Here is a 144,179-nt window from a genome sequence, read left to right on the forward strand (position 1 = left end):
TGGTGCGGAAAAGCAAACAGGCCCCGGACGCTGCCCTTTGGACCTTTTGCAATTTGCCCGGTGCTCCTTCAGCTGCAGCCCTGGGCGGGCGGCCTCGGTCCTCGTATAAATAGGGCCCCGGGCACTGGCCGTCCATTCCCACTGAAGGTGCAAGTGTGGGTGCTGGGCTGCCTGTGGGCGCCCGTCCCCCGGAGCCAGCAAGCAGCACCGAGGCCAGGCCCAGACAGCAGGCGGCAGGGAGACACCGCCCAGGGTGGCCATGGGCGCCCCGAGGCCTGCGCCGCTGCTGCTGCTGCTGCTGCTGCTGCTGCTCCTGGATGCCGCCAGCGCCCAGGCCAGTGAGTGAGGCCGCCCGGCCGCCGGCATGCGGGGTGGCGGTGGGGGACCAGGGCCTGAAGCCAGGGCCAGAGTGGTGGCTGGGGCAGCTTGGTCCTGGGACAGAGGGAGGGCAGCCCGAGGATGGAAGGACAGGGGCACAGGACCAGCTGCGGGGGACGCCTCTAGATTCAGGGTGAGGGTGGGGGAGGTGATAGGAGGGACGGAGGATTCTTCAAAGCCTTCTTCCCGGCTAGAGGATAATGCAGTGGGCCTTCTGGCGGACCCTGGGACCCAGCTGGAAGAACGTGAAAACCTACAGTTGTCTTTCTCCCTTTCTTACAGGAGATGAAGTGCTGGAAAATGTCAGCCCCAGCTGTCCAAGTAAGGCATTTCCCCCTGAGCTGGGAAGGGTGCCCCACCCCACCCTCGACCCCTCCCTCTGCACCTCAGATCACTGAAACACGGTGATGCTGTGATTGGTGTACACTGTTCTGACCCCAAGAAGCCAGTTCCTGGAGCCTCTGCCCCCGTGAGGGGATCTCAGCTCTTTTACCCGCCCTTCCCCTCTGTCCCAAACGTTCAGCCTGGGGGTAGGGTGGGGAAGGGACCTGTTGGTCCATGGGCACTTTAAAGAGACTGTTTGTCAGGGACTAATCATTAATCTGAAGCACAAGAGGGTGAAGAAACGCTGACTTTAACCTTTGTGCAGAAATCCAGATGCTCACCCTGAGATTTGTATTTACCTGACCCCTCGGGTTCAAAGGAGCCGGCCTTGCAGTGGTACCCTGTGTTCTACGGAGAGAGCGGGATGCTAACCTCCGATGGGGCAGCACTGCCATCTCGTGGGCGTCTGGCATCACTGCATCTGGACTCAGGACCTAGATGTTCTCTAAAATTGTTCAGGAAATTTCTTTCAAGCACAGCGAAAACCTCCAGAAATTCCTTCTTGGGGGTTTCTTAAGTCAGCCAGATACCCTTGACACTTAGTGAACTTTGCCTCAGATATTTGGTAGAATCTAAAGAGAGCCACAGAATTAGAGTATTTTCATGCTGAAAAGGCAGTGAGAGATATCTTTGCTTTATTCTGTCAACTCTTAATTTTCCAAGGAGTCTTTCCTGTAGACTGTCTGAACCTCATTACTTGACACTCCCTGCCTTGTGCTTCAGATTATATATTCAAGGAATACCAGTTAATTTAAATATTAGCCTCAGCACTGCCCGAGAAGTTAAATCTATAAAGAAAATTTAAGTATAAGGCAAAATTAATTGAAAACAATTGGAGTTTAATTACAGTTTTTCATTATCTGTACCACTATCCCTCTATGCCCAGGACTGAGTATCCTTGGGCGAGTTATTTCTGCCGTGTAGCTGACAGATCTCTCCTCATTGTAGAAGATGCAACGCGATTCAAGCACCTCAGGAAATATGTCTATAACTATGAGGCTGAGAGTTCCAGTGGTGTCCCTGGGACTGCTGATTCAAGAAGCTCCACCAGGATCAACTGCAAGGTACGAGGGGAAAGGGAAGGCCACTGGAGGACCCTGGAGCCCAGGGCTGAGCAAACCCAGCTTGTGCCAGGACTGTCATAACCTCTAAGTGCTGGACTGGCCCTGTTTGCAAATCAGCTTCTTTGCTGAGAAGTTGTTTGCTACAGAGACTTTCCTGGTGGTTCAGTGGTTAAGGCTTCACCTTCCAATGCAGGAAGTTGTGGATTCAATCCCTGTTCGGCGTGGCCAAGATCCCACATGACTCAAGGTCAAAAAAACCAAAACATAAAACAGAAGCGATATTGCAACAGATTCAGTGAAGAAGTGGTTCACATAAAAAAAAAAATTTTTTTTAAACCCCTTTTTTTAAGTTGTCTGCCACAGAAAAAATATTTTTACCTACCAGGTTTATCTTGCTATTAGCTTCCATTCCCTGGTGGCTCAGAGGGTAAAGTCTCTGCCTGCAATGCAGGAAACCCGGGTTCGATCCCTGGGTCAAGAAGATCCCCTAGAGAAGGAAATGACAATACACTCTGGTACTTTTGCCTGGAAAATCCCATGGACGGAGAAGCCTGGTAGGCTAGAGTCCATGGAGTCGTAAGGAGTCGGACATGACTGAGCGAATTCACTGTCACTTTCACTTTTCTTTCCAAGATGTAATTAGAATATGTGATCTAAAATGTCAAGATTGCAGACCAATGGATTTAACATTTCAAGAGATGTCCAGTAGATGAGCATCCCAGGAAAGCATTCTAGAGTGTGGCTTTTATCATCTAACTGAAATAGTATCTACTACTAAAAACAAACAGAACAGAAAATTTTAAACATGTAGTTTGTTCTCAAATAAAACTTTGCCAGTTGTTGAGACAGACTGTACTCATATCCATGTTCTGTGGAACAGATCTAAGGGCAACTATTGGGGTTCATGTGGGAAAGAGAAGTCAAACTGGGCCACCCTCTTATTTTTAGGGCACCAGCATCTATGCTGTCAGGTAAGGTAGCAATGCAACTATTTAAATTGAATAAAAGTTGTTACTTGGCTATATTCAAATATAAAATAAAAAGTTTTAAATAAATAAATGAAAATAAATTGAATAAAAGTAAAAATTCAGTTTCTTAGTCACACTAACTGTGTTTCAAGTGCCCAGTTGGCCCCGTACCTAGTGGCTCCTATATTGGATAGTGAGAATACAGAACATCTCCAGCATTGCAGAAAGTTCTTTAAACCATGCTGGATAACACAAAAGTAACTATTTAAACTCCAGCTACATGTGAAGCTCGAAATAGGCCCTGATAGATACAAATGGTCTTGGATTCTTGTTTTTTCTACTTACATTAAGGAAAGGAAACATTTGCTGTTGAAACCAGTGATAGCCCTCCTCCTGCCTCCTTGGTTTTCTTCCAAACCCTGACTCCTCAGCTGCTTTTCTTCCAGCCAGTTGTACCTCTTTATAACTAAAGGGAGTACATTTCGAACCAATAAAAAATTAACATCCTTTGCATACAAAGGGGAAAACTTTAGAAGCATGTTACCCCACGGAACATGGGAAAGGTCAGGAAGCGCTGAGCTGGGGAGGAGTGTTGTATTCTTGGTAGAGTCTTAATGTTCTGTTACTCTATCTTCTCAGGTGGAGCTGGAGGTCCCCCAACTCTGCAACTTCATCCTGAAGACGAGTCACTGCACCCTGAAAGAGGTGTATGGCCTCAACCCTGAGGGCAAGGCCTTGCTGAAGAAGACCAAGAACTCTGAGGAGTTTGCAGCTGCCATGTCCAAGTAAGACCTGGGCCTGTGCGTTCAAATTTCTGAGCTCCAGGCATCATGGCATATGTTTTGCATGAGTGTGTGTGTGTGTGTGTGTGTGTGTCCAAGGGGGACATGAGCATGTGTTTATTGTTGGGCATATATGTGAGTACAAGTATTTGTACTCTCTATTCACCATAGAGCAGGGAATTGCTGAATTTTCACAACAATCAAAAAGAGGGAAGTAGTCTTTACCCTCCCCTACTGAAGTTTCCCTAATTATCATTTAAATATGGTTCTAAAAGATCTCACACTTTAAAACTCCTTGAGACGATAAAGCTGAGATGGTTTGTTTAAACAAGTGAATTCATGTTTAAAGAATGAAACAAGACTGTGCCTTGTGGTCCTCAGAGAGGGTCTGGGCAGGACTTGCTGTGACCAAACATGGCTCAGCTCAGCAGAGAACACTGGCTTCACGGGGTCCGGGGAGAGCCACGGCCTGAGCGGGTCCCCCTCCAGGGCCAGCGTCCTGCCAGTGCACCCTGACCAGACCATTCCTGTTGCTTACAGCCGGCAGTGCTTCTGACTGATCAGTATGCACGGTGTGCTGGTTGTTAGATTTTTTTGACCATCACCCATGCCTCATCTCCAGGTCATAGTTTGCAGTGTCTCCTGCATTGCAGGCAGATTCTTTTCCATCTGAGCCATCAGGGAAGTCCTTGTAGTGTCCGAAGTGTGTGCAAATACAGACAGTCATGGGGTTGTTGATTTGGTAACAGTGGACACTCCTTCCCTGCCCACATTTCAATTTGTTAAACATTAGACTCAGAAGCCAAAATAGGCCCAGCGCATCTTATTGTATCCAAGACTTAGAAGCATCAGAGAGAGTGGGGATGCAGTGATGGAAGGGAGTAGGAGTTGCTCTTTGGTCCTTGTCTGTTAGTTGCTCAGTCATGTTCAACCTGCAACCCCATGGACTGTAGCCTGCCAGGCTCCTCTATCCATGGAATTCTCCAGGCAAGGATACTGGAGTGGGTAGCCATTCCCTTCTCCAGGGGATCTTCCCAACCCAGAGAACAGGGCCTCTCATGTTCCAGGCAGATTCTTTACCATCTGAGCCACCAGGGAAGTCTTCTTTGGTCCTTACCCTCTTCCAAACAAAAGAGACTTCTGTTTTTGGCCACCTTGAGGCTTTCCTGTGAGCCTGCATCACAGTGTCTGGAATTTTCTGAGAGGATATAGGGCTGTGGGAAGCATCCCTCATCTCTTTTTCTTTCTTCTGACTCAACTAGGGCAGGTGGTCCCAGGCTCTGTGAAATCCCCTAGGGAAGTCACCAAAGAAAAGTCCCTAAAATCAGAGTTGACCCAGGCTTTAGCCACAGCCTGAGATCATATGAAAGTGAAGGAATGTCCAACAAATGTATAGAAAGAAGCTCCAATTCCCTGGTGCTCAGGAGATGAAATTAATGTAACAAGATATTTGCCACGTTATACCCACTTATACTCATAAGACTACAGAAACTTAAAACAACAATAGCACCTGTTACTGGCAAGCCTGTGAGGGAAAGCATACCCTCATGCATTGCTGCTGCAAAGGAGTACCTTTAGTCAATTTCTACTATAATTATAAGTATAATGAAAAATACTTGGAACCTTTGACATAACTAAAAAGAAGTGTAGTAACATGTGAAGATAGATGCATAAGAATGTTTGTATCAGTGGTGTTGGTGGGGCAAAAAAAAATTAAACATCCAGGAAGAGAAAAAGTGAATGCCATCAAATAGGACGCTATCTGAATAAAGAATATATAACCATAGAATGGACTGTTATACAGCTTTGTAAAAAGAATCTGTTAGAGTGCTACCAGATGACTCAAGGATTTTCATGAGTAGAATTAAATGAGAAGAACAAGATAAATACAAGTATGCATGATGTTATGCCATTTGGATAAAACCAGCAATGACAAACTCTTTCTGTGAAGGTGTTTTCACTCCCACACTTCTGTATAAGATCATATGAGTGTGGAGATATGAATAGAAGGCCCAATGGGGTGTTCCTTGGGGAGCGTGGCTGCAAAGACTGATATGGGGAGAGAAAGGGACTGGGTGAGCCAAGCCAAGCCAAAAAAAAAAAAAAAAAGGAAATGAAAGAGTACCAAAGCATACACATACTTGTATACTTTTTTGAAAATGTATGTGTATATGCTGATATTTATCAAAAAAATGTAAAAAGAAAATAAGTAAAAAGGAGGCTGCAAAGCCACCTAGCTTATGGCTCATGGTGAAGGGACACTCAGTGACCATACTCTCTCTGCACCAGGTACGACCTCAAGCTGGCTGTTCCTGAAGGCAAGCAAGTTCTACTTTACCCAGAGAAAGAAGAGCCTAAACACATCCTCAACATCAAGAGGGGCATCATCTCTGCCCTCCTGCTTCCCCCAGAAACGGAAGAGGCTAAGCAAGTGTTATTTCTGGTGAGAATTTAGAAAACTGATAATAGTGGTCCTTTGAACTCCTCTTTACATAGTGGAGCCAGGTACCACTGGCATGCAACTGGATCGTTGACTCAGCTGCATGGCTGGTTACATAGGAGGCCCTGTATTGGTGTGAAACACGTTGCTCAGAGCTCCCCTGGCCTCTGGGCTCACTGAGGGCCAAGCCCACACAGCCTGAGCAGGTTGGGTCTAATTTTATAGCAGTTTCTGGGAGTCCTGACCACCCTATCCTCTGTTTGATTTTGTTATGTTTCCACAAGGTAGAGCACAGTTAGGCCTCTGTGTGTGTATGTGTGTGTGTGTGTGTGTGTGTGTGTGTGTGTGTGTGTGTATGTATAATTTCTGGCCACACTATGCAACATGTGGGATCTTAGTTCCCCAATCAGGGATTGAACCTGTGCCCCTTGCATTGGAAGGCAGAGTCTTAACCACTGGACCACCAACGAAGTCCCCTGTGTGCATTTTAAACACAGAAAATAATTGAATCTATTGGCCAGCGTCTTTTAAGAATCCCAGGTTTTGATCTGAGGATGCATTCAGTTTAGTTCAGTCCCGTGAACACTTTTGAGCCCTTACTACATTCTGAGCTCTGTGCTGCGCTCCACGGGGAGCAGACACTGCTGCATCCCACGGGGACCCCTGCACAGGGAGGTCTCAGGATCTGGGGGGAGAACCAGGACACATACAACACAAAACAGATTGGAGTACATGCTGTAAATGAGCAATAGAGAAAAGGCTCCGAGAGCACAGAATATGCAACCAGTGTTGGCTGGCCCCTAGGAGGGCAGGGAGGTGTACCTCAGAGCCAGGACCACCCTTAAGAGGTGTTCTCGCGTCCACCCTGGCTGCCCGGGAACCAACCACACCCACATTCTGTCCAAGAGGATGAAGCTTTCTCCCAGAACCATGTTGCCCCTGCCTTTTCTTACAGGCTTCTTTCCCAGCCCTACCCTGAGCACCAAAAGATGGTTCCCTGTGTTGAGTACACTTGTTGTATCTTTTGCTGCCCTAGGATACCGTGTATGGAAACTGCTCCACAGACTTTACTGTTAAAACGAAGAAGGGAAATGTGGCAACAGAAATATCTATTGAAAGAAACCTGGAGAAGTGTGATCACTTCCAGCCCATTAGCACGGGAGTTAGCCCACTCGCTTTGATTAGAGGCATGGTAAGTTTCACATCAGCATTGCTATGCACATTGGCAGCAACCCCTTCATTATTAACATTGTGGAATGTTAGAGCTAGAAGGGATCCCAGAGAATTCTAGGCAGAGAAAACATAAGGAGCAGTAGGAACAGGTGTGAAGTGTTCGTGTGTGGTAGGACAGGGAGTCATGTTAGATGTGTGCATGCGTGCTAAGTAGCTTCAGTCATGTCCGACTTTTTGCAACCCTGTGGACTGTAGCCTGCCAGTCTCCTCTGTCCATGGGATTCTCCAGGCAAGAATACTGGAGCGGGTTGCCATGCCCTTCTCCAGGGGATCTTCCCAACCCAGGGAACAATCAAAAGCATGTTTCATTGTGTTTCCTTCATTGACAGGCAGGTTCTTTACTACTAGTGCCACCTAGGAAACCCCATGTGCTGGATTCCAGGTTATAAATACTTTGTACAGATCAAAAGTCCCCTGGGGTGAAATAAAAAGAAGTCTACAGCTAGACTCAGCTTTTGGGTTTTCATCTCCTTGACTAAAAGTCAAGTATGAAGCTCTCTTCTCTCGCTGAGTTTATCTAGTGGTACAGAACCCCTGTTCCCCCACTTTCTTCCCGGAAGGGAAATACATATGGGAGAACACTCAGGTTCAAGCCCCAGGGACTGATGAAAGTGCTTTTCCCCTGATCCCATTCACAGACCCGCCCCTTGTCAACACTGATTGGCAGCAGCCAGTCCTGCCAGTACACCCTGGACCCAAGGAGGAAGCATGTGTCAGAAGCCATCTGCAATGAACAACACCTATTCCTGCCCTTCTCCTACAAGTAGGTCCCCAGCTGTAGCCCTGATTCCTTATTTATGGGGCCATTAGGCACTAAATGCTTCTCCGTGCCCTGTTGCAAGCTACTCTGTGTCTGGGAGGAGGTAGGAAAAGGTACAAAGCAGAATGTATTTCTGTCCTCCTATCTCAAGCTAATAGGCCATTTGGTAGGAAAGACTTAGGCATGAGGAACAATTCAAAACCAACAAAAGATTTCTGAGATCCAGACTTTAAGGGCTAGAGATCAGGAAAAACTGGAACCATTACTGGCTACTTGGGTTAGAGAAGCTTTACAGAAGATTTTGGAATTGGCCTAGAGACTTACATATCCATTTTGAAAACTGGTCAGTCAACTAGTGTTGACTGAGTAACTGCTATCTATATTCTTGGCACTGAACTATGGGAGATAACAAAAGAATTTTGGAGCTTAGTGTTAGTTCATTCCCTCTGGGCACTCTGGAATGGTGGAGAGTGTAAGGTACATGTGTCCTTCTGATGGACGGACAGCCAGCATGACCAGGAGATGCTGCCATTCACAGGGGCTCAAGGACAGCTGGATATAAATAAGTATGGTTTGAAAGGGGAGCAGGATTAGGGGAGGAGCAGAGATAGGGGAGACATTCAACATGAAGAGCAGAGAATGCTGCAGGGAGCCTGGCCATCCATGACATGCTGTGATTTCTGTGTTACCAGGAACAAATATGGGATGATGGCACAGGTCACACAGACTTTGAAACTTGAAGACACACCTAAGATCAACAGCCGCTTCTTTGAGGAAGGTAAGATGTGATGTACACATAGTTGCCAGGGCTGGGAAACTTGTCTACAAGGTACCAACCATGGCTTAGCTCCTTGCTAGGCCCTGTGAGAGTCCTGGGCCCTGGGCTTCTGGCCATGGGCCATTCTACTGAGAAAGCCTGTTCATTTCAGAATGTCAGGTGGCAATGGGATAAAGGAAAGGGGAGAGTTCTCCCAAAGCTCCCTGGATTTTGGAAGTAGGAAACCAGCCTCCCAAGTCCACTGTTGGTAAATCGGACAGCCGGGCCTGAGCAAGGTAGGGCAAATGGGAAAGGTCAGGAATCAGTCTTTAGAGCTGAAGGGAACTACAGAAACCTCTAGTCCAACCTCAGCCCTGCTTCTATCTTGTATGTCAATGAGTCGTGGGCCCTGCCTCGTTCTCAGCCACCTGTGATGTCAGGTGGTAGCAGCATGTGCTTTTACACCCATTCTACAGAAGGAAAAGGCACACACAGAGAGGCTTAGTGATATATTCAAAGTCACAGGCTGTTAGAGGCAGTACAGAATGGGCCTCCATGTCTTATCTAAGTCAGGACTCCTTCCTCCGCACCACGGATTCACCCACCTCCTGGGCAGAGGTGAGAGCAGGGTGATGGAGGGAACACAAAACATCCCCCCCAACACACACACAAACTGCCATTAAATCTAGTGGGAAGACAGGACAGGTGAGCAGCAGTGAGTCTAGCCTCCACTGTTGTCATGTCAGCAGCACCTCCTCACCAGTTCTTTTAGGCAAAAAGGTCATTCAATCCCATACAAGTCTAACAATCCTGGATTCAATCCCAGCTCTGTCTCGTACACCCAGAAAGGTCTTGCACATGGTGAGTGGCTCACCTCTGGGTCTTAGTTCCCTTATATTTAAATTGAGGAATAATATTAACGCTGGACTTCCCAAGTGGTGCTTGTGGTAAAGAACCCAGCTGCCAGTGCAGGAGATGTAAGAGACTCAGGTTTGATCCCTGAGTTGGGAAGATCCCCTGGAGACGGACATGGTACCCACTCCAGTATTCTTGCCTGGAGAATCCCATGGACAAGGGAGCCTGACAGGCTATGGTCTACGGGGTCGCAAAGAGTCAGGCATGACTGAAGCAATAGCAGGTATGCACAATATTCATGCTAATCACAGGAGAGGGTGGCAACTTAGGGAAACACTGAAGTCAGACCCCTAGCAGAGCTAGACACAAAACAGACACTAAGTACAGAACAGGAGAGAGAAAACAAAACAGACACTAAGTACAGAACAGGAGAGAGAAAAAAAAAAAGAACAGGAGAGGCTTCTTTTCTCCACCCCCCTCTTGCTGACCCCTCCCAGATCTCCAGCTTCCAGAAGAAAGATGAGGTTAAGATGCAGGGGTAAACTGGAATCCCTCTAACACGCTCCTCCTTCCAGGCACCGAGGCGGTGGGTCTTGCCTTCGAGAGCACCAGGTCCACATCACCTCCAAAGCACGCTGAGGCCATTGTGAAGACGCTCCAGGAGCTGCAGAAACTGCACGTCTCTGAGCAGAATGCCCAGAGAGCCAACCTCTTCCATAAACTAGTGACTGAGCTGCGAGGCCTCAGCAGTGAGGCGGTCACCTCCGTCTTGCCGAAGCTGATCGAGGTGTCCAGGTATTTCTCGAGCAGCAGTCGCAGAGCCCATGGGAGCTGGCTGAGACCTCAGCCAGAGAATCTCAGGAATCACTGAAATTTCAACCCATTTAATCAATTGAGTCAGTCAGTAAATGTTTGCTTGATAGAGAAATGTCAGCTAAGGTGTCTAGAGTTCCATGGGTAACACACACACATATATTGCATCCAAGGTAGATAAATATTTACATGTTAAGATAGGAGGGAAATCTTTCCCACATTTTGATGGGTATCTTCAATCCCTAGTTCTATAATGAGTACCCTGGGAAGTGTGAGAGGAAAAGAAGTCTGTGTTTTCTGGAAGCCTGTAGGCTAGAGGAGAGAAAACTCAAGCAAACAAAATAACACCGTGACTTCTCTTTACCTCAGTGCAGTCTTAGTGCTGTGAAGGTCAGAGAAGGGACTGGGGACTGGGCAAGTGTTTATGTGGTATGTTCCATCTTCTGACCAAAGGGTAACAGTCCTCTCTGGGTGTTGAGTCCAGGGGGTCCTTCTTCAGATTTTTCTCCATGGTGCTTCTCCAGTGGATGCTACTTATGGGGAAGGCTTCTCTGTTCTCTAGGGATCTGTTAGATTTTGGAAGATAGTTGGATTTGGATCTTGAAAAAGGGAATTCCTGGCAGAGGGAACACTGTGGGCCAAGGAGGTTTTAGCTGCCTAGAAGGTGATCTTTCTTTCTCTGCCCTTTTCTTCTCAGCCCCATCACTTTACAAGCCTTGATTCAGTGCGGACAGCCCCAGTGCTACACTCACATCCTCCAGTGGCTGAAAAATGAGAGAGCCAACCCCCTCCTGATAGATGCCGTGACCTACCTGGTGGCCCTGATCCCAGAGCCCTCAGCTGAGAGACTGCGGGAGGTCTTTAACACCGCAAGAGCGCAGCAGAGCCGGCTCACATTTTATGCTCTGAGTCACGTGATCAACAAGTGAGTTTTCCACTGGTTCTCCTCGTAGGAGCAAAGAATGACCCCACGTGTTAGTATTCTGTTTCTACCCTCCCTCCACTTGCAAATTCTGGTGCTTACCCTTTCATTTGTCTACTGGTCAATTTTAAGAGTAATGACTTGAGATAAGAAATCAGCAAACGTCAGTGTATATTTTAAGATAAACCTGGCTATGCTCGCTAAATCCTAACTCTTCTTCTGTAGCTATCATAAGACAAACCCTACATGGACACAGGACCTGCTGGAAATTGCTGATTACCTGTCAGAACAGATTGGCAATGACTGCACTGGGAATGAAGATCTCACCTACCTGATTCTGAGGGTATTTTCAGTTTTTTGCTTGTTTGTTTTCTATAATAGGCATCATTTCAGATGCACTTTTTCTGTCTGCCCCTCACTGCACCTTCTGTGCCCTGATTCTCTCTTGTTTATTTTCAATGCAGGTCATAGGAAATATTGGTAAAACCATGGAGCAACTAACCCCAAAACTTAGGTCTTCAGTCCTGAAATGTATCAGAAGTGAACAGCCATCCCTGGTGATCCAGAAGGCTGCCATCCAGGCCCTGCGGAAAATGGAGCTTAGTGACGAGGTAAGGTCCGCAGAAGAGGGCTGAAAATGACGAGTTGATTCAGATTGACAAAGATTTGGAATGAGATTCTAAGTCTCGTCATTCTACTGACTTTATTCTACTGCTCTTTAATTGCAAATTTCAATATACCTATTGACTGCCTGGGGCTTCCAGATGGCTCAGTGCTAAAGAATACTCCTGCCAATGCAGGAGACACAGGTTTGATCCCTGTGTAAGGGATCAAACACAGGGTAAGATTCCCTGGAAAAGGAAATGGCAACCCACTGCACTATTCTTCTCTGGAAAATCCCATGGACAGAGGAGCCTGGCGAGGTACAGTCAATGGGGTTACAAGAGAGTCAGACATGACTTACCAACTAAACAACAATTGACTGCCTAGCCATATGTGGACGTGAGAAAAATAGTTGACCTTCCTGCTGCTTCAGCAGGCAAAGTATGATTTTTTTTCACTACCTGCTGTCCTCTCACCAGATTGACCATCACTCCCATCCTGGGAAAACCTGTCTGATTTTTTTCCCCCAATTTCCCTAGACTAAGAGAGTCAAACTGGCCCCCAAAGGTGGTGATGGTGACTCCACAGCTTTGCAGACGACCTGACTTACTTATTAGCATTAAATTCTCCTGATTCCTTCTCACTTATCCTCATATTGAAATAATTTATGTTAAAACATCTTTATCTTCAGTTAGTGGCAGATCTCCAACAAGTCATAACTTGGCCATAACTTGTGTATTTTAATGCAATTGAATCCAGCATGTATATTTTTTTTAAGATTCTTTTTGATGTGGACTATTTTTAAAGTCTTTATTGAATTTGTTACAATATTGCTTCTGTTTTATGTTTTGATTTTTTGGCCACAAGGCATTTGGGAACCTTAGCTGCCCAACCAGGGATCGAATGCACACCCCCTACATTGCAAGGCAAAGTCTTAACCACTGGACCACCAGGGAAATCCCTCAACGTGCATTTGATAGGTGTCTTCTGAGAACCCTTCCTTGAGCTGTTTGCTCTGAGTGAAGAAGGTTCAGTAACAGCATTTGAAGAATTCATAGAGAGAAATTCCACTTGCAAAATAAGATCAGGCATGTTTGCCAGACATGTTGCATGTTCTGACAGTGATGACAGTCTTGTCTTTGGGCTACAGGTCCGGGAAGTCCTTCTTCAGACTTTCCTCGATGACTCCTCTCCAGGGGATAAGCGGCTGGCTGCCTATCTCATGCTGATGGGGAGTCCTTCCCAGTCGGATATTAGCAAAATCACCCAACTTCTCCCTCGGGAACAGAATGAGCAAGTGAAGAACTTTGTGGCTTCCCACATCGCCAACATCTTAAACTCAGAAGATTTGTACGTCCGGGAGTAAGTAAAGTCATTTTCCTGCGTCTGCCACAAGGGGCTGAAGTTCCAAATCTCAGTTCTGATCTAGCTGCTGCCTGCCCTTTACAGGCTGTTCTTTCTTCTGGAACCAACATCTGTGTGCAAGTGCAGCAGATCTGAGCCAAGGTTTTGGGGCAAATAAAACCCAAAGAGTTTGGTAGTGATTGGAAATCCACATTGACTTGGGGGTGAGAGAGTAACACAATGTGTGTCAGCTCAAAATCCTCTCCTTTTTGTCTAGCTTGAAAAGCTTAGTGGAAGAAGCTCTGAAAGAATCTCAACTTCCAACTGTCATGGATTTCAAGAAATTTTCCCGCAACTATCAGTTTTCCAAATCGATTTCTCTTCCATCACTTGACCCAGTCTCAGCCAAAATTGAAGGAAATATTATATTTGATCCAAACAATTACCTTCCTAAAGAAAGCATGCTGAAAACAACCCTCAAAGTCTTTGGATTTGCTTCAACTGACCTCTTTGAGGTATGTGTGGGCCTGAAGCAGAGTCTTATGTTTATCTAGCCAATTCTGGTCTACATCATAAATAGTCAAGTCAAGGGAGCTGTGAGCCAGCTATAAGAGGAACAAGAATCATCAGGCAGTGATACCGTCACTTCTTTCCTTTCCCCCTCTTCTTCCTGCCTCCCCACTAGGGGCCATGTGAAGCACGGCTCCTTATATGAATGGAAGTTTGATGTCTCAGAGAAGCCCCTATACCCAAAATCCAAGGGTTCAAACCCCAAATTCACCCCAAAACCAGAATCTTCAGTTTAACTATGTATCTCCTCTGAACCTTAGCTGCCTCTTCCAGAAAACAAGCACATAATAGGTTTTGCCTTGCAAGATTCCAGTGAGATTTAAATAAGACAACTCCTGTGGAGTATTCAGGTCAACTCCTGCCCAGTAGCATTCACCAAGTACTTGTTTAATAAATTGAGCATAAATAAGGGAATAGGAGATGGACAGACAACAGAGAAACCTGATGGTGTTTCTTGCCTGATTTTCTCTCTCAGATTGGTTTGGAAGGAAAAGGTTTTGAACCAACACTCGAAGCTCTTTTTGGGAAAGAAGGATTCTTCCCAGACAGTGTCAACAAGGCTTTGTACTGGGTTAATGGTCGAGTTCCTGATCGTGTCTCCAAGGTCTTGGTGGACCACTTTGGCTACACCAAAGATGATAAACGTGAGCAGGTACGTTTTACGTATCCTCTCAAGGAAAGCTTTGGGTCTCAATGTGAAAATGTTTTTATCTAAGCCTGGAAGTCAGCAAAGCACTATCTAACTAGAGCAACAACTATGGCTATTACTAACCAGTCCAGTGGGAATAAGAGACAGTGATGGGCCTTCTGGAGATTCAGTCTGCCCAGAGTCCAGGCTCATTAGAGGCTCTCTAGCATAATGATTAAGAGTGTGAACTCTGCGGCATGGGTTTGAAATCTAACCTCACTTTCTTCAAGCTCTGCATACCTGGGCAAGATACTTGATGTTTTATGTTTCCACATCCCCAGAATACTAATAATAACTTATATCCTTCACAAGGATATTTACAGACTAAATGAACTAAAGTATCTAAAAAGCTAAACAAAGCCCCTGACTCTTGTGTTGATTATTCAACAAGCAGATAGTATTATAATTTTGAAATTCATATTTTCACTATTATTAACTACTTTCTTTGGCTATCACCCACATCCGTGCACTAGCTAATGGAGGCAGAATCCTCTTTGAAGTTGGCATAAGCCTCCACTTAAGGAGCATAAAATAGATTGTGTGATCTGGACCTTCTTATTCTTTAACTCTTTGCTGTCCAAAGCATGGTCCAGTCATTGGCATCACAGCAATGCTTGTTAGAAATGCAGGTTCTCAGGCCCTACTGGCCTCTATGGAATCAGGACTTGCATTTTAATGAGACCCCCCCCAAGTGACCAGTGTACACATTTCAATTTGAGAAGCAGGGCAGTAATTTACTCCCCGATGCTCACCTCCATCTCCTAATTTACTCACCTCCACTTGAGGCTGAGGGTCTTTGATCTGTTTTGGGTCTCAATCACTCTTTCTTTCTCAGTGCCTAAGCATCAGTCTATGGAATTCTTATGTCTAAGAACTTACCTAGATCAGAGCTTCCCTAGATGAGGTATGTTTCAAGCTTTTGGCCAATGTATACAGCAGCTATGCTTTCCCAGGAAATCCCTAGTGTTTTCCTCTGTCGGAGGAGACGAGTAAGCATGGGAGGGGATGGGGGACAGAGGATCTTCTAATCTGGGGGAGCCATAGGGATCCTGGCATGCTAGAGAACAGAGATCACCTATGCCTACATCATAGATCACTTGAATGCCTACCTCATTCAGGTTAAGAACAGTGTGGAAGCACCATTATCCCTGACAAGACCTTAGTTTTTTGTTTTTTGTTGTTGTTTTTTTAAATGTCAGTTTGGAGGAGCCGTCTATCTTCTGATAAAAGGTGGGGGCCTGGTTTCAGTGTCTGCCCCACGACCCCACCATGAGGGTTTATGTTTAGGCTCATCACAGCTGCAACATCTTAACCTAAGGGTGTTTGACAGCACTCACATCTCACTAGACATTTTGTTGTTAAAATCCCAGGACATGGTCAATGGAATCATGTTCAACATTGAGAAGCTGGTCAAAGATCTGAAATCCAAAGACTTCCCAGAAGCCAGAGCCTACCTCCGCATCTTGGGAGAAGAGCTTGGCTTTGTCAGACTCCACGACCTCCAACTCCTGGGGAAGTTGCTGCTGAAAGGTGTTCGTACCCTGCAGGGGATCCCCCAGATGGTAAGTGGGCTGTCATAGGGTGATGGATTAGCCTGGGCTCTGTTGAGATCTCCCAGACTCCCTTAAGATCCCAGTCATGCAGACCAGAGAAAGTGCTTGTGCTTCCTCCAGAGAGGCAAGTTTGTCTTAAATGTCAGTGAAGAAGATTCCTGGATTCCTAAGGAATTGATAACATTTAGAAATTAAGCTATTATCATGTTAGTTGTATCTCTTTTTTAAGTAATTAATTAATTAATTTTACTTTACAATATTGTATTGGTTTTGCCATACATTGACTTGAATCCTCCATGTGTACATGTGTACATGTGTTCCCCATCCTGAACCCTGCTCTCACCTCCCTCCCCATCCCATCCCTCTGGGTCATCCCAGTGCACCAGCCCTGAGCACCCTCTCATGCTCGAACCAGGACTGGTGATTCTTTTCACATATGATAATTTACATGTTTCAATGCCATTCTCCCATATCATCCCACCCTCGCCCTCTCCCAGAGTCCAAAAGACTGTCCAATACATCTGCATCTCTTTTGCTATCTCACATACAGGGTTATCATTACCATCTTTCTAAATTCCATATACATGTGTTAGTATACTGTATTGTTGTTTTTCTTTCTGGCTTACTTCACTCTGTATAATAGGCTCCAGTTTCATCCACCTCATTAGAGCTGATTCAAATGTATTCTTTTTAATGGCTGAGTAATATTCCATTGTGTATATATGCTACAGTTTTCTTATCCATTCACCTGCAGATAGACATCTAGGTTGCTTCCATGTCCTGGCTATTATAAACAGTGCTGCGATGAACATTGGGGTACATGTGTCTCTTTCAATTTTGGTTTCCTCAGTGTGTATGCCCATTAGAGGGATTGCTGGGTCATATGGCAGTTCTATTTTCAGTTTTTTAAGGAATCTCCACACTGTTCTCCATAGTGGCTGTAATAGTTTGCATTCCCACCAACTGTGTAAGAGGGTTCCCTTTTCTCCACACCCTCTCCAGCATTTATTGCTTGTAGACTTTTGGATAGCAGCCATTCTGACTGGCGTGAAGTGGTACCTCATTGTGGTTTTGATTTGCATTTCTCTGATAATGAGTGATGTTGAGCATCTTTTCATGTGTTTGTTAGCTATCTGTATGTCTTCTTTGGAGAAATGTCTGTTTAGTTCTTTGGCCCACTTTTTGATTGGGTCTTTTATTTTTCTGGAATTGAGCTGCAGGAGTTGCTTGTATATTTTTGAGATTAATTCTTTGTTCATTGCTTCGTTTGCTATTATTTTCTCCCATTCTGAAGGCTGTCTTTTCACCTTGCTTATAGTTTCCTTTGTTGTGCAGAAACTTTTAATTTTAATTAGGTCCCATTTGTTTATTTTTGCTTTTATTTCCAATATTCTGGGAGGTGGGTCATAGAGGATCCTGCTGTGATTTATGTCAGAGAGTGTTTTTCCTATGTTTTCCTCTAGGAGTTTAATAGTTGCTGGTCGTACGTTTAGATCTTTAATCCATTTTGAGTTTATTTTTGTGTATGGTGTTAGAAAGTGTTCTAGTTTCATTCTTTTACAAATGGTTGACCAGTTTTTCCAGCACCACTTGTTAAAGAGATTGTCTTTTCTCCATTGTATATTCTTGTCTCCTTTGTCAAAGATAAGGTGTCCATAGGTGTGTGGATTTATCTCTGGGCTATCACCCTAATACCAAAACCTGACAAAGATGCCACAAAAAAAGAAAACTACAGGCCAATATCACTGATGAACATAGATGCAAAAATCCTTAACAAAATTCTAGCAAACAGAATCCAACAACATATTAAAAAGATCATACATCATGACCAAGTAGGCTTTATCCCAGAGAAGCAAGGATTCTTCAATATCTGCAAATCAATCAATGTAATACACCACATTAACAAATTGAAAAATAAAAACCATATGATTGTCTCAGTAAATGCAGAGAAAGCCTTTGACAAAATTCAACATCCATTTATGATAAAAAGAAAACCTTCCAGAAAGCAGGAATAGAAGGAACATACCTCAACATAATAAAAGCTATATATGACAAACCCTCAGCAAACATTATCCTCTATGGTGCAAAATTAAAAGCATTTCCCCTAAAGTCAGGAACAAGACAAGGGTGCCCACTCTAACCACTACTATTCAACATAGTCTTGGAAGTTTTGACCACAGCAATCAGAGCAGAAAAAGAAATAAAAGGAATCCAGACTGGAAAAGAAGTAAAACTCTCACTGTTTGCAGATGACATTATCCTCTACACAGAAAACCCTAAAGATTCCACCAGAAAATTACTAGAGCTAATCAATGAATATAGTAAAGTTGCAGGATATAAAATTAACACACAGAAATCCCTTGCATTCCTATACACTAACAATGAGAAAACAGAAAAATTAAGGAAACAATTCCATTCACCATTGCAACAAAAAAAAATAAAATACTTAGAAATATATCTACCTAAAGAAACAAAAGACCTATATATAGAAAACTATAAAACACTGGTGAAAGAAATCAAAGAGGACACAAATAGATAGAGAAATATACCATGTTCATGGATCAGAAGAATCAATATAGTGAAAATGAGTATACTACCCAAAGCAATCTATAGATTCAATGCAATCCCTATCAAGCTACCAATCGTATTTTTTAGAGAACTAGAACAAATAATTTCACAATTTGTATGGAAATACAAAAAAACTTGAATAGCCAAAGAAATCTTAAGAAAGAAGAGTGGAACTGGAGGAATCAACCTGCCTGACTTCAGTCTCTACCACAAAGCCACAGTCATCAAGACAGTATGGTACTGGCACAAAGACAGAAATATAGATCAATAGATGTATCTTTTAACAGCATTCATTTGTTCATGTGGAAAACAGTATTAAGTGTATCTCTCTACCTAGAGATATATTTAATATTAAATATTCCCCTTAATATTTAAATGATGAAGTGATTATGAAACAAAGTATGTAGAAAACTGCAGTCCATTGTCTAAATATTTATAATTATTAGTTTATTTAAAAGGGAGAAAATATTCAAATATACTCCATAGGATATAATGAATAATAATGTGGCTTTCATAAAAGAGATCTCAAGTTATTTTCCAGAGGTGTTATAAAGAATAAACACCAATGCATACTGATATGTACATCATTTAAATAGTTCATCAGTTTTAAAAAACTGGTTTGACCATAATATATTGTGCTGCAAGTATTCCAATGCCAAATAATCAGAATTAAGTCATGCCATGCAATGATATTTAAAGTTCACAAATCTCAGAGGCCCAGAAATAGTCTGAAATGCTTTTTGAATCCCCAGTTGAAAATGACATGATATCTACCCAGGGCAACTTTTTGTATTCCAATTTGTTGAAATCAATAATCATTCATCTTTATTTATTAAGCTATTAAGCTAATTAAAATATGCTGGTCCCTTCCATTCTGGATAAAGAATAACTACCGTCTGACATGGGGGAGGCTGCATTTCAGAAAGCCTACTTGAATAAGGCTTACTTGTACTCTCTCCTGTGTGATATATAGATTAAAGAGCTCGTAAGGAAAGGTTCAACAAGTGACTTGTTCCTTCACTACATCTTCATGGACAATGCCTTTGAACTCCCCACTGGACTTGGATTACAACTGCAAGTGTCCTCCTCCGGCATCATCACTCCTGGAATCAAAGCTGGAGTGAAACTGGAAGTAGCCAATGTAAGAATCTGTTCACTTTTTTATTCCTTAGATTGTTCTTTTCCTCCAGGGCAGGTGTCTTGTGCAATTTAAAAAGGTGTTTGCAATTCAAGATGAAGTGTGTCATCACTGGAATCATTTCATTAACTTTTCTTTTTTTAATTGGAGGAAAATTGCTTTAAAGTGTTGTGTTGGTTTCTGCCATACAACAACACGAATCAGCCATGATTTTGCATATATAACCTCCCTCTTGAGCCCCTCTCCCCTCCCCCCACTCCACCCCTCTAGGTCATCACAAAGCACCAGGCTGGGCTCCCTGTGTTATATACCAACTTCTCACCAGCTATCTATTTTACACATGGTAGTGTATATGTGTTGATGAACATTAGGCTTCCACCAGGATGCACCTAGCAACTTCCGCTCAGGCATGGCCATAACATAAGAACTAAGTGTTTCGGTCATCTTTGTATCCTGTTATGCTTAAAGTTAACTTGGGCACTTCCTGGTCCTGGGTATCAGTCTAGCCCTGGAGGACTGAGAATGTGGCTTTTCCTTCCACAAACACATCTCAGTAACGTTTTCTCTGGTGTGAGCCATCCATAGATTCTTCCCAGAAGTGGGAAATAGGGGTGGGGGTGGTGGTGATCTGACTGCAGGGGACTAAGGTTATTGAACCAAGCTGATTAGGTCATTGTCTGACTTACAGATGCAGGCAGAACTGGTGACAAAGCCGTCTGTGTCTGTGGAGTTTGTGACAAACATGGGCATCATCATCCCAGACTTTGCCAGGAGCGGGGTGCAGATGAACACCAACTTCTTCCACGAAACAGGCCTGGAGGCGCGAATAGTCCTAAAAGCTGGGCAACTGAAGTTCATCATTCCTTCTCCCAAGAGGCCAGTCAGGCTGTTCAGTGGCAGGTAATTCTTTCACTTAGATCTGACCATACAGTGTAATAGAAGAAATTATGACTGCAGGATTTGGCCAAGCTACACAGTTCATTGAGAAAATTCAGGCCCCAGTGGATCTTGATGGGGGGCAGGGGGAATGGAGTGAGAGAAGGTACTGATTACCTGCTTTTAACCTGCCTAGACTCACTACATAATTACAGTTTCCTCAGAGAAGGTACTGGATTACCTGTCACTGCATAATTACAATTTCCTAGACTTTTCATATTTCACTGAGACTTAAGACTTACTGATTAAATAGTTGCTATTAGGTTGTATTTTCTTGTGTGATTTCTTTTGAGAATGAATAAAACAGTAGCTATAGGGAAAACATCCTTGGGAAATGAACATTTTTCCCAAGAAAAATGCTAAAGGACATACTGATCTGCAATGGCCAGTTCAGTGGATAAAGCATGAAAGTCCTAATCTACTAACTATGGGAGGCAACCTCCTATTGAGAGCTCCATGGTCAATGAAATCCTCAAACATGGATTTACCCTAGTGTTTCCATATTTTGGACACTTTTTTTTAATTAATAATTATTATGTTCACTAAACTCTAACCCCCTGAATGCTTTGCAACGAGTGTTATCAAATATAAGACAAATGGAGACCATTTTACTCTCATTCTCTTTCTGCCTACACAGTAAAACTGCTCTATAAGGACACATTAATTTATCAGTTCAAATATAGTGAGATAAGCAGGGACTGTCAAGTGAAGGCTGAGTTAGAGGAAGCAGGAGAGGACCATGGCATTGTATATTGTGGAGCAGTGGCAGTTAGGGAAAGCATTTTGGAGAAAGCCACACTTCAGCTGATTCCTGGAAGTCATGTGGGAGTTACCCAGACAAAAGAGAAAAGAATGAATGTTCCCAGGCAAAGAGAAAAGCACGTGCAGTGACCTGAAGAAAAAATGTGGTTCCAGGAATTACAAGAAGTTCCATGTGGTCAAGTGCATGGGGAATACAGTGAAAGAGGATGTGAGAGGCTGGCAGGGGTTAGCTTTGTGAGCCATCTTCAGGAGTGTGGGCTCTTCCGAAGACAAAAGGGTTGAAAGTGGGCGTGTAAATGAAGTAAGGTTGGTGTTTTAGAAAACTCTGACTCTGGAGTAGGATGGGTCGAGAGGAGGCATGGCCAGGGCAGGAAGATGAGTCAGGAGCCTGATTACAACCACACGTTGGGGGAGATGGTAGTGCCACACCTGATGAGGGCAGGCAGACAGAGCAATGAACTGACCCCAGAAATCTTTAGGAGGTGGAAACTTGGTGATGGACTGGATGCAGGGAATGGGCGGTGGGGGGTGGGGATGTGAAGAAAAAGAAGGAGTCAGGAAGAGTCCGGGGTGCTCATCATTGAAATAGAGACTAAAGAAGCAAAGCAGTTGGCGAGGGGGACAAGGACAAATGCCATTTTCAACACACTGGCTTGGAAGTCCTGGGAGACTGAGAATACCTAGCTGTCATCAGAGCCATGAATCTGAGCTCAGTGCAAAGGTCTGAATTACAAATACATACCTGGGCATCACTGGCACACAGAGGTTGGTGAAATCAAACAGTGATTCATGTAAAGTAAGGCATGAGGGACTAGGACAAGAACAGATAGAATATACACATGTAAAAGGAAGAGGCATTTGCAGGAGAGTGATAAGGGGTGACCGAAGCCATAAATGGTCACAAAAGCCCGGGAGCAGCCACAGGGGTGGATGACCCCACGGACAGGACATCACAGGCACTTAGGGTTCCAGCCCACCAGCAAAGGTTGGTCTCAGCACACCCCTAAAATGAGAAAACAGCCCTAAGAAAAGAACACGATATATCAGAGACCATCCTTAGATGGAATCAGGACATTGTGAAACATTCTTGTACTTACTAATTTTTTAAGAGCATACTGGGGAGGAGGATACCAGATATTTTCAGATCTAGTTCAGACTCTAAAGTCTTAATCTGGCCACTAGTGAGCAACTCTACTGAATGCTTCCAAGAGATCAAAGAAGACAAAGCCAAAAAATGTCCATCGGAGGTGACTGGAGATGCTGATGAAGGCAGTTGCAGAAGCACCAGGAGGGCGACTGTCAGACCCCTGTTCAGGAGAAGGGTGTTGAGTGACAGTGGTGACTACAGAGGCAGACAGATTTCTTGATTGTGAGGGAGACAAGACGGGGCTAGAAGGGCAGGAAAGGGGTGTGGAGTGTGTGTAGACAGTGGAAAAAGAAATTTGAGTATGTTTAACACTGGTGGAGAAAAGCTAGTGGAGAGGGACTTCAGATGAAAAACAAATTGTACACCTTTTACCTGCACTTTAGGAAGGAAGGGGCAGCCATGAAGTCAGGTCCCAATGACCATTACTGACCTCTCTGATCCTCTTTCACCTGTAAAAGGAGACTCTTAATTCCTACTGTCATGGAAACTACAGATAAGAAATGTGACCAGCTTAGTGCAATGTCTTAGTGCAAATTGTTTTGGGAAATGTTAAGCGTCACAGGGTTGTCAGCCTTATTGATGTTCTTCTTACAGTTCTGTGTTTCTGAGTAAATCAAAGAATTTGAGGTGGATATGGACACAGGGAAGATAGGGGGCAGGGTAAGGGGGCATTTGCATTGGGAGAATCAGTGATGTTCATTTCAATGACTTGAAAATAACTAGGTTTTTCTTTCTTTCTTTCACTAGTAACACATTGCATTTGGTCTCTACCACCAAAACGGAAGCGATCCCACCTCTCATTGAGAACAGGCAGTCCTGGTCAACTTGCAAGCCTTTCTTCATTGGCCTGAACTATTGCATCACGGGTGCTTACTCCAATGCCAGCTCCACAGACTCTTCCTCCTACTACCCGCTGACTGGGGACACCAGGTCAGAAATGCTCAGTGTCCCTGCCCAGCATCTGCTCCCCTCCTAGATTATGACCCCCTAGCGGGCTTCCCATATGGTGCTAGTGATAAAGAATCTGCCTGCCAATGCGGGAGACATAACAGGCATGGGTTCCCCTGGGTGGGGAAGATCCACTGGAGAAGAAAATGACAACCCACTCCAGTATTCTTGTCTGGGAAATCCCATGGATCAAGGAGCCTGATGGGTTACAGTCCATGGGGTCACACAGAGTTGGACATGACTGAGCATTCACATGCAAGCAGGGCCAAGGAAGAATGCCATGTCGCCAGCCTCAGGAACTTGTTCTATGCCTTAGTTATTTAGAACTGTGGTCCTCTGCCCTACACACCAGAAGGGTACCTACCTAACCTTTGTGGCCAGGTTTTGGCATCTCCACAGATGGGGAGGAGAGGGCAGTGTTGGAAGGTGAGGTGTCATAACCCCTAGGGAGGTCTTAGCTCCAAAAATAAACAAAGAAAATTTTATCAAACTCCCTCAAGGAAACTGTACCCACTGCCACTGAGAATCACTCCTTTAAAAGCATCTCTTTGTAGATGGCGCCCCCTTTTTCTCCCTCATGCATTAGAGGAGGAGATCATAGACATATGCTGATTTGCACCCAGTTCAGTGTCCATGTTTCCGTTACCTCCAGACACATGGGCAAGATCTTTCTTGAAGCCACTCCCACTCTGTGGCTTCCCTTGTGGCTCAGCTGGTAAAGAATCCGCCCACAATGCAAGAGACCTGGTTTCAATCCCTGGGTTGGGAAGATCCCCTGGAGAAGGCAAAGACTACCCACTCCAAGTATTCTGGCCTGGACAATTCCATGGACCTTATAGTCCATTGAGTCGCAGCATCAGACCCGACTGAGCGACTTTCACTTCACTTCTCGCTCCTTATTCTCAGCTTTGCTGACATAACCAGTCAACCCTTGTTGGTCCAAAACCCCAGGCATCCTGAGACTTGCCCTTGACTTGGGCTTTTGGAGGAAATGAAGGGACCTTAAAGATCATCATTAGTTAAGGACAAGAGACAGGGTTAAATAAGGACCAGATTTTTGTTGCAACTGAGGCCGAATTGTTTTGGTGATGTTATTATTATCACGAAGGCTCTAACATTAGGCAACACGTGCATTGTAACATCTTTAGATTTGAACTGGAACTGAAGCCCACAGGAGAAGTGGAACAGTATTCTGCCAAGGCATTCTACGAACTCCGGAGAGATGGTGAAGCCTTGGTGGACATGCTGAAGCTCGTAACTCAGACAGAAGGCAAGTATCCAGAAAAGGGACCCTCTGTCTCCGCCCTCAGTCTCAAGTCCAGGACTCACAAGGAGAACTCATTTCATTTAATGTATTTCACAAATAGTTACTGAGTGCTGGTTAAGTGTCAGGCCTGATCTAAGAGCTGAAGATAGAACAGTAAACAGAGATGAAGTCACTGTCTTTTTTGTGGAATTTATAGTAAACAACCAAACAAGTAAATATTCAGAAGGTCAGATTCGTGCTGGGGAGAATAGAGCACAGAGGGGTCCAGGGGATGTCAGGAGTGGCAGCCAGGAGAAAGGATGGGGGAAGGCAGTGCCATTTGGAATGAAAAGGGAAGCTCTCACTGGTAAAGGGAGCATGAACAGGAGGCCTGAAAGAGGTAAGGGGATAATGCACATGTAAAGAGTGTTACAGACTGAGGGGGCAGCTGGTGCAAAGGTCCTGGGACAGGTACATAGCCTCTGTTTGAGGAAAAGGAAAGAAGTCAGTATGGTTGAAGCAGAGATCAGGGAGGAAAACTGTAGAAGATGAAGTCAGAGAAATAGGGGCAGGGTGAAGGATGGTCGTGTAGTCTGTGTAAGGATGTTAGTTTTTACAATGAGTGAAGTAAGCTACTATTTTTTAAAATTGAAATATACTTGACTTAAAATGTGTTAGTTTCAGGTGTATAGCAAAGTGATTCAGTTATATATATATATATACTTTTTCAGATTCTTTTCCATTATAGATTATTACAAGATATTGACTATAGTTCTCTGTGCTGTACAGTAGATCCTTTTTTAATCTCTTTTATATATAATAGTGTGTATCTGTTGATCTCAAACTCTTAATTTACCCATCCACCCCCTTTGCCCTTTGGTAGCCATAAGTTCATTTTCTGTCTGTGAGTCTGTTTTATCAGTAAATTCATTCGTATCATTTTTTTAGATCCCACATGTTAGTGATATCATATGATACTTTTCTTGCTTTGTCTGACTTATTTCAGTTAGAACAATAATCTCTAGGTCCATCCATGTTTCTGCATATAGCAATGTTTTATTCTTTTTTATGGCTGGGTGGTATTCCATTGTATGTGTATACCAGATCTTCTTTATCCATTCATCTATTAGTGGACATTTAGGTTTCTTTCATATCCTCACTATTGTAAATAGTGCTGCTATGAACATTGGGGTTCATGTATCTTTCCAAATTAGGTTTTTTGTCTAATTTGGGTATATGTCCAGGAATGGGATTGCTACATCATATGTTTATAGTTTTTAGTTTTTTAGGAAATCTCCATACTGTTCCCCATAGTGGCTATACCAATTTATAGCCCTGTCAACACAGTAGAACGGTTCTCTTTTCTCCATATCCTATCCAGCATTTATTATTTTTAGACTTTTTGATAATGGCCATTCTGACCAGTGTGAGGTGATACCTCACTGTAGTTTTGATTTGTGTTTCTCTAATAATTAGTGATGCTGAGCATCTTTGCAAATGCCTCTTGGACATCTCTATCTCTTCTTTAGAGAAATGTCTATTTAGGTCTTCTACCCATTTTTTGATTGGGTTGTTTGCTTTTTTATGCTGAGCTGTATAAGCCATTTGTATATTTTGGAAATTACGCCCTTGATGGTTTGCATATATTTTCTCCTAGTCGGTAGGTCATCTTTCCATTTTGTTTATGATTTCCTTTGCTGTGCCTCTAAGTTTGATAATGTCCCATTTGTTTATTTTTGAAGAAGTGACTATCTAATTTGTGTTTATGCTGAGGAAAGACTTTAGAAGGACAAGGGCAGAGAAACTAGTGTGCAGCCTGTCACAATAATCCAGGCCAGAGATGGTGGTGCTTTGGATTGGACTGGTGGTGGCAAATGTGACTGGATTCTGGCCATATTTTGAGGGTTAGGTGGACAGAATTTGCCTGATACAGTGGATATTCAGTGTAAGAGAAAAAAGGCTATCAGGACAACTCAAATTTTTGGCCTGAGCAGATAAAGAACAGGGTTGCCATGTCCTTAGATGGAAAAGGCCAGTGGAGAGGCAGGTTTTAGGGGATGGAAAAGCTGAGATACTCACTGTGGAAGATTATTTATGCAAGAACAGTAAGTCACAAGATTAAAAACAAAAGGAAGACAAAACCCAGAGGAAAGGGGGTGCTCACAGGGGATATGTATGAAAATAATGTCATTTAACAATTTCACAAGAGATGTAAAATGGGCAAACCTGTGAACTGAAGGAAACCTGGGAATCTTATGACAAAGACAGGAGGAGCTGGGAGAGAGGAAGGCAGGGCACAGTGGCAGGGAACCAGGAAGGATGTCATAGGCAGATGCTCATATAGAGATGTCATGTGTGCCTGACAGAGCCAAGCCTTTATTGATCCCTGGACATGCTAAGTGTTTCTCATGTCAGGCCCTTTGCACTTCTGATTTCCTCTGCCTGGACTGCTGTCCCCATAGGATACAGCCTGGCTCAGCATCTTTCTCACTTTTATTTGTTTATTTGTCTGTGTCAGGTCTTAGTTTCAGCATGCAAGATCTTTAGTTGCAGCATGTGAACTCTAAGTTGTGGCATGTGGAATCTAGTTCCCTGACCAGGGATGCAACCTGGGTCCCCTACATTGGGAGCTCGGAATCTTAGCCAATGGACCACCAGGGAAGTCCCTCAGCCTGTCTCTTCATTCAAGCCTCTGCCCACATATTCTCTTATCAGAGCTTCTCTGGCCACCACACATGAAATAGCACCTCTTCTATCCTTATCTGTCCTTTATCATCTTATCCAGTTTTACTTTTCATCTTAACATTTATTACCACTGGACATAATGTACTTGCCTATTGTCTATACACCTCCCACTAGAATGTCAGCTCCATGAGGACTGGGACTCCCAGTGCCAAGAGCAGTGTCTCACCCATGATAAGTAATCAATAATTATTTACAAATTGAATGCATGTCCAGTTAAAAATTTTAAAAATACCTCCGAGTTAAAAATTTAAGGTAAAATCCTTGAACTGTGTCCTCATTTGAGTGCATTAAGTTCTGGAGGTTTCTCTGCCTTGTTCTCTTTCCCTCCTACATGGAGCTGATGAATATGCATCTTGACTCTCCTTTACACTCTCCCAGGTGTGAAGCAGACCGAGGCTACTCTGCTGTTTAGATACAACCGGCAAAGTAAGACCTTGTCCAGTGAACTCCACATTCCAGATTTTGATGTTGACCTTGGGACAGTCCTCAAAGCTAGTTATGAATCTTCTAAGGAAATGAAGTCTTACAAGCTCACCCTGGAATTTCAGAACAAGAAAATCACTGAGGTCACCCTCACTGGCCACATAAGGTAAGGAACTCTCTGGGGGGGTCTGTCCAGAGCTGTGGACCTTTCTGGCTCCACCCTTTCTTCCTTTTCAGCTTTAAAGCTGACCAGGCCAGGGGTACCCACAGTCCACAGTGCAAAGAATCCTCATCATTCTGACTCTCTGCTCTTGTCTGGTTGGACCTCCCTGCCATTCACTGGTATTACTATTCATGAGACTCTGTGGGTACTTTAATTATCTCAGGCCTCATGATAAACTGCAAGGTAGGTATCAGTTTTATAGATGAGGACATGGCAGCTCAGAGGGGCTAAATAATTTGGCCAAGACAGCAGAGATAGTAAAGGGTAGAGCAGGATTCAGTTTTTGTAAACCTTCTCTCCCCTACCTCCCTGGAAAGTCCTGCATTTGTGCCCAGTTAGCTTTAGAAGTTGAGGAGTTTAATCTCTAGTCACTTCTTTGAGTCATTCATGTATCTTGTTTTCTTCACCACAAATAGAACCCATGTTTCATCCTGCGAATCTCCTTGGAATGAATGGAATCATTGATGTTGACTTTTTCTTTTTCAATAGCTATGACAGGAGGGAAGAAGGCAAAATCAAAGGTGTGATTTCCATACCCCGTTTGCAAGCAGAAGCCAGAAGTGAGATTCTCAGCCTCTGGTCTCCCTCAAAACTGCTCCTGCAGATGGACTCCTCTGCCACGGCTTACGGCTCAACAATATCCAAGAAGGTGGCATGGCGTTATGGTGTGTATGTCTCTCCTACGTGAGCATACCCAAGAAGAGCCCCGTGTACTTGAGGGCAGTGCTGACAGCTGTAGGTAGGGACTGACGTGATGCTCTTGACAGCTATTTCCCATGTGTGCTTTCAGATGGAGAGAAGATTGAATTTGAATGGAACACAGGCACCAATGTGGATACTAAAAAAGCAACTTCCAATTTCCCTGTGGATCTCTCTGGTTTTCCTAAAACCTTGCATGCGTATGCCAATATTCTCCTGGATCGCAGATTTCCTCAGACAGACCTGACTTTTCGGCACATGGGTTCCAAATTAGTTGCTGTGAGTACACATCAGCCAGTCAATAAATAACATGGTGATAATTACATAGTCAACCCTGTGTTAGGTGAAAGAGAATATCCAAAGATGGAGAAGGTATGCTTCCCACCCCCAGGGAATTCCTGGGGAGAAAAAGAAGCATTGACATGTACACTGTTTTTGTTTAGGTGTTAAGTCTTGTCCAGCTGTTTTGCAACCCCATGTACTATAGCTCACCAGGCTCCTCTGTCCATGGGATTTCCCAGGAAAGAATATTGGAGTGGTTACCAACTCCAGGGGATCTTCCCAACCCAGGGATTGAACTTGCCTCTCCTGCATTGGCAGGCATGTTCTTTACTACTGAGCCACCAGGGAAGCCCTGAACATGTGTCTAGCTACCCATTTATACAAGGCTGTATGTTTTAAATACCAGATGAATACTACTAAGCAGAAGTTACCTGTGCCTAAGACATCACAGGGAACTTCAGGATACTGGCTAGAGGGTTGACTATGCTCTGCATTCTTTTTATAAAATACAGGAAGAGATGAATTACTGCCAACCAATATTAAATAATTTTTATGATTTATATTTTAACTTTGAGAATATCATCCTGCTTAATGATAGAGCTGTCAAATTTGGATTATCACCTAATGTGAATTGTGTTTGATGCCTGTCCATGCCCACTGCTTTTAAAACTCCCGTTATTTTGTAGGCAGCAAGCACCTGGCTCCAGGAGACATCGAGGAGTCTTCCTTACGCCCAGAAAATACAAGATCAACTCAGTGGCCTGCAAGAGTTGTGCCTCCAGAAAATGGAATTGCCAAACTTCCACATTCCAGGAAACCTCTTCTTGAAAAGGTGAAAAAAATGAACCAGAAAAATTTATTGAACCATGAGATGTAAATGGAAGATTTTACTTAGCACGATTTAGGCTTTTTTTCAGTTTACATTTTTTATGGAAATGATGTGAGCATTTTAAAGACATTAGTAACTGTAGCATAAATGCTGTGGCATTTTTGCATTAGTAAATATGAGGTCAGAATGTGAACACCAACCCAGTTAAAAAAAAAAAATCCTGAGAAAGTAATGAGATTCTGGTACTCTGTCCCTAAGATGTTTTATTCACAGGTTATGAAACGCTCTTGGAGGTAAGTGGTTGTGTCACTGTAAGAACAAGAAAAACTAGGATTTGGGCTTCCAGGTGGTGCTAGTGGTAAAGAACCCACCTAAGAGACTCCGGTTCTATGGCTGGGTAGGGAAGATTCCCTGGAGGAGGGCATGGCAACCCACTCCAGCGTTCTTGCCTGGAAAACCCCATGGACAAAGGAGCCTGGCAGTCCACAGGGTCGCAAAGAGTCAGACATGACTGAAGCAACCAAGGCCACAGCTATGACTTAGATGGATGGTAGTAATAAGGACACAGCTCTTGGAAGGGATTTGAATGAATTTGAGTGTTTGATAGGTAGGGATTAAGACCAAGGACTCCTGGCCTTGGGAAGAGCATGAGCAATGTGCAGTACTGGATTGAGAATGGGCCACATGCACTATTGTTTGGATGGTCAGGAGGCAGTGAAGTTCTTGTCGTCTGACTGTGGGCACTGTCTTTGCTCTTGATTTCAGTGACGGTCGGATCAAATACACCTTGAACAAGAACAGTATGGAAATTGAGATCCCATTGCCTTTTGGTGGCAAATCCTCTGAAGATCTAAAGATGTTCAAGACAATTCAGACTCCAGCCCTCAACTTCCAGCCTCTGGGGTTCCACCTGCCATCTCAAGAGTTCCAGATCCCCACTTTTACCATCCCCCACTTGTATCCACTGCGGCTGCCTCTCTTGGGTGTGCTAGACCTCTCCACAAGTATCTACAGCAACTTGTACAACTGGTCCGCCTCCTATACTGGCGGCAACACCAGCACAGACCACTGGAGCCTTCAGGCTCAGTACCACGTGAAGGCGGACTCTGTGGTCAACCTGTTCTCCTACCACGTGCAAGGTGAGCCGTGCCCGCGGGGAGGGTCACAGAACAGCCTCGCTCCATGTCCCAGTGGGAGAACCTCCTTTAGGAAGGGAAAGATTTCCTTACAGATATTTTTCTTGCTACTTGCAACCCTGTTCTTTTATTATTATTATTATTTTTAATTGAAGGATAATTGCTTTCTGATATTGTGTTGGTTTCTGCCAGACATCAACATGAATTAGCCATAGGTATGCCTATGTCCCCTCCCTCTTGAACCTCCTCCCACCTCCCTCCCCATCCCTCCCCTCCAGGTTGTTACAGAGCCCCAGTTTGAGTTCCCTGAGTCATTCAGCAAATTCCCATTAGCTGTCTGTTTTACATATGGTAATGTATGTTTCCGCGTTACTCTCTCCATATATCCCACCCTCTCCTTCCTCCCCATCCACCACCTGGTCCATAAGTCTGTTCTCTATGTCTGTGTATCCACTGCTGCCCTGCAAATAGGGAACCCTATACTTTGTCCTTCCTACCTTTCTCCCTCCCTGCCTCTCTTCTTTTGGAAATATTTATTAAACACATATATACCAAGGATTCTACTAGGCAGTAAGAGAGAAGATAAACAGATAAACTGGCAGTTAGATTTCAGTGTGAAAGATGCTGTGACACAGTCTAGGTATAAAGTGGAGGCACTTGAAAGGGAAACCCAGCAAGGTCTGTGGTAGTCAGGGAGGGCTTCTGGGAGGAAGGCCTTTTGCTGTCAGATTTCGTGCTCACACTACAAATAAAGGAGACTGTGGCACAACTGACCCAGACCAATGGGACTTTATTACTGAAAGCCTTTCACCATAGCAATTGTTCTGGAGACGTATGACTTCATTTAATCAATGTGTTTTGATTTTTATGCTAGGATCTGGAAAAGCAGCGTATGACCACAGGAATACACTCACGTTATCAGGTGATGGGTCTCTACACCACAAATTTCTGGATTCAAATGTCAAATTCAGTCACGCAGAGAAAAGGGGAAACAATCCGGCCTCAGAAGGTCTGCTAACATTTGACGCATCCAGTGCCTGGGGCCCACAGATTTCTGCATCAATCCACTTGGACTCAAAGAAGAAAGAGCATTTGTACATCAAGGAAGTCAAGATTGACGGACAGTTCAGAGCCTCTGCATTCTATGCTAAAGGCGCATACGACCTGTCTTATCAGAGAGATCCTGCCACGGGCCAGCTCACTGGAGAATCCAACCTGAGGTTTAACTCCTCCTACGTCCAGGGCACCAACCAGATAACAGGAAGGTACGATGATGGCACTGTCTCCATTACCTCCACCTCGGATCTGCAAGATGGCCTCGTGAAAAATACTGCTTCCCTGAAATATGAAAACTATGAACTGACACTGAAATCTGACACCAACGGGAAGTATGAGGACTTTGCCACTTCAAACAAGGTGGATCTGACCTTCTCTAAGCAGAGTGCATTGCTCCGTTCTGAGTATCAGGCTGATTACAAGTCACTGAGGTTCTTCACCCTGCTTTCTGGATCTCTAAACTCTCACGGCCTTGAGTTAAATGCCGACGTCTTGGGCACTGACAAAATTAATAGTGGTGCTCACAAGGCAACACTCAGGATTGCCCAGGATGGAATGTCCACCAGTGCAATGACCAGCTTGAAGTATAGTCCCCTGGTGCTGGAGAATGAACTCAACGCGGCAGTCAGCCTCTCTGGGGCATCTCTGAAATTAACATCAAACGGCCGCTTTCGGGAACACCATGTGAAATTCAGTCTAGATGGAAAAGCTGCCCCCACAGAGGTATCGCTGGGAAGTGCCTATCAGGCCATGATTCTGGGTGTCGACAGCAAAAACATCTTCCACTTCAGAATCAACCAGGAAGGACTGAAGCTTTCAAATGACATGATGGGTTCATATGATGAAATGAAACTTGACTACACAAACAATCTGAATGTTGCAGGGTTCTCACTGGACTTCTCTTCCAAACTTGACAACATTTATAGCTCTGACAAGTTTTATAAGCAAAATTTTAATCTACAGTTAGAGCCCTATTCCCTGGTAACTACTTTAAACAGTGACTTGAAGTTCAATGCTCTGGATATGACCAACAGTGGAAAATTAAGGCTAGAACCTCTGAAGCTGAATGTGGGTGGGACCATGAAAGGAGCCTACCAAAATGATGAAATAAAACACATCTACACTCTTTCTTATGCTGACTTATCTGCAAGCTATAAAGCAGACACTGTAGCTAAGGTGCAAGGAAGAGAGTTTAGCCATCGGCTCAACACGAACATTGCTGGGCTTGCTTCAACCGTGGACATCAGTACAAACTACAATTCAGACTCCCTGCATTTCAGCAATGCATTCCGCTGTGCAGTGGCCCCGTTTACAATGACCATCGACACACATACAAATGGCAATGGGAAGCTGGTTCTCTGGGGACAACACACGGGGCAGCTCTACAGCAAATTCCTGTTGAAAGCAGAGCCTCTGGCCTTTACTTTCTCCCATGATTATAGAGGATCCACAAGTCACCATCTCATGTCCAGGAGAAGCATCACCACTGCTCTTGATCACAAAGTCAGTGCCCTACTCACTCTGGCTGAGCAGACTGGTGACTGGAAACTCAGGACCCGGTTGGACCAAAATGAATACAGCCAGGACTTCAGTGCTTACAACACAAAAGACAAAGTTGGTATTGAGCTCAGTGGACGAGCCCTGGCTGACCTCACTGTGCTGGACTTCCCGATTGCAGTGCCACTGGTACTCAGCCAGTCCATCAATGTCATTGACACTTTAGAGATGAGGGATTCTGTTGGTCAGCCCCAAGAATTCACTCTTGTTGCTTCTGTAAAATATGATAAGAACCAAAATGCTCACACCATCCATCTCCCATTCTTTAAATTCCTGCCAAAATATTTTGAGAAGACTCAGGCAGTAGTTATAAGTGCACTGGAGGCTGTACAGAAAGAACTGAAGCGCACCCATATTGATCAGCACATGAGGAAATATGTGGCAGCCTTGGACAGACTCTCACAGCAAGTTAATGATTATCTGAGCACGTTCAATTGGGAGAGACAAGTTTTGAGTGCCAAGGAGAAACTAACTGCTTTCACAGAAAATTATCAAATGACAGAAAATGACCTGCAAATTGTATTAGACAATGCCAAAATCAACCTTAATGAAAAACTGTCTCAGCTGCAAACATATGTGATACAATTTGATCAGTATATTAAAAATAATTATGATTTGCATGATTTTAAGACAACTATTGCTAAGATTATTGATCAAATCATTGAAAAATTGAAAATTCTTGATGAACATTATCATATCCGTGTCAATTTAGTAAAAAAGATCCGTGATCTGTATTTTTTTATTGAAAATTTTGATTTTAACAAAATTGGAAGTAGTACTGCATCTTGGATTCAAAATATAGATACTAAGTATCAAATAAGAATCCAGATACAAGAAAAATTGCAACAGCTCAAGGTACAGATTCAGGCTGTAGACATCCAGCACCTTGCTGAAATGTTCAAACAGCAGATTGAAGCTGTTGACATCAGAGTGCTTTTAGATCAGTTGAGAACTGCAATCCCATTTCAGAGAATAAAGGAAATTACTGAGCATGTCAAATACCGTGTTACAAGTCTTTCTGAAGGTTTTGAAGTAACTGAGGAAATCAATGCTTTCAGAGTCATGGTCCATGAATTCATTGAGATGTATAAAATAGATCAATACATCCAGGCTTTAATGGATAAATCAGTACAGTTGGCCCAACAATATAAGCTGCAGGAGACTGTTCAGAAGCTAAGCAGTGTCCTACAGCAAGTCAAGATGGCAGATCTTGTTGAAAAATTGATTGGGCTTACCAACAATGCTCTCAAGCAACTTGAAGCATTGTCTTTTAATCAATTCCTTGAAGAAGTAAACAGATTCCTTGACATGTTGGTGAAAAAATTAAAGTCATTTGATTACCACCAGTTTGTAGATGAAACCAATAACAAAATTCATGAGGTGACTGAGAGAATCAATGATGAAATTCAGGCCCTGGAACTCCCACAGAAAGCAAAGGCATTCAGACTGCTTGTAGAGGATGCTAAGATTATGGTCTCAACCTATCTGAAAAACCTAAAGGCCACCAAAATCACTGTATTCTTGGATTGGTTACAGAAGGCTCTAAGTTCAACATCTGTAACTTACATGAAAGCAAAATTTCAGGAGACCCTGGAAGATTTTCGAGACCGAATATATCAAATGGATATATGTCAGGAACTCCAGCAGTACCTATTCCTAGTGGGCCAGGCTTACAACACACTCGTCACCTACATTTCTGACTGGTGGTTTCTTGCTGCTAAGAACCTTACTGACTTTGCAAAACAGTATTCGATCCAAGACTGGGCTGAAAACCTGAAAAAGTTAGTAGAACAAGGGTTCACTGTTCCCAAAATCCAGACCACCTTTGGGACCATACCTGCCTTTGAAATCAGTCTCCGTGCCCTTCAGGAGGCTACATATCAGACTCCTGACTTCATCGTTCCCCTGACAGATCTGAGAATCCCATCCTTTCAGATCAACTTCAAAACACTGAAGGATGTGAAAATCCCATCCAGCTTTTCCACTCCAGAATTTACCATCTTCAATACCCTCCATGTCCCTTCCTTTACAATTGACTTCATAGAAATAAAAATAAAGATCATCAGAACCATTGACCAGATGCTGAACAGTGAGCTGCAGTGGCCAGTCCCGGAAGTGTACCTGGGAGATCTGAGCGGGGTGGATACCATTCTTGCTGGAATCACTATGCCAGACTTCCATTTACCGGAAATCACTATTCCAGAATTTGTCATCCCGAATCTCAACCTTACAGATTTTCAAGTTTCTGACCTTCACATCCCAGAATTCCAGCTTTCCCACATCTCACACACAATCGAAGTACCTGCTTTTGGCAAGCTGTACGGCATTCTGAAAATCCAGTCTCCCCTTTTCACGTTAGATGCAAATGCTGACATTCAGAATGCAACAGCTTCGGCAAACCAGGTGGAGATGGAGGCTTCCATCACCGCCAAAGGAGCATCCAGATTAGAAGTGCTCAATTTTGATTTTCAAGCAAAAGCACAACTTTCAGACTCTATGATTAATCCACTGGTTCTGAAGGAATCCGTGAGGTTCTCCAGCAAGTACCTGAAGACGGAGCATGAGAGTGAGGTGCTCTGGGTTGGAAATGCTGTCGAGGGAAAGTCAAACACAGTGGCGGGTATACACACAGAAAAAAATACACTGGAGCTCAGTAATAGTGTGCTCGTCAAGGTAAATAATCGGCTTACCCTGGACAGCAACACAAAGTACTTCCACAAATTGAACATCCCCCAGCTAGACTTCTCCAGCCAGGCTGACCTGCACAGTGACCTCAAGACCCTGTTGGAAGCTGGACACATAGCATGGGCTTCTTCTGGAACTGCATCCTGGAAATTGGCCTGCCACGATTTCTCAGATGAGGGAACACATGAATCCCAAAGTAGCTTTACTGTGGAAGAGTCCATCACTTCCTTCAGATTGTCTAATAAGATCAACAGCAAACACCTAAGAGTGAACCAAAAAATACTGTATGAATCTCGCTTCCTCAACTTCTCTAAATTTGAAATCCAGTCGCAAGCTGAATGCCAGCATGTGGGTCGCAGTGTTCTAACTGCTAAAGGCCTGGCGCTGCTTCAAGAGGGGAAGGCAGAGATAACCGGCAACCATGATGCGCATTTAAATGGGAAAGTTGTTGGAAGTTTGAAAAATTCTCTTTTCTTTTCAGCACAGCCATATGAGATGACTGCATCCACAAACAATGAAGGAAACTTGAGAGTTAGCTTTCCATTAAAACTGACAGGGAAGATAGACTTTCTGAATAATTACGCACTGTTTCTGAGTCCTAGTGCCCAGCAAGCCAGTTGGCAAGCAAGTGGCAGGTTCAATCAATATAAGTACCATCAAAATTTCTCTGCTGGCAACAATGAGAAAAGCATCGAAGCCCACCTGGGAATAAATGGAGAAGCCAACCTGGATTTCTTAAACATTCCTTTAACAATCCCTGAAATGACTCTACCTTACATAAATCTCACAACTCCCCAGATGAAAGAAATCTCCTTGTGGGAAAAGACAGGCTTGAAGGATTTCTTGAAAACAACAAAGCAATCATTTGATTTGAGTGTAAGGGCTCAGTATAAGAAAAACAAAGACAAACATTCCATCCCAGTTCCTCTGAATGCCTTCTATGCACTTATCCATCGTAACATCAATTCCTTCTCCAGGCTTTTCCAGACAGTCAGAAACCAGGCACTAGATTTTTTTATCAAATCCTATAATGAAGCAAAAACTACTTTTGATAAGTACAAAGTTGAAAAATCCCTTAACCAGCAACCCAAGATCTATAAAATTCCTGGATACACTATTCCAATTGCCAACATTGAAGTGTCTCCCTTCACAGTAAAGATGTTAACATTTGAGTATATGATCCCCAAAGAGATCAGCACCCCCAGCATCACTGTCCTGGGTTCTGGCATCTATGTACCCTCATACACGTTAGTCCTGCCATTTGTAGAGCTGCCAACCCTTCATGTCCCTAGGGAACTTTCTGGGCTTTCTGTTCCAGCGTTCAACGTATTGAGTACGATAAACAAAATTTTAATTCCAGCCCTGGGCAATATTACCTATGATTTTTCCTTTAAGTCAAGTGTCATCACACTGAGTACCAATATTGGTCTTTATAACCAGTCAGATATTGTCGCTCATTTTCTTACTTCATCGTCTTCTGTCATGGACGCACTACAGTACAAATTAGAGGGCACCTCAAGTTTGACGAGGAAAAGAGGACTAAAGTTAGCCACAGCTCTGTCCCTGAGTAACAGATTTGTGGAGGGCAGTCATGACAGTACCATTAGTTTCACCAAGAAAAATATGGACGCATCAGTGACGACAACAGCAAGAGTCCAAATTCCAATTTTGAAAATGAGTTTCAAGCAAGAGCTTCATGGGAATACCAAGTCAAAACCTACTGTCTCTTCAGCCATTGAATTAAAGTATAATTTCAATTCCCCCAAACTGCTCTCTACTGCTATGGGAACAGTTACCCACAAGCTCACCTTAGAAAGCCTCACCTCTTATTTTTCCATTGAGTCATCTACCAAAGGAGGTGTTGAGGGTTCTTTTGGTTCACGGGGATATTCAGGGTCTCTTGCCAGTGAAGCCAGCACTTACTTGAATTCCAAGGGCACCAGATCTTCTGTGACACTGCAAGGAGCCTCCAAAGCAGATGGTCTCTGGGACCTCAAAGTGAAAGAAAATTTTGCTGGAGAAGCCACACTCCAACGCATATATACCATCTGGGAACAAAATATGAAAAACCATTTAGAGCTAGGGGGCCTCATCTTAACATCTGGAGAGCATACAAGCAAAGCCACCCTGGAGCTCTCCCTGTGGAAAATATCAGCCCTCGTTCAGGTCCGTGCACATCAGCCCAGTTCCCTCCTTAAAATCAATTTCCTTGGCCAAGAAGTCTCCTTGAATGTTAACACTGAGAACCAGAAAATCAGCTGGAAAAGTCAGGTCCAGGTTCATTCTGGGTCTCTTCAGACCAATATACAGCTTTCTAATGACCAAGAAGTGGCTCGCTTTGACATGGCAGTCTCCTTAGATGGGTATCTATGGTTCCTCAAAGGTACTGTCCTACCGGTTTATGACAAGAGTTTGTGGGACCTCCTAAAGCTGGATGTTACCACCAGCCTTAATAGGAAACAGTATCTCCGTGCTGCAACTGCCCTCATATATACAAAAAACCCCAATGGTTATCTTGTTTCTATCCCCATGCAAGAGTTGGATGATAAATTCATTATTCCTGGACTGAAACAAAATAATCAAAATTCTGTTCATGTCACACCTACATTCCAAGTCCCCTTTACAGATCTTCAGTTTCCATCTTACACACTTGACCTTGGTGAAATAAAAATCTACAAGAAGCTAAGTACTCTGCCATTGACCTTCAACATATCAACTCTACCCAAAGTAAAATTCCCCAGAGTTGATGTGTTAATACAGTACTCTAAACCAGAAGCCTCCTCTGTTCCCTTTTTTGAGATAACTGTGCCTGCATCTCAGCTGACTGTGTCCCACTTCACCCTTCCCAAAAGTATTTCAGTTGGCAGCACTGTTCTGGATCTAAACGCAGTAGCCAGTAATATCGCAGACTTTGAGCTGCCAACCATCACCGTGCCTGAGCAGACTCTTGAGATTCCTTCCATGAAGTTCTCTGTACCTGCTGGAATTCTCATTCCTTCCTTTGGAACACTGACCGCACGTTTTGAGGTGGCCTCACCCTTGTACAACACCACTTGGAGTGCTGGTTTGAAAAACAAAGGAGATCATGTTGAAACATTCCTGGATTCCACATGCAGCTCAACCATTCAGTTCCTTGAGTATGACCTAAATGGTAAGGAAACACACATGCTGTATTTCTCTTTTTTTTTTTTTAAGACTTTATTTATATTTGGCTGTGCCGGGTCTTCGTTGCTACATGGAGTTTTCTGTAGTTGTGGCAAGTGAGGGCTACTCTCTAGTTGTGGTGCATGGGCTTCTCATTGCAATGGCTTCTCGTTGCAGAGCATGTGCTTCAGTGGTTGCAGTTCCCGGGCTCTAGAGCACAGGCTCAACAGTTGTAGTATAGCGGCTTAGTTGCTCCTTGCCCTGTGGGATCTTCCCAGATCAGGGATCGAACCCATGGTTCCTGCATTGGCAGGTGGAGTCTTTACCACTGAGGCACCAGGGAAGCTCCCCTACCCTCTGCACATGCTGTATTTCTTCAATGAGAGTTGTAAATAAATCATTATGTATTTAAATAGGACTTGAGGCAAAGCTGCTATCTATAGCAAAATTTAAAAGGGGCAGGAAGGAGATACATTTATACCCCATATGTGAAAACCATCCTGTTGAAAACCTACTGACATTCTACAGAAATAGTTTCAGAGAAAATAGTGTTTCTGTAATCATTGTAGGACGCATAAGGTCTCCTTTTTTTTTTTTCAAATGAGGACTGCATGTTACAAACATATAAGACATATAGTTAAGATAGAATTCTCTGTTTTCACAAGGAAAATATTTATATCCTGCAGTTACTAATCTAATGAAATATAAAATCTGTCCCATACAGTTGTAGGAACACACAAAATCGAAGGTGGCATGTTAGTGTATAAGACTAACGCATCATTTGCACACCGTGACTTCAGTGCAGAATATGAAGAAGATGGCAAATATCAAGGACTTGGGTAGGGAACTTTTAATTTCATCTTTTTTCTAGTTATTGTGGTGTCTGCCATCTCCACCTCCTTTTTGTGATGGCCCATCTGTTTTTTGGGGGGGTTGGGTTTTTTTTTTTTGCTTTCAGGTACTGGAATGGAAAGGTTGACCTTAACATCACCAGCCCAACATTAACTGATGTCCATCTGCACTACCAAGAAAATGAGAATCACTTCTCCTCATCAGTAGCCTCCCCAGCCATAGGCACTGTGGTCATCGATGTGAAAAACATTAGCAATACCTTATTGGGATGGAACCTCTACTACCGCCCTCAGGTGAGTCCCATCTAGTGGTTTACACATATCAAGAGTAAACATAGAATATGGGCAGATAAATTGAAGTCCATACAGTATTACCTGGGCTTTCCAAAACACAAGCAATGAACTGGCTAAACTTCTCTTCTGAGGAACTCTTCTCCAGAAAGTGTTAGGAGTCTTTTATTGATTGTATGAGATGCACATATAACTTCCTATTACCACTATTATTTTATTACATTTGGGTAATTCTAGAAAGATGAGAGATTTTGCCTCATCACCTAAATCATGGTCAAACTCTGCCGTATGCTGAGTACATTTTTCAGATTGGGGCATCTGGAGTGTTTGAGGCTTCAAAATTCTTTCCCACGCTAGGATTGTTAGGTAAGATATGCCAAATTCCTCTCACCTACCATACAAGTTCTGCCAGGGCCAAATCAAAGATGCCATTAGTAGAGAAGAAGAAATAACCAGGTTCTATTATTAGAGTTTGTCATAGGCTTGGAGGATGGATGGCACCTGGTATTGGTCTTCTAGTTCTCTCCTAGATGGACCCTGGACATTTTTCATTTTTGTTACATCTTCTTTCTCTGAATTAGTGTTTTCCTGGGGTTTTTTTTTTTTCTCCCCATTCTCTCGATCCTTCTCCTCCCTCTTCCTCCACTGTCTTCCTCTTCTGATCTTCAGTGCTAGAAAAGCCTTGATGTTAAATGTCACTGTGCAAATGCTGTACATAATTTTATCCTTTCTGGGGCATGTGTTAAAGAGAAATTAACAAGAGTGTATTTGCTTAACCATAAGACAAACACATATGAAATAGATGACATGTGAAAGATAAATCTCCATCAGAATATGAAAGATCCTCTGATCTTTACTTTTAATAGCTAATGAAGTTTTAATGCAGTGTATTATGTAATAAGGATAATTGAAAACATGTTCTTTTCATCCTTTTCTGCTGGTCTTAGGCCTCTCCAGATAAAATACTCAACATATTCAAAATGGAGTTGAGGGTCCTGGAATTGGATGATGAAGTTCAAATCAAGGCTAACTGGGAGGAAGAAGCAGTGTCCAAATTGTTAAGCTCGCTCAAAGACAATGTGCCCAGGGCCACGGGAGCCCTTTATGACTATGTCAACAAGTACCACCAAGAGTACACGGGACTCGATCTGAAAGATGCTTCTTTAAAACTGAGGAGAGTCCTGCAGGACAGCGCTGATCAGGTGTATCAAGGGGCCATGAGGCAGATTGATGAAGTGGACGTGGAGCTCCGAAGCATGGCCAGAGGTACCACTGAAACCTACCAGCAGTGGAAGGACAAGGCCCAGCGTCTGTACCGGGAACTGTTGGCTCAGGAGGACCACAGTGGTCTCCAGAGACTCCAGCAGAACGTGTCAGACAGCTTAATAAGAGTTATTCAGGGATACAACGTGACAGTCAAGCGTGCAACTGACTTGCTCATTGATCTCCTGAATGTAACCAGATTCCAGTTCCCAGGAAGAGCCAGGAACTATACTGCAGATAAGCTCTGCACTGTGATCATACAGGAAACAGCGAAGCGACTGTCCCAGGTACATTCAAATATCCATAATGGGTTACATATACTGTTTTCCTATTTCCTATACCTGATGGAGGAGTCTGAATTATACAAGGACCTAAACAATAAATTTTCTTTTGCGTCAATGAGCAATCAACTAATAGGTATGGTCTTGGAGTGTATGAAAACGCTTTTATTTTTCTCACAAGAGATCCAAAAAGCACTTAGTTACCTCCAGTCTACCATGATGACAGAGATGCTAAGTGATCTTCAGAGGTCTCTACAAGACATTTTCCAAGAGATAGAAAGTGAACTTAAACACTTCAAGGAGAAGAAATCGACTGATCTCATTAATCAAACCCTACAGAACATCAACACAATCTTCAACATATACATTTCATTTGTTTTTAGATCCCTGAAAGAAAACCTAGACTATAACTTTGTTGAGTTTAATGAACTAATCCAAAATAAACTTCAGGAAACTTCTCAAGAATTACAGCAGCTCCATCAGTACGTGCAGGCTCTTCACCAAGAATATTTTGATCCAGCTACGGTTGGCTGGACAGTGAAATATTATGAATTTGAAGAAAAGATCATCAACCTGATCAAGAACCTAGTAGATGTCCTTAAAGACTTCCATTCCAAATACACTGTTGGTGCTGCTGATTTTGTTTCCCAACTCTCAAGTCAGATTGAACCACTGATTCAGAAAGATTTGCAGAAGTATCTTAGCATCCTTGCCGATGCAGAGGAAAGGGGGAAAGAGAAGATTACAGAGTTTTCTACCAGTGCTCAGGAAGTAATTAAAAGCTGGGCTGTTGCAGTGAAGGAAATCATTTCTGATTACCACCAGCAGTTCACATATAAACTACAGGAGTTTTCAGACCAGCTCTCTGATTACTGTGAAAAATTCATCTCTGAATCTAAAAGATTGATTGACCTGTCCATTCAAAACTACCACATGTTTCTGAACTATATCATGGAGTTACTGAAAGAGCTACAATCAGCCACAGTCAATGACATGAGCCCCTACATAAAGGTTGCTCCAGGAGAATTTACTATCACCTTCTGAATTTTTATAGCAATTCTCCAATTAGACTTTCACATAGTAGGGAAAAAATTCAAACCGTATGTATTAATATAACTTTTGACCAAGCCAGCCCTGTAACAGGCAGCTGGCTCCAAGCAGAAGCACATATGAACTGGACCTGCACTGAAGCTAGCATCAGTTCTCTGAAGGTCTCTGAGCTCTGGGGAATGACATTTTTTGCAAGTTCAAGAAAACCAGGATCTGAGTTATTTTGCTAAACTCTGGGAGAGTGAGAACAAATAAATTCTTTATTGTGTATCATACCACTCATCGTGATTCATTCGCATTGAAAGAGAAAATGGGAGTATTTATTCAAATGTCTGACATTTCAAAACCTCTGGAACACATACTGTTTTGAGTGATAGGGGAAAAGGAGAATTTAAGAAGGGACATATTTTGCTACCTGAAAGGAAGTAACTGATCTCAGAGAGTACATTTGCCAAGTGAGAATGAAAAATTATTTGCAGAAGCTTTCACATAATTTGATCCACAGGAGCATCTCATTATGTGACACACAGTCTTCCTCAGCAATCAGTCTGCATTTGCCAGGCAAGGCTCTCTGCTAGGTTCTGAGATAAATCACCAGGCCCTTTATTTCACTTGCCTGCCAGGAATGGAAAAGGAATGGCTAAGAACTCCTAGCCCCCAAGGACCTCATGGTAGGGACCCTAGAGGCTCCCTGAAGCTTGGCCAGGATCCATTCATGGCCGAGGAGGTAAGGGTAGGAGAGGAGGCATGGGTTCCTAACATTTCTGGACCAAGCATACATTTATGCTCTTGAGTTTCTTTATTTCTCCAAACTTAATATCCAACCATCCTAAGTGTAATCAAAACTCAAGTGTTTCCCTTGCTTCATCCACTCACCTCAAACTCTGATCTTAAACACTGGCAACATCCAGTCAGGGGCTTCCCAGGTGACTCAGTGGTAGAGAATCTGTCTGCCAGTGCAGGGGACATGGGTTTGATCCCTGGGCTGGGGAGATCCCTTGGAGAAGATAATGGCAACCTACTCCAGTATTCTTGTCTGGGAAATCCCATGGACAGAGGAGCCTGGCAGGCTACAGTCCCTGGGGTCACAAAAGAGTTGGACACGACTTAGCAACTAAACAACAACATCCAGCCAGAGCATCCAAGGTGAACTCTGGTGAAGGAAGGCTAGAAGATGATATCATTGGGAAGGGCAGCTATAACATTCATTTCAATGGCACTTGAGGACAGAGGAAGGGTGTGACCATTGGAGAATAGGAAATTGCAGACTCTCACCCCTACCCAAGTCCTACATGAGGCCTATTTGGAAAAGGCCCTTTTATTCCCAAATACCTTCAACCTGTACCATTCTTTCATAAAGCCTTCACATTCCCTTCTTGAAGGCTACTTTTAAAATGCGCAAGCATTAGGAAACACATTAGCCTCTTGGTTCCTTTGCATGATTCTTCTGTCTGGAACTGAGGAGCTAAAGAGAGTCACAGGGAGGTAGAATACATCTGGATCTGATACTAAAAGAAAGTCTTCTGGCCAGTGAATCAGTAGATGGATGGATGGATGTGTGGGCAGATGAATGAGTGGATGGGTGGATGGATAGAGATCATTGAGTGAATGAATGACAGAATAAATGAGGGGTTAGTTCCAAGGATGATATGGGAGGGAAATTAGGCCCAGGTCCCAGAGCATCATGTGAGTAGTTCCTGGCATAGTGCTACGAGACTTTCCCTGATGAGCTGTGAGCAGCAAGAATCTACTGAGTGTTCAAACTGAAAGGAAGCCTGGGATTATGGCTTAATTTGGAGGGGAAGAAGTCCAAGATTCTTAGTACTCATGTGGTGATACCTTTGTCTGGGGCATGAGTGGAGGAAAAAAAATAGACACAAAAATTACCATAGAATCACACAGTGCCACCCTCCTAGTTCCCTGACTGGTATCCCTTGTATGAGGTACCCTGACTGCCTTAGCATATCTTTAACATGCTCAGTGAAGTTGGAAGAGGGAATTCTTGAGTGACTTGGACTTTGCCTCCCCTCTTCCTTTGTCTTCTACTGCATATCAAGATACTTCTCTGGGTTCAGTTAATGGCTACATTTCTTACTTGTCTGGAGCTTTGGGCCACTAATTTTCCCTCTGTGAACTTCAGTTTTGTTATCTACAAAATAAAGGTAATATCTATCCTGCCTGCCTTGAAAGGCTGTTCATGAATATTAGTTGAAATAATAAAATGTGAAACAATTTTATAACCTTTATTGTGGTATAGAAACCAAGTGCCTTATTATTAGATGACTACTCAAGCAAGTTTATGGCAAGGAGAGAATGGAGGCAAGGAGAACTAGACAGTTTGCTGCTGCTGCTGCTAAGTCGCTTCAGTCATGTCCAACTCTGTATGACCCCATAGATGGCAGCCCACCAGGCTCCCCCGTCCCTGGGATTCTCCAGGCAAGAACACTGGAGTGGGTTTCCATTTCCTTCTCCAATGCATGAAAGTGAAAAGTGAAAGTGAAGTCGCTCAGTTGTGTCCGACACTTAGCGGGTCCATGAACCGCAGCCCACCAAACTCCTCCATCCATGGGATTTTCCAGGCAAGAGTACTGGAGTGGGGTGCCACTGCCTTCTCCAGACAGTTTAGTGAACATTTATTAAGTGCTTCTATGTGCTACACACAGAAGTTCTATAGAGGAAAAAAAGATCAGTAAGACACAGGCCCTGGATGTCTCTCTATCCATCTGTTTATCAGAGGTGGAATGTGCTCTCCCATCATGGATATATACAAAGTACTCTGAGGGTTTATCACAGGAAAGGATAAAAACCAAGAAGTATTCATGGAGACTGTGGAACTGGATCTTGAGGATACATAGACTTTGAGAAGAGGTAAGGGAGAAATGACACTACAGAAGAACATAGCAAAGAAACAGAGTTAGGTGCATTTGGAGGTGGCCAAATCAAGGCTAGACAGGATTTGGAAGGCAGCGGAGGTCTTGAAAGCTGGCACTTTCCTGACTGGCGAGGGTAGCCAGTGAAAGTGCTTGAATAGGAGGCTGAAATGAGTCGTGACTTAAGAAACCTGGTATCACAGCTTCTACAGGATGAATCTGGGTTTGAGGCTGTTGTAAGGTCCAGGTAAAAGATACTGAGCATCTCAGCCAAGTCATAGCTGCTGAGAATGATGGTGGGGCGGATACAAGAAGCATCAGCAAGACATAACTGACAAATTGACAGAGCTGTGGGGCTGATTGTTAAGGACAGAAGGGATGTATGCAAAGGCTCTAAGAACTGGAACCACCTGGAAAATTCACTGGAGACAAAAATTGCTGGGACGACCCAAAGAACAAGGAAGCAGAATGAGTCAAACTGACTTCAAAATTAAGAAATTTTGAACCTGCATAAAAACTTGAAGACCTATGGGGCATCAGCAGAAACAGGAGGAATGTGTAGGGGACAGATTATTAGTGTAAGGCATAGACTCATAGCTGGTCATGTGGGATCACATGGTATGCTTCCAGTTGCATGGTATGTCCATGCAGAAATATCTCCAATATTATATTGGTGATGTGGGCTAGAGAAACTATCCAGAGAAATGGGAATGAGGGATCATTTTAACCAATTGTATTGATTTTGTGTCCTTATACCTACCTTTAGAAATGTAATAAGAAAACAGAGTTTTTCCTCTTGTATAACTAATTGCCCTATTGACCTGAGAGTGAGCCAACATGTACATGTCCTGAGAACATACTGTGAGATGATGTAGAAAGTACTACTATAAACACAGCTATTCCTCCCGTAAAACAAATATCCAAAGTTGAAAACCAAGGGAGAAATGAGATAATGGCACCCAGCCCAGGTCCCTGGAACTTTGGAAGCATGACCAAGCTGTGTACTTGGTTTGACTCCTGGGTCCTGCCTTAGGCCAGTGGCTCTGTACCCAGGATAAACCTTGTGATAATTAAGTCTCTTGGGAGTGGGTACCACCTGGAGTATAAGGAGCTCTGTCCATTCTCTTTGCTTTTCCTGTGAAGGCTGATCAGTTAAGGAACCCAATTGCCCTTTACCTATGAGATGAACAAAGTCCCCTCTGACTTCTTATTCTAGGTCCCTTTTCTGCCTCTAATTTATGACTTAGTCCCCATTCAGTCAGAGAAGGGGCCAAGCTGGCCCTCAAATGGGGCCTGTAACATGGGAGCCAGGATGGACAGATGTTCCCTCTAAAAGTGTCTCATAACCAGAGATAAATGTGCAGAAACAGACCCTACCTCTTAGCTCATCCCTTGTCTCACTGTTTCACATTAAGAGGTCAACTGCACTCCCTTCAAGCACTCTCTTTGTTGGTGGGATGGTTGGGTGGTCACCAACAAATAATATTCCAGGGCCTCGTAAAAGCTGGTGGAGTAGGTACACATGTTTCTAGGAGGAGAGGGCCCTGCCCTCCTCCTCCTGTACAGACTGGCTCACACCTCCTCCGAGTCTGAGCAGTGCCTTGGGTCAGTGATATCCAGGGCACTACGCACTAAGTTCTGATCCTTGTGTCAACTTTACCTTCCGCTGGCACCACTGAGGCCCAGTTTTAATCAAGAAAGACAACTATGGCCTTGGAAGGTAGGATGGTCCATGAGCTGTGTCCCTACCCTTGTTTCTAAGCTGTGGCTGGGCCATAGCTGTGTGGCATGAGCACCACATGGAGCCGAGACATTCACACTTCAGACTCTCAGCTAGAGAGTAGACTGAGGAAAGGGTGGCTCGGTCAGCAGCCCGGCTCCGCCCGGATCCTCAAGTGGACTCGCCACTCCTTCCTTCTCTTCCATCAAGTGGGTCCAATTCAGGCTGGCATGTAGGTCCCTATAGAGCAATGAGACCCCCAAGACAGCTCCAGGAGTCTTGTCCCAAGGGTTGAGCTAGATGGATCAGAGCTGAGGTCATTAGAACACTCCTGGAATTACACAATGCCTTGGAAGTTCATGGAAAGAAGAGTAGAAAAAGGATAGAGTCCGGCAGCCACTACTTCCCTTGTCTCAAAGGAAAGCTAAGCTCTGGAGCCAAATTCAGGCTTCCTTTCTCATGAATTATATAACCTTGGGAAAGTTACTTGATTTTTTTTAGTTTCATCTTTGAAATGAGAATCATAAAAGAATAGTTTGAAGCACTCTGAGCAGGAATGGAGTGGTTCCCTCTTACTTTATAGAGTTGTAATGAAGATGATATGAAATAAGGTACATGAAGTACCTGGCACACGGTGTGCAAATTAATTAATTGCATCATATTGATAGAAGCAAGTGAATAAAATATAATTACAGTTACACACAAGCATATAGAGGAATTTTACCAACATAAATGGAGAAGGTAAGTCCCAGAAGATTAAACACAGCATGATACCTGTTCAATAAAGTCAAAATAAACTAAAACTAAATTTATCTCTGGAATTATACTTCTAAAGGAAAGGAATGGTAAACGCAAGACTCAAAAGAGGTAACATATGGTGGAGAGGCAGGGGTAAGGATGGATGTGTTAGATTTCTCTGGAGAAGCAGAATTGATAGGAAACAGGAAATTGTCTAGAAAATGGAGGCCAAAAAGTCCCATGATCTACCATATGCAACCTGGAGAACCAGGAAAGCCAACAATGTCTGGGTTTGAAGACCTGAGAATCTGGGGGCCAGTGGAATAATACTTGATCAAAGCCCAAAGGCCCAAGAACCAGGAGCACCAATGTCCAAGGGTAGGAGACGATGGACATCCCTGCTCAGCAAAGAGCAAATTCACCCTCCTCTGTTTTTTGTTCCACCCAGGCCTCAACAGATTAGATGGTGCTCACATGTAGAGGTGAGAGCCATCTGTTTCACTCAGTCTACCAATTCAAATGCTAATCTCATCTGGAAGCACCCTTATAGATGCCCAGAAATAATGTTTACCAGCTACTGGGTATCCCTCAGCTCAGTCAAGTTGACCCATAAAATTAACCATTACAAAAGGCGAGGACACACAAGAGGTAGGTATGAGTTACATCATGCTTTCACTGTCATGCTGGGTGATGAGTTCAGGGCCATTTATTGTATTTCCTTGGTGGCTTAGATGGTAAAGGATCTTCCTGCTATGCAGGAGACTGGGGTTTGATCCTTGAGTTGGGAAGATCCCCTGGAGAAGGAGATGGTTACCCACTCCAGTATTCTTACCTGGAGAATTCCATGGACAGAGGAGCCTGGCGGTCTACAGTCTATGGGATTGCAAAGAGTCAGACACGACTGAACAACTATTTTTTAATGTTATTAATTAATTTAAATATATTGCTTTTTTACTTTATTCAAAAATTTAAAGAGAGAAGAAAAATTTCCAAGGGCCTGACACATATTAAGTACTTAATTTAATTTGTGGTTCCCTTTCTTTATGGCATCAACATGGGATTTTCGGATGGACAAACTCCTCCCCTTTCAAAAGAGAATTGTTTCATATTCTCAGCAGCTATTCATTAAGCCCCATCTCTAAGCCAGGCACTCTCCTAAGCATTCAGAAATGAAGAAAGGCTCTGCAGTGGGATGCTGGGGGAGGCCCAGATGGGAAGCACTCACAGGCACCCTAGGGTCCCAGGAGACGGTGGGGACAGGGAGAGAAACTAGATGTGGGGTCCTGGGAGAGTCACTTTGCCTCTCGATCCTCAAGCCAGTTCGTTTGGTCCATTTCTTGTGGCATTTCCCACTAAACTTCCTTTCTCTGATGTCTCAGATCACTTCCTCTGCCTGCTTTGTTATCTTGACCTTGGTTAGCGGTCTTAATACCACGGGTGGTGGATAATGAGAGGTCACCTTCGCTGACTGGGGCCTGATACTTTGGACTACCTTCTTCCCTTTTCTCTAGGTTTTTGCTCCCATGCCAAATTCGGTGCTTATACTCTCCAACTTTTCCTCCCCAGCCCTGACATCCAGCCTCCCCAATCACTGGTCCCCTAAGCCATGCAGGACTGACTCTTGTTCTATAACAGGTACAGCTGCAAGCTGGGGTAAAGGGCCTCCCCTCAATTCTTGTGTAAGGGGAAAGCCATGGGGCTAGGATGGAAGGCACATGAAGCCTCAACTCTCCAGTAACACCAAAGGTAGGGAATAATCCAAACATGGGACACACCAACCCCAACCCCTCACTCCTTCTCTAAGAGCCACTCAGATTCTCCAAGCTCCCCACTGGGCCACCATGTCCTGGGAACCCCAAGTGGAAATCTTACTCCTTAGAAGTCCTCCATCTGGCCAGCGGGGCAGTCTCCATCTCCAAGCTTGCAAGAGTTTCTCCACACAGTCTGCAGGCCTGGCTCCATCTCTGCTGCAGGCCTGACTGCCTCTATGAAGCTGCACAGGCCCCCAGCCCCATCTCCCATGGTCCTTCCATGACTGACAGCCAGGCTGTGGATCAAATAGGACCATGATGTGTCCCTCTTTGAGCAAATCCAATATACACAAAACACAAGCCTGAAACTCACTATGCAACCATGTGTTGGCTGCTTGGATGTGCCCACATTATCCAGCCTCCAAGGTCTCCCTCTTTTTTTTTCTGTTGAGATTTTTATTTTGTATTAGGGTATAGCCTATTAACAATGTTGATGACAAAGGGACTCAGCCATACATATACATGTATCCATTCTCCCCCAAACCTCCCTCCCATCCAGGTTACCACATAACATTGAGCAACTCCTTGAGTTCCAGCCCACATAGGGCTTTATCCCAGGAATGCAAGGATTCTTTAATATCCAAAAATCAATCAATGTAATACACCACATTAACAAATTGAAAGATAAAAACCATATGATTATCTCAATAGATGCAGAGAAAGCCTTTGACAAAATTCAACACTCATTTATGATTAAAACTCTCCAAAAAGCAGGAATAGAAGGAACATACCTCAACATAATAAAAGCTATATATGACAAACCCACAGCAAGCATCACTCTCAATGGTGAAAAATTGAAAGCATTTCCCCTGAAATCAGGAACAAGACAAGGGTGCCCACTCTCACCACTACTATTCAACATAGTGTTGGAAGTTTTGGCCACAGCAATCAGAGCAGAAAAAGAAGTAAAAGGAATCCAGATAGGAAAAGAAGAAGTGAAACTCTCACTGTTTGCAGATGACATGATCCTCTACATAGAAAACCCTAAAGACTCTACCATAAAATTACTAGAGCTAATCAATGAATATAGTAAAGTGGCAGGATATAAAATTAACACACAGAAATCCCTTGCATTCCTATACACTAACAATGAAAAGACAGAAAGAGAAATTAAGGAAACAATATCATTCACCATTGCAACAAAAAGAATAAAATACTTAGGAGTATATCTACCTAAAGAAACAAAAGACCTTTACATAGGAAACTATAAAACACTGATGAAAGAAATCAAAGAGGACACAAACAGATGGAAAAACATACCGTGTTCATGGATTGGAAGAATCAATATTGTCAAAATGGTTATTCTACCCAAAGCAATCTATAGATTCAATGCAATCCCTATCAAGCTACCAACAGTATTTTACACAGAACTAGAACAAATAATTTCACAACTTGTATGGAAATACAAAAAACCTCGAATAGCTAAAGTAATCTTGAGAAAGAAGAATGGAACTGGAGGAATCAACCTGCCTGACTTCAGGCTCTACTACAAAGCCACAGTCATCAAGACAGTATGGTACTGGCACAAAGACAGAAATATAGATCAATGGAACAGAATAGAAAGCCCAGAGATAAATCCACGAACCTATGGACACCTTATCTTCGACAAAGGAGACAAGAATATACAATGGAGAAAAGACAACCTCTTTAACAAGTGGTGCTGGGAAAACTGGTCAACCACCTGTAAAAGAATGAAACTAGAACACTTCCTAACACCATACACAAAAACAAACTCAAAATGGATTAAAGATCTAAATGTAAGACCAGAAACTATAAGACTCCTAGAGGAGAACATAGCAAACACTCTCTGACATAAATCACAGCAGGATCCTCTATGACCCACCTCCCAGAATACTGGAAATAAAATCAAAAATAAACAAATGGGACCTAATGAAACTTAAAAACTTTTGCACAACAAAGGAAACTATAAGCAAGGTTAAAAGACAGCCCTCAGATTGGGAGAAAATAATAGCAAATGAAGCAACAGACAAAGGATTAATCTCAAAAATATACAAGCAACTCCTCCAGCTCAATTCCAGAAAAATAAATGACCCAATCAAAAAATGGGCCAAAGAACTCAACAGACATTTCTCCAAGGAAGACATACAGATGGCTAACAAACACATGAAAAGATGCTCAACATCGCTCATTATCAGAGAAATGCAAATCAAAACCACAATGAGGCACCATTACACGCCAGTCAGGATGGCTGCTATCCAAAAGTCTACAAGCAATAAATGCTGGAGAGGGTGTGGAGAAAAGGGAACCCTCTTACACTGTTGGTGGGAATGCAAACTAGTACAGCCGCTATGGAAAACAGTGTGGAGATTTCTTAAAAAACTGGAAATAGAACTGCCATATGACCCAGCAATACCACTTCTGGGCATACACACTGAGGAAACCAGATCTGAAAGAGACACGTGCACCCCAATGTTCATCGCAGCACTGTTTATCATAGCCAGGACATGGAAGCAACCTAGATGCCCATCAGCAGATGAATGGATAAGGAAGCAGTGGTACATATACACCATGGAATATTATTCAGCCGTTAAAAAGAATTCATTTGAATCAGTTCTAATGAGATGGATGAAACTGGAACCCATTATACAGAGTGAAGTAAGCCAGAAAGATAAAGAACATTACAGCATACTAACACATATATATGGAATATAGAAAGATGGTAATGATAACCCTATATGCAAAACAGAAAAAGAGACTCAGATGTACAGAACAGACTTTTGGACTCTGTGGGAGAAGGCGAGGGTGGGATGTTTCGAAAGAACAGTATGTATATTATCTATATTGAAACAGATCACCAGCCCAGGTGGGATGCATGAGACAAGTGCTCGGGCCTGGTGCACTGGGAAGACCCAGAGGGATCGGGTGGAGAGGGAGGTGGGAGGGGGGACCGGGATGGGGAATACATGTAACTCCATGGCTGATTCATGTCAGTGTATGACAAAACCCACTGAAATGTTGTGAAGTAATTAGCCTCCAACTAATAAAAATAAATGGAAAAAAAAAAAAAAGAGTTCCAGCCCACATAGCACCCCACCCAAGGGGTGTCCCATCCCTATAGCGCTCTTTCCCCCTCTCCCTTCAACTTTCCCCAGGTCTCCAAACCCTGCCTGCCCCACCCAACAGAGGAAGACTCCTGTCACTGCAGAGGACAGAACAACTTGACTTTTCTGTGATTATGTCTGGGGAGGCACTGGGGCCTCCTGTTTTATAACCCAAAAGTCCTTTGACCTATTTTCCTTTATGATAAAACAAGGCATCATCTTACAAGGAAAGGAAACACTTTGCCTTCTTTTTAGGCCAACAGGCTCCAACTGCAGCCAGCTTTAAAATATTAAATTTTTTTCTACCTTTCACAAATTAAATGGGGCAGTGATTCATCCTACCGTATTTTTAAAAGAATCTGTTTATCAAGAATTCTTTACTCAGGATTTCCCCAGTGGTCCAGTGGTTAAGAATCTGCCTGCCAATACAGGGGACACGGGTTTGATCCCTGGTCCAGGAAGATGCTACATGCTGCAGGGCAACTGAGCCTGTGTGCCACAGCTACTGAGCCCACACAGCCTAGAGTCTGTGCTCCACAACAAGAGAAGCTACTACAATGAGAAGGCCATGTATCACAACTAGAGAGTAGCCTGTGCTCGCTGGAACTAGAGAAAGCCCACACAGCAACGAAAACCCGGCACAGCAGAAGATAAATCTAAAAATTTATTTAAAAGAAAGAATTTTTCATGCAGTTTTCCTGGGACAAGGTAGATGGGTAATGGAAGCCCACATGTATTTGCTCTCTCCCAAAAGGCTGAGATGAGAACCTTGCACAGGGGAGATTTAGTCAAGTCTTTGGTTTTGTGGTGAGAGATGGGTCCTGTGGATGCAGGCTCCTGATGGAATATTCTGTCCATTCCCTTTTGGTGTCCAAGGGGAAGAAACAGGTGGAGGACAGTGGAGAATGGAATTTTCAGGCAATTTTTCTGCTGCAAAAAAAAGTCACTTCATTGGAAGATTTCATTCTAAACTAACTACATCCATGACTCACTGTACACATTCACTAAGTTCAAGAAAATGCAGGTGTTCACTTTGATAAATCAAAGAATATTTTAAATTTACAGTATAAGAGAATCTGATGGAAAAGATTCTTATAAAGCAGTGTCCCTGTATCCTGTGAACCATTCTACCTAAAATGAATGTTCTTTGCAGTTTTCAGGGTTTTATGGAGCTTTCTTCAACCAGAGTGGTACTCAGCCAGGTCCTACTGAGGTCACTGGAGACGGCGTGTAGTAAATATACCAGCTTACGCCAGGAAGGATCTGTTTCTACTGTTACAGAAATATTTCTATTCTAGAAAGTCAAGCCGGTCACTTGATTTGTCCATGAGGTACATTTTCCCCACAGTTCCCCACAGAGGCCCCAGACTGACAAGGAGGCAGATGGTTCCCAACGCCCCATCATCACTGACACATACACGAGGGCAAGGTCATCCTAAGGGTCAGTCATTGGATCTAGGCTCCTCCTGCCCCCTTGGCTACTCAGCGGGCTTTGCCACCCACCCCCAGACTTTGCTCATTCCCTTCCCCAAGCCTGGAACACATTCCCCAGACTCTATAAGTACTATTCAGAGGCCCATACAGTGCCTCCTCCTCCAGGAAGCCTTCCAGAGCCTTCCAGCCCTCTCCTGAGTTCCGTCAGGCTTGACTGTCCATCTGCCCACAGTGCAGCCCACTGTCTCCATCTATGATGTGACCACTGGGCCTGACGCAGTCTGGTCTCACTGTGACGCCTCAGCCAAACTGGCCCCGGGGCCCTCTCCTCAGAGTGGGAATGAAGTTCCCCACTCCTCTCAGCCCCCTGTGGGGAGAAAGTTTGGCTCTGCTTCCCCAAGAGAAGGAATGATGGCACACCCCACCCTGGAGGTGGCCCTACCTCTTCAGGCCAGCCAGCAATCTCTCTGTGGTAGAAAGGGCAGGTCAGGGGCTTCCCTGGTGGTCCAGGGGTTTAAGAATTCACCTGCTAATGCAGGGGACATGGGTTCAATCCCTGACCCTGCAAGATACCACAAGCCACAGAACAACTAAACCCGTGTGCCACAGCTACTGAGCCCACACGCCCTAGAGCCTGTGCCCTGCAATAAGAGAGGTCAGAGAAGCGAGAAGCCTGCCCGCTGCAACTAGAGAGTGGCCCCCTGTGCTGCAACTGGAGAAAGCCTGTGGGCAGCAACAGAGACCCAGCACAGCCAAAAAGAAACTAATAAAAAGAAGGGGCAAGTCAGGTGGAAACAAAACTGGATTTGGGGGTCAGGCGGACTGGGCTCTGATCCCAGCTCCCCCTCACTCGCACCTCTGACCGAAGTCTGGGAGGTCACGTATCCTCCCTGAGCCTCCATTTCTTCATCTTATAAAGATCATTCTAACAGGAGCAAGGGCGCACACTCCGTCAGCGTGCCGCCTGGGGCACAGGACCGTGCGTTTGTGGGAAGAGGATGGTCTGGGCTTTCCCAGAGCGCCGAGCTGGCCCTGGGAGGCTCTGACCCAGGCCCCGGGCCGACTCACCCACCCGCCCAGCACAGGCTGCCTCTCCGCACCAGCGTGGTTCCCGCAGAAGCTTTCTCTTGTCAGACAGAACACACGCTTCCCGTCAGCTTTTATTTCGGTGGGGGCTTGCTTACGAGCAGGGCATTCTGTTCTCGGAATTTCTTGTTAAAATATTTCATTTAATTAAGTTTTTACAACCAGCTCTGCTTTGTGTCTGTCAGAAGGTGGAGGCCAGGGCCGCCCTCTCCTCAGCTCCCTGGGAGGCCGGATCAGAGCCTCTGGGGAGAGCCAAGCTCCGGCCGGGGGGCCGTGTCCCTAGGGCTCAAGGCTTGTAGCCACCAAATCTGGGATGGCCAACAGGTGGACGCCTATGACAGGTCCCACGTGAGAGCTCGGTGCCACCAGAAAGGTTGCCTGCGGGCTCCCGTGGAACCCTCTCTCAGCCCAGGACTGCTCTGTCTCCGAGCCACACAGTACAGAGCCAGCACGCTGTAGACGGTCATAGCCACCTCTTAATGTCCCCAAAACTCCAACCAAGATCCGCACCTTGTCGCTTTCTTTCCCAGGACCCTTCCCTCGCCCACTCGTCTGCCTGTTCAAGCCTCACTCAATCCCTGCTCCCCGAGTCCCTTGGTCAGAACTGCCCGCCTCCTCCTGCCACGCCGTGAAATGGAGATTGCATCCCCGGCCTGACTGGTCCTTCCTTCATCCATCCTCTCATCCTGGCGTGCTCAGTCATGTCCAACTCTTTGCAATCCCATGGAATGTAGCCCGCCAGGCTCCTCTGCTCATGGAGTTTTCCAGACAAGAATATTGGAGGGGGTTGCCATTTCCTCCTCCTGACCCAGGGGGGATCTTCCTGACCCAGGGATCAAACCCCCATCTTGTGTGTCTCCTGCATTGGCAGGCGGGCTCTTTACCACCACTTGTACCACCTGGGAAGCCTTGCCTTTATCCTGGACTGCCGGATTATTGCCTACAGCTCACCGGGCCATTGAGAATCAGCCCTGTCTCACACATGGGACACAGTTCAGGACCTTGCTAGGAAACCTCAGAGGCTGCTGACTTTACCAAGCCCTTTCTCCCCTAGAGCTGGCTCCCCCTGGGCTGGAATCAGTGATCAGGGAGGAGGCAGAAGGTGCTGATCCCCCCCACCACTCATGTTTTGAAAGGTTACAGAGTATGGCCACCTAACAGGTAGAACACGAGATCACTTAGATGGCGGTATGGGTTTGCTCAGGGATGTGGTTCACCCAACACCCAGCACCCTGGTAAACTCTTTACACAACAAACCAACCAGCACACCCCTCTTGTCTCCCAGGCTCCTAGCAAAGCTCCTCCAGTACTTCTGGAAAACAAGACCTAGGCCAAGAGGGCCTAGGAGGGTGGCTATCCTGCACCCCAGGCTAAGGCCACAACGCAACCTGGGCCAAGTCTCGGGGGCACCAGAGGTTCCCCAAGGTTCCCCTTTCACTTCTTCCTGTCCCAGCCTGTACCTGCCCTGAGGGAACCACTGTGGCCCCTGGATAATTCTAGGCCCCTGGTGGCGTTGCTAGGAGTCTGGCTGCCACCTGTCAGGAATGTGCAGTCGGGGACGTGGCTGAAGGCGCTGTTTTCCCACACTCGTATTTTAAAAGGTTACAGACCATGTGTGCGTAACAGGCAGAACATTGGGTCGCTTGTCTCACTTAGAACAATAATCCGTTTTGCTAGGGGTCAGGTCGACACAAAGAATCTGTCCAGACCAGGTCTCTGGATGGGACTTAGCCCTCCCCTCAAACTAATGAAATTTTCAACTCGCGGGTACTTGAGTTAATAAAGTGTGCCACACATCTGCTCGGGCCGCTGGCAGAAGAAAGCCCTGGGGTTCAATTTTGAGATCACTGACATAATGTTTGAGTGGCCTCCCGCCGGGCACCGGCGGGACACCAAATTAAGGAAAGCCGCACAATGAATGTGTGAGAAAAAACGTTAGTGTATAAACACAGAGGCCAGGGCTCCCGAGGGGAGGGTGAGCGAGAGGAGGCCACGGAATTACAGAGAGAGGGGCGGTGCAGGCGACCGCTGGGATTTCCCACCAGGGGCCTACAGGTAATGAATTATTTTCAAGGAAATTGGCACCAACATGATCTTAGGTCAAAAAGATGAAAAAAGTAAAAGAGCGTATTTTCTATGGCTGTTGAATTAAGTGCTGAAGTGTAATGTGAACAGCTCTGAACAAAATATAAAGCTGGAGGTGAGAATGTAAAATGGCCCCAGGAGACATTACCTCTCAAGGCCCTCCGACCCCCGAGAATCCGGCCACTTCCCCCCTAAGTCACCACCCTGGCAGGGACAGGGTCGTTGGGTTTGACTGAGGCCTCCTGCGGGGCAAGGAGGAAGGACCCCATCGCCCACTGGGCAGACTCTCCACTGGTTTTCCCGGCAGACCACAGAAAGGAAATCAAACTTTAAAAGTCCTTGTGTGTGTGTGCTAAGTCACTTCAGTCATGTCCAATTCTTTGCAACCCTATGGACTATAGCCCACCTGGCTCCTCTGTCCATGGAATTTCCCAGGCAAAAGTACTGGAGTGGGTTGCCATTTCCTCCTCCAGGGGATCTTCCTGACCCAGGGATGGAACCTGCAGGTCTTACATCTCCTGCATTCGCAGATGGGTTCTTAACTACTAGCGCCACCTATGCAAATCCTGAATGGCTCCCTACTAGGGATTCAAAGACTCCAGAGAGGACCAGTAAAGCATGATCCTGAATTTTCTGATCATCCCTGTGTGATGAGGGAGAAGGCTTCTTCCTTCCATTGCCTGGCTCCCTGGAGATGCGACTGTTTTGCTTTGAGACCAGCTTAAACCACGGTAGCCAACAGTGCCCCCCTACTCCTGGAAACCGAGTGAGGGGTGCTGGTCTGGACTGGTCAGGGCTGAGGCCTATTGCTGGCACCGCAGGGCATCTCCCCAGTCCTGCCTGATGACAAGGTGTGAGAGGGAAGGATGCTGAGGGCTCCCCAGGGCCGCTGACCAGGGACCCAGGCTGTAGAGGGGACCCTAGAGGGAAAGCCTGCACGACCAGGGCCAGCTGTCCCCAGACACGAATCTGGGGCTCTTGCAGGCCGGGGAGGCACTTGGTTAAGGTGAGGGGAAGCCTACACTTACATCCTCCAGACTTGGCCTGGCCATCTGCTCCAGGCGGCCCTGCTAGGGCGCCCAGATCAGGTGGGGCACCAACCGGTAATCTGTCCTTAGTTCTTTTGTTCCTTCAAGTGCCACCCCTGTGATTTGGGGCCTGCCCCATGGGCACACAGAAGGGTGAGGCAAACACGGGTGAATACAAGAGCCTGCACCAGGGGACCCCAGGGCTTGGCACCAGGAGGGCTCAGCCCCCAACTCGGGAGGAAAAGGGCTCAGCAGGTGGGGCCCCAGGGCTTCACCAGCAGCCCCCAGCCCCGCCACCCCCTTCCCAGTGACATGCCACACCTATCTGCTCTGGGAGACATTACTTGGGGATAGTAATACTACCTACCTCAGAAGGTTCTTGTTAAGTTATAGGCATTAATGTGTGTCTTTGGCTTAGAGGGGTGAGTGACATCCTCTTTGCCACAAAGCCCCCAGACTCCCCCTCCTCTGGGAGGCCTTCTCTGACCCAGCACCCCAACCCCGATGCTCCGGTGAGCCATCCACCCTCCTTTCTCCTGGCTGTGGGGCCTGTGGGTGCCCTGACCCAGGCCTGGGTTTCACACATTGCGTCCGATCTATAGCCAACAACTGGGCCTCCTAGGTCTGGGCTCCTGGCAGGGATACAGCAAAACCTAAAAGCTCAACGTGAAGGAGAGGTGGTTCCCACTCCCCACCTTTGGGAGGCCAGGAACCCCCCTCCAAGGGAAGGTCATGCTCCCTTTCAAAGTGAGAACTCAGCAAGTGAGAGAGGAGAGGTGGGGTGTGGTTGGGCTGGTCCCCGTGAGGGGCCACGCCATGATTAATGACGCTCCCAGAGGCTCTCCGGGCAACCGCGTGTGGCCGCCGTGGAATGCAGGGCAAGCGGCTTCCAAGTGGCCGGCCGGCATGGCGCTCGGGCTTCCTGTGCATCAGAAACACCCAGGCCGACAGCTTCCCAATGGTCAGCCCAGCTCTCCCTCAGGGGGAAGGAAGGGGCTTTGTCCTTTGATCCCATCCTCCAGAAGAAGACACAGAACAGGCTCATGGGCCTGGCCACCTGGATCTAATTCCAGTTCCCTCGTGTGCCAGGGCTCTGACCTCCTGAGATTTCTGGGCTGTTCTGTATCTGCATTTCCTCAAGTGTAAAGTGGGGATAATAAAGGTGCCTACCTCATATGACTGAAAACAACAGAATTCTGTAAAGCAATGATCCTTCAATTCCAAAATAAATAATTTTTTTTAAAAAGTACCTTCCTCAGAGGGTTCTTGTTAAATTATAGGCATTAATACGTGTCAGTTGGATGGCATCACTGACTCAATGGACATGAGTCTGAGTAAACTCTGGGAGTTGACGATGGACAGGGAGGCCTGGCGTGCTGCAGTCCATGGGGTCACAAAGAGTCAGACACGACTGAGAGACTGAACTGAACGTGTCAGTTGCTTAGAGTGGTGACTGAGGCAATGTGAAGGCTATGGAATACTTGCTGTTGTTAGTATCAGATGATCTGGCTTCTGAAACCTACTCTTCCAGGACAACCAATAGAATGCCTCCTGGGTCATCAGTCCCTCCCTCCTTCACCAACCCCACAAGGAGCCATAAGCTTCTGTAACATTTGGTACCTGGTCAACTGGGAGGCCTTGTCTTGGCTGAGTTTCTGCTTTGGCCTCTAACTTAATGATGGCATCAAGGCAGGCCTCGCTAATGGAGAGGACACTTCTCAGGCGATGGGGCCGGGACCAGGGCCACCACCAACCTGGGTAAGCCAGCCAGGCTACTGCTGTGTCCAGCAGAGAAGGGGCTCTGTGGTGCCCTCCTCCCCACTCCCCGCCACCAAAGTGGAACCCAGGTTCCAGGGAGCCTGATGCCTCAATACATATATGAAGAACAGAACTAAGTTCTCAGTGACAAGCAATCATTGATAAGTTGATAGGAAGTATTAAAAGTATATGGCACCTCCATCTCACAAAGTCCTAAGGTCAACTGTGGTCACAAAGGTCACAAAGACACTAAGTCCCAGGACTCAGCAAAGTGAAGAAAGCCATCCAGCCGAAGGCCCACTGGGTTTCCCATGCCTCTGTGGGCCCCTCGGAAGGTCAGCCCCTTGCCACATTCCTCCAGACCACAGCGGAACGAGGTAATTTCTAAAGGCCTTCAGTTTCTGACAGAATCTCTTTCTTCTTTTACCAACATCATCATCAGGAATATTAATGGAAATAGTAAACTTTCTATGTGTGAGACAGTGTTCATACTATTACAACAAATCCATAGTAGCCCACTGTGGTCTTTATTTTATAGACAGGGAAACTGAGGCTCCCAGAGTAACTTCAAAGTTACAGCTTATACACAAAACTGGGCTTTAAATCCAGATCTGTGTGACCTCTAAAACCATACCTGGAAGCAGATACTGGGCCATTTTTATAATACAAATGATGCCACCAATAACAACTTTCCAGTCCAAGCACCCTATATGGGTTTCTCTCCTTTCATCTTTATAACAACCTTACATAAAGGTGGGTGTGGTTATCCCAGTGTTACAGGGAGATTAAGTAACTTGTCCAGAGCCAACAGAAGACACTTTCTAACATGTAAATCCAATTATCACTCCCTTTGTTGAAAATCTAACTCATCTTAGCCAAAATGTATTTTCCTAATTACTCACCCAACTTATTTTGGGGGACAGCGAACTGATGCTCTCTCCATTAGCACTAGGAAGTCCACACCAGCTAAAATAGTGAAACCATGTCTGAACCAATGGTTACCTCTTCACACCTCCCTCTCGCCCCCATCATTATACACCCCCTCCAGTGGGCCCACTGGGCCTCCCCTGGACTCCAGCCGAGGCCATGTGACTGACAGTGTCCGTTCTGATCGGTCAGTGCCAGTGCTAGGCTGAGTGTAGGCCCTTGGTGGCCTTAACCCAAGCACATACACAGGTGTGTAAGCACACCTATTACATTGACTGACCGGGGCCCTATGCATTTGTGCAACACAGGACACAGAAATGCAGAAATGCCTGTATTAAAAATTAAACATGCCAAGGTGGTTCCAATGCCTTCAGAGTTCATGTAAGCAAACCAAAATCAAAACCTAAGAACAACCAAACACAGTCAACTAGGCTTTCCCAAACACGGCAAACGTTTCAGTCGAAGCCAATCAGCTTCTGCCCCTCCTCTGCAGAAGTCTCGCCCTGGCTTCTCTCGGTGGAGCACTTCTAACGGCTTCTGCTCCCATAAACCCTTAAAATGTTTAATTTGCCTCGATGTATGTTTCAACACCTATATACAGGCATCGGGCACAAACACACGTGGAGTGGATACAAACATCTGCATGAATGTACGTGCACCCGCACATGTGATTAGATGTACCCCATGCATACCCCCCCACCCTGCCAGCACATCCTCCTCCTCAATGCCTCCCTTTAGTTGCCAGAGATGCCCCATTCCAGGCCCACCACTCACTGCTGCTTCTGAAATTCTCCCTTTCCTGTTCCATGGTACACTCGGCCGCTCCCTTGAAACCCAGGGCCTTGCCACCTGATACCTGGAAGCAGACTGAAGCTCCATGGCCATGGTTAGAGGGCTGGTCCTACAGAAAGGGAGCTAAAAACAAGGTCTTTGTCACCCTGGCTGGGTGTTCCATTTGTTAGACGTCAGCTCACCCAGGAGAGACATCCTATAATTCCAGGCAGGACAAGGTGACGGCCTGATTGCCCACAGCCTCCAAGTTCCTGCTAAGTCCACAGGTTCAGCCACTTATCAGAAAATAGATGAAGAAGGTTTGGCTCTGCCAGCTCCAGGTGAGGCCCCCTAGGCACTGGCCATGGGGCAGGGGTGGGGGCATTCCTCACTTGGCCTGTTACTCCCCATGGGGTGCAGCTCCTGGAACAGTTCTCGAGTTTTCTGAAGAGTGTGCCACAGCACTTTGCTCTCAAAGGTGCAACTGTGCAGGTCAGCCCACACACCCCTCCCAGAGCACAAACAGGTGAGGGCCCTCCCAGGTGAGGGCCCACCTCATCTCCTTGCCTCCTCCTCTAGTCACATGATGCTGAGACGGGCCCAGAAGTGCAGGTGGGCTGTACTGTTTCATGCAACAGACACGTATTGAGCACCTGCTGTGTGCCTGCTGCTTTTCCAGGAGAGAGCTCTCTTGGTTCTACCCGAGGTACTCTGCCTACAAAGCTGCCCACCTCCTGCAATAGCAGGTCATCTGTTGGCCTCTGACTCCTTCCATTGGGGGCCACATACTTCCTTTGTGTCCATGAGGTATCTGGGCCTCTCATGTCCCTCCCAGCTCAGAGTTTTATCAGGGTTACTCCCAGAGATGGCTCATTTCTCAGGGCCAAGAGAACAGCTAGCTAGGCCTCCAGGGACAGGCCTGGAGGGTCTGAGCAGACAAGCATCTCTGCTGGAGAAAGCACTCCCACCCGGCTCCAGCCCCAGGCTCGCCTTTCTCCAGGAAGTGTCTCTCACTTGAGTAAGATGTCCCAGAAATAAACCCCCTCCCACCCACCCACCCCTCAAGAACTCCATTCCCGGGACCCTGACTGCTGGGAAATGCACTTCCAGCCACACACATGCTGTCTCTGCTTCACTCCACCTAAAGGGGCTCCTGGGGATTTCACAGGTGACACTGATGAATGGAACACACACGGCCTGGCTGCCAAGACCAACAGGACTGTTTAGAGGGCCTTCCAGCCAAATGTCTGCACTCTGAGAGTCATTCACTAGAGCTGCTGCCACTGGACCAAACCATTCTCCACGGACCACCCACCAGTCTGGAAGAGGTCTGCACCCCTCCCTGCATGAAATGAGCATGCCCATAACATCTTTACCCCCAGCCCAGGATCAGGCACAGAGAAACGAGCCCCTAAGCACACTGCCTGTTTGCCTTCAGCAGAGTCAGCTCAATAAAGGCAAGGCCTCTCTCTGTTCTGAACACTTTCCTGCACCCCCACGTATCCCTCCCAACCCCATCACCTCTTTACTTCAGCTTTACTCATCACCTCTTTATTTTACCTCCAGGTCAACCAGCTGAAGAAGTCCGGGCAGGGAGCCAGTTCCCCTGCACTGCTCCTGCCTCTGAGGGGTTGACTTGCATCAACCCCAGTGCTCACCTCCATCTTCCCTGTGCACTGCCCCACCCCAGGCAGAGAAGGTCACATCAGCACCCTGGCTGTCCCTCACCCAAGGTGACTCATTTTATACACAACTTTGAGGTTCAGGGTTGGCTCCAAAACAACTTTCAAATTTGAGCTAAAGCTCAAAAGGTGCCCAAAATGCTCAGCCCAAGACCAGGATCTGCAGAGTATTGCCAGGGTCACAGGTGTTAGGCTGACTGCATATCCTCACTGGATGGAGGACAAGCGTGGATTAGTCCTGGAACTACTCAGACCCCCAAGTCCTACCAAGAGGTGAGGAGGTGGGGGGGTCTTCTCCCCTGGCCTCAACACCCAACCTTGCAATTCAAGGTGGGGGGGGGGGGGGTCCTTCGTGTCCTGGATGGCAGTCCTTGTTCCACACAGCCAGCTGGGCATGAGAAAACCTTAGGTTTGGCCAACAGGAGGCTGTGCCTCATTGCACAGCCTTCTGAGCAAAACAAGCTTACTTACGTGCTAAATCGCTTCAGTTGTGTCCACTCTCTGTGATCCTATGGACCATAGCATGTCAGGCCCCTCTGTCCATGGGATTCTCTGGGCAAGAATACTGGAGTGAGTTGCCATACCCTCCTCCAGGGGATCTTCCCAACTCAGGGATTGAACCTCTGTCTCTTATCTCTCCTGCGTTGGCAGGCAGATTCCTTACCACTAGCAACACCTGGGAAACCCCAAGCAGAACAAAGACAAGAACCAAATGTTGCTTTGACTCGTCTTGGTAACAGTATTTACCACTCCCTCAAAATGACCTACCAACTCCGGAAAACACACATTAAAAACTTCAGCCCACTCATTAACATCAAGAGTTTGTAAAATATAAAGTGTGCCCATTGAAATGATACCTAGATCAAGGTCTGCACTTTTGACCTTAAGCCCAGAACAAGATGGTCCTGGCTCCCATTCTCTAATGACTGACAAGAGCCACATTGTTGCAGTTTGGTTGGTTTGTGGGTTTTGTCTGTCTCTCATGACTCTCACCACTTTAAGATCGTGCCCCACAGAGAAAGCCCTCACCAAGAAGACAGGCGTCATGGGGCCAGTGAGAACGCAGATCCACAGGAAATCTGCAGGAGGAAATGCAATCCTGGGCTGAGGGTGCCATGCCCTACAATCTCCTAAAGGCAGTGAGCATTACTTCCTTTCTCTTCTGAGGCTGTAGACTCTGGCTGTTTCTATGGCCTTGGCTCTCCATACGTCAGGTTGTGCCTGCTTCTATCTTTGTATTCAGTTCTGTCTGGGCAATAACTTTTGGGGAGATGAAAAAACTCAAGGTATCACCAAACTCACCAGATGTCTGGGAAACAAGAAAAATGCCGGTCTGACAAATGGAAGGGTACACAACTAAAGGACTGAACAACAACAAACAACAGCAAATAATGGAACTGGGAAGTGGGCAGGATTTCTATTGCCAGTCCTCATTCTGCCCCCAGCTTTCCACAAAACCTTGGGAAACATCTTCTAGTCTTCAGTTTCCTTAGTTTCTTCACTTGTTGTTCAGTCGCTAAGTCATGTCCAACTCTGATCCCCATGGACTGTAGCAAGCCAGGCCTCCCTGTCCCCAGCTTCTTCAGAGGGAGGCCCAATGGCAGACAATTTCTGAGGTGCCTGGAGAGCACCCCCTACCCTGGAAGAAAATGCTGAGGCAGCTGGAGCCCAATTAGGGGCGACTAATTGCTGAGGCTACCGTATTGGCTGACAGGTGAAGCCAGAACCTTCTCCCTGACTCGGGGAGCCCTGCAAGCAGTTGGGATCTCAGACTCACACAGAAGATGCAGGGAGTCATGAGGTTGGAGGGCCCCCTCAGGACACCCTTTCCCAGCTCTGGGGTGCAGAGCAGGCTTCCCGAGTCACTGCCTGCAGCAAAATCCCCAGAGCAGCAACCCAGGCTGCACGTTGGCATCTGTGCTCCTTAGCAAGGGGCACTAGTCAACGTGGTCCAGTCTCCAGTCACCCAGTGCAGGCTTCTCCCAGGCAGAGGGCCAGACAGCCAGCCCCGAGGCAGCTCATTCTAATGCTTGTGTGAGTCACATGGGATGTGAAGCTCAAAAGACTTGTGATCACCATGACCTCTTTGAGAGTGAAAATGGATGGTAATCCCCATGGCCCAGAAGCCTCATGGCCTGTCTGTGAGATGCCAGCACCGTGACCACCCTACACTCTTCCTGGTCTTTTCTCTACCCCAGGAAGCAGGCTGGTGATGTGTTTGAGAATCAAGCAATGGGAACTTGGGCTCGAGAAAGACGAGCCAGGCAGGAGAGGGTGCTCACTTACCCTAGATTGGGAAACAAACTAAACCACCCTCTCCTAACCTTCCCTTTGGTCCCTTTGCCCTGAGTGAAATCCAGGCCATGAGGACTCAAGAATGCGCCTCACAGGGATCCCAGACCCCAGCTCCTTATTAAACCTTTCCATACTCATTTGAGCACAATCAGAATTTTTTTAATCATCTTCCTGAGCATCAATTTATGGGGAGAGATCATTTCCAGATGTGATTCAAAATACAAAAAAAAAAAAAAAAGCACACTCATTGATTAACAAATGATTTCTAGATGGAGAATACATGTGACTCGCAGTCCCCAGTTGAAACTTGCATCAAATTCTGTTTGAGTGATACAGAAGCCAGACGTTCCCTGGTCCTGTCTATCTCTTTTCAGCTGAGGTCTCTTCCCTAGCCTGGCTCAAGATGTCTCTGTTTCAGACCAGAACAAACAGGAACTGGAGAGAGGGCTCTGGCCTTGACCAGATTCTCTATCCTGCTTTAGTTGATTTCTCACAGCCCCAAGCTCTGAGCCACGGGCAAAAGCAAATGATCCACAGAGGAAGAATTCAGTGCTAACAATCAAAGGATGGCTTTCTGGTCCACACTCTACAACAAACTGTCTATGAGCTCCAGGAAGACACCTCTGCTGTCCATTGTATTTATGGCTGTTCACTGTACAAATGTTGTCAAATCATTGTGCACTAGTTCCTGATTGGCCTATGCTGTGTGTGTCCTTGTGCACCATGGACCTTGTTCATCCATGATTGTACACTTTCCCAAAGACCTTTCCCTTAGCGTACTAGGCATCCACTAAAAGCCTACGCCTGCTCAGAGATTCAAATCTGAGCATGACTTGGTGTTCTCAAGCAGAGCTGCCAAGCTGGCTGAAGAGGCAGTCAGTTCCGGGCATTCTTACCACACAGCAGGCAGTAGGAAAGCGAAGCCACAAGTGAGGGGAAACTCAAGGTTCTATAAAGGGTGGAATTGGTGCTTGATGTTGAGCTCTGGTGCAGGAACTTACCAGTTCAAAGTGGGATGTGCCCACACTGGAAGAAAATAAGCAGCCTGGACTTCCCTGGTGGCCCAGTGGTTAAGAATCTGCCTGCTGGTTATCCATTTTAAATATAGCGGTGTGTACATGACCTTCCCAAAGTCCCTAAGGATACCTTCATGGAACCGTGCCCAATGTTATGTGCCAGCCTGGATGGGAAGAGGGCTTGGGAGACAATGGATACATGTATATGTATGGCTGAGTCCCTTTGCCATTCACCTGAAATGACCACATTGTTAATCACCTATACCTGAATACAATATAAAAAGTTTAAAATTTGAGTTAAAAAAAAAAAGAATCCACCTGCCAATGCAGGAACACAGATTCAGTCCTGGGTCCAGGAAGATTCCACATGAGTTCATGAGCTGCAAAACTATTGAGCCTGCACACCTAGAGTCCATATTCTGCACCAGAAGAAGCCACTGCAATGAGAAGCCTGCTCACCGCAACTAGAGAGGAGGCCCCACTCACCATAACTAGAAAAAGCCCGTGTGTAGCAACAAAGTCCCAATGCAGTCATAACTAAATTAATTAATTAAATATATATTAAAAGAATAATAAGGAGCCAGAGAATTTGGGAGCTTGCCCCAGGGCCAGTCAAAAACCACTAGACTGGCTTTAGTTCTGCCCAGACTCAGCACCAGCAGCTGACTCCTGTCCACCTGGGGACCCCTCTCTGCGCTTTTCTTTTTTGGCCTTTCAGAGCCCCTGCAGTTCCCCTGGATGGCTGGCATTCCATCCGTTAATTGGCTTGTTCCTTCTAGTCTGTGCACAGCAGATACCACGTGACACGTGCATTGTTCCAACCCTCTCTCAAAGGGTATCAGTTCCTCCAACAGCCGTAGTAAGTGATTCCTTACATGTTCCTGCATGTTTCACAGGGCCACTGGCAGGGCGGATGCGCCTATCAGAAAAGAGAATGTCTGCCTCTTGGGCTGCAACCAAACCACAACTTAATTTCCTCTTCTGGCTGTACTTCTTGCGAAATAAATATGAAAAATAGGGTTGGGGTGACTTGGTCTCAGATAAACAGGCCACACTCTGTAGCTGGACAAACAAGGTGCTTGGCTAGAAATAAGATGATCTTTGGCTGGCATCTCTGAAACATGATAACTTCTTCCCAGATGCTATGTAGAGCATGCAGCGAGCTTTTCCTTCCTCAATGTGCTGCCTATACCAGATTTTGAGTCAGGCAGAACCCAAATGTAGCACCAATAAAGTTGATAACTTTTCAAATACGTACTAGGTTGTTATCGTTTGTTGTCGTTCAGTTGCTAAGTCATGTTTGACTGTCTGTGATCCCATGGACTGTAGCCCACCAGGCTCCTCTGTCCATAGGATTTCCCAGGCAAGAATACTGGAGTGGGTTGCCATTTCCTCCTCCAGGGGATCTTCCCATCCCAGTGATCGAACCCACGTCTCCAGGCAGATTCTTTATCACTGAGCCACCAGGGAAGCCCACATATTAGGTAGTAGTGGTCACTAATAGAGGCGTTTTGCTTGCATTTTCTCATTTAATCCTTACTGCAGCCCTCTGAAGTTTTTTATTCTTACTATTTCCCATTTTACAAATGAGGAAACTGAGGCTTAATGGGATTAAACAAATTGCCTGAACACACACAGCTAGTAAGTGATGCATTAAGCATTTGAACCAAAAACCATGATCTTCACTGCTAGTGTGTGCCAGCTTAATTGTTAAGTGCCAGCTTAAAGGCTAGAGGCCACACCTATGGACTCTGTCCACTTCATGCCCAGAGGGTCTCCGTTGAAGCTCGTCATCGTGACAGAGAGCAATTACTTGAGTCACAGAGATTCTAAGCTCCTCAACAAATCAGAGATTCCTTTTTGTCCTTCTTCCAGGAAGTTTGGGGGCGTTGTTCGACCAGTGGGGCCTCCAGCTGGCCAGGACAGCAAAGGAGCTTGAGTGCCAGGCTTGCTCTCAGAATTGTCACAGGTCTGGTAGAAGGACAGCAGTGTTTCTGAGAAGCCCGGAGCAGGCAGAGAGGAGGTCTGTGCCTGGTTACTGCCTCACAGCCGGGAAGGAAATGCAGTGTGAAAGCCAAAATACAGACAGTTGACAATGTGCCACTTTCACAGCCAAAAGCTGGCTCTCCAGGCAAAGCAGAAATTCTATATTGAACATACCCCTCTGTCACAGCCCAGGGTTATGACTTTCAAATACAAATATAAAATAGTAACAAGGAGAAATTTGTCACAGATCTTGGTTAATGACTCACTGTTTCTCTCTAGATAGATTCATTGCCACCAGCAGGCGTCACCAGTCGCAGTTTCTTTCCAGGTTCCTCTATGTCTGCAGGGCCCTGTGAGTGGCCAGAGCTGGGGAGGACCTGAACTGGGGCTGGCGCAAATGCCTCTGAACTGGCTGCCCGAGAACTTCCAGACCAAGGGAGCAGCTGTGTTGCCCTCCTCATTGCTGTCACCTGAATTAGGTGATGAAAAGGCGGCTCTAACAGCTTCTTGACATGCCACTGTGGAGGCTCTGAAGGAGGAAAATGGTGTTTTCTCTTTCAGGCTATCAGCTCAGCCGTGAGCATGTTTTCTGAGTTACATTGGATCCCTTACCTACAGGACAGAGCTCCTCCTGGGCCGGTCTCTGGGAGATCATAGGTTTGATTTTTCCTTTCACTTTGTTCTTGGGGACTGCTCAGGCCTTTGAGCACACTCCTGGTGATCTCTGGCCCTGTGTCTCCAGCCTGGAATGTCTCTGGAGTTTAATCCCCAAAGACTCTCCGCTCCTCTTCTGGAGCCCAGGAGCTCACACACTCTCCTCTGCAGTTCTAGAATTTGCCTCGCTCTTTTCTCCAATACGTTTCTTGGATTTCTTTGTCCCTGTGGTTACCCTCTTGCCTCTGAAATGGCCTTGAAACCCAGGTTTTCCCAACTATCAGCTCAGCTTCCAGCCAAACTGCAGATGACTTCCACGAGTGTAGCTCTTTCAGGGGTGTTCCCAGAGCAAACTGGCTCTATTTCTAAAGTTTCTTTCCTTAAGAAACTTGGGACAAGTTTCAGGGGCAAGATTGGAGGAAACCATCAGACTCAATCCTCTCCCTCCCCACAGCGAGACATCCTTGTCTCACCTTTTCTCAGAAGGGTATTTTTTTTTTTTTGTATGATTTCATTTATATGAAATATCCAGAAAGGTAAATACATAGAGATAGAAGTAGATCAGTGGTTGCCAGAGACTGGGGTGTTATGCAAATTTTACCTCAACTGTAAAAAGAATAGGACAAGAAAATGTATAAAAGAGAAAAGCAGAAAGAAAAAATATCCCCTAGAGTTGCACCACCCAAAACCAAATACTCTTCACACTTTGTTTCAGTTTATGTTTTACAGTAAATGAGACAGAGGACGAGAAGGTTGGATGGCATCACCCACTCAATGGACATGAGTTTGAGCAAGCTCCAGGAGTTGATGATGGACAGGGACTCCTAGTGTGCTGCAGTCCATGGGGTCATTCAGACAAGACTGAGCGACTGAACTAAACTGATGTTCTGCAGTAATAATTCTTACTGCATTTATAGTTTATATTTTGTTTTCAAACTTCATGTTATTTCCAAAGTATTGCCTATGGTCCATATGTTTCATGATCTTAAATACTGGGTAAAGTTTCTTGATATTTATTTTTTAAATTGCTTCTTAATATTGCTGGATTAATTTATACTATGCTGTGCTTAGTCGCTCAGTTGTGTCCGACTCTTTGTGACCCCACGGACTGCAGCCTACCAGGCTCCTCTGTCCATGGGGATTCTCCAGGCAAGAATACTGGAGTGAATTGTCATGCCCTTCTCCAGGGGATCTTCCTGACCCAGGGATTGAACCCAGATCTCCTGCATCGAAGGGGGGTTCTTTACCATCTGAGCCACAAGGGAAGCCCAATTTATACTGAAGGGTCTTAATCTCTGCAGCCCAGGAGACTGTCCCAGTTGTAGGTTCTGGAGAACCTACCTCTGTATGTCAGTTCACCCACTCCCCCAACCCCTGTCCCCAAGAGGGAGCATGTGTGCGGCTTCCATGCCTCCAGGCTGACCTGCCTACCTGGTCAATCTCAGGAAATCTAAACACAACTTTGCCATCATCCCCCACCACTAAGCGCCAAACCTACTTAACGCCCCACTCTCTTCTCTGTCTCTCTCTCCCTCTCTCTGTAAGGTTTATGAGGTCTTAGTTCTCTGGGACTGAACCCAGACCCTTGGCAGTGAGAGCACTGAATGTTCTCTGGAGCACCTGCTCAGAGAATATCTCCAAAGGCTGAGAAGTTACACATTAGCCTTGAACCACCAGAGTCTTCTGGGGAATAGAACTCACGCTTCTTGACTTTTTCCTCAGACCCTTAACATACTAGATTTCCCAAACAAAAATTCAAAAACTCAATCTATTGGCCCCATGCATGAACACGTGTCATTACATTTCTGACCCAGGAACTGGTTTCTGTACCCACAACACTCTGAACAAACCAGAGACATCAGCAGTCAAAAGGGTATAGTGCTGATCCACTGCTCATTTGCAGGACGGGCCATGTAGCTTCCTGACCTGCAGCTTCCTCCCAGGGGAACAAGTTCTTGAAGCTCATTCTATCTGATTCTGTAGGGAGTCACAAGACCAACATCTACTGCTTCTATTTGTTACAGGAGGACAAGGGAGAGGAGAGATGGCAGCCCTCCTGTGATAGAAAATGTCCCGCACGCACAGTGGAGATAATGCTATTGATGGTGGGGATAGTGATGGGGGCGGAGGTGGTGGCAGGGATAGTAGATACACAGATGCTGGTGGAAAGTAAGCACTCAGTAATCACCTGTGTGCAGGGTTCCTGACTCAAACAGATAAGGGTAGCAGCAGACAGACCAGGCAGACCAGCTTTTGAGGTTGCTGGTCATTGCTAGCACAGCTTGATTCCCAGGCACTACCTGATCATATCAGGTATCTAGTATTCCTGAAAATCCATGGACAATATAACACAATAATCCTCTAATTAAATCAGGTCATCATGATTAACAGTAAGAACTGCACATCTTAGGAAGGTCCATGTTCCCATATTGTTCATGGAGCTAGATCATCTCTGTAGTCGATTAGAAAAGACAGTCCTCTCAAGAAAGGCCCATCTGCAGATGGTGATGCTCAGAACCTGTTGTTGTTGTTGTTGTTCAATTGCCAAGTTGTGTTTGCCTTTTTGTGACCATGGCCTGCAGCATGCCAGGCCTTCCTGTCCCTCACCATCTCTCAGAGTTTGCCCAAGTTCATGTCCATTAAATCAGTGATACAATCCAGCTATCTCATCTTCTGTCGCCCCCTTCTCCTCTTGCCCTCAATCTTTCCCAGTATCAGAGTCTTTTCCAATGAGTTGGCTCTTATATCAAGTGGCCAAAGCATTGGTACCTCAACTTCAGCATCGATCCTTTCAATGAGTAGTCAGGGTTGATTTCATTTAGGATTGACTGGTTTGATGTCCTTGCAGTCCAAGGGACTCTCAAGAGTCTACTCCAACACCACAGTTTGAAAGTATCAATTCTTCAGCACTCTGCCTTCTCTACGGTCCAAATTTCACATCTGTACATGACTGCTGGAAAGACTATAACTTTGACTATATGGACCTTTGTTGGCTAAGTGATGACTTTGCTTTTTAATACACTGCATAGGTTTGTCATAGCTTTCCTTCCAAGAAGCAATCATCTTCTAATTTCATGGCTGCAGTCACCATCCACAGTGATTTTAGAGCCCAAGAAGAAGAAATCTGTCACCGTATCCACTCAGAACCTGGCCCAGTTCTTAATCTAGAGCCTTCTCTTCTGACAGTTCCAAATGCTCCCTCCTATGAGGTCCCTGTCCATCCAGTAAATCCTAGCATCAAAGAACTACAACATTTAGGAACAGGCTGATGACAGAGAAAATCAGAATTTAGATGAAATTTGCTCCAAATTGCTCTGGGTGGGCCAGCCTCCCTCTGTGGGCCCCTGCTCACTTCTTCCCACCCAGTTCCCCCCAAGCATGGGCTGGCCTCTTCCTGATACAGAAAATACAGCTTTTCTTTAAAGCGTTGGAATTTCCCCTCAGAGCAAACCTAGTATTCAGATTCTAACCACTGTTCTCAGAATACAGGGGCTGGTAGTGGGACACGACACATCGTGCCCAGTCCATTGACCACCCTGGTCAATAGCTGTCAAATATTCGGATTGAAGATATTTTGGGTATTTTCACAGAAACACGGGCAGCCTACTCCCAGGAAGGAAAAAGAATTTATGACCAAAAGGAAAGAGTCCTTGATATTGTTGGTAATTGTTACCATGTGAGTCCGTTCAGCATTATGTGTCCTCTCAAGGCCCACCGCCCTTCACTCAGAACCACCAGGTTTTGCTCACTGAAGTATTAGCATAAACTCTTCCTCTGCCTTTACTTCCTAGGGATGACCCACAACTGTCCCCAGGAAGGAGCCAGCCCAGGTGCCACCACATCTCACAGATACCTCAGGGCAAGCTGCGGGTCCAGGCTGTGACAAGCAATAGATCTTTCCAGACCAACTCTGTACCTGGGCCTGTCCGAGGTGCTGCAGACCACAAGTGAAGAGAATATCATCACCACCATCATCATCACCATCAGGATCATTACCATCATCTCATCACCATCACCATCCTCACTACCTACCACCAGCATCATCACCACTATCTCCTTCACCACCACCATCCTCACCGTTATCATCATAACCACCATCACCATGACCTTCATCACCTCCACAAAACTTACATTGCGATGGGCTCCCCTGGTGGCTCAGTGGTAAAGAACCCACCTACCAATGCAGGAGACACAGGTTCAATCCCTGACCTGGGAAGATCCCACATGCAGCAGAATAGCTAAGCCCATGCACCAAAACTACTTAGCCTGTGCTCTAGAACCCGGGAGCTGCGACCGCTGAGACCATGTACTGTGGCTACTGAAGCTCACACATCCTAGAGCCTGTGCTCCACAACAAGAGAAGCCATCGCAATGAGAAGCCTGTGTACCACAACCAGAGAGTAGGTCCCACTCTATGCAACTAGAGGAAATCCCATGCAGCAGTGAAGACCCAGCATGGCCAAAAATAAAGAAATAAAATTATTTTCAAAAAAGAATTTTAAAATGTATCATCAAAATAGGTACTTCTAAGAAATTTACATGTTGATCACTACATGCCAGGCAGAATTAAATAAATATTATCTCATGCAAGTTTATGACAACTCTACAGGATAGACGTTATCAATATTGCTATTTCACAGACAAGGATGTTGAGACACGGAAACATTAAGCAACTAGCTCAGGGTCACCAGTTTCTAAGGGGTGAGGCTGGAGTTCTCTAAGCATCTGGCATTTGTGTCTGTCCTCTTCATCCCTCTGTGAAACTCCTTCTCATAAGTGAGATGGGCCTCCTGCCTTTGGGATGAATGGACAGTTGAGACCAGCATACAAGGAGCAAGGTAAGAACAAGTCAGCAGGCGCCTGAAGAATTCAGTGAAAGGGAAATCGCAGAGAGAGGTCTGAAAGGTAGCCGATGGCTGGAGAAAGTCTCTCCACCTTCCAGTCACAACATGATAAAGCGGGTTTCCACTGGGTCAGACACTGCGGAGGTCCTGGGGACAGATTTCTCTTTAAAAGTTGGCCACACCTGGATGCCTTGTTGATCCTGAGCTTGCGGGACAGGGAAAGAATTAAATCGCCCTCTCAGAGCCACAGAGCCAAATGCTACCAGTTCTTATGGCCGGCACTAAATTAATGACATGAATGTCTTCCCATCACCCTTTCCTGGACTGAGACATGAAATATTCTTTCCCATTTTTGATCTTGTGACCTCTGGGGTGTCACAGGTACAGATCCACACGTGTTGCCTGCACACAGACCTGTGTACACAATACACACTCATGCACAAAAAGCACACTCCTGCAACCTTACCTCTTGTGTCTATGAAATCTCAGCTGTTTATCCACTGACAAAGGGGAGCCTAATATCTGAAAGGGTGCCTATGACTCCAGCACATCCACAGTTAGCCTCCTCTGCTTCTGTGCAAGGGAGCCTATTCTTTTCACTAGAGTAGAAACAGCCTTAGGCAATGCTGGATAATGCTTTAGGTAAAGCCTTAGGTTTGTGCTGTGGGGAAGGTGGCAGCAGAAAACGTTCAGTTGCCAGGACCAGTGCCAACAGGCAACCAGCTGGAACCCAGCCTGGCACCCACTGGGAGGACAGAGGGGGATGAGGTTTAGAAGAAGGAGACGTTTTCTAATAATAGAAAAGCATTTTTTTAAGAACAAAGAGGACTTTCTCAAGTGATAGATTGAACACTTTGTTTTATATTTCTTAAAGTAATATTTGGGACAACAATGATTAGTGTTTTCTCTTTCATATTCCCCTGAGCATGACCTATCCTCTAACTGGCAAAGGTATATATTGGTTGGATGGAGTGGTGTGGAGGTAGCTAGAAATGTTATAACAGGAATGCATAGAGAAAGAGTTAATATTCAGCTCATATTATTGAAATACGATTTCACAGTAAGACAATAGGCCTGAAAGCTAGGCATTGACCAGAGAGAAAAGATGTTCTAATCTCTTTAGGTTCTATTCAATGTACTGACAATCAATCAGTCAGGCATGCAGCCAGCAATAGCTATTGAGCCCTTCTCTGTATGTTCCAGAAGAATAGTCTTATCCCCAAGAAACTTAGAGAAAAGAGACAGGCCACAAGTAAACAAGATAATACCAGGCATTGATAAGTGCTAAGAAGGAGATAAAATTAGGTAATGTGATGTGTATGTTTTGCAGGGTTCTGGAAAGACTGGTTGAAGAGATGACATTTAACCTGAGACCTGAGTAATAACATAGCAATCAAGCAAAATCTAGAGAACACAGTAGTCACAACAAGTGCAAAGGCCCTGAGACAGGAATGTTTTTAGGAAACTGAAGATAAATACAAAGTATCATTGCTTCTGGAGGATTGTAAATGACCAGAATGGAGAAATAGGATATAGAAGAGGTCTACAGAGGGATCAATATTGCCAGGGGAAATATCAATAACCTCAGATATGCAGTTGACACCACCCTTATGGCCGAAAGTGAAGAGGAACTAAAAAGCTCTTGATGAAAGTGAAAGAGGAGAGTGAAAACGCTGGCTTAAAGCTCAACATTCAGAAAACTAAGATCATGGCATCTGGTCCCATCACTTCATGGGAAATAGATGAGGAAACAGTGGAAACAGTGTCAGACTTTATTTTTGGGGGGCTCCAAAATCACTGCAGATGGTGACTGCAGCCATGAAATTAAAATACACTTACTCCTTGAAAGGAAAGTTATGACCAAACTAGACAGCATATTAAAAAGCAGAGACATTATTTTGCCAATAAAGGTCCATCTAGTCAAGGCTATGGTTTTTCCAGTGGTCATGTATGGATATGAGAGTTAGATGGTGAAGAAAGCTGAGCACCGAAAAATTGATGCTTTTGAACTGTGGTGTTGGAGAAGACTCTTGAGAGTCCCTTGGACTGCAGGGAGATCCAAGCAGTCCATCCTAAAGGAGATCAGTCCTGGGTGTTCATTGGAAGGACTGATGCTGAGGCTAAAACTCCAATACTTTGGCCACCTCATGTGAAGAGTTGACTCATTGGAAAAGACCCTGATGCTGGGAGGGATTGGGGGCAGGAGGAGAAGGGGACGACAGAGGATGAGATGGCTGGACGGCATCCCAGACTCAATGGGCATGAGTTTGAGTAAACTCCGGGAGTTGGTGATGGACAGGGAGGTCTGGTGTGCTGCAATTCATGGGGTTGCAGAGAGTCGGACACGACTGTGCGACTGAACTGACTGACTGACTGACTGACTGACAGAGGCTAGGTCCTATGGGGCCTTGAAAACTAGTATAAATAATTTAAGTTTTATTCTTATTACGCTAGCAAGCCACGTTGTTTTAAGCATGGGAGTGACACAATTTAATTTGTATTTAAGAAAAACCACCCTGGTTACTATGTTGGGAGTTTGGCAGAGTTTTTCAACCTTACCACTATCAAAATTTGGGGCTAGGTAATTCTTTGCTGTGGGGGGACTGTCTAATGTCTTATAGAATTGTCAGCAGATGCCAGTAGCACACCCCTACTTCCAGTAGAGACAACCAAAAGTGTTCCCAAACATCACCAAATGTTCCTTGGGAACACAGTCACCCCCAGATGAGAACTTCTGTTCTATGGGGACACAAGTGGAAGAAGGAGTCCCAGTTTGGAGACTGTAGCTGCGGTCCAAGAGGAAGAAACAGCAGCTTAGATGCTGACGGTAACCATAGAGGTGATAAGAAATGTTTGGGGTCCAAGATCTATTTTGAAGTTAAAGCCAATGGGATTTTCTGATGGATTAGATGTGGGATGCGAGAGATAGAAGAGCTAAAGATGACTTTAAATTTTTGGTCTGGGCAACTAAGACGATGGCAGTTCTATTCACCAAAATTAAAAATCCTTGGAATAAGGGACAGAAACAGGGACAGGCAGCCAAACAGGTCTGGTGTTGATTATTCTAAGATTGAGATTCTTCTTAGACATCCAAGTGTAAATATTGAGAAGCAATTTAGACAGATAGATAGGTAGAGATTCAGGCAAAAGATAAGTATAGAGAGTAACCCACATATCAGTTGAAGAAATTCAGAATATAGAATTTTTTTTCTGGAGTATATTCAGACCATGAGACTTGCTGTCCAATTCAAAAGGAGAATAATACATAGAGGAAAGTAAAGCTAGAAGTTCACCTATCCCAGTCCTGAGGGGTTAGGAGGAGAAGGGGGAAAATGCAGAAGAGGCAGGAAGTGAGATAAGAGGCTCCTCTATGTTGAACTGGGCTTCCCTGGTGGCTCAGAGGGTAAGGAATCTGCCTGCAATGCAGGAGACCGAGGCGCGATCCCTGGGTTGAGAAGATCCCCTGAAGGAGAAAAAGGCTACCCACTCCAGTATTCTTGCCTGAGAATTCCATGGACAGAGGAGCTTGGCAGACTACAGTCCATGGGGTCACAAAAGAGTCAGAGGTAAACGAATTACTAATGCACACACAATGTGTTGAATAATCAGAGGGGAAAACCAGAAGGAAGAGTCTTTTGTCCTATCTCTTGGTTGAGACTCTGGGTTAATTTTACTTTAAATCTTGTACCGACATGGCAGCAACCACACCAAAGTAAATTTAATTGTGAAGCATACTAGAGCTAAGAGAAGACCAAGCTTGGGTTACATTTCTGAGCCATTTTCAATTTCCTTGGGGGAATGGGGAGCGTGTCTGGGACCCAGACATTCCCACAGGCCCTCCATGGAGGAGAGGGAGCAGTGTGTGGCCACTGTGTTGGGAGCCAGGGGGTCTCCCTGGGTCACCACGGCAGGTGAAATAAGGACCCACAGGAGAGACCTCTCAGGTCAAAGTAAGAAAGGATGCAGCCTACCCTGAGTCAGCTGAGTGGGGAAATTGAGGATTGAGAGGTAAAGTCAGAAGTCTCACCAACTGCTGACCTCAGTCATCAAAGACAGCAAGGTAAGCAGTGACCAGACCAAGGGCCACTGGCTCAGAAATCAGAGGATCACCAATGCCTGAGGGATCTGAGGACACAGTATTCCTCCTGCCACAGCCCAGTGCCATATGGGGTTAGAGAAAGGAGAAGAGAGCTGGAATCAGTTTGAAACTTTTCAACTGGACCAAAATTTAGTTTTATTTCTTCTTTCACCACCCATGTGTGGGAGCTAAGGTGGAGTATCAGATCAGTATTAGGAAAACAAAGAAAGAACAGTTGTTTCTATCAGTGTGTTTAGTATGGATGAACTTACTACTACAGGACGTACTAGTCAACTAGCCAATCCAGGACTGTTCAGCAAACCATTGCTGAGTGCCAGCTATGCGCTGACTCTTTCACGCCTACATTTCTAACTTGCAATAAATTAGAAATCCAAGGACCTGATTCTTCCTTTTGCTCTCACATGTGTTCTAGAACCTGGGTGGTGTTCTTTCCATCTCTGGATCTTCCTTTCTGGGCAATGAAGGGATTAAAGATGAAACCTTCTGGTTAGTCTTCCAGTTCCATCAGCCTGGACTTTGAAGAATAAACATGATACAAGAGTAGGCTTCCCACCTGCCCTCCTTAACCGTAGAGAGTGGGAATGACCACACAACCAATCACCCCTCTCCTGGTCCTTAACTCTTTGACCTTCGGGAAACCCTGGGTCTCCTTCTCTCCTGGATGTCATTCTCAGACCTGCAGAGTTGGCCCCAGGGCTGAGAGTGGTAAGACTGAAGAACATTCCCCTTGGCGGCCAGGAAAACCCATCAGAAAGAAAAGACCCTGTTTTCCTTCTTGGATTCCCTTAGCACTTCCTTGAAGCTGAAGGGAATGACATCACAACAAAACGAAGTTGCCAAGACATACTCTAGAAAAATGTCCTCACATGGTTACATTTTCTGCAAATTACAGCGTTTGGAGTATAAATCAGAGTAATTGTTTAAATCAGAGTGACTGTTGAAACAGATTTCCAGTGATCAAATCAAAAACGCAATCATTCTTGCGGTTCCTCCGGTGCTTGGAGCCCCACATACTTCTGAAACTGTCGGTTGTCAGTTACATGGAGTGTTTACATTAACATGCTGCCCTAACAGAGAAAATATATATTTTAAGAAGAAAATGTGAATCCAGGGTTACAAGAATGTTTCTGAAACAGCTAAGTCATCTTGTTTCAAGTAAAACCAGATGTTTGCATCAAGAGAAAGCCAATCATTTCTTTTAATTATGCTCAATGGTCAGGCCACCAAGAATACCCACATGTGTACACACGAGCCGGTGGAAATCAAAGGCTCTGTGACAGAGAAAGCAATCAACAACTCCCAGACCACCAAATGGTATTGCCAGCACTGGCTCTGGGCACTCTCTGAGTTCCTTCCCTGAGAAAACCAGGGTCCCAAGCAAGGTCAGGCTCAGGAGGAGATTCTCTGGTAGAGACTGAGGTTCCATACACACACACACACACACACACACACAAACACACACAAAAGGACTTCAACAGTTATGCTCTCCTCTTAAGCACCCTCCCCAGGACACCTCACTATCATCAAAGACTCAGAAATGTGAATACAGACAGAGCTCTGTCTCCCTGTGGTGTTTATCCTGAAGGAGACGCAGTGGATTTGCACGCCAGCCTCCTGCCCAGGTGGTGGAGGAGCCTGAGTGAGCAGAAGTCACGTTTGTCACTTTGGTCTCCACTCCGATGCTCTGTCAGCTGCGATAGACCTGGTGGAAGATTCTCCACAGGGCAGGCAATGACATCCCTGACTGGTGGGCAGAAGGGAAGACTTTGGAGTTATCACCTTGCATCTGAGGTCCAGGCTCAGTCTGAGAAAAGATCCGTTCTCCCAATCAGGGGCTTCCCCTGTGGCTCAGCAATAAAGATTCCTGCAGTGTGGGAGCCACAGGAGATGTGGGTTCAGTCCCTGGGTCAGGAAGATACCCTGGAGGAGGAAATGGCAACCCACTCCAGTATTCTTGCCTGGAGAATGCCATGGACAGAGGAGCCTGGTGGGCTACAGTCCATGGGGTTACAAAGAATCAGACATGACTGAAGCAACTTAGCAGCAGCTGCTCCTGAGCAGACATAACTGACTGCTGGGTGTCTTCACTGGGGGACTCACAGAGATTTGTTCTGTTAATAGAAAGATTGTTGTTCTTTAGTCATTGTATCTGACTCTTTTATGATCCCATGGACTGTAACCCACCAGGCTCCTCTGTCCATGGGATTTCCCAGGCAAGAATACTGGAGTGGGTTGCCATTTCCTTCTCCAATGGATCTTCCTGGCCCAGGAATCAAATCCACATCTCCTGCTTGGCAGGCAGATTTTTCACCACTGAGCTACCTGGGAAGCCTGAGATCTCAGAGCTAGAATGTTCCCCACAACCAAAAAGAATAGCCACGCCCTTAAGGCTTCCTTCCAAGCACGCCCACAGTACCTGAGCCTTTCCCCGAGAAGATGGTAAGTCCTGAATATTTGTTCCAAACAGTACTTATGAACCTGAGTACTACTTCTAATAGCACTACAAGAGCTTAATGCTCACTTTGCATCAGTTCACCAAACTTCATTATTTAGCTACCAGCCTCACAATTTTCACTATTAGTAGTCTTCTTTGAATTAATACTCCTACCTTTCTTTTTTATTTTCAATTAAATGGATTCCTTAGTCTTTTCTAAAATATTCAAGAAATCACAGATGTGTTAGCTGTATATCTTTTAAATATGTGTTAAATATATGCCATTGAAATGGAAATATTCATCCATATTTGGGCTAAAATCTTCCCACAAGTATTAGACAATTATTCTGTAGAATCCTAGTGCTTTTTTTTTTTTCTGAACCCTTCATCAGATTCCTTTAGATGACATGGCTATAAATGAACACAAGGCTGCATCGCTCTTCCTGCCTGCCTCCGTGAGCTCTGGAACCACCTCTCAGCAAGTTGACTAGTGATAGGAGGAGTTCAAGACCTGTTGTTTCTCATCCTGTTAGAAATAACCACCATTTCCCACCAAGAGAATTAAGGGAGGGATATTTTCTCCATGATTCATTATGAGAGGATGTGAACAAGAATGCAAACATGCACTAAATGTTTTCTCAAAGTCTTCACTATGCCCCAAAGTTCCACGGACATTTCAGTGCTGTTTTTTTCCAAAATAGATCCAGCATGGGAAGTTGTAAAGGAAAGCTAATCCTGTATTATTATTAAACTAAGAACTCTGCTTTGAACTCAGCCCAGAAGTCAGACCATGTCTGTGCAACAGGCACTTGATAATCACTTCTTGGCTGCGGTTGACTGGTAATGTCCTCAAAACCAAGCCATCCTGGGGATTCCTGAAGTCAGAAGGGAAGTGAACTGTTTGAAAATAAAACACTCCTACTTCAGGCCCTTCAGACCGCCCATAAGACAGCGGTCTAATAATCCAAATAACTGTTTTGAAAGGTACTTCAACTCCATTTTGTCAAATATTTGCTTGCGTCTTTCAGCCTCATGGATATAAGTCCCCTGATTTGGCTGCAGACCGCTCTGTCCTGTTGTGTAACAGCGGGGTTTATACTGTGACTTCAGAGTTCAGAAGCTTGATCCTAAGGGCCACTGCTGCAATTCCTTCCATTCATTCCTGCAACCTTTAAACAAACAATTATTAAGCACCTGTTGAATGCAATGATCCAAGGTATTCACTTCAGGGGATCTGAAGATGCCAGCAGTTGACGTTTCTCAATCCAGAGACAATGCCAGGAACATTCAGTCCTCTTTTACTAGGCATAAATCGCAGAACAACACATCATGCTGTTTAAGTAAGAAATTTTTCACAAAATCACATTTCTTGCAAGAGGTTAAGTCAAAGACTATAGGATTTAGTTAGTGCCTTAACAGGAGATGCAAATAGGTGCTGATACCATTCAAAAAAGAAGAGGTTGAGAATAGTGACAAGACAAAGTTCATATTCTAAATGTTTGGTCCCACTCACAGCAGCTTCAAAAAATACCATTTAGGCCCAGCAGGTGTATCCAGATGCCTGGCATACAGCTAAGGACCCCAAAGCAGGTAGACCCCATCACAACTTTGGCTACAAGCTAGTTCTCCTGGGAAGGAAGCCTCGGCCCTTGGCCCTGGCAGTTGATGTTTGGTAAAAATACCTGCAGGAAAGGAGGCCAGCTGTGGGCAAAGATCAAGAAGATACATCACCATCTTGCGACACAGGGGCCTCATGTCTGCCTCCCCAGAAATTCTGACTTTCAACCTGGCTGTGCCAGGCAGTGACCCACAGTGAACTTCAACAGTGAGGAAAGTCAGCAATTGACCAGGCTGGTGAAGACTGCTATCCTAGTCCCATAGCCTGAAGTCTCCCATAGCTGAACTTCACACACTGTGAAGGGTCACTCATATTCATGGACAAATGGATCTTTGAGTGAAAAGTCTATACTGTATACTAGCGCACAAAGTTTTTCAGCAGGCAGGGAATTTGAGCAGCTGGGGTCTTTTTGGAGAACTCACAGTACTTAAGTGGGGGTGCTGTACACTCCACTTGGGAGCGAGGCTCGCCTGGAACATGGAAAGCCCCATGCTGATCAGCAATCCCATTTTGGAAGTCAGGGCTGCAGCAAGTTGCAGAGTTCACCACCAGAGGGCAGCAGTGCACACGGACACAATGGAACCGCCCCATTTGAGAGAGGAGCAAACTGAGGTGGGAAGGGAGCTCAGCAACGCACCCAAAGCTCACAGGGAGAACTGTGATCCAATCCAACCCCCTGACTCAAACCCCACCCTCCCAACTCCTAGCCAGTGCTCCTCCACTGAACCCCAAGGTCTCCAGAAAGGAACATTTTGGATGCTTTATCCATCTTTATTTAGAGTTGATAAAGCTGCCTGGTCAAACTTGCAACATCTCCCCCCAGGGGTCACTGGATCCCCCCAGTGATTCCTGGAATGCTCTATTTTTCCTTGACCCACAGTAAGAAATACATCGTACTTTGCAACCCACACTTAGTATGTTGTTATTGTTTAGTCACTCAGTCACGTCCAATTCCTTTGTGACCCCATGGACTGTAGCCCACTACGCTCCTCTGTCCATGGGATTTTCCAGGCAAGAATACTAGAGTGGGTTTCCATTTCCTTCTCCAGGGGATCTTCCCAATCCAGGGATCAAACCTGCATCTCCTGCATTGGCAGGCAGATTCTTTACCACTGAGCCACCAGGGAAGGCCTCATTTAGCATACTATAAACAAAACTGAAACACATTTTCACAAAGCAGTATCCTTATTCCTGAAATACACTTGGATATTTTCAACTCTACTGGATTCTGTGTCTCTTTTTTTTAATGCAAGGTGGATCTCCATTCACTACCTTGACTTCACCACCCACTAATTGGTTGTCAAAACTGGTTGGAAGGGTGGCCTGGAGAAAAGGACCTCCAAAGAATGGAGGATAAAGTCTACTGTATTGACTCCCCTGTACATTCCAGGTCCTGCAGGCTCAGGAGGGGCTGAAGATGCTGGGCTTTTCCAGTCGAGGAGGAAGATGATGGCCTGGGGAAGTACCAAGGCAACCCTGATTCACCATCCAGCCTTACTTGGTCTGTATCATGCCTTCACACATCCTCTCAGCAAACATTGAGTCCCCCCAAGAGTTTAGCCCCAGGCTTTGCCTGCCCTGCCAGGCAGAGCTTCAGACACCCCTGTGATCAGCCTTCCCCTGCAGTCTGTGGCTCCTGGAACTGTATGGGGGCCCCATCCTGTAGCTCTAAGTGAAGAAGAAGGTAAGGATGAAGGAGAATAATCTGAAGCCAGAGGGCAGAAGATACTCAGAGCCAAGGGGCCTTACCAGGTGGAACTTTTCCGCTGGAGACCAGAATCACCCCCGTATCCTCCAACTCTGGCAGCAGCCCCCTCCCCCTAGGGCACAGCTGATAGATCTGCCCAGAAAGTCCTTCCTGACACTCTTCCAAGTATTTCAGTTGCTTGATTTCATCCCCTTGCTCCTAGCATGTGATTTTATGAAGAAATTCAAAGGACAAGCCATCCCTTACCAATCAATGCCCTAGTGATGTTAAAGCCCTGCTTGAAACCAAGGGCAGTGTCTCAAATCCGGTTCCCTGATGTCTGGGGAGATTCCAGGTGAGGCCTCACAGCTGGATGTAAGGCTGTCACTTCAGTCCTGCTCTTCACCTCTGATGGGCAAAAGTGGATAACAGTAACGAAAATCCTTCAAATGCTCAGGCCAGAGCTATGTCCCAAGATGCTGGCTGATTTCCCATCACATCACAGATCCAAAACTGAGGCCCCCAAAGACAAAAATGACTGAAAGATGACACCTGTTCATTGGAAGTGGCATCAGCGTTCATTGGGTGTAACCAGACACAAAGCAGTGAACTGAGTTTCAAAAGAAGGAAGAGGATGAGTTTGGTCCAGTCCTGACTTTGCACTTTTCCACAGGTTTGTGGAGGAGTGAAGCCAAGCACTGACTTGGGTACCACCCTTTGAGACCACCTGCCGTGACTTGGGACCACCCGCCACGCATGTTCCCACCCTGCTCTCTGCAGAACACCTCTCTTCACTTCCCACATAGGACTGCATTTCTGGGCTCACCTGTCTGCTTCTGGTAGAATGTTGGTACCTTGTGAGTAGGTCAGAGAGAGGCTGTGCTGGGGCCAGGAGGCAAGGGAGGTGGATGGCCTCCAGAAGGTGGAAATTCATCCACATCTAGAGGCTCCAGAATGGAACCCAGGCCTGCTGACGCCTGAATTCTAGCCCAGCGTCCCACTTCCACAGACCCGTGAGGTAATCAGCGTGAACTACGTCAAGCCACCCTGTGGTGGTGATTCGTGATAGCCGCAAAAGGAAGCTAATGTGGATTTTGGTCATTTTCTCTGGGGCCAGGACCCTGTGGGCATCTCTCTGTGTTTCAGAGCAAGAGGAGACATGGTCAGGTGACACAAGGGGACCTCTTGAACACCACGTCCACGAGGGGGATTATGGAGTTTTGTCTTAGTGGGAGAGGGGTTAGAAGCTGGTTCCTTGAGGGGAAGAGGCTTCCATTAAGGAATTATATTCTGAGGCTGAAGGATGGAACTGATTCTACGTCACCCACTCAGAGGCCCACTCTCATTAGCTTTCTTCCTAGGAGGAGCCGGACAGCAAAAAAATAAATAAAAATACACTCATAAACGAAGAAACAAGGACACATTTGTACTTTGCAGAGAACCCCATGGACACTCAATGGACTGGAGCTGGGCAACCATTAGATCAGGGGCTGGGGTGTCAGAGACAGCCCCATCTGACCTTTGACCTGAATGACAAGAAGGATGCGGGTAGATCAGGGTTCACCCTTTATGTGCAAAGCACTTTTCGCGTGCTGTTTTATTTCATTCTCCCAGCTGACCTACAGAATCTGCATCGTCTCTGTCTTACAGATGAGAAAACTGAGGTTCAGAGAGACTGAGTTTCTTGTCTAAGATAACACAGCCGACCACAAAAGAATGAGGACCAGACAGACGCGCGGTCCGTCTGGCTCTAAAGCTGCAATCTTTTCTATTCTGCTCATAAGGGCTCCAGTTGCATCCTTCTTGGAGTTGACCCAAATGTTCCAGAAAGAAAGTTCTTTCCCGCTAGGTGTTGACATTTCGGTCTTTCCCCCTTGGTCCCCTGGCAAGGGCACTGCACGAGGAGGCTTCCACCCTCACGGCTGCTGCTCACGGGAGAAGGTGAAGCTGGCCAGCTGCCCCCGCCCCTCCAGCCCCCGGCCTGGCCTCGCTCCAGCACGGTCCTGACCTCCTTCCTGCCCACAGTCCCCTTGGGCTGTGCCCTGGAGACCTGACATCCTCTCCCTCAGCGACCGTGTGCTGTGGGCCACCAGTGGGTGGGAGAGAGAGAGAGGCCAGATGGGCCGACGGAGCCCGGAGTGACTGGCTGGTGGTATTCGAGCCTATTTTTATTCACAAAAAAAAAAAAAAAATCTGTTCTGTATTTTATTCAGCTCTAGGGCAAGGAGAGGTCAACTCTCTTCACCTCTGCTGTAAGATGAGAATAGTGCAGGAAATGAAGTGACAGGGAAGCCAGCCCAGGGAGAGGGAGAAAGGGCAAATTACAGGGAAATTAAAAACCTGTGTTCAGATCAGAGTGGAGGGTGTCAAAGCTCCCCTTGCAGGGGGCCCTTCTCCCCAAGGCCACGGGGCGTGGAGATGTGAGCCCTGTAGTCACGCTTGATGACCGCCACATGAGGCCCGGTGACTTAGCATGGTGGCCTGGCACACACGTGGCCTCCTGAGGGAGGGCCTGACTTTGGCCGCTGCACCATCATCTGTGCCTTCCAGCTCCCGTGGAGTCACTGGAAGGAACTTCCCAAAGGAGCAGAGCCCGAGAGCCTGATGTGTTGGCATGTGGCCCGTCTTCGCCTTTATCACGGTTACAGAGTCCCCTCTGTGTGCAAGGCACAGGATTCCTATGCATCTGAGTCAAAGGCATGAAATTATTCAGAAACCCAGATAAAGTAGTCTCTGCTCCTTCGCTCCGCAGAGGCATAACTTCAGCTCCATTAAGGCCTACCTCCAACGCCGCATCCTCCCCTCCCCCTGGGGACAGAGCAGACACTGTGCTTTTGGTCCCAGCAGCCAAGAGCTGAAAATGCCAAGGAGACAGCCGGTGCCCACCTTTCTCTTGACCTGGTAGATGCAGAGACACAGCTGCAGTTCCATCCAGAAAATCATCATGGAGCATCTGTCACATGTTGGGCAAGCTTCAGCCCCCAGAGATCCAACAATACAGGGGGTAGGATAGACACGCTCGACTCACCCCACAGAAAGCGAGTGAGTGAAGGGTGAACAGAAGTTTCTGCCAACTCTGGGAGCACAGAAGAGAGGGACTCATGTAGCCAATGGACCACGGTGAGCCCACTGGACAAAGAGGCATGTGTGTGAGGCCTGAAAAGACGAGATGGGGGGGGGGGGTATTTTATTGTGGTTTTGTTTGTTTGTTGCTAAAAGAATTGCAGAGGCAGAGCCTGGAGGAAGAGTGGACTAGCCAGACTGTGGATAGGAATGCTGACCGAATCCTAGGGCAAGTTTGGGGAGCAGTGGGGAGCACCGTGAGTTAGTCTCCCTGGGCGGCCATCATACATCACCCCAGACTGGGGGCTTCCACTGCAAAAATTCCTCTCTCTAGGCTCCGGAGGTTGGAATTCGGAAATCAAGGTGTTGGCAAAGTTGGCCTCTTCTGAGACCTCTTCCCCTGACTTGCGCATGGTTGCCTTCTCTCTGCATCCTGAACGTGACTCATCTCACCGTCTGCTGTCTCTCTGTGTGTCCTGTGATGTGCTAAGTCACTTCAGTCGTGTCCGACACCGTGTGATCCTATGGACCATAGCCCACCAGTCTCCTCTGTCCACGGGATTCTCCAGGCAAGAATACTGATGTAGGTTGCCAAGCCCTCCTCCAGGGGATCTTCCAAACCCAGGGACTGAACCTGCGTCTCTTGCATCTCCTGCATTGGCAAGCAGGTTCTTTACCACCAGTGCAACGGGAAGCCACCGTGTAACCTAATGTCCTCTTATAAAGACATCAGTTTCAGACTGGGTTTGGAGTCCACCCAAACAGCGTCATTTTAATATAATTTCCTCTTTAAAGATAATTTAAATACTCAAATACAGTCAGATTCTGAGGGGCTGGGGTTAGGACCTCAGCACATGAATTTTCAGTTCAGTTCAGTTGCTTGGTCATGTCTGACTCTTTGCGACCCCATGGACTGCAGCACGCCAGGCTTCCCTGTCCATCACCAACTCCCGGAGTTTACTCAAACTCATGTCCATTGAGTCAGTGATACCATTCAACCATCTCATCCTCTGTCACCACCACCCCCCCTCCTCCTGCCTTCAATCCTTTCCAACATCAGGGTCCCTTCTAGTGAGCCAATTCTTCACATCAGGTGGCCAAGGTATTAGAGCTTCAGCTTCAGCATCAGTCCTTCCAATGAATATTCAGGACTAATTTCCTTTAGGATGGACTGTTTGGATCTCCCTTCTGTCCAAAGGACTATCAAGAGTCTTCTCCAACACCGTAGTTCAAAAGCATCAATTCTTCGGTGCTCAGTTTTCTTTATGGTCCAACTCTCACATCCATACCTGACTGCTGGAAAAGCCATAGCTTTGACTAGAAGGACCTTTGTTGGCATTTTAGGGAGACATAATTCAGCCCAAGACAGCTGTGAGGTCAAGAAGGTGGAGCAACATGGTGATAAGAACCTTAGGCTGAGGTCAGATTTCATCATGTCTTGAGTGTAAAACGAATTCATCTGGCTTTTATGCTATTGGTTAATGTTATCAAAATAAACCCTGTCCTCTGCTGTGTGCTAATGGATGTTAAGTAAACAAAAGACAGACTCTAGTGTTCCATGGTCGAGGTTGGGAAACCAATTTCTTCCCTGCAGGTCTTCTCAGGGCCCTAGAGTGTGTTAACGTACATCGTGAATTCTCAAGAGGGAGGCATAATCACTGAAATCAATTTTTAATAACTAGGAAACATCTCCAAAGGTACTGGGGAGCCAGCAAAGATTTCTGAACAGGAAAGCAACATAAGCAAATCTTAAGTTTAAGGTAATTGCACTGGAGCTGAAAAAATCTTGAGGTTGATGGATCATCAGAGATGTTTAAACACCAGCATCTGGGTAAGGGTATGTTCCAGAAGGCCTGGCCTCCATGGGTAGGATAGCCTGTGACTGGGCCGAGCTCACTGGAATCATCGACCCTTCTTTTGTTCAACAAGTGCGAATTAGGCTCCTCCTGTGTACAGGCACTCTAGTTTGCCAGCCTGTCTGTTCCCCAACTTGGAGATCCCTGCCAGTGTATACCCCACCCTCATCATCTGTGTCTCTGGGCAGGTTTTCTATTCCATGCAGAGATGGGAGCCTAACAGCACTGGCCATCTGGGGCCTGCAGCCCTGGTCCCCTCTCTCCTCTTCAAATCTATGCCACACCTGATGCTAAGACCTAGGACATATATTAGACTAGGACGTTCCTGGTGCCTCAAGGCTGAGTTGAGGCCCTGTTGCTCTCACCAACAAAGCAATTCATAAGAACTCAAGTGCAATCCTTCTAAAACAAAGAAAGGTCCCATTTTCCAGCTCATAGGAGGCCCAAGAGGTATAGACACATCCCTGGAGGCAGCCATTCTCAGGAATTCACAAGGTTCAGTTGAAAGTGCTGAACTGGGGAAATGGGACCCAGGTCTCAGACTCTAGGTGGAGAATGACTCTGGGTGTCCCAAGTGGCACAGATGAGGCTTACATCATGTCATCACAGCCTCTGACCAAACACCTGTAGCATACAAATGAAGTTGACATGACTCAGCTCAGCTGTGGCTGAGATACTTTCAAAGGTCACCACCCTCTGAGATGCTACAAGATCCCTAGGGGCTCCCAGGCCTGACTTTTCCTCCTGCCTCGAGGCAAAGAGTCTCCTTCTCTCTGATCCATAGTTTCTTCTTCTGTAAAATAAACTGTATGATTCCTTCAAGCTCCCCAAGTCTATAATCCTTTATTTCTATGGTTGAGTATAGTGTTAGTCACTCAGTCATGTCCAACTCTTTGTGATCCCATGGACAGTAGCCCACCAGGCTCTTCTGTCCATGGGATTCTCCAGGCAAGAATGCTGGAGTGGGTAGCCATGCCCTTCTCCAGGGGATCTTCCTGACCCAGGGATCGAACCCAGGTCTCCTGCATTGCAGGCAGATTCTTTACCTTCTGAACCACCAGGGAAGCCCACAGTTGAGTATATGTAATGTTTATTTGTAGGGAAAGGGGACTTTTTATATTAGGACTTGAAAGTTTTAACTTCAGACTAACAGTCATTTTGGATGATGTCACATTAATTCAAGGCTAAGTGAAGAGCTAGACTATTACTGTAGTGTGTTTTTAAGGGGGAAAAAAAATATGATTGGGGAAATTTCCTGCCCCTTCTAAACGTAACACACAGACTTTCTCTGCTTTGCACCTACAGTGGGATATTGCCTGTAGGGGGATAGGCCAGCCCCTGCCCCCACCATGGCTCCCTTCAGAATGCAGATACCCACATTTCTCATGGAGGAGCAAGCAGACGTGAACAAAGAAGTGAGTGAATCTGCTGACAGAGACCTGACCTCATACCGGCTTCTAGCGCTTTGCTTGACTGTGCTTCTCTTTAGGACACCTGTACCCTGGGGCTGGAGGAGCTTCTGGTCCCAAGGACTCCTGACTCACAAGGTTCACACAGATGTTTAGGGCCAAATGGTGGCAGCTGACCGAGTAATCCTTTGGGCATCACTGCTCCCATTCAGCTTTAAGGTCTGGTAGAGGCCAGGGGCAGCTTGAGCCAAGGGTGCTGGAAAGAATCAGCTGGTACCAGGCCCTGTGAGCTGACCCACAGTCCTTTTTTGGGAAAAGCTGATATGAAATAGAGTCTTGGATTGATGTGGTTTGTAAACACAAAATACTGCTACTGACGACCTCGAATCTCCCCAGATTGTTTCAGGGTTCAATGTTGAGAGAAGGCTCTGAGAGAAGAAGGGCCCAGGCCCTGGAGTAAACTTCAGGCCCTTAGCTGGGGCCGTGATGTTGCCCCGGACCTTTGGAGTTTCACACTGCACCCTAATTTCAGGCTATGCAGTCAGGTTGGCCGGGACCTGGCAGGGCAGAAAGCACAGGTATTTCAGAACCTCCAAGGTGGGCGACGTTGGTTGGTACATGAAGCCCCATGACCCTCCGAGGCCAATGAGCTATTTACAGGGCTTTTCTGATGTGAGGCCAGGAAATCATGTAGGGTCCTCATTGTTTCTCTCTGCAACTGGCCAACACATGAAGTCGCAGGAACAAACTCCAGCTCAAATTGTGAATTTCTAGGTCACAAGAGGACATGGATTAATCAGACTATTTACCAACTGCTGTCAACACAAGCTGGAGGGAGCAGGCCAGTGGATGCCAGCGACATTTTGTGGAGTGCTTGTAGCATGTTTTGTCCATCCTTTCCTTATTAAGTATTCAAATCCCCTTCATGTTCTCTAAAACTGGATCCTGTCGTCTGCTCACCCGCTGAGCACCAGTAATCCAACACACATGCCTGGAGCCACACCGAGCCGGAGGTCCCCAGGGCCTGGTTTCACCACATCATACACGATACACAGAGACACACACCCCAGGCATGTATCACGCAGATGCTACAAAGCATGCGAAGCCAGGAGCCTCCCATGAGACTCAATCCCTTTGCCGAAACCCCAGAAGACTGAAGTTGTCTTTGCAGAACTGACCCCCCCTGGCCCTCAGCACAAACGCCGAGTTCTCACAAGAGCTTTCTGATATTAGCATGGCAAAGGCCACCCCATTTTTTGTAGGGAGAAACTGAGGCCCAGCTGACCCAGTCACGGGAGCCTGTATAGTTGTCAATCAAGGGTAAAGGTAAAAGCAAGGACAGTTTTCTTACTCTACCCACAGAAGGGCTCCTCCTGACCTCAGGGGGTACCATCAACCAAGACCTCTGACCGCTGCTCAACACTGACCTTCTCACTTGCCACCTGCTCCGAGTCTGGCAAACCCCAAACCTTGGCTATAAAGGTCACATTCTGATGGCAGTACTCTGTTGAAATTGGCTCATCCTGGCTCCTGACAACCTGTTGTTAAATATTCAGGAATGTTGCTAGTCAGGTGTTTAAAGGTTGGCATTTCAAAACTGATGCGAGAGCCAACTCATTGGAAAAGACCCTGATGCTGGAAAAGATTGAGGGCAAAATGAGAAGGGAGTGGCAGAGGATAAGATGGATAGATGTGTCACCGACTCAATGGACATAAATCTGAGCAAACTCCAGGAGATAGCGGAGGACAGAGGAGCCTGGCATGCTGCAGTGCTCAGGGTTGCAAAGAGTCAGACACAACATAGTGAGTGAACAACAGCAACAATTTTGAAATTGACTACGGGGAGAGTATTTATACCATGGAAACCAGCAAATGCCAAATGCCACACATCGGGGACTTTTCTTTTCCCTAGAGAGATGGTGCATCAGCACATCGCTGCTCGCCAGAAAGAATCATTGATTTCAATAAGACCTCAGGACTTTGTGAGCAGCGGGCATTTCTCTCAGGATTCACCATGCAGATAAAGAAGCTGACTCTTCTTTATCCTAAGGCAGGATTTGGGTAGTGAGATTGAGGAGGATGGATACATCAGATCACTTACAGAATCCGCAGCAAATCTGGAGAATCAGAATTAGGAAAGAGGCTGGAACTGAGTATGGTCAGGCAGGGTGTGCCAGACCAGGCAGAGAAGGCAGCTGATGCTTGCGTCTCAGTTCTCCTGCCACGGGCATTACACCTTGACCCCAATTGCTTCCCCCCTCTGCAGAGATAATTCTAACTGCACCTGCTCCTTGACATGCTTTGCTCTGGCTCTGAATGGGTGCATTTGATTGGCTAACTTGGAGTCATATCTGCAGCTCCCAGTGGTCAGGGTAGTGAAGAATAACTCTCAGGCTTTTTCTGCTGCTGCAGCAGGAAATGGGAAGCTGACAGCATTAGTGGATTTCCCAAAGAGATGAAACACTGAAAGTGCCCTCTGCAGAAAGGCTCCCCTCAGTCTGTAGGCTGCTGTTATTGGTCCTAGGGTGGCAGTGGAGAGTGAGGGCCTTAATGAGCCCTACCCTCAGATCTCCTCCACCCTGATGTAAGATCTTCCCTCCCTGCCCACCTAGTTGTGATTTTTTACAACCCAGTCTGCCTTTTAGTGAATAGGATCCCTCTCTGAAATGAAATGCCCTTCCCCCGTTCCTCCAGGGCTCGGGTGGCATATTAGTCACTCACACTTTAGTGTGGATCAGTTTAATCTGACATTTTCCTCTTATCCTCTTCACTCAACTCAACTAAAAGAGTGGGAGTAATTCTTGATCACATACGTTAGTGGAAGAGTCAAGCATGGATAATTCAGAACAGCGGGTAATCCAAGAAATATTTCCATGTGGCTCTGGGATATAGCATCTGAGTCATTAATTATAGAAAGGCATTAGAATTGCCTGTGTAAATAGTCACTGCACAATGAATGGAGAAAGGGCTGCCACAGTCCATAAGTCCTTCCAGCTAGGGGGTGCTATGTCGTTTCAGTCATGTCCGACTCTTTGCGACCCTTCGGACTGTAGCCCACCAGGCTCCTCTGTCCATGAGATTTCCCAGGCAAGAACACTGGAGTGGGTCGCCATTTCCTTCTCCAGGGGATCTTCCCCACCCAGGGATCGAACCCACATCTCTTATGTCTCCTGCATTGGCAGGTGGGTTTTTTACCTCTAGCACCACCTGGGAAGCCCAGACATTCAGCTTACAGACTATAAAATCAATGGCACCCCTTGGTGTTGTGCAGTGCACAAACCCATGCAACTGTACATGGCAGCCCTAGTGGAGGCTGCTCAGGGCTCTCTGAACAGCAAGAGAAGGATGCTAGGAAGAAACAATACCAAAGACAACATAGAATTAATCTTCTCACTGGGAGAAGAGATATGAACATTTGTAATACATGAAATGTAAACATAGAGCCTTCCTGGCTGGCTTCCTTGGTGGCTCAGATGGTAAAGAATCTGCCTACAATCTGGGAGACCTGGGTTCGATCCCTGGGTTGGGAAGATCCCCGGGAGAAAGGCATGGCAACCCACTCCAGTATTCTTGCCTGGAGAATCCCCATGGACCGAGGAGCCTGGTGGGCTACAGTCCATAGTGTCGCAAAGAGTCAGACAGGACTGAGTGACTAAGCTCAGAAACATACACACGGCACATGAACACTTACAATAAGGCATCTTCATACTTGTCTAGACCCACCCAAATTCATGAAGAATCCCCATAGTGTTTAACTATGCTTATGAAAAACAAAATGCTGGAGATCTTTTCATCATTCAAGGATGCACTGGTAAGAAGAAGGAGGGGCTGCTGGTAGACAGGTGTGACGGCCCTGAGCGGCTCAGCGGCCTGGTCCTCAGGTCATTGAGTCACGAGGGGCTGAGAGTGGAGAAGCACATGGCCCCCTGAAGGCATGTTCCTTTATAACATGTGAAAGGAGCTCACAGAGTAACAAGTACCCGATGCAGAAGCCTTTGGTCTCTAAGTGATCCCACGTTTGCAGCCTGTTGTTGATTTTACTCAGAAGAAAGAAAGCAAATCTCCACTTCTCTCTCGGAGGCTACAAGTGCATCCCCACCCTGGTTTTCTAGTAAATGCCCTGGTTTTCTAGTTGCCCCAGCAGACCCCATGTCCGGAGCAGGAGTCAGAACTCAGCCAGGTCCAGAGCATACATCCAACTTCAGGAGACCTGTGGGACCATCAGCTTCAGAGCTGGGCGCGCTGTCCCCTGAGCTCTGGTTCAACTGGAATCAAGCTGGACTTGAGCCACTGAATCCAGAAGACAAGTCCCTGGCTTGTGGCTGGGAGACCTGGGCGCTAGTCCTGCCTCCACCCAGCTCACAGAGTAAGCGGAGAAAGCCCTTCCCTTTCTGGCCCCAGATGGAGGCTCCTCGAGCAGTGCCTTCTCCCCACAGTGGCTGCTGAAGGGCTCAGGCTACTCCAGAGACCTATACCTGATCCATAACCACACGCCTCACGCAGGGCCAGCCCCAAGCCTAGACGTGGAGCTGATGTTGCTTGGGCCTCCTCCTTCTGCCACCTCCTGAAGCTCCATTCCCTCAGACTCAGCCCAGGTTCCTGGTAGCCCACCACCCCAGGAAGGACCTCACAAGGATTAAACATGAAAAATAAATGCAGATAAAGGAAAATGAGAATATATTTTATAATCCAGCAGGGAGAAAGGCCTTTTTAGGCAGGTCACAAAACCTCCATATCCATAAAATAGGAGATCAATAATTTTGACTAGATTTCCACATCAAGGAGAAAAACACCAAATGGCAAAAGAAAAGATAAATGAAAACCAGCTTCCCTGATAGCTCAGTTGGTAAAGAATCCACCTGCAATGCAGGAGACCCCAGTTCGATTCCTGGGTCAGGAAGATCCACTGGAGAAGAGATAGGCTACCCACTCCAGTATTCCTGGGCTTCCCTTGTGGCTCAGCTGGTAAAGAATCCACCTGCAATGCGGAAGGCCTGGATTCAATCCCTGGGATGGAAGGATTCCCTGGAGAAGGGAAAGGCTACCCATTCCAGTATTCTGGCCTGGAGAATTTCATGAACTGCATAGTCTATGAGGTCACAAAGAGCTGGACACAAGTGAGAGACTTTCACTTCACTCAGAAAAAATATTTGGAACTTGTATCACAGGTAAAATATTAATTTCCTTAAGACTTATAAAGCTCCTTTGGAGTCTGAGAGATTTAATAAATATCATAGAATCTCTTTCCCTACCAAAATTCCAAACCAAATTGTAATAGACACAGGAATAGGTACATGAGGATTCTAAAACCAGCTTTACTACTGACAGAGCTTTTTTAAAGTATTTTTTTTAATTAATCTTATTTATTTGTTCCTTGGCCAGACACCACACAGCATGTGGGATCATGGCTCCCCAGCCGGGGACTGAACCCATGCCCCTTGTACTGGATGTGCAGAGCTTTAATCACTGGATTGCCAGGGAAGTCCCCTGACAGAGCTTTTGGAGAACACGGTTTAGGTGTGCAAACCATAGGTCTCCTAATGCCAGACCCTGGAATGAAGGAGATCTCCTCCCAGGTCACAGACAGCTGTGGAAACCCACAGGCCTCACCTGGCCAGGGCAGGGCCTTTGTCACTAGACTGACCGCAGAGTCAAAGGCCACCAGAAGCACCTGTGTTCTGCAGGTAAGCAGATCCCAAAGGGCAGGGAGAGAGAGAGGCAAGGCCATCCCCTTCTTCATCTCAAACTCACCAACCAGATAATTTACTTTTCTTCTCCACAGTTGAAACGAGTGGTGGGAGTGGGGGTGGGGAGGGGGGTCAGAAAGAGGACAAGACTTACATTTACTGGAGTCCTTGAACTCAGAAATATAAAGAATGGAGAAGGGAAATAAATTCTCCACCCTCTGTCAGTTCAGTCGCTCAGTCATGTCCGACTCTGTGACCCTATGAACTGCAATACGCCAGGCTTCCCTGTCCATTACTGTCTCCTGGAGCTTGCTCAAACTCATGTCCATTGAGTTGGGGATGCCACCCAACCATCTCATCCTCTGTTGATGAGCTTCAGTAACTAGTGCCACCTGGGAAGCCCCCCTAAATCAGTAGAAAAATAGCCATAATACAGTAGAAAAACAGGAGATGATCTGTACAGACAGTGTAGGGAAAAGAAAACTCAGACACATAAACATATATGAAAGATCAAAACTTCACTCACAATATAAAAATCCAAATTAAAACCACCGTGAAATATCACTCTGTACGTATCAAATTGTCAAACACTTTATCACCACACTGTGTTGGTGCACGTGTGGGGAAGTGGTACTCTCAGACATTGCTGGGGAGATGTCACAGCTTTCATGGAGGGCAGTCAGGCAGTAGAAGTCAAATTTGCAAAGCAGTTACCTTTGACCCAGCACATTCACTTTTAGGTCTTTATCCCACAGGTTTGAGATCCATGATATTCAGGGCAGTGTTGCTCTTATAAATGCAAAAGATTAGAATCAATCCAAATGTGTATCAGGCAACCAGTAAGATAAATTGAAGTATATCAATGCAATGTAATGACACAAAGCTATAAATATTTTTAGGCAGTTCTATACATTCTAGTATAAAATGATCTCCAAGGAAGTAAAATGAAATAAAGATGCAGATTTTTGTTGTACAGAATGCTACTATGTTCTTAAAAAAAGAAACACTATATGTGCTTAGATATGCATAGACTCCTTCTAGAAGTTCACATAAGAAACTGGTTCCTTTAGAGAAAGAAATTGGAAGGCAGGGGATAAGGTGAATAAGATTTCCACCTTTTTCTTTGTCACTGTATGATGAAAAGGACCCATAGGATGAGTAAGGCCAGCTATCTTTGTTTTCCCACTTAATGTGAATTTTCTCTAATGGGTGCCTTTCACCCAGTGGGGACCTGGTGTCATGATTTGGTGGGTTTGGGAAGAGGCTGCTTTTGGAACTAAGACTCTAGGGGAGAGCAGACAGGCCTGGTGGGCTATCAGCATAGTAGGTTTTGAGCAGCCAGATCCCAAAACACACACGCAGGAGAGGTAAGCACAAAAGAGAGATCAGAGATGAGGACAGAACTTACCAACTAAGAGGCTGGATCTGCTAAATTCTAATGCTAGAGGCAGACACACCCAAGGACAGGAAAATCCCTGTCCTGCTCTTCAGAGCACACGCTTCAGAGCTACAAATGAAGACAAAAGGCCTTTAAGCCACAGCCTCCTGACTGTTCACTCCCCAGCTACTGTGGCAGGTGTTGAAACAGCCCTTCCATCCCACTAGAATCTGAAGAAAATCATCCTGCAAAGAAACCACAGCAAAGAGAAGTTGTTCACTGAGGGCCATTTATCAGTGGGAAGCCTCAGTCACAGAGCTCCACTCCTGGAGCTGACAATGGCCCCCAGAGAGCAGGCATCAGAGTGCACGTCAGGACCAGGAATATCCATCGCTACCAGCGGATCAGTGCAGCTGATGAAGAAGCCACACAGCATGCACTGCCCACAATGCCAGATTGTATAGCTATGCAGTAGGGGTACATCTGAGGGTACAAAGGTATGTGTGGTGGTTGATTTTATGTGTCAACCTGACTGGGCCATTGGGTGCCTAATGTTTGGCCAAACATCATTCTGGCTGTGTCTGTGGTGGGTGTTTTTGGATGATATTAACACTTAAATCAGCAAACAGAATGAAGCAGATTGCCCTCCCTAACACAGGCGGGCCTCATCCAATCAGTTGAAGGCCTGACCAGCCCAGAAAGGCTGACTTATTTTAAGTAAGAGGACACTCCTCCTGCCTCTCTGTTTGAACTGGGACATTGGTCTCTTCCAGCCTTCAGACTAGGACTGAACTATTGGTGCACACACCTGTGTCTGTCCTGGGCCGTCACCCTTTAAGACTCTTCAAGCTTTCATCATTTCCACCACGTGCAGGGGTGCAGCAACAGGAGAAGAAGAGGGAATGTGACAGACTGCTACCATGCACTCCAAAAATGCCTTCACTGACTTCAAACCTCACCTCCCTTACTAGAGACCTTTATACCCATGAATGCTATGTTCTGTTACTGCTGTTGTTGTTCAGTCATTGAGTCATGTCTGACTCTTTGCAACCCCACGGACTGAAGCATGCCAAGCTTCCCCTGTCCTTCACCATCTCCTGTAGTTTGCTCAAGCTCATATCCATTGAGTCAATGATGCCATCCAACCATCTCATCCTCTGTGGCCCCCTTCTCCTCCTCTCTTCAATCTTTCCCAGCATCAGGGTCTTTTCCAATGAATCGGCTCTTTGCATCAGGTTCTAATGCTATGTTCCAATCTGTCCAATTAACTTTTCCAGAAGACCATATGTTACAAACCCTAAGGTCTACAGGGACATAACTGGTAACAAAAAAATGTCTGAAATGTAACTGGTGGGGACTGTGACAAGAAAGAGAGCGGGTACCTCATCAAGCACAAATTCAAATTTTGATTAAACATCATGCTTTCAAAATAGAACACATTTTTGTGAACTTTGGAAGGCTATAAGCTTCCCATGGCTTGTTACAATGAAAATTAAATGTTTTCATTAAAAATAATGACAAACAATAGCACTGTACTGAACAACCAGAAACTTCTCTAAGAGAGTGAAATAAAAATCCTTCCCGGCCCCCCTGATCCCTCTGCTCTCCCGCGAGGGGAGGACCAGAGACTGGCAGATGACCGCGGCACTCCTCACCGCCTGGTCCCAGATGCCGGTAACCTTTGAGGACCTGGCTCTGTACCTCTCCCGGGAGGAATGAGGGCGGCTGGACCACACCCAGCAGAGCTACAGGGAGATCCTGCAGAAGAGGAGCGGACTGTCCTTGGGGTTTCCCTTCAGCAGACCCTTCTGGGCCTCTCAAGTGCAGGGCAAGGGCGAGGCCCCGGGCTCCAGCAGACAGTTGGGACATGAGGAGGAGGAGAAAAGAGGAGCGGTGGAGGCAGACAAGGAGGAGCTGACTGCACCGCTGGGAGCCCTTGGCGATGTAAAGTCCTTCAAAAGCAGAGTGGGAAGAACCCGGGGGGTGCCCCGCGCTGCGGGCAGCGAGCAGCCAGCGGCCAGAACTCAGGGCCCGCCAAGGACGATGTGCAGCCCCGTCCCGTGGAGGAGTCATAGCCGGAATTAGCCCCGCCTGACACCAACCTCCTGAAAACCCAGAAGGGCCCCTTCCCAGAGCAACCCAGAGAGGGGGGCATGGCGGCCCCCGAGAGCAGCGAGGAGGGCCTGGCGCTGGACAGCGAGGCGGGCAAGAAGACCTACAAGTGCGAGCAGTGCGGCAAGGCCTTCAGCTGGCCCTCGCACCTGATGACGCACCGTAGCACGCACACGGGCGAGAAGCCCTACGCCTGCACGGGCCGCGGCAAGCGCTTCGGCCGCAGCTCGCACCTCATCCAGCACCAGATCATCCACACGGGCGAGAACCCTACACCTGCCCGTCCTGCTGGAAGAGCTTCAGCCACCACTCGACCCTGATCCAGCACCAGCGCATCCACACGGGCGAGAAGCCCTACGTGTGCGACCGCTGCGCCAAGCGCTTCACCCGCCGCTCGGACCTGGTCACCCACCAGGGCACCCACACGGGTGCCACGCCGCACAAGTGCCTCATCTGCGGCAAGCGCTTCACGCAGAGCTCGGCCCTGGTCACCCACCAGCGCACCCACACCGGAGTCAAGCCCTGCCCCTGCCCCGAGTGCGGAAAGTGCTTCAGCCAGCGATCCAGCCTCATTGCACACAACCGCACGCACACCGGCGAGAAGCCCTACCACTGCCTCGACTGCAGCAAGAGCTTCAGCCACAGCTCGCACCTCACCGCCCACCAGCGCACCCACCGCGGCATCCGGCCCTACTCCTGCCCGCTGTGTGGCAAGAGCTTCAGCTGGCATTCCAACCTGCACCGGCATGAGAAGATCCACACGGCGGGGCCCAAGGCCCTGGCCATGCTGATGCTGGGCGCCGCCGGGACTCTGGCGGCACCCCCGCCTGCCCCTACCTAGGAGGCTGGGAGGGAGGGGCCGGGGCATCTGCTGTTGGGGGTATGACCTGGGAGACCCAAGAAGGGAGGCGGGGAGGTGCTGGCATGGGGGTGGCAACACGGGAGGAGCTCGGATGAGGACGAGGCATGCTCGCCACAAATTAAAGGCCTTGGAATTCAAAAAAAACAATCCCATGAGGGAGGTGTTACTGTTTATTTTACAGGTGAGAAAATTGAAGCAGAGAGAGGTTAAGTAGCTCATCCAAGATCACACAGCTAGTGGTATTAGAGTCAGAACTTGAACTTCAGTAGTCTGTCTGCCAAGCCATTGAAATTGGGTTTCTTGTGAATTCTAAAGGTATAAGAGAACTGAGCTCCATTACACAGGGGCATGATTATTTACATCCCTGGCTGCATCCCTACAAAGTGCCGTGGAATCCTGAGCATACATCCAGGGAGTTCCAACCCTACAGAGAACCAATCCCTGTCAAGAAGTTCCCTCTTATATCAATGGGGTTTGCTTGGTGGGTTAGCTGGATAATTGACTCTGTTCTTCACTTCCTTCAGTGAAGATGGACACAGTGACCAGTAAAGACCAATGTCTTTTTTATTTTAAAGTCAAGGCTTTGACAAGTTGGGGCACTCACGATGTGGAGGGCATTCTCCACACAGCTTTGTGACTGTGTAGAGTCACAAAGTCCCAAACTATAAGGGTCTTCAACTGAGCAGTTCTGGTTGGAGGTGAGGATCTCATAGGTTCTTCTGGGCCCATGAGACAAAATTAAATGTGGGATTGTAGGGCTTGTCTTCGATAGCCCAGGTGGATTCAACAAAATATTAATACTTAACTAAATATGTAATTAAAATATTAATGACTTAAACAAATGAAGGCTGGGAAGTTCAAGATCAAAATGCCAACAGATTTGGTGTCTAGGGAGGGCCCTCCTTCTGACTTGTATATGGCCATGTTCTTGCTATGCCCTCTCATGGCAGAGAGGGCTCTGGTCTCTTCCTCCTCTTATAAGGGCATTAATCCATCTTGGGGGTTCCACCCACATGACCTTCATCCCCGATGAAGGCTTCAAATTACCAGTGTGGGAGGGACACATACATTCAGTATGCAGCAGGGTTGATAGCTGAGTACGACTATGGAAAACACACCTTGACAGAGTGTGCCATGCCTATTGCACAGCCTCATGGCAGCTCTGCCTGGCTTTCCTTTCTGTCTGACCACCTGCTTGCTGGCTAACGGCATGTTCTATAACTCTGAGGAACCTCAGTCCTCTCTTCCAAGTCTCCATTCCCAGACCATTGCATAACCTGAACCTTCACACCCATTCTTCAGGGAGAACAAGGACTTTGCACACAGCCAGAGGTAACTAGAAACCCCTTTACACTTGTGGTTACAAGATTCACGCCCGAGGATCTGCATGTTTGAATTCTATTGTTGTCTGCATTTGCTAAAAGTCAAATAAAGAAATTGCACCTGAAAAACCCTGAATCTTGTTTGGTACTTGGAGTTCCAGGGTATAAAACTGGAGGTCAATTGTATCCTCCTGCACAGAGGAGAGAGCCGAGGAGCTAGAGAAGTGGCTTTCCAAAGCACACAGCTGGCCCTGGATATCTTCCCAGTTCTGCTGGAGAAGGAAGGGTGGGTCACTCCCCAAGGGCCAGGCAGCCAGTGCCTCCCCAGGCAAGGTATCCGGCCAGAGGAATCCCATTGCCCAGGCTCCCTGGCAGCCCTGAGGCCCGGCATGCGGGTCGGTCAGGAGGCTGCTGCTGAAGTTCGGAGCCACTGCGCACCACCAGTTGGTGGTAGCACTTTAGGCCTCTCCAAGGGGTGTGGCTTATGGCTCTCATAGCCGTACAGACAGCCAAGAGTGCTGTTTAAGTGACTAGTGATGTAAGTATTACTCAAAAAGCCTTCTCAACCCAATGGCACTATACAATGATTGCCTATTATTATCATCACTATTTATGGGTCCCTTGCTGTTCTTCTGAGACTTTTGTACTTTTTGCCTAGAGAAACTTGGGCTTCCCTGGTGGCTCAGATGGTAAAGAATCTGCCTGCCACGCAGGAGACCCAGGTTCAGAAGATCTGGAGAAGGAAATGACAACCCACTCCAGTATTCTTGCCTGGGAAATCCCATGGACAGAGAAGCCTAGAGGGCTAGATTGCATGAGTCAGACACAACTGAGTGACTAACAGTAGAGGGGATGAATGGGCTCAGCTAGATGGTTCTCAGCCAGGTCTCTTACCCTATTGTGGGCAGGCAGTGGCTGGGGCATAAGATGTCTTTGAGGCTTCTTCCACTAAGAGAGGAAACTGGACCTCAGTTGAACACCCCCAGCACAACCTCTCCATGTGACCTGGGCTCCCCTTACTTCAGTCTTTATTAAGGTTCTGCTCTGTGATGAGAGATACAGCAAACAAGGAGGTTTAGATCATGGTATCTACTTGGGACTTGGCACTGTAAAAAAAAAAACCAAGAAGAACTAAAGAACCCCAGGAGACAGCGTGTGCAAAGAGGGTGAGATGAGTCGATTTCAGCCTCGAGGAGACATGAACCCAGCAAGGGATTATGCTGGGAATGTGTCATAAACTTACACCACTGGCACTGTCTTCAGTGCTGCTATTTTTCTCATTGCTGTGATCAAGTATGTTTATTTTGCTTGTGTTCCTTTTGTTCTGTGTTGCTGTCAAACTGGAGTGAGTAGGGCAGGTGATGAAAGGAGGTTGGCCTCTCATGTAGGATTGGAGAGGAAAGATCTAGGATGCATTAATTCCCGCCCACCTGTAAACATCTGTTCTTCTCTTGCGGGGTTGAGGTCACTAACCTGAGGGAGGAGGGGCAGTGCAGAGCTGGTATGTGGTATGCAGGGACTAGAGCTTATCTACAAGTCCTTGTCTAAGGCATCTGGGGGCTGAAACAGCCCAAGGGGTGCCCCTTTCAAATCCCAGGACAGCACAGAATGCCACCCATCTTGGCAAACAAAGCTCATACAGTGAGCTCCATGTGTAGTGAGAAGCAGCCAAAGGGCAGAGGTGGGTTGAAATGTAATCAAACAAGGGCTCCATCATGAGCAAGGAGAGCAGGGGAAGGAATGCTTGGTTTTGCCTTTACTGAATTTAAGCCATGTGATGTTTGGGTGAGTCAAACTGTCTGCCAAACAGCCTAATCTCTGCTTAACTAGCAGTGATGATGGTCAAGATGCTATAGCTCCCATGTGGCAGGCACAGAGCTAAGCACCTCCTGTGCATATTTTCTTTAATCTTCTTAACAACCTGGTAAGGGGTTATTATCACCATTTTATGAATGAGAAAACTGAGGCTCAGAGCAGGGAAGTATTTGTTTTTGATCAACAGTCAAACTCTGACTTTCAGCAGTCGGACTCTGCACCAACAGGAGCTTTCTCTGGGGCCTCCATGCGTTGCCCACAATGCACCTGTGATGGTGGGTTTTATCCCCCTTTTATTCCCAGGGAGAAAATGAAAAATGAGCAACTTGCTTAAGGTCCAACAAGCAGAATAGGGATCTGTCCAACAAGCAGGTAGGTGGCAGAATAGGGATCTGAACACATTCTCACTCCCCAACCCAAGCTCTCTTCACTACTCCAAAGACTCTTATTTGTTGGGTGTCCTCCTCTGCAGACTCAAATGGCCTGGTACAAAGTTAAGGAGGGAAAGAACACAAAAGAGAGCTCCCCATAGCCCCAGCCAGGGGAAGAAAGCAGATTGTTGACGGAGGTGAAGGGCAGGGCAGGGAGCAATGCTAACCAGATGCCATCTCCCATTTTTCACTTAAAAAAAAGAAAATCACCTTGTCATTTTTTAAAATTACCTCTCCTGAAGGGGGAAAGGAGCAGGTACTCCAAAGGGCTAGACACCTGCTTTCCTCACCGTCTGCTTCCAATCTCTGATCTGGCCTGCCACATGTCTCCTGTGCCTGGGATGTTTTAAGGGGCCTTCCTAACTGGGTCCAAAGAAAACATTCATTTTGATTACAGAAAAGAGGCGCATCTGCTAGCCTGGATTTGTGGGAGAACCCATAATCCCTGCAGTTTACCTCCTATTAGCCTTCTTCTCCAGGAAAGAAATGTCCTGCTCTTTAAAGTTGGGGCCATAAAATTGTGACAGCTCGCTTGCAAGCAGAGCTGGCTCTGGAACATGAAACAGCCCATCAGATAAAATATACAACTCAGGTGTGGGAGTGAGAGGGCTGGGGTTTTAAAACTGAATCAGCTGTTAGTTACGTTTTGTTTTATGGCTCTATCTGGGCAGTTCCCTACTATAGAGCATCACCAGTTCCAACATTTTGGAAATATTTCCCATTAGCCCTTTATTTGAAATTTTATGCTTCCCCTCATAAAAACCTTCAGCAGATTAATGTGCTCGGGATGTTTATTTATAAGTCCAGCTGGTCTCCCTTCGAGTTGCTTTTATTGCTGAGTTGCCTGAGTATGCCCTTTGTATAGCAGCAGCAGGATGGGACTGCAACCCAGCAACCAGCGTTATCTCCAAGACAAGGGGCCACATGGCAGGGGGTGGGGGCAGGGGTGATGGAGACCTCCAGGTGGGCCTTTGAGGTCTGCCATGTTGTGAGGCCCTCAAGAGCCTTCTTTGGCCTGTCTGCTGTCACGTATGTTGGGAATGGGCTGTGTGTGGCAGAAGGTATAGCTGGAAACTGAGACAGCCACTCTCATCTCCCAGAGGGATCCATCCTGTGAATCCTCCCCTCCAGCACACTGGGACAGGCTTGACTTCATTCAAATAGGAGCTGTTCACCCTTTAGCTGAATACTGGCCAAGATTGCCAGTATTACTCTAATCTTGGATGATCAATCATCACTTCTTTTACAAGATACACGATAATCAAACATCTTGTAAATTTCTAAATTTGTACCATTCTTTCCTCCCTCCTGCTTCATTATTTTTGCACTAAACATGAGCAACATCGTTATTTTTTAAAGGTCAAGCATCACCAGGCTTGTTTTTTTATTTTTTCAGTATGCGTGTACTTTTATTAAGGACCACCACATTGTATGGTCTTGCTGCATACTTGGCTTCTTAGGTCTTACACATGATAGGAACACTTGGAGCAACATCAGGGTTGAGCATTCCTCCAGCTTCTACTATGTTTCTCCAGATTGGAGGCCACACTTCCCTTTGACCTTTAGAAAGTTCTGTCTGCTATTGGCATCAGATCTGCCTCTCTGCACGTCTATCTTGCAAGTCCTACCCCTGCCCTTCAGGCTACACAGCCTATTTCCTCTCCCTCTTCCTTTGGAGAGATTTAAGGACCATGCCTAGTCCCCCTGAATCATCTTTTTCCCATGCAATATGTCCTGTGACTTCCCAAGCACTGAGTGAGAATCCAAATGCCTGCTGGCCACATTAAGGCTTTTCTGTCTTCTTCGGACTAATGGGTTCTTCTGTCAGGGAGACTACTAAGCCCTTGTCACACATGCCAGCCATTATGCAGTTATGCACTCTTGGCAAAGACTATCTCTGAACTCATGCTTCTTGGCTCCAGAGAGAAATATTTTTTTTATCAGTCAGATGCCTTTTGATTATCCAGGCATTATAAGAGGCAACAGACATTGAAACCAAAGAAAGAAGGAAAAAAACTTTATACTAAATGGCAAGAGACTGATATTTGTCTTGCCCTCGGTCCCAGAAATGGTTGGTAATGTCCAATAGCACAAGAAAAGGCAATCCAAGTATCAAACAGTAAAAATCATTCGTGTGGTCTTTGGAGAGACTAACGCTCCATACCCCCCCAAACTCTCTATCATCCTCTCACCTCCTTACTGTGTAATCAGTGCTCAAAGGCTCTCTGAGTGTCAGGAAGCTTTCACCAGCCCTTAAAACCCCAGAGGCCAAAGGAAGCAGGGTTAAAAGCAACTGTGGTCATGACCCCAGGTCATTTAAGGGAAAAGATGAACAGTTGTTGGCATAAATAATCTCTTTAAAATACTAATGATTTTAACAAAGATGTAGCCCTGGGACCTAAAATTTTCCATTACACCAATGGCAAGACAGAAGGCTCTGAGATGTTGGGAAGAGCCGAGATCCATCCATCAGGCATGTGGAGCCTGAATCAAACCACACTTTGGGCACTGGGTGGGCAAGTCAGTGTGACCTTCCTGATCAGGTGTCCCAAGAAGGTACACATGACCTCATTTCCCTCAACCCCACCCACCTAATTAAGCTCCTGGGTCTAAGTCTCTTTTTCCCTGAAACTAGCCCAGCTTACAGATTACAGTTCCTTAGGAAAGAGAAGGCCTTCTATAAGTCTGGAAGCAAATCTGAGCTGTTTCCCATCTTGGCCTCACCCTGTCAGGCACTCCTGACCAAAGAGATTCCATACTATCAGAGGGTGAAGATTCTGACTTAGGACCACCAGGAAAGACTTCCTAAAGAAGAGGCCTGGGGAAGGAGGGAAGTGGGAGAGGCAGCCCTTGAGATTTGGGAGGGGGGACACTCTGCTTGCAGTGTATTTGCAGAGGGATGGATGGACATTTTCACTGTATAAAATTGTCTGACTCAGAAGATTTGGGTACCTGTGAGCATCTGTGCTTCCGTAGCTAGGTGAATCTCCACAGTGCAGAGCTCTTTGCTTAAGAAATTCTTCTAACCTCTGAAAAGGGCTGGAGTCTGTTTTGTTTTCTCCTGCCCTGCATCAAGGCTCACACCTTCCTTCCCAGCACAGCCCAGGATGGCACCCCCAGAACCTTTAGCTCTGACTTCAGGGGAAGTAAATCATGGTTTGTCCAGCTGAGGCAAACCCCAGTACTGGGCTCTTTCCTCATAAGAAGCAAAAGAACCACAATCCCAGGTCTTGGGCTCCAGAAACTGCAGCTTTGGTGCTCTGGGGCCCTAAGGTGGCCTTTGCCAAAGTCAGATGATTCAGTCAGCTCCCGGGAAGAATTGCTCAGAGGACTCATCAACTGCTGGCCTTGCAAAAACAAAGCTTCCTTCCAGAATTTCCTCTGATTAGAGCTATAGAGCCAAGTATGGATTTCATAGACAATTTGAATGTAAGAAACTTTGGTTGTCCTCTACTGCTGAGCAGGACATACTTTTACAGACTGAGAGATTCTTCTGTTGCCTCTGAGCAGGCCAGAAGCTCAGTTAAACCTCCCAGATAAATAAGAACCTTTCCCAAAGTTGGGACTTATGAAATAAAAGTCTTCCAGGAAAAGTCTCAATGTTCCCATCCTCTCCCAAGCCTCAAAGCCTGCCTCATTCAGTTGAAATGTCACACACACACACATACACACACAAACACACACACATGCACACAAGCATATTCATCCCAGTATGTCTTAAGAGCATTGCTACTTCCCCAACTTACTTTGGAGGAATTCACTCACTTGCTGAGTAAGGCTACTTGGTGTGCTCTACTTATGATAAAGATGTTAATTGAAACAGAGCCAGCCACCCTCCCACAAAAGATTCTGAAATCAATACAGTGTCTGTGAGTAACACTATATGTATATTTGAAGGGATGTGTGAACATGGGGCCAGTGGACAATTGCCATGAAATCCTGAGGGAAGTAGGCTCCAAACAGATATTAGGATTGCATACATCTTGAACTTACAGATGAGAGATTTGGACCATAAAGAAGGCTGAGCACTGAAGAATTGATGCTTTCAAACTGTGGTACTGGAAAAGCCTCTTGAGAGTCCCTTGGACTGCAAGGAGATCCAACCAGTCTATCCTAAAGGAAATCAATCCTGAATATTTATCAGAAGGACCACTGCTGAAGCTGAAGCTCTAATATTTTGGCCACCTGATGCCAAGAGCCAACTCATTGGAAAAGACCTTGATGCTGGGAAAGATTGAGGGCAAGTGGGAGAAGGGGGCAACAGAGGATGAGATGGTTGGATGGCATCACTGACTCAATGGACATGAGTTTGAGCAAACTACAGGAGATGGTGAAGGACAGGAAAGCCTGTCCATGGAGTCGCAAAGAGTTGGGCATGACTTAGCGAATGAACAGCAGCAATAATGTCCTCTATAACACACCCAGGCCAAATTCTAGGCTTCCACAATTTCCAGCAGGGTGTGGGCAACAGGCTGGTGGCACAAGGCCAGGAGGAAGAGAAGTGAGGAATGTGTCTTCCTGAGATCTGGCAAGAGTGACAGCAGCCCCAGGAAGTGACTTGCTAATGCCCTGGGGGTTCAGGATCCCGCCCAGCTTACTGTCTCTCTCCTCCATCTCTGGACTTAGGGTCCCAAGTGTCATCTACAGCCACCTCCTCATCCCTGATTCATGCTCCCCCCATCACAGTTCCCCAGGTCTGTCCTCATGACCTCTTCCATAGCCAAACATTCCTGCTCTGATTTTGTGTAATCAACTTTTTAAAAATAGATTATTTCACAATTACCAATGGCAGAGGTATTGTATTTGCTTGCTTTTGTCAATTAAAAAAAAAAGGAAAAAGTACCCGTAGTATAATTCCCTTAACTTGTACAGACCATTAGATTTATCATTCCATCCCATCTCGCTGGAATTGTTTGAGATTATCTCTAAACTCTATATAACAACTAATGGAATATGGAAGAAAGTATTAGTCTCATAAAACAGTGTATACATGCATGAATGCTCAGTCACATCCAAATCTGTGGTCCCATGGACTGTAGCCACCCAAGCTCCTCTGTCCATGGAATTCTCCAAGCAAGAATATTAGAGTGGGTTGCCAATTCCTACTCCAGGGGATCTTCCCAACCCATGGATTGAACCCACACACCCTGCACTGGCAGGCAATTTCTTTACCACTGAGCCACCATGGAATAGTGGGGAGAAGTAAATGAGACCATGAAAGCTAACAGCCTTGTAAATGATCTGGTGCTGGGCATGCTGAAATTAACACAATTATTCCCACCAGATCTCTGCTATCTGGACCACCATGGGCCCCTTTCCTACCACAAGGGTGTCCTGCCTGGAATTCAAATCCTGCCCACTGGAGCTTGCCCAGAGCAAGTACTCTTGGGTCCCGTGAATCCTTGGGAAAGTCACTGCAAATCACTGGAGCTGATTCACCTGGGTTCAACTGAGGGACCCTACAGTCGTCAAAAGACAACGACTCTGAGTTCCCTCCTCGCCTGATGCTCTACAATCACTGGTCCTGCTTCACACATGGACTCCCTGGGGAGGACAAGGGCACCTGCAGGCATTGCTGAACAGATCTCTCATAGGCGTGCGACCCGATCAGATGGGGCCTAGAGTGTTCGCACGAGTGAAAACAGTCACCTCCTTTGCAGGTTCTGGGCTGCAAGAGGTGAAGGGAACTCAATGAATTCTCTAGTTCATGTTTCACTTTCCGATTAGGAGAAAAACCGCAGAAAAATAAACTGTGTCAATCAGCCCTGCTGTGTAAACAAGTGATTGATGATACCTCTTGAGAGAGTTTGCATTTCTTTACGGAGTGGCCGGTGACAAAGACTCCCCAAACCAACCTGCTCTTTTACGGTTATTTAGGAAAGGAACAAAGGAAGCATTTGTTTTACTCCTGGGAGCTTCTACAACCAGCCCCACGCTACTCAGACAGCCCCTCCGGGCATCAAGCCTATAACTGTTCTACTGAGCAGAGCTCGCTCCCGGTTGTCAGCAGCCTGCGATGGGTTGGGGTGAGGCCTTGTGAGCACTGCTCCCCGAGGCCCCCACCCTCAGAGAAAGGACTGGGACTCCTCCTTAGGGCCCTACTTGCTCACAAGGCACCTTTGTGCAAATCAGAAAAAGCCGGCCCCCATCTTTCAGATGCAATTCTGGCTTGGCAGACAGACAGAGCCTTTGCAAATTAGAAAAAGGTGCCCCTACCTTCAGATCACTGGTCTGCAAATTTTTTCTATCAAGGGCCAGGTAGTAAATATTTTAGGCTTTGTGGGTCAGAAGGTCTCTGTCACAACTCAACTCTGCCATTGTCACACGAAAGCAACCAGACACAACACATCAACAAATGGGTGGAGAGCTGTGTTTCAAAACATTTTTATTTCTAAAAACAGGCAGTGGACCTGATACGACTCACAGGCTATTGTTTCCCAGTCACTGCTCCAGGTGAATGCAGCCCAGCACCAGGGCTTGATAAATGGAACACAGGCTAAAACTCATCCACTGTTCTTCCCTTAGACTAGATGCTCTTGTGCAAAAACTACAAAATCCTTCGTGGTTGCCCTTCTCTGAATCCCCAAGGTCTGGGAACCTTAGGGGACAAACTTCTTAGACCTCGAATGGACCACCCCAGCGAGTCTTAATATCCTTTATCCCCAACTCTCTCCTGCTCCCATGGCCTCCAGATCTTTGGGTCAGGCCAATTAGAAAGTAAGTCTCCTACAGACCCAAAGATTCTTCCTCATTCCACTGAGCAGCCCCAAACCAGTGAACAGCACTGGGCATGGCTTTTAAAAACAGACTTCTATTTACCCGAAGAGATAAAGACAAGGTCTATGAAGACAGGAAATCTAGCAGAGCCAAATCAAAGGAATTCTTGGATGAGCAAAGCTGCCTGCCTCCTGAGACCTCTTCTTTGGCAAAACACCAATTAACCAATCAATAACTGGTTGGAGTGGAAGATTAAGACAGTTGGCAGAAACAAGTTATTTCTGGACATTTTCCAGTTTGTTTTTTTTTTTCAACCAGTCTTCCAATTACAATTAGAATACAGCTGTGGTTTCACGCAAACTCTGAACAGTCTACAACCTTGCAATGCAAGCAAAGTCTACAGAAAATCCATTTCTTACAGCACCAAGGAGCAGCTAGGGCAGTGGTTCCCAGGAACCCTGGTCTGACTTCTGGTGGAATACTTCATTATATTACTCACCCTTCATTTGACCCTCATAAATATCAAAACCTTACCACCTTGCATCCTGACATTTAATTCTTTCCTGTCATCTAATGAGGCCACATTTGGTTAGAAGGTCACTTGTCATTCACAATGCTGAGAGAGACATATCATTTTAATGAAGCTCCTAATTCAGAGGGTAATGAAATTGTGGACAAGATTACAACACATGCTGGCCGAGAGACAGTGGAGGCCTCGGACTTAGCCAGGCCTTTGTGGGATCACACCAGAAGAATGAAAAACAAGCGAGCAAAGCTGGCATTCCTGCGTAAGCTGCAGAGCCTGGCCGCTGTCACTCTAAATTCAATTATCCAGAAGAAAGTGTGGATGCATGTTAATATATTTTACAAGGTCCTATAATTTATCATCCTTTGTTTTTCTTTATGAATAACAGATTTTTCCCTCAGCTAAAAAGCACATCGGGGTTGGGTGGATGGGAGAGAGACCAAGAGCCACTTGCTTTTTCTTCACTGGAATGGAAGGTCATACAAAGTCTTCTCCCCAAGACAGGCTGACAGAGAATTGCTAGGCAGTCCATGGAAGAGACCTGGGTTGCAGCTGCAGCCACATTTCAAACTAGGAGAGGGAAATGAGGCACATGGAATACTCTAAAGGGCAGTGGTGGTTGACAGGGATGCCAAGCCCTGCTCAAATGAGCCCTGCAGAAAATGAGGATGGAGCCTTTCTGAGCAGCAAGAGAAACTGTCCAGACACCACCCAGAATTCAGCCTAGGCTGACAAGCCTGCATACAAGGCTCAGGATGGATGACAAGCATACAGAGTGGTTGGGGAGGGCAATGCCCTCTCAGATTGCTTGTTCCTGATGACCACTGGATTCATCTCAGAACTCAGTCATCATCTCAGAACTCACACATCTGGCAGGAACCAATCTTTGCCCAAAGACCACTGACAGCAATGCTTTCTGCCAAGCCCCCCACCCCTCACTAACATGCATACAGGGCAAGCTTCCATACTGGTTCCCAAGGCCAATATCACCCTTTGGTTTGGCCAGGAAAAGGGCACCAAGTTGTCACTGATGCGAATCTGGTCAAAAGTACCTGCCTTTGGCGTGAGAGCATAAAGAGGGACTGGCAGCTCCATTCTAAGACGGAGACATGAGAAGAGAGGAGAGCGAGCTCTGGAGACAGGAAGGGATGCTCCCACTGGAGCATGGTGATGCTGATGCTGATCCAGAGAAAGCTGATGGTGGCCCTCCTGGGAAGGAGAAGGGGCTATAACAGGGAGAGCAGGGGGACCTCGGACAGACCACGTACTGGCCAGGTAAGCTTCTCCCTCAGGGATCGGGGCAGATTCTCTTTTCCAAAGATGAATGCAACAGTCTTTGCCTCCCACAGGCTTTTCTGCAAGTTGATCTTGGCACTCTCCCACTCCCTTGAGTCCAGGAGGGCTCTTGACGGCTTTGACAAGTCAAACGTGGTGGAGATGGCACCAGGCCAGTTTGGCTTCCTGCCTTTGGCTCACTGGCTATCAGGAGGCTCTCTCTGGGATCTCAGGTACCCTGCTGTGAGAAGCCCAAGGCACATGGAGAGGTCAAGTGTAGGAACTCCATCAGGGTCGACACATTCACTGAGCTCCCAGCTGATGCCAGCCATAGAAACGACCGAGCTGTGTTAGACATCCTGCCCAGCTGAGGCCTCAAACAACTTCAGCCCCAAGCTCCAGCTGAGTGCAATCACATGTGGGACTATAGTGGGAAACCAGGCAGCTGAGTCTGGTCAACCCACAGAACTTTTGAGAGATAATAATAAACTCTTCTTTTAAGCCACTGAGTTTCAGAGTGGTTATGTTGCATATCAATAGTTAACCAACATTAAGTACAGTATGAGCCCTGACCAATCAGAATGGATGCTGACAGGCGGTAGGGATGGAGCAGGGTCTTAGAGACCTCCTGCTTTGCCAGATGTTTACCTTCTAATTCCCAGAATGTGAGGTCCAGCGATGACTGGGGAAGGGGCAGGGCGGCAGAAGGGCACTCAGGAAGACGGGGGATGGGAGCCACAAGTGTTTCAGTATCTTAACAGTTACGGACACATTCACGAGCATCAGGTGGCATCATCACTGGTGTCCCTCCTCCTGGAATTCAGACCCTCATCCTTTCTGGGCTGCATCAGATATGGGAAGGCAACCCGTGCTACTCCTGGGAGTAAAGAGACTCCTGAGAACTCAACACTTTCACCTTTTTAGAGCTGTTTTCTATCCACAATCGCATTTGATCTTTACAATGGGCCCAAGAGGCAGATGTCGCTGGCCCCTACTTGATAGGTGAGAAAATTTAAGGTCCAGAGAAACTGAGGAGGGACAGAGGCAGTCACAGGAAGTGTACTGGTCAGGATATTTTATTTCTGGTTCTGATGCCACCTCAGTCTGGGACCTTAAGCCATTGGCCTGCCTCCTTGGAGCCTCCTCACCTCTAAAGTGAAGGAAGTAGAAAGACAATTTCCGAGGACACACCTGGCATTACCATTCTCTGACTCTGTGACTTGCCTGAGGTCACCACGAAAGGAACAGGAGCATCAGGGGGCATGGTCTCAAGGCCCCTGACTCCTTGTTCAGTGCTCTTGTGACTGCCTCTACAGCTACCTTCTTAAGATAGCTCAGTGCCATCATGCAAGGGGGCAGCCCACCCCTCTCCCCAGGCCCTGGACGGAAGGATGTTTCTAGGTCTAGAGCCAGAGAAGAGTTTCTCTGTGTGTGCCTTGGGCCCTGGGCCTTCTGTTCTGATATCCAAGGACAAAATCTCTGGAGGAGGTATGGGGTTGAGCAGGGAGAGAAGGATGGGGAGAAAGATGAGGTAGGGGGTTCGTACCAAGTTTCAGCCAGGTCTGCCCAGACCAGCTCTGAGTAAATCCTGCAGCCACCACACAGGAAGCGGCTAATCGGGGGCAGACACTGTCTCATTCGGAGGTCCAGGGCCCCTGTCTTGACACGGACCTCAGGCAGCATTGGCAGGTGATGGATCTCTCCTGAGATTGTGTGGTTTCCAGGAAAGCATTCCAGAACCTGAAACCAGCTTCAAAGGAATGTGTCTCTGCTCACTCCCGCCCTGGCGGGGAACCAGCCTGGGGCACCTTATTCTTATTAGGGTTGGAGATGTCTTGGACACTAAGCTTGAAAAATGCACCAAGGATTCTGACACAGATGGGGAATGGTGTGGCTGTGCAGAAAACCCCGTTGTTGGCAGCACTAGACTTTCTCTGAAAGATCTTTGCGGCAAGTAATTTAACTCCTTTCTAACTCACATTTTTCCAACTTTGAAATGGAAATGAGAAATTTCTTTGTCTCTAAACCCTCTTATGCCTGGGAGGCTGGATGGGACAGAGGGGGAGCTGAAGCTTCCATTACCTGCTGGAAGGGGCAAGGTAACAAATGCCAGAATCAAAGGTGAGGATCTCCAGGTAAGGAGAAAAAAGAGTCCAAAGTGGTACTGAGGTGAGAATTAGGTTGGAGAATCTGGAAAGATCAGGTTGGAATGAGCAAATGATAGTGAACAGAAATGTGGACAGATTCCGAGGAGGGCACCAATACCCCCTGCTCCTCCATACCCTGCGAGTGTGTGTGGAGTTAGGAGGGGGCATTGGGTCAAAGCAACTGGGAAAGAGACAGGTTTTGCTTTACCATCTATTTACTCTCATCTGAACCTGGATGTGAGGCTCCCAGGTGGTGCCACGCCTTGTGATGATCAGTCTTACGTATCAACATGACCATAGCACCCAGATACTAGGCACTCAGTACTGCTGTGCTGGTTCCTTTAGACACAATTAACATTTAAATCAGTAGATTCTGAGTAAAGCCGACTGCTCTCTCCATCATGGGCCTTACTACAACATTCTTAAGAGAAAAGAAAGGTTGATATTTCTCCAAGAAAGGAATTGTGCTTCCAGACTGCTTACAGGTCAAGATTGCAATGTCCACTCTTCCCTGGGTCTCAAGACTGTTGGCTAAGTCTGCAGATTTTGGACTTGCCAACCTGCATAATCACAGGAGCCAATTCCTTAGGATACACCTGCCTCTAAGTATCTATAGCTAAATCTAACTCTAAGTTCTATATCTATCTCTATATTAGAAGAGGGAGAATGGGAAGGAGTGATTGGGATGAAATCAGATTGGTGGTGAAGTGATCTGAGAGCGGGTGATGAGAGCCCTGTGGCAGACTTGTTTATCAGTACCTGGACCGCAACACACCTGGAAAATGCAGTCATTCCACCAAGGCCTACTCCTTGCCTTCCTCTCCTCTCTACACATTTTTCCCTGGCTGATCTCATCTGTCATCTCCCACTTTTTCAACCATGTCCTCTTCTTCAGTGATTCCTAGATCTTTGTCATTTATCATTGGCCCTGATCTCTCTGCTGAGCTCTAAAACTATATCTCCAGCTCCTACTGGACAACCCATCTCAGAGTACCATTGATACCTCACACTCAACAAATATAATCTGAACTTACCATTCCCCCCCTTGCCACCCCTAAAGAAACCCTGATACTCCTCTTGGTGAATCACATTACCATCTACTCAGTTTCCCAAGCCACTAATTTGAGAGTCAAGGATAACTCCTTTCTGCACTCCCCCCCACTCACCCACCCAATAATCATGAACTCCTGCTGGTGTCACCTATGAGGATATTCCCAGTGATAAACTCACTGTCCTAATTCAGCACTCATCTCTGGTCTAACTACTCAAACAGCCCCCAATCAGTTTCATTGGTCCCATCCAAAATCTATCAGGAGGATGCCCCAAGTTGCCCCCTTCATAGTTAGATTCTAAAAAGCAGCATTTTCCCACTTCTCAGGGTTTATGATAATATGCTGGTGTGGACATATCTGACACAAGGGTGGCCACTTCCAAGGCATTTTCAGCCAGGCTCCAAGTAACTTGTAGATGCATCATTCTGACATTCTCAGGTCTGCTTGGAGCCTTTGGTCAATCTTCCCACACCAATCTAGACAGCCTAGCCAGCATCTTCTTCCATTCAACTCTATCAGAGGGCCCTCCTGCTCACAAGAAGGGAGGCAGGGACAGGTTCCCCAGGTGACCTGGGTGGGCTTCAAGGCAAAACTGTTGTGTAAGTGCCCCTCCGGCTAAGCCGGCCTGGGCCATCAGCACCTTGGAGAGCTCTGACCTCTGTTGGGGAGTGAACTGGACCAGAGTTCTGGATTCTTCTGGGAGTGGTAGCAGGGAAGGACAGGGTTGATGCTGTACATCTCATCAACCAGATATCCAGCCTAACGATTTCAGGAATCTGAAAAATATGAATGGCCCCGAGGTCAGCCCAGACTTGGGTTTCAGGGGCTCAGATGGTCCATGGGAGGCAGACGGTCATGATCCTGAGTCCTGGCCAAGCCAGTCTGATGCTGAAGACTAGTGCTCCCCAAGGTTCTGTGCTCAGACTGCACAGGATTCAGCAGCTTCCATTATTTCATTTCAGGTTAATTGCCAATGAAAAGACAAGTCACCTTTGGAAGTTACCTCATCTTTCTGAACTACTTGTCATTTGCTCCTTGTTAGTGGAGCCCACCTCTTCTGTTCTCACTGTGAACTTTCCAGCACCAGAGGATGAACTGGGAAGCAAGACCTCAGGGACATGAAGGCTTCAACTGACCTTTGGCTCAATGCAGCAGGGCCTTATGCATTTGAGGGAGGAGATATTGCCTCTGGTCGCATGCTCAGGGAACTCCAAGATCAATACACTAGGTTCTTCTCCAGGGCTGCTCTTTGCTCCCATTTGACCAGAAGCCTCTAAGCCAAAACTCGATGGAGGGATGGAGCTCCATGTGAAGACAGCTATGTCTGGGCAGTCACAGAAGCTGCCTTTGCCCTTCAGAGTTAACACAATTTCTCCCCTACTCGTCTTTGCTCCCTCAGCTCTAGTGAGCTCCAGTGCTCTCTGTGTGATGACCCTCCTGAGCTCCTACTGCTGAGTATTCACAGCATCTGAGCTGCTGACAAAGTGTTTCCCATTCTCCAGGGTCCCATCCGGTCTTCACAACTCAGAGATACAGAGGGGCTTTTTCGTCATCCCTGCTTACCAACAAGAAAACCATGGACAGCATAGGTGGCTTGTCTAGACACACAGGACTCTTGACTCCAGCTACATGCCCTTAATAATTTCTTAAAAACATCCAGCAGACCAGGATCTCACCACAGTGCTGAGAAACACTGCAGCGTGGGCTTGTAACACCACTCGTGAAAAAGCAAAATGAAAGAAAACTACCTTTCGAAGATTATGCTCATCTGTCCAAGGTCTGTCCAAGTCCATCTGTTACTCAGTCTCTTCTTCAACCTGAGCACAAGCTAAGCACTGTCTCCAGAGCACAAGCAAAAACAGTTCACTGGAAGCCTGTCAATAACTTCCTCTGAGATTCTTAAGATTTCCTGGGGACATTTCCACCTCCTTACCCCTGAAAGTCAACCAAGGCTTCAAGAGAAAAAGCACTCCTTTTTTACAAAGACTTATGGACAAACATTGTTGATCCCTCTCTATTCTGTCAAGCTTACCTTTAACTTTTCATATACAAAGTCTTTAGAAAGAAGATTTGAATCCAATAGAGAGAGAGACCTTCAGCTTTGTCTTCATCTCCAAATGCCTGAGAGATGTGGCCATAAAGGGAAGATGTTCCCAATTAGCCTAGGAAATTATGTTGGAGGGGCTCATTCATCCACAGCTGTGATCAAACAGCAGCTGAAATGATGCACATGTTTGTCTCAATGGATAACATTCTCCTTTAAGTTTGCTTGTGGTACATCACTCTGTGTTGCATCTTTCAGTTCATTTCAGTCGCTCAGTGGTTTCCGACTCTTTGCGACCCCATGAATTGCAGCAAGCCAGGCCTCCCTGTCCATCACTAACTCCCGGAGTTTACTCAAACTCATGTCTGTCGAGTCGGTGATGCCATCCAGCCATCTCATCCTCTGTTGTCCCCTTCTCCTCGTGCCCCCATCTTTAGCTGTATCTTTATCCGTACAGGACCAGCTACAACTCAAGGCTCCATGGGTACCCCATACTGAAGACCAATAAGTTTAAATTCCTCACACTCTCTTCATCCTTGGGTCCCTGCATCTGAGTCAAATGTAACACCATTCAGAATGAGCAAAGGTGGTTTACAGGCACAGATGCCTTTTTCTCTAACAAAGAAATAAACTCTTTATTTGATACTTTTGAGGTCCAATTAGAATTTTGCATTGCATAACAGATGTGGTCTTGGAAGTACGAAAGTAAATCACTTTCTCTGTATGTGACTCAAATCCTATTTGTAATTTGCTCTTTAAGAAGCTCGGGCCTGGTGCACTTCGAAGACCCAGAGGAATCGGGTGGAGAGGGAGGTAGGAGGGGGGATTGGGATGGGGAATACATGTAAATCCATGGCTGATTCATGTCAATGTATGACAAAAACCACTACATTATTGTAAAGTAATTAGGCTCCAACTAATAAAAATAAATGAAAAAAAAAAATAAAATAAAAATGAACAGAAAAAAAAATCAATCAATTAACCAAAAAAAAAAGAAGCTCAGCTCTGAGCCTTTTTATGAAGGGAGGCTAAAGCTGAAGAATTAACCATCACTTTCATTAGTTAAGAATGAAATGGTAAGACCAAGGCTATCCTTGTTCCAAGGAGCAGAAAACAGCCTCGCCTCAAAGTCCCCCACAAAACTGAGTTTTTTTCTCCACCTGCCTTTTCCTGGGGCAAAACAAGCCAGGCAGCCTAGTCCATCTGAGGATCCCAAACCCCTTCCCCTCACTTTATTTCCTCTCCTCTCTTCTCCATGATCTTGTCCTGGGATTCCAGCCTCTCTGAGCCCTCCTGCTTTCTCTCCCTGAGAAATGTCTGCTCCAAAGGAAGAGGCAATGCAGACCACTCGCCCCAATGTGACCATTAGACCCTTGTCTCCCTCTTCTGGGGTACCAGCATCCCTAAGCTCAATTCTAGGGCAGAAGAGGCTCCATCTCCAGGGAAAGGGTTTCAAGACTTCTTGGATGGGCAAGTGGAGAAAGAATGCTGAGAACAGAGGGGTCTGATGGGTACCATTAGCCTATTCTCTCTGTAGGTTAGGACAATCTCAGAAAGGGCTGCCTTAAGACAAAGGGGTCACCCCTAAAATGCTCCCTCGATTTGGATACTAAGCACCTGGCCAGGAAGAACCTGAGGTCGAGAGTGAGAGGTTGGAGAAGAGACTGTAACAGCTGTGAAGAAGCATCCAGTGCACTTCAGGGCAAGGCTTTTTCTTGCCTTCTAGGGTGAAGAGAGGGAGATTGGGGTTCCCTCTGTGACACTCACACTCTTAGCTCACTGGGGTGACTCCATCTGCAGCACGTGGGAGGCGCAGTGTGAGATCCACCCTGCCAGGAAGAGCAGGAGTTGGAAAAGGAAGCTGATGGCTCTTGATACTCAACCCGAACACTTAGAAAATGACCCATCATCTTTGCCTTAAACTTTTCCATACGCTCCACATTATTAGAATTTCTTCTTAACTACACAAATCAGCCTTAGGATCCGGGGCAGCTGGATGACAAGATGTTCGGTTCCCCACCCTTTCCCTTGAGTTCTTATAATGGAAGTGCTTAGTTAACACAAATTACCAGCTTTGCTCTTTACTCTCCTGACAGATGAACAAACATAGCATCATCATTTCTATGCAGGCCGGCTGGCCAAATCCATTCCAATTATCTATCACCCGAGCAGAATTCTCCTGGTGAGACAGGAAGATGTGGAGGGAGGTTTCCGGGTCGTACTATTAATTCCAGTAAGCGGCCTGTTTCATGCTCCTCCCTGGAATATAAGAAGGCCTTGAATATAAATCAAACTAGAGAGTCAGGGTGTCTAACTTGTTTAAAGACAAATATCCATTCATCTGTAGATGGACATCTAAGTTGCTTCCCTGTCCTGGCTAGTGTAAACAAATAGCAACGAGGATACATTTTTACTAATTCATATTAGGAAAGAAAGATAGAGAATATAGTCAAAAAGTCCCAGGGGTAAGATGCAGGAGACCTAAGTTTTCACGCCAGCCCAGCATCCATTCTTGTTTAGCCTTGACATGACCTTGTCACATTCCACTTTCAGTTTACACACATGGGATTAAAAGAGGGTGGATTCAACAGCAATTTCCTATCACACGTTCTCAGCCCTAAGAACTCCAGAAGTTACTTTATTTCAAAAATTTATATTTATAAATATTTTTAGTCATTGATGAAAGCGTGACATTAAAAACAAGAAGGGTGTCCACTTTTAACTCCATGCAGACTGATAATAACTTACGCGACCAAGTTCACTCAGTTTTGGGGCCACTTCAAATCAGAGCTCCCCCACCACCTGTGGAATAACTGAAGGGCGTGGAGACTGCAATTTACAAAACTTAAAAATGGCAATCATTTGAATCAACCTGTCACTGTGAATCAGGATTTCCTCCACACTGTGAAAACAAAATAAGATACATACATGAGGACTTCCCTGGCAGCTCAGTGGTAAAGAATCCGCCTGCCAATAGAGGAGTTTGACTCCTGGTCTAAGAAGGTCCCACATGCTGAGGAGTAACTAAGTCTGAGCACCACAACTACTGAGTCAGCACTTAAGGGCCCGAGAATCATAGCTACTGAGCCTGTGCACCTAGAGCAACAAGAGGGATGGGATGGGGAGGGAGGTGGGAGAGGGGATCGGGATGGAGAACACATGTAAATCCATGGCTGATTCATGTCAATGTATGGCAAAAACCACTACGATATTGTAAAGTAATTAGCCTTCAACTAATAAAAATAATTGAGGGGGGGAAAAAAGCAAAAAAAAAAAAGCCACTGCAATGAGAAGCCTGCACAATGCAACTAGAGAAAAGCCCAAGCAGCAATGAAAACCTAGCACAGCCAGTAAATAAATAAGTAAAATTATATTAAAAAAAATACATAAGTGAATTGATTCTGAAAGTGAAACACAGCAAAGATCACCATAAGGCTTTAATTCCTAATTTTTCCATTGATCAGAATAGTCTCACTGTGCTTTTTTGTTAAAAGCTTGAAATTATATGAGAAATACATTTGCCCATGTTTCTGATGTGATTTAATCGTTAATTAATAAATATTAATATTTTCAAAAATAATGCTTTGACTGCTTGTGTAGCTTCAAGTTCCATATAAAATTTCATTTCAAAAAATGGTTCCAGTCCTTTACAAATTTTGAAAACCACTGGACTAATTATCTCTAATTTTCCTTCCAGCAAGAGAATACTTTATGCAAATCCTTCTCTGGGGAGAGGAGAATTGTATGACTTCAGGAAGTTTCTGGCTTAATCAGAACCTTACTAAGAAAAACAAACAAACAAACTTGATTCCCACGTCTACAAATTGCCCTGAGGAGCTCAGATCTTTCTCCACAGGGAAGGAGTCCTGCAGAAGCAGGTTGTCCATTACCATGCAAGAGTCATATTCTACCCCATGGATCTCACATTCCACTTGCAGAGACTTGCCTGCAGATGGCTGACAGTGGGAGAGAATGAGGTTGGGGAGCGGGAAGGAGCCTCAACCCCTCTGAGCATCTACTCCTTGCCGGCTCAGTAGCTGGCATGACACAAGTCACTTGATTTCTTCTATTTATTGCTTCTCAAAACTCTTTGCAATCTTTTCCCTTCACCCAGATGAGAAAACTGAGGTAGATATCCAGACAGTGAATGGCAGAAGCAGGTCTCAGATCTTCTCCACTCCCACCCTAAAACAAGCTCCCAGTGGGTGGTGAACAGTACTGCCAGCTCCCCAGTGTGGGATTCCAGAGGCAGGACCACAGCATCCACACATACCATGCCAGTGAGAGGAAGGCTGCAACTGGAGCTGAATTTTGAAGGATGAGGAGAAATGCTCCAGGCAGCAAAGAAAGCAAAAGATTCCCAAGCAGAGACAGTGTGAGAAGAGCACAGAGAGAAAAGTTTCAGAGTAGTGACATTTCAGGTGGCAGAGCGGGAATCAGAGGGCTGGGTTGGGAACACAGGATGAAGCAGACAGGTGACACCACCCTGCCCTCCTAGCTCCAAATGCCACCACCCTGGCCCAGGACCCTGGCTGCAAGCAATTCAGGCAACCCTCTGTGCCTTTCAGCCCCTCCTCCATTTACCTGGCAATCTCTTCCTCGCCCACTTCTGCCTGGGGAAGTCTTTCCTGGCCTTCCAGGATTCTGCCAAATCCCGCTGATGCAATATGAAGCCATTCCTGATGCTCTCAACCAGATGTAATCTCTCTTGCCTCTGAACACCCAGAGTTCTTTGATTTGTTCACTCTAAGTCCTCAATGGCTGAACACGCAAGACACATTTTCTGGGAAAGATGCTGAAATGGAGGATGGGCATTGGCCTCAGTAAGAGCTCTGTGTCAACTTTGTATTTCAGCAGGGCCATCCTCCACACCCGTCCCTGCCCTTGTAGCTCCAGACACTGGAATCCCTGCCCTCAGAGCTGTCATGCTGGATATCACATGGGTAGACTGTGTATCATCAGGACGCTTCTTGTCCCTGAGGTTGAGGTCCTAGCACCTAGAAGGTGCCTGGGCAATATCTGTTGAAGCCACCTGATCTCTAGCCTCAGTTAGAGCTTCTCCCAGTTCTTTCTCATGCAATGTATAATGTATCTTTTCAAGTAATGCCTATGACCATATTAGTAACTTGCAGAAAATATTGTCATCTGCAGATTAAATGTAAAGTTCATTTTTTTCACATTTCTCCCAGGGGAAAAAAAAAAGCATTTTAATTGCTGTTTCCAGACCATTATCCATAGGTTTCAATCTGCACTCAAGGACCAGCTCAGGCCATACAGAAGAACCACCCAGGCTGCCCTGCACACACCTGTGGCCTCCTAGCCTGTGATTCCCTCGTTCCCTGCCCCACACCGCCCAGCCTCTTAGCATTCACCCTCGTGAGAAACCTGCAGGCTGGAGGGCTCTCTTAGACCTCTTAACCCTGATAGATTCACTCTTGCAGGCCTACTGTCCTGCTTGAGTGCCGCCCCTAAACGGGGCACCGAGGGCAAAGTGAATAACTTCACAGATCGCCACGGCGTGGCAGAGAACTAGGTGCCCAGCAAGTGCTCGAGAAAGAGATTCATTCTCTGAGCTCTATTTCCTGTGTAGATGAAGAGCTGGAAACCCAGAACTCTCTGCCACTGGGCCCGGGGGATGCATTCAGAGCAACCCTTCAAAAACAAAGCCTGGCCTTGGTGGCTGGCTCAGCGTGCACGAACATCAAATGGCTGGACATGAAAGGGCTGAGGAGGATGCTTGCTAGAGAGGCACTTAGCCTGAAAAACCTGAAACCATCCCCTTGACGGAGGGCCGCTAACCACAGCCTCCGTGAATGATTAATGACTATGGCCAGTGCTTATTGCAAACAGGCATGTGACAGCAGACCCACTACCCTCCCACAGGCCCTTCCCGCGTGATCGATGAGCCACTGAGGGGTGCAGAGGGGCTGCAGGGGGAAGGAGCCAGCTCAGGCTGCAGCCACCAGGCAGCACCCATCCTTGGGGAGAGCTGGAGGGAAGCCAGGGCCTGTGTTCTGGGTGGCCGGCTGACCTCACGTACAACACATAAGCCAGCCGGCACTGGGTAGCTACCTGGGCAATGGAAGGAGATCTGGGAGGCCCGAGTTCAACTCTAATGAGAAAAAGGTGCTGAAACGGAAGAGCTGGAGCCCCCGGACCTGCAGGTTCCCATCCAGTGTGGCACATCATAGGAGCCCTGTAGTTCCAGAACTAGCAAAAGAGTGCAGGATGCTTTGAGAGACTGCTAAGTGCTGGGTGCAGGTAGAGCAGGCTGCAAAAATGAGTTCCCTGGCCTCAGACACCTCCCCCGCTCAGCCTTCCCACCGCCCACCACTGCTGCCAGCCAGAAATAACTCCCCTGCCCCCCCAACCCCTGTATCGCCTGGATTTGCAACGGCCATTTGGGTGGCTGACATGAAGCCTCTGTTCTCATGCGTTCTCTGTCCTTTCCCCAGAAAGGTCAGTGTGCTCACGCTGCCTCCCTCCTCCCAACACACACCCTCTAGGGTGGCTGAACAAGGGTTTCTGAGTCTCTGACACGTGGATTCAGTACACACCTACCAGGTTCACTGAGCACAGATTGTGTGGCTGTAGAAGGCACTGCCCTTATCTTCAGGAGTTTAGGGTCAGCGAGGCAAGCTTCCCTCCTGTGAAACAAGCAAAGACAGAACAGAGCACAGCCCCTGAGGGTGCAGCCAAGTGAGGGGAGGGAGAATGCCCCTGCTGGGGGAGCTCAGGAAAGACAAGAAGGACCCTCGAGCCCCGCTGAGCTGCCAGCCTCTGCCCATGCAGGGCCACCGTCCAGTCCGGGCCACCAAAGCTTCCAAGGCCACCACCTTCCATCTGGGTCTCCGGAGGCACCTCCGAGAGGCCCTGAGGCCGTGGCAGCAGCAAGCAAGCTCAGCAAAAGACCCAGGAACCTGGCACAGGCCTGGGGCTCTGAGACAACCCTGGGAGCCAGTCGGACCCAGGGACGACCCTTGTGGGGACCTGGCTGGTCTGCAGACTCTGGCTCCGTTTCATCTTAATACACTCCTGCATGTACCTGACATCGGATACTCGTCCTAGAGCATGCAAATCTAATAAATTCTTGGCTCCTGCAAGTTTCTTTAAAAAATATAAAAGAGGATCATATATAAAGAAGTTGATTAATATACACCCTGCTAAAACAGCCTGGAACATCTGTGTATTAAGTTCATTTATTAAATTACACCAATCTGTATTTTAATGAGTGAAAGATACAGTACTTATTCTGTCATCCATCAAAATAAACTCAGGAAATACTTAACATTATAATCATTTTTCTTGTTTGAACACGAGTTATGAAATATGAATCCCGCACTAAGAACGCTGGACTTGCCATCATGATCAAATATGTTTTCACAGGTGCAGCAAATATTCAGTTTTCATTTCTTTCTCCAACTGTTGAAAATATAAACCATGTTTTCTAGTCCTTAGCTGGGTAACACTGCCTTCCCTCCACATGGCAGCCATTATTACAGACTTATTACCCACCGTCTTTCTTTCCCCCAAAACGAACTCCTTCTAAGTTGCTTAGTAATGAAAACACAGGCTCCTGTGGGGCCCCTGAAGCACAAGCTCGTCCCAATGGGGCTCTTACGACTCAGGCGGGGCCCTTATTTCCTTGTCCTCCTTCCTGGGGCACCTAGATCCTCCAGATCATGGCCTGAATTTCAAAAGCCATTTGACGTGAGAGGTGCATGTGGTACAAACACAAAAGGCAGTTGGTCTCAGCTCCACTGTGGAGGTCCCCCCGGCCACGGGGTTTCCATGCCTACTCCTTCACCCCAACTCCCCAGGAACCACGCCACTCAGACAAGGGGCAGCTTTAACACAGGCTGAAGCCTCACGAGTGAGTCCATCCTTTACCTGTGTTCAGTTACCCAGGGCCCTTGGGGTGATGCGGTCAGCTTTCAAGAGGCAAGGAGGGCTGGTCTCTCTGCCCAGGGATGAGGAGGAGCTCGCTGAGGCACAGGAGGCAAGCAAAAGGCCCCAGCTGGATAAGCTGCTGCGTGGAACCACAGGACGAACTGATGAAACCCAATCACCAGCTGGCGAAGCTCCGACCTGCTTAACCCCTTAGGCTCCCATTGCCAGAGTTCAACTATCAAGTCCACTCCTATCTCCTTGTTCTCATTCCTGGCTAACCTGGTCCCCCAACATATCCACAACACCCACTCTTCTTTGCAGCCCTCCTGAACTACCTCCTGCTGGATAAACCCTCCACGCTCCCTCCCACCTCAGGCTTCGGCCCCTGCATTTCCCTTGGCCTGGGACACCCACTCTGCTATCCCTTAGTTCAGTTCAGTTCAGTCTCTCAGTCCTGTCTGACTCGGCGACCCCATGGACTGCAGCATGCCAGGTCTCCGTGTCCATCACCAGCTCCCGGAGTTTACTCAAACTCATGTCCATTGAGTCAGGGATGCCATCCATTCATCTTATCCTCTGTCATCCCCTTCTCCTCCTGCCTTCAGTCTTTCCCAGCATCAGGGTCTTTTCCAACAAGTCAGTCACCTGGTTAATTACTTCATTGTGATTTCAAGCCCCACCTGTTCAGAAAACTCAGTGGGAGGAACCACTAGGAATCCAGGAAACTTCACAGTGGAACTGACCCCTAAGGAAAGAATGGGAAGGTATTCAAGACAAAGGGATCCCCTGGAGCAAATGCATCGGTGCGAGGATGCCGTAGGCTTGAAGGAGAGACAAAGGGTAGATGCGAGGGTTGGGGAGCAAGGAATGAGAGTTTGGGACCAATTTAAGGAGGGTCTTGCATGCTGATCCATTAAGGGACATAAGGGTCATTATGCTGTAAGAAACAAGGAGGATGGGCTTCCCTGGTGACTCAGATGGTAAAGAATCCACCTGCAATGTGGGAGACCTAGGTTTGATCCCTGGGTTGGAAAGATCCCCTGGAGGAGGGCATGCAACCCACTCCAGTATACCTGTCTGGAGAATCCCCGTGGACAGAGGAGCCTGGCGGGCTATAGCCCATGGGGTCGAAAAGAGTTGGACACGACTGAGTGACTAAGCACACACAGCAAACCCTGGTGGTCCAGTGGCTAAGATTCCACTCTTCCGATGCAGGGGCCCAAGGTCTGCCCCTGGTGGGGGAACTAGATCCCACATGCTGCCACTAAAGCTCCCTCATTCCACAACCAAGTTTAGGGATTCCAGTGCAGTCAAATAAATAAATATTAAAAATAAATTTTTAAAAAGGAAATAAGGAGCAACTTTTTACTTTAACCTCTCACTTCTATACTTGGCAGGCTTAAAAAAAACAAAATTCAGGTCCAGAGTTGTAAACAATAAATATGTAAAACAAAGAATGTAACCATTTCAGACTAGTATAATCCAAAAACAATCTTAGTAATATAAAAAGAGTTCCTTTTTAAGATTTTTTAATGTTTATGACCTAAAAGTTCACATTTCTAAATAACTAAACTGTATGTAAATGTCTCTTTTTTGGTGAGGAACATGTATATTTTATCCATCATATAAAGAAACCACATGCCAAGCAGGAGACCACGGAGACTCAGGTTTGATCCCTGGGTCAGGAAGATCCCCTGGAAGAGGGCATGGCAACCCACTCCAGTATTCTTGCTTGGAGAATCCCATGGAGAGAGGAGCCGGGCAGGCTACAGTCCATGGGGTCACAAGAGTCAAAAAGGACTTAAGCAACTAAACAGCAACAGCAAAGCTAAAGTGACCCCAACCAATTATCCTCCCTGGATGACCATAATATTAGTAAAAGCAAGGGACTTTTGAAGCGTTTTGAAAGTTCAAGAGCTGTATCTAGATTTGCATTTAACAAATGGTCTATTTGGAATTCAGTAGGTGTACAAGAGAGCCCGGGGGCAGGCAGGGGCTAGTGGGACAGGGTTAGAGTGATTACAGAGGAGGGGTGCTGAGCTGGAGCGAAGGCAGTGTCAGGGAGCCCCCTCCCTACGGAGCTGGGAAAGCACACAGTAGGTGTTGAGGAGGACTTCTGAGAAAGTCATCCACGGCCCAGACTCCCAGAAAGCACAGGTGCAGGTCCCTGCTCTCTGGGTCCAAGGAACCCCCATCTCCCCAGCTCTGAAGGACCATCCTCATCACTTACCATCCAATGTGTTGGTGAAAAAGGGACTCCCCCAACTCCCTCAACACTGAAGAGCTGAGACACAGCAGTTTATCAGTCACGTACCCTGACAGTCGCCACACAGCATGCAGGGCGCCACGGTGGGGGGAGGGAAGAGAACCAGAACGGGCTGTGGGAGGCGGGCTTTATGCTAACAGGAGGGCAGGTGCTCCCTGGTGCCCACAGGAAGGTGTGGTTGGCTTGCTTAAATAATTTCACAGGCAGGCAGGAGGTGAAACACGTGAGGCTGAGAACTGGTGGGAGGCAGTTGGTCCAGCTGATAGCAGAACTAGTGGGAAGGGGGTGGGGGAATGGGGGGTCGTCTTTCTCTTGGGGTATGGGCATATCTGGTGAGAGAGCTGGGACCTTGTAGTAGGCCCTGGGCGGGGCCCTGTGAGGCTCCAGAGGTGTCCAGGAAGCAAACAGCACTTCAGGCCTTACTATACAAGTGGGCTCCAGGGAAGAGAAAGAATGAGATAGAGATGGGGAAAAATAAAAGACAGGCCTTAACGCTGGTGTGACGTGAACTGGGGCGTACGTATATCTCAATTCTGTATGCTTGCGGCTCTTAGGAGAAAAAATAATATTTTTTGAAACAACAACAAGGAACAAGAAAGAATGAGGTTCGGATTTCAGGGGAAGAGATGGGCTTGCCTCTCAATACAACCAGGCTGCAGGCCAGGGGTCTGTGTTCTCAGCAGAACAGAAAATGCTATTTGTTACAAAATGTCCTAAGAGTGATTGCCCGTTGAGATAGCAAGAATAGAGGGAAATAAAACTTCAAACGGGGTTTAATGGCTCAGCTGAGGCGATTGGGAGGCAAGGCAGTCTGTTCTGTGTGTGAGCTGAGCGGGGCAAGGAGGCGGTCAGCTGAGGGCCGCGGCTTGTTGAAAATTGTTTCTCTGTCACTCAGACACTTTCCCTGAGAAAAACGTTAAAGTTACCTCCGGAGTCCCCAGGGAGCAAAGTGAAGACCTAGACATCTAATAAAATATAACGAGGCAGGTTGTAATCATGAAGCATCTAGATGGCAGGACTGTTGAGAAACTTCTATAGCGAGAGGCCAGGGTCAGCCACTTGCAGATATTTCCCAGGCCTGTGTCACTGTGTATGGAGGATGAGAACCAAAGAAGCAGGAACCTACCGGGAAGTCTGTGCAAGCTCTGAGCTGTCTCACCACGCGTCTGAAATCCAGCAGGAAACCAAGTTCAAGACAGCTGCACCCACAGATCGAACGTCTCGCAATCAAAGCCTGCCTTTCTATCAAGGGAACTCCCCAGACAAAGACAAATGACCCCTATTTCAACCCACCTCTTCCACACATGCCAAGGAGTAACCTGGGCTGGAAAAGCCCCACCCAGGATGCCAGGAGAAGTCTTTCTGCACAGACCTAAAGGGTAACAGCTCACTTTCTCTCTCTCTCTCTCTCTTTCACACACACACACACACACACACACACACTATAGTGGCCCAAGGATGCCTCAGAACATCCAAACCTGCCCAGGTGGGGACAGTGGAAAAAGCCTTCAGACACCTGAAATCTGGAGGAAGTCTACATTCCAATCCCCCCACTGCTGGTGCCCACTGGGAAAGTCACTAGGAGAATGCCTATGTGGCCTTTGGCAAAGCACATCTCTTCTAGGCTTCTTTACCAGCTGAGCCACAAAGGAAACCCAAGAATATTGGAATGGGTAGCCTATCCCTTCTCCAGCAGATCTTCCTGACCCAGGAATCAAAGTGGGGTCTCCTGCATTGCATGTGGGTTCTTTACCAACTGAGCTATCAGGGAAGCCTTCTGAGCTTCTACTTGGTAACAAATAAGAATAAGCTTTGCCTTACGTATCCCAGTTCAGTTCAGTCGCTCAGTCATGTCTGACTCTTTGCAACCCCATGAACTGCAGCACACCAGGCCTCCCTGTCCATTACCAACTCCCAGAGTTTACTCAAACTCACGTCCTTTGAGTCGGTGATACCATCCAACCATCTCATCCTCTGTCATCCCCTTCTCCTCCTTCCTTCAATCTTTCCTAGCATCAAAGTCTTTTCAAATGAGTCAGTTCTTCGCATCAGGTAATCCAAGTCTATACCCTGACCAGTAATGCTGAAGAAGCTGAAGTTGAATGGTTCTATGAAGACCTACAAGACCTTTTAGCACGAACACCCAAAAAGATGTGCTTTTCATTATAGGGGACTGGAATGCAAAAGTAGGAGTCAAGAAATACCTGAAGTAACAGGCAAATTTGGCCTTGGAGTACAGACTGAAGCAGGGCAAAGGCTAATAGAGTTTTGCCAAGAGAACACACTGGTCATAGCAAACACCCTCTTCCAACAACACAAGAGAAGACTCTACACATGGACATCACCAGGTGGTCAATACCAAAATCAGACTGATTATATTCTTTGCAGCCAAAGATGGAGAAATCCTATACAGTCAGCAAAAACAAGACTGGGAGCTGACTGTAGCATAGACCATAAACTCCTTATTGCCATATTCAGACCTCAATTGAAGAAAGTAGGGAAAAACCACTAGACCATTCAGGTGTGACCAAAATCAAATCCCTCATGAAATGGTATCTCTCCCAAAAGGGTGACAAATCAGACAAGATAATGGATCTTTAAAAAAGAACCTAGAAAGAGACTCACAGACTTAGAGAATGAACTTATGGTTTCAGGAGGAAGAATGGGTGGAAGGGATAGTTAGGGAGTTTGGGGTGGACATGTTATATTTAAACATGCTATATTGAAAATGCATAACCAACAAGGACCTACTATATAGCACAGGGAACTCTGCTCAATGTTATGTGGCAGCTGGATGGAAGGGGAGTTTGAGTGAGAGTAGATACAAGTTTATGTATGGCTGAATCCCTTCACTATTCACCTGGACCTACCACAACATTGTTAACCAGCTATTACACCAATACAAAATAAAAAGTTTTTAAAAAGGGGGGAAAGAACCTAGAAACATGAAGCCCTACACCAGCACGGTACAGGCCAAAAGCACGACCTCCCCTATGTTGACTCCTGATGGAAACTGAGGCAAGGATAGACTTGCTGGTGACTCAGGCTCATAGAAGACTGCTGCCACCTGGCCTGTCCACATTTCCCACAGAGGACCCCTTCCACTGACCCACGTGTTATAAGCTCACCGGCGCTGGGGCTGACTAATATTTTGTCCTCATCTTGGCTTTCATGTGGAAGCTGCGGCAAGGCTCATAATTGTTCCCAAGCCACCAGCCAGCTCCGTGGTTCTTTCCCTCAGTGGGATGCTCAGATACCCCACAACACAAAACCAGCTCTGAAATCAGTTCTCAAGGCTGCTTTCTGGAAGTGAGCCAGTTAACATTTTTCTGCAAGGTCATGAACAGGACTCAGTCTTAGATGTGTCCAAAATGAAGAGATATGAACACTATCTTTGGAATAAGTGGTTCTGGATTGTTGCCCCTCATAGGCAGCAAAATGCCAAAGTTAAGGCATCAGAGTCTGATCTTCACCTACTTATACACTCACCGGAAAAAAATAACAGCTTTGATTCAAAATGTTCTTGAAAGATCCAGGGCTATGTTATCTAATCCAATAGTCTTAGTGGCTTATGGACACTTGTGTCTAGTCTGTATTGAGAAGGGCTGTGAGTGTAAAAAACACACCAGGTGTCAAAGACTGGACACAAGAAAAAAATATAAAATTTCTTGATAATTATCTCATATTTATTAAATGTTGAAATAATATTGTATTATTATTACTGGATTAAAATATATAAAAAGAGTGTTCTTGAATGAGCAGTAAAAATTATTAATTTTATTAAAGCTGTTCTTTTCAATATTCCATGCAATGAAATGGGACGTGCTTATCTAACATGTCTACTGTGTCCCAAAATACCATGGTTGGCTCAAGAAAAAAACTGATTCACAAACACACAGCATTGTAAAGCAACTATTTGGTTTATTTTTTAAGTTGCTTAGTCATCCTCTGTGACCCCCTGGACTGTAGCCTGCCAGGATCCTCTGTCCCTGGGATTTTTTTCAGGCAAGATTACTATAGTGGGTTGCATTTTCTACTCCAGGGGATCTTCCTGACCCAGGGATCAAACCCAAATCTCCACACCACCTGCATTGTAGACAGATTCTTTATCTCAATGGAGAAGCCCAAAGCAACCATATTCCAATAAAAATTTAAAAACAAACACTTGTACTGCTATTTCAGTTGCAAGCTAAATGTCATGTTTGTTTAACAGTACATCACTTTTACTTGACAAAAAGACTGACGATAGTTACTCAGACTTGGGTACTTGACAAGATATTTTTTTTTTAAATAAATGAAGTAAGCCTATCATTTCAAGGAGAACTCATGGTTTTTACCACCAATGATAAGATTCAAGCTTTTAAATGAAAATGAGACATTTGGAAAACTTGTGTTTGCCATTCAGAACATGACTGCTTTCCAATACTTAAACACCTTTCTGGGGAGATGAGTGGTGATATTAATGAATGTCATTTTGATATTATGTAATGAAATGCCTCAGTCAAACATTCAGAAGATCAGTATAACTCAGCATGCCAGTGTTTCCAAAATGGCCAAATAGTGTGCTACAAAACTGTATATGTGTAAAGTTTCTATTTAAAGGGCAAGAAAGACCAGTGAAATAGTGTTGGCTGTTGTTCAGTCGACAAGTTGTGTCCAACTCTATGACCCATGAACTTCAGTGCGCCAGGCTTCTTTGTCCTTTCCTATCTCCCTGAGTTTGCTCAAACTCATCCCATTGAGTCAGTGATGCCATCCAATCATCTCATCCTCCGTCAATGCCTTCTCCTCTTGACTTCAATCTTTCCCAGGATCAAAGTCTTTTCCAATGAGTCAGATTTTCGCATCAGGTGGCCAAAGGATTGGAACTTCAGCTTCAGCACCAGTCCTTCCAATGAATATTCAGGGTTGATTTCCTTTAGGATTGACTGGTTTGATCTCCTTGATGTCCAAGTGAAGTCACTCAGACGTGTCCGACTCTGTGCGACCCCATGAACTATAGCCTACCAGGCTCCTGAGTCCGTGGAATTTTCCAGGCAAGAGTACTGGAGTGGGTTGCCATTTCCTCCTCCAGGGGATCTTCCTGACACAGGGATTGAACCCGGGTCTCCAGCATTGCAGGCAGATGCTTTACTGTCTGAGCCACCAAGGGACTCTCAACAGTCTTCTCCAGCACTACAGTTACAAAGCATCAATAGTATAACCAAGTACAAAAATTTGTTAATGTGATTTCAAATTCCACATGGCAACTAGGTTTTAAAAAACACCACTGATTGACTTTTGGCGGAGAATCACTGAAGAATATTCACAATTATCTGAAAAAGCTTTTAAAATATGCCTTCCTTTTCCAGTGATAAGTCTGTACAAGCCTGAATTTTCTTCACTATTTCAACCAGAACAATATATTTCAACAGTCTAAATGTAGAAACAGATATGAAAACTGAACAGTCCTCTATAAAGCCATATTTGTAAAGCATTTGCAAAAATGTAAAACAATGTCCCCCTTCTTACTTATTATTTTGAAAGCTAGGATTATTTTTCATTAAAATACACTACTTTAACACAATTTGTTTGACTGGCATTTTAGTGAATTAATCATTTTTTGTTTCTCAATTTTAATTTCTAATATGGTAAATATTGATAGATAAAACTCACATAAAATTAGAAATTCTGGCTACTTCCCTGATGGCTCAGCGGTTAAGACTCCATGCTTCTAAAGCAGGTGGCATGGGTTCAATCCCTGGTCAGAGAACTAAGATCCCACACACTGCATGGCACAACCAAAAAGTAAAAATTAAAAAAGAAGCCAACATAATAAAATTCTTTGGGGTCCACAATAATTTTGAAATGTATAAAGGGCTCCTGAGACCAAAATATTTGCAAACTGCTACTCTACAGGAACTCATGCCCATTGAGTTGGTGATGTCATCCAACCATCTCATCCTCTGTCGTCCCCTTCTCCTCCTGCCTTCAATCTGTCCCAGCATCAGGGTCAAATTATTTACTTGTTCATCAAACCTACTAAGCCTCTATTACATAGGAGATTCTCAGATGAATACTGGGGAAATGGAGAAGGATAAGATACAGACTTCTCCCCACAGGAAGCTCACAGTGTGATGAAGAAAACAGCTACTTATGACATAAAAGAATAAACCTAACAATCAAAGCAAGCTCTAAGAAAATTCTGTATACCCAATTTGGGTAAATGAAAACAAGTTCCCAGTGGAACTAATGAGTGAGGTGTGGCTGAGTTATAAAGGATGAGATTGTGCTGCAGAAAATACAGGCTCCAATGAGTCAAAGGAGAACAAAGGAAGAGGTTATTTCAGCCAGGTTTCCGTAGGCAGTGGGAAATAATGAAAAGTTCAAGCAGAAGAGATGTGGTCAGATTTGTATTTTTAAAAATAAATTGGTTTCAAGCAACCCAATGTTAAAAGGGCACAGGACTTGAGTAGACACTTCGCTAAAGAAGACATACAAATGGCCAATAAGCACATGGAAAGATGCTTACTAATCATTAGTGAAACGTTCATCAAAAGTCACAATAAGATACCACCTCACACACACACGAAGTTCAGTTCAGTTCAGCCACTCAGATGTGTCCAACTTTTTGCAACCCCATGGACTGCAGCAAACCGGGCCTCCCTGTTATCACCAGCTCCTGGAGCTTGCTCAAACTCATGCCCATTGATTTGGTGATGTCATCCAACCATCTCATCCTCTGTCGTCCCCTTCTCCTCCTGCCTTCAGTCTGTCCCAGCATCAGGGTCTTTTCCAATGAGTCAGTTCTCCACATCAGGTGGCCAAAGTATAGGAGTTTCATCTTCAATATCAGTCCTTCCAGTGAATATTCAGGACTGATTTCCTTTAGGATTGACTGGTTTGGTCTCTTTGCAGTTCAAGGAGCTCTTAAGAGTCTTCTCCAACACCACAGTTTAAAAGCATCAATTCTGTAGTGTTCAGTTTTCTTTATAGTCCTTCTGAAGTCCTTTGCACAGGACCTTTTGAAGGAGGTGGCCATTATCTTCATTACCTCCACCGTAGTTTGGAGGTCAACAAGGAGGGAATACAGCCCTGCCCATTAACAGAAAATTGGATTAAAGATTTCTGAGCTATTTACTTATAAATAACTGTGAAAAAATAACAGCAAATTTGGAAAACTCAGCAGTGGCCACAGGACAGGAGAAGGTCAGTTTTCATTCCAATCCCAAAGAAAGGCAACGTCAAAGAGTTGCCTTGAACTACCACACAATTGCACTCATCTCACACGCTAGTAAAGTAATTCTCAAAATTCTCCAAGCCAGGCTTCAGCAATATGTGAACCGTGAACTTCCAGATGTTCAAGTTGGGTTTAGAAAAGGCAGAGAAATCAGAGATCAAATTGCCAACATCTCCTGGATCATCGAAAAAGCAAGAGAGTTCCAGAGAAAACATCTATTTCTGTTTTATTGACTATGAAAAACCTTTGACTGTGTGGATCACAATAAACTGTGGAAAATTCTGAAAGAGCTGGGAATACCAGACCATTGGACCTGTCTCTTGAGAAACCTGTATGTAGGTTAGGAGGCAACAGTTAGAATTGGACATGAAACAACAGACTGGTTCCAAATAGGAAAAGGAGTACATCAAGGCTGTATATTGTCACTCTGCTTATTTAACTTATAAGCAGAATACATCATGAGAAACACTGGGCTGGATGAAGCACAAGCTGGAATCAAGATTGCTGGGAGAAATATCAATAACTTCAGTTATGCAGATGACACCAAACTTATGGCAGAAAGTGAAGAAGAACTAAAGAGTGTATTGATGAAAGTGAAAGAGGAGAGTGAAAAAGTTGGCTTAAAGCTCAACATTCAGAAAACTAAATTCATGGTATCTGGTCCAAGGAGCAAACATCTTTTAATTTCATGGCTGCAGTCACCATCTGCAGTGATCCTGGAGCCCCCAAAAATAAAGTCTGTCACTGTTTCCATTGTTTCCCCCATCTATTTGCCATTAAGTGATGGGACCAGATGTCATGATCTTAGTTTTCTGAATATTGAGCTTTAAGCCAACTTTTACACTCTCCTCTTTCACTTTCAAGAGGCTCTTTAGTTCTTCTTTGCTTTCTGCCATAAGGGTGGTGTCATCTGCCTAAAGTTTCTCCTGGCAATCTTGATTCCAGTTTGTGCTTCATTCAGCCCAGTGTTTCTCATGATGTACTCTGCATATAAGTTAAATAAGCAGGGTGACAATATACAGCCTTGACATGCTCCTTTCCCGATTTGGAACCAGTCTGTTTTTCCATGTCCAGTTCTAACTGTTCTAACTGTATCCTGAGCTGCATACAGATTTCTCAAGAAGCAGGTCAGGTGGTCTGGTATTCCCATCTCTTTCAGAATTTCCAGTTTTCTGTGATTCACACAGTCAAAGGGTTTGGCATAGTCAATAAAACAGAAGTAGATGTTTTTCTGGAACTCTCTTGCTTTTTTGATGATCCAAAAGGTGTTGGCAATTTGATCTCTGATTCCTCTGCCTTTTCTAAACCCAGCTTGAACATCTGCAAGTTCATGGTTCATGTACTGTTGAAGCCTGGCTTGGAGACTTTTGAGAATTACTTTGCTAGTGTATGAGATAAATGCAATTGTGTGGTAGTTTGAACATTCTTTGGCATCACCTGTTTTTGGGATTGGAATGAAAACTGACCTTTTCCAGTCCTGTGGCAATTGCTGAGTTTTCCAAATTTGCTGGCATATTGAGTGCAGCATTTTCACAGCATCATTTTTTAGGATTTGAAATAGCTCCACTGGAATTCCATCACCTACACTAGCTTTGTTCATAGTGATGCTTCCTAAGGCCAACTTGACTTCACATTCCAGCATGTCTGGCTCTAGATGAGTGATCACACCATTGTGATTATTTGAGCTGTGAAGTTCTTTTTTGTGTAGTTCTTCTGTGTATTCTTGTCACCTCTTCTTAATATCCTCTGCTTCTGTTAGGCCCATACCATTTCTGTCCTTTATTGAGACTACTTTGCCAACAAAGATCCATCTAATCAAAGCTATGGTTTTTCCAGTAGTTGTATGGATTCCCTTTTGGACTCCCTTGGGCTTAACTGGTAAAGAATCTGCCTGCAATTCCATTGGGCTTCCTTTGTGGCTCAGCTGGTAAAGAATCCACCTGCAATACGGAAGACCTGGGTTTGATCCCTGGGTTGGGAAGATCCCCTGGAGAAGGGAAAGGCTATCCACTCTTGTATTCTGGCCTGGAGAATTCCATGGATTCTACTAGTCCATGGGATTTCAAAGAGTCAGAAATGACTGAGCTACTTTCACTTCACTTCATGTATGGATGTTAGAGTTGGACTATAAAGAAAGCTGAGCACCAAAGAATTGATGGTTTTGAACTGTGGTGTTGGAGAAGACTCTTGAGAGTCCTTTGGACAGCAGGGAGATCCAACCAGTCTCCTAAAGAAAATCAGTCCTGAATATTTATTGGAAGGACTGATGCTGAGGCTGAAACTCCAATACTTTGGCCACCTGATGGGAAGAACTGACTCATTGGGAAAGACCCTGATGCTGGTAAAGATTGAAGGCGGGAAGAGAAGGGGACAACAGAGGATGAGATGGTGGGTGGCATCACCAACTCAATGGACATGAGTTTGAGTAAGCTCTGGGCATTGGTGATGAACAGGGAGGCCTGGCGTGCTGCAGTCCATGGGGTCGCAGAGCTGTACATGACTAAACGACTGAACTCAACTGACTGAGCATGGCCCCACCCATCAGAACAGCAAAGACTAACACAACACTATAAAGCAATTATACTCCAATAAAAAATAATAAATAATAAAAATAATAAATGCTTTTAAAAGGAGGTCATATCCTTAAAGTAATAAAGGAAGGAGTTGTTCAGGGTATCATGAGAACAATAAAGGTTTGGAACAGTTACCTTGGTTAAGAAAAATCAGCAGAAAAGTGTCAGAGCCCCATTAGAATCAGAGGTTCTGAGCTAAATCCGAGGGGAAAACCTGGAATTCTTCCACTATGACCACAGAAAGCACACTTGCCTACATCTGAAGGGACAGAAGGATGCTCTTGTGGCAAGCCAGGCATCACTGGGAGGCAGCACAGTCAGCACTAGAGCATCTGCTGAAATGCACATTTTTATCAACACAGGCCATCAGGCAGGGAGGGGTGTGGACAGATGGCAGGACTGATAGTGGAAGTGTTGGCACAGCTTTCTACTTGTCTTTACTATTGTCAACGCAGAGCTAATTAACTTAGCCTCTCTGAGTCTCACTTTTCCTCATCTGATAAATGTCGATAGCAAATCATATCTCATGTGTTTGCTGTATTAGTGAGAAAATATTTCTAAGACATCTGGCACCTAATAAGTTAGACAAAGGGAGGATATATGATGATGATCACCATCATCACAGCAAGAAATTATGGTGGATTGGATCCCCCAGCCCATGCACAGATCCTTTCATAAAAATCACAAAATGAGCCCACAGTAAACTGCAAGTCACAGTCCCCTGCACCCAGTGGTGCTCCCTTCCTCCCAATGCCCCTGTCTCCCATGCTTCCGTAGAAGGCTAATCATCTGAGAAGTGCATCCAATAACTACATCAGTTTAGTTCAGTGCAGTTGTTCAGTTGTGTCCGACTCTTTGAGACCCCATGGACTGCAGCACCCCAGGCTTCCCTGTCCACCACCAACTCCTGAAGCTTGCTCAAACTCATGTCCTAGATGCTTTGCTTTAATTCACAGAACGAGCAGGGAAAATGTGAACAAAGAAAGACATGAGGCAGGGAAAGTTGTGAATATTCATTTATATTATCGATAACAATAATTAGATGGTAAGACAGAAACAGAGCTTTTCCTAACTTTAGACAGCAGGGAAGCTCTTGGGAAATTAGAATTATTGGAAAACAAGTCCAATTTCTTCACAGACTTATGAGTGCATTTGTTTAGCCTAGACTGTGCTAGTCACCATACCCTCCGTGCGTGCTCATTGTCCGACTCTTTGCGGCCCCATGGACTGTAGACCACCAGGCTTCTCTGTCCATGAGATGCCCATGGAGTGGGTTGCCGTTTCCTTCTCCAGGGGATCTTCCTGACCCGGGGATTGAACCGGCGTCTCCTGCTTGGTGAGCAGATTCTTTACCACTGAGCCGCCTGTGAAGTCCCTCTAAGTCACCATACTCAAGACTAAACATGCATGATCTCCTCTTACCTTCATCATCAGCCTATGAGGCAGTTACCCTCTGGTGCTTATTTTACAGATGATGAAACAGACACAAAGTTTAAGGAAATTGACCGAAGGGACTTGCATACCAGTGTTCACTAAAGCATTTTCAAAACAGCCGAAAAAGTGGAAATAACTCAAGTATCCACAAACAGACAAATGGATAAACACAACGTGGTATACTGAAATAGTATCCAGCCATACAAGGGGATGGGGTTCTGAAACATGTTACAATGTGGGTGGACCTTGAAAACATTACACTAAGTTAAGCTAGCCAGACAAGAAGGACAAATATTACACGATTCCACTTATACAAAATATCTAGAACAGGGTTCCCATAAAGGAATTTAAAAAGGGACAGGATCTCCATGAGGTTTTTTGTTTTTAATTTATTTATTTTTAATTGAAGGATGATTGCTTTAAGTATTGTGTTGGTTTCCACCAAACATAAACGTGAATCAACCATAGGTTTATCCATGCCCTCTCCCATTTGAACATCCCTACCCCACCCCTCTCCCCATCCCATACACCCATCCACGAGGTTTTTAAAAGAGCTAAACTGCTTCCCCAAATTAGAGAGGGGGGGAATATCAAATTGTCAGTTACAGACATCGAAGAGCTGGAAGAACCTGACAGGTTATTCCAGCCCCATCTCCTCATTTCCCAAAGAAGGAGCAAGGACCCAGAGAAGTTTGGGGAAATGCTCTAGTCACTCTTCAAGCCACTCCCAGAGCCAGGACTCAAATTTCGGTGATGGTGGCCTGCTTCTAGCCCAGAGTTCACCTCTGCACATCCTGTTGCAGCTTGGATGCACCAGCCTTGCTGGCCGAGAAGTCTGTGGTGCTGTGAGAACCTCGCTCAGAAGTCAAGAGAGCCGGTGCATGATAGAACCACTGCGAGGAGGGCAGAGAGATGGGGTACCATGAGGAAGAAGGAAAGTACGGGGACAGCATCATCTGGTGTATACAGATCCTTTGGATTGCATCACTGACTCTGGACACGATTTGAGCAAACTCTTGGAGAGAGTGGAAGAGGAGCCTGGCATGTTGCAGTCCATGGGGTTACAAGGAGTCGGACACAAATAACAGCAAGAGCAGGTTGGGACCCCTGCTTAATGTTGAGGTATGCAATTCACCTGCTTTTCTATAACTTCTTGTTTGAACCCCACTGTGCTGGGGTGGCAGAAGTGTTACCTCAAATACCTCTGTTCAGGACTGTGCCTATATCCTGGGAAGTTTCCATAGTGCCGAGGGGCCAAACAGGAGATCACGTGCCCTGCAGGCATTGTCAAAGTGCCCATCATCCCATCTGGTTGTCAGTTTCCAGCCCACACAAATCCCAAGGAGGACATTCCTCATCCAAGCACAAAAGTACTTTAGCTCCGACTATCCCCTTAGCTTTCCTGTGCCACCCTTGAGGGCACAGGACTCATTTTATGCCATGTTGTGGCAGGAGAATCTTAGACTACAGACACTCTGTAGACACTCTGTCTATCCTTCACCCAGGGGGACCCTTTCTAATGAAGGCAGGAGTGGGAATCTCTGCCTCATTCAGAGTGTCTGTCCCATCTTGTCTACACACAGAGTCCTCACGCCTCCCCTAAAAGTACCAGCTTCTGAAGACATGTCAAGACAACTCTTCATTTCCTCTGCTTCCTACTTTCCCCAGCCCTTTCCTGAGGGAGTGAGCACAGAAGAGCCCCCTGTTTAAATTGGCTGAGTGGAGAGGGATGGGCAAAATATGGAACTATAGGGAGGAAAAAAGTCCTGCATAAGTAAATGTCACACAATGCTGTCGTGCTATCTATCACATTCCTATAGGGCGTGGATATGCAAGAAAATTCTTGGTGTATGTATATTTGACCATCACTCAAGAGGCTGAGAAATGGATAGGCGAGATGAGGGGCTTTGGGGAGATGGCAATAGGGGAGAAATTCCTCCACCCTGGTCCTCTCTCCTTGGGTGGGAGTACAGAAGCTTGGGAGATGCCAGGTGGCCAAGGTCTCTGGGAACACCAGGCGTGGTAAGGGACATGGCAGGCACACTGCAGAACTTCTGGGTAAAAGAAGCCTAGAAGTGTGTGTGTGTTAGTCGCTCAGTCATGTCCTGCTCTTCTGTGACTCCGTGGACTATAACCCACCAAGGCTCCTCTGTCCATGGGATTCTCCAGGAGAGAACACTGGAATGGGTTGACATTTCCTTCTCCAGGGGATCTTCCCCACCCAGGGGTTGAACCCAGTTCTCCTCCATTGCAGGCAGATTGTTCACCATTTTAGCCACCAGGGAAGCCCAGAGATAACAAATTCCAAAAAGGATGTCCCAACCTCTGGGCTGATGCAGAGAGCAGGGCCTCAGCAAGCAGAAGGAGGGCTGTATTCCAGTCCAGCAAACCCCTCTGCCAACCAGTTTTACTCCTCACATAAACTCAAGACCAGTAGTGGGATTCCAGCTACTTTTCATTGTAAAACTATGTTGTACTTCAGATAAGATTACAAGGGAACCTGCAGGAGGGCATGGCTCCGCACTCAGTAATCCCGGGTAGTTAAGGAACTCCAGATGCAGAATGCCAAGGCCATCAAACATGGGCTACTTGAGTCCTTGGCTAGCCTTGGTTTGTTGTTTTTGTGGAAGAGATCTCCACCTCCGAAATAAGGAGCCAAGGCTGGAGAATGAAACATTCAGAAAGTTCCACGCTCCAACACTAACCTGCTACTCTAAACGGTTTTCATGTGTCTTTATATCTGTGCTCCTTCGTCTAAATGTCATGGGACACTGTATAGAGAACGCAGAGCCTTAGAATTCACCTCCCAAGGTTAAAAAATGATAAACAAGAGCCGAAAAAAAGAATACAGTTGTTAAGCCAGCCCCGGCACATGCCCAATTTTCTGGTAACCCCGATCATATCTAAAGCAAAAGCTGCTTCTAATCAAAGGTGGTTGCATAGCTGTTATAATACTTTCCACATTGGACGTTTTAACTGGTACATGGTCTATCAGGAGGCCTGTGCATAAATGGACTGTCAGCTTGAGGCGCTGTGCTCTTTTGAACAGCCTGCATAAACACACGTGGAATGATACACCTTCAGAAACACCTCCTGCCCCCGCTCACAACGACCATGTGGAAAATTATAGTGCAAGCTTCCAAGTTAACCTGATTCTAGGTGGCTGTTGACACTATGGGAATGAACTCTTCAACCTGAGGAGTGTTCTGATACCATCTGAACACGAAAAAAGACCGGTGTGACCATTTTGCCTTTCTTCCAAAGAGGGTATTGGGTTGGCCAAAAAGTTTATTCGGGTATTGCCACACGATGTTACAGAAAAACTCAGACTAACTTTTTGACCATCCCAGTACATAACTAGTACCATTCTAGATGGGCTTCCCTGGTGGCTCAGCAGTAAAGAATCCACCTGCCTACACAGGAGACATGGGTTCAGTCCCAGGATTGGGATGATCCCCTGGAGAAGGAAATGGCAACCCACTCCAGCGCTCTTGCTTGGAGAATCTCATGGACAGAGGAGCCTGACAGGCTACAGTCCATGGGGTCACAAAGGGTTAGACACGACAGAGCAACTGAACAACAACCACCATTCTGGAGGCACACAAGAGAAATTAGTTCACTATACACCTCTGAGGCTGCTGGACCCTCAGTCAGTGAATGAAACGGCATAGACTGGGACCCATTTTATAGCCTGCAGAGTATTTGGGAAGAGGGGTACTGGAGAAGTACTGATACGCTGAGTGTTTAAAGTCTGATTGAGAAGGTTCTGGTTTTGCCCATATAACTGAGCAAAGAGAACGAACTCTGCCTCTGCAGAAATGGCTCCCGGCGGTGGGGTTACTGAGGGGTTCACCATGGCTGGGTGCGGGGGTGCCTTCCATCATGAGGATGATGGTGCCGGAGATCAGCTCCGCTGTCCCCCCTGCCTGGAGTGACTCCAGGATGGAAGAGAAGAGCGGGGTGAACACTGCACAAAGTCCTGTAGAAGGAACAGAATAGCCATCAAACCCTCTGAAAAGCATGACTAAGAAATTTTGGAAAATGTAAGGGTGGGTTAGATGTCAATGAGGGATTAAGATAATTTTTCACAGAAGACACAGGGCTTGCCATGCCTTTGAAGGA

At 46.1% G+C, this 144,179-nt stretch overlaps 1 protein-coding gene and 1 pseudogene across 2 annotated transcripts; both read left to right on the forward strand.

The window, feature by feature from the left end:
- Window positions 1-244: 244 nt before the first annotated feature.
- Window positions 245-43,649, forward strand: APOB (apolipoprotein B). 2 transcript variants are annotated; one of them, XM_070451217.1, is made up of 29 exons: window positions 245-338; window positions 661-699; window positions 1,711-1,826; window positions 3,434-3,579; window positions 5,866-6,019; window positions 7,053-7,208; window positions 7,888-8,012; window positions 8,702-8,787; window positions 10,197-10,416; window positions 11,132-11,359; window positions 11,582-11,699; window positions 11,821-11,967; window positions 13,110-13,321; window positions 13,581-13,818; window positions 14,349-14,525; window positions 15,932-16,123; window positions 19,656-19,823; window positions 20,509-20,720; window positions 23,413-23,595; window positions 24,762-24,883; window positions 27,983-28,193; window positions 28,740-28,915; window positions 29,041-29,228; window positions 29,918-30,063; window positions 30,826-31,199; window positions 32,071-39,645; window positions 40,363-40,477; window positions 40,597-40,783; window positions 41,728-43,649. In XM_070451217.1, exons 1-29 carry the CDS (start codon window positions 260-262, stop codon window positions 43,366-43,368), a joined length of 13,731 nt encoding a protein of 4,576 aa, XP_070307318.1. In that variant the 5' UTR covers window positions 245-259; the 3' UTR covers window positions 43,369-43,649. The 2 variants fall into 2 exon arrangements, with proteins under 2 accessions (XP_070307318.1, XP_070307323.1); XM_070451222.1 differs by lacking the exons at window positions 40,363-40,477; window positions 41,728-43,649 and having other exon boundaries at window positions 40,597-40,759.
- A 56,295-nt stretch (window positions 43,650-99,944) lies between these two features.
- LOC110140043 (transcriptional repressor RHIT pseudogene) lies at window positions 99,945-101,493 on the forward strand (annotated as a pseudogene).
- Window positions 101,494-144,179: the final 42,686 nt, after the last annotated feature.

The sequence above is a fragment of the Odocoileus virginianus genome, chromosome 2 (genome assembly GCF_023699985.2).
Source record: "Odocoileus virginianus isolate 20LAN1187 ecotype Illinois chromosome 2, Ovbor_1.2, whole genome shotgun sequence".
In the NCBI taxonomy this organism is placed as follows: domain Eukaryota; kingdom Metazoa; phylum Chordata; class Mammalia; order Artiodactyla; family Cervidae; genus Odocoileus; species Odocoileus virginianus.

Coding starts and splice junctions, on each gene's coding strand:
- APOB (XM_070451217.1), top strand. CDS start 260: ATGGGCGCCCCGAGGCCTGCGCCGCTGCTGCTGCTGCTGCTGCTGCTG. Junction 339..660: donor TGCCGCCAGCGCCCAGGCCA/GTGAGTGAGGCC, acceptor CCTTTCTTACAG/GAGATGAAGTGCTGGAAAAT. Junction 28,194..28,739: donor ACCCTCACTGGCCACATAAG/GTAAGGAACTCT, acceptor CTTTTTCAATAG/CTATGACAGGAGGGAAGAAG.